The sequence below is a fragment of the Pollachius pollachius genome (assembly GCF_949987615.1).
Source record: "Pollachius pollachius genome assembly, chromosome: 15".
NCBI lineage: Eukaryota > Metazoa > Chordata > Actinopteri > Gadiformes > Gadidae > Pollachius > Pollachius pollachius.
Window position 1 is genome coordinate 16,482,729 of NC_136948.1, and position 123,218 is coordinate 16,605,946.

General features: G+C 44.0%; 7 protein-coding genes across 9 annotated transcripts in view; 3 read left to right on the plus strand and 4 right to left on the minus strand.

Annotated features, from left to right (window-relative positions):
- Positions 1–10,309, plus strand: part of pxdn (peroxidasin) — a gene marked incomplete at its 5' end in the record, with an annotated part of 55,437 nt that extends 45,128 nt beyond the window's left edge. The window contains 7 exons of the mRNA XM_079751722.1: positions 1–55; positions 511–645; positions 1,111–1,319; positions 6,498–6,609; positions 6,943–7,075; positions 7,454–7,567; positions 8,422–10,309. The exon at positions 1–55 is cut by the window's left edge and continues 442 nt beyond it. Of these exons, the coding sequence (XP_079607848.1) occupies positions 1–55; positions 511–645; positions 1,111–1,319; positions 6,498–6,609; positions 6,943–7,075; positions 7,454–7,567; positions 8,422–8,565 (902 nt within the window). The 3' untranslated portion in view covers positions 8,566–10,309. The remainder of the gene's footprint in view (positions 56–510; positions 646–1,110; positions 1,320–6,497; positions 6,610–6,942; positions 7,076–7,453; positions 7,568–8,421) is intronic.
- An 11,983-nt stretch (positions 10,310–22,292) lies between these two features.
- LOC307087494 (dual specificity tyrosine-phosphorylation-regulated kinase 4-like) lies at positions 22,293–23,035 on the minus strand. Its single transcript, XM_079753088.1, has 4 exons — positions 22,904–23,035; positions 22,717–22,798; positions 22,435–22,607; positions 22,293–22,350 (listed from the first exon to the last, which is right to left on the minus strand). Exons 1-3 carry the CDS (start codon positions 23,021–23,023, stop codon positions 22,525–22,527), a joined length of 285 nt encoding a protein of 94 aa, XP_079609214.1. The 5' UTR covers positions 23,024–23,035; the 3' UTR covers positions 22,293–22,350; positions 22,435–22,524.
- LOC307086944 (dual specificity tyrosine-phosphorylation-regulated kinase 4-like) lies at positions 23,028–28,220 on the minus strand (the record flags this gene model as incomplete). Its single annotated transcript, XM_079752291.1, has 16 exons — positions 28,094–28,220; positions 27,691–27,837; positions 27,254–27,458; positions 26,521–26,678; positions 26,245–26,381; positions 25,951–26,091; positions 25,668–25,806; positions 25,481–25,562; positions 25,199–25,371; positions 25,054–25,114; positions 24,831–24,927; positions 24,376–24,569; positions 23,767–23,924; positions 23,486–23,589; positions 23,183–23,327; positions 23,028–23,042 (listed from the first exon to the last, which is right to left on the minus strand). The coding sequence occupies exons 1-16, from the start codon at positions 28,208–28,210 to the stop codon at positions 23,028–23,030; spliced, it is 2,073 nt and encodes a 690-aa protein (XP_079608417.1). The 5' UTR covers positions 28,211–28,220.
- Positions 28,221–49,184: 20,964 nt separating this feature from the next.
- On the minus strand, positions 49,185–55,134 carry ccr6b (chemokine (C-C motif) receptor 6b). 2 transcript variants are annotated; one of them, XM_079752732.1, is made up of 2 exons: positions 55,083–55,134; positions 49,185–50,749 (listed from the first exon to the last, which is right to left on the minus strand). In XM_079752732.1, exon 2 carries the CDS (start codon positions 50,738–50,740, stop codon positions 49,637–49,639), a length of 1,104 nt encoding a protein of 367 aa, XP_079608858.1. In that variant the 5' UTR covers positions 50,741–50,749; positions 55,083–55,134; the 3' UTR covers positions 49,185–49,636. The 2 variants fall into 2 exon arrangements, with proteins under 2 accessions (XP_079608858.1, XP_079608857.1); XM_079752731.1 differs by lacking the exon at positions 55,083–55,134 and adding an exon at positions 53,744–53,897.
- Positions 55,135–63,039: 7,905 nt separating this feature from the next.
- On the plus strand, positions 63,040–105,418 carry crybg1a (crystallin beta-gamma domain containing 1a; the record flags this gene model as incomplete). Its single annotated transcript, XM_079752292.1, has 23 exons — positions 63,040–63,368; positions 75,841–75,982; positions 80,002–81,389; positions 82,376–83,310; positions 83,549–92,547; positions 93,140–93,181; positions 93,273–93,391; positions 93,606–93,783; positions 94,241–94,380; positions 95,007–95,133; positions 95,514–95,549; positions 96,474–96,667; positions 97,057–97,183; positions 97,539–97,684; positions 98,667–98,793; positions 99,038–99,067; positions 99,285–99,397; positions 99,749–99,881; positions 100,397–100,536; positions 100,891–101,014; positions 101,539–101,697; positions 104,061–104,223; positions 104,616–105,418. The coding sequence occupies 23 exons, from the start codon at positions 63,040–63,042 to the stop codon at positions 104,702–104,704; spliced, it is 13,980 nt and encodes a 4,659-aa protein (XP_079608418.1). The 3' UTR covers positions 104,705–105,418.
- Positions 105,419–105,864: 446 nt separating this feature from the next.
- Positions 105,865–115,053, minus strand: rtn4ip1 (reticulon 4 interacting protein 1). The gene is made up of 9 exons (XM_079752582.1): positions 114,512–115,053; positions 112,538–112,689; positions 111,663–111,731; positions 111,300–111,424; positions 110,989–111,037; positions 110,680–110,816; positions 109,941–110,124; positions 106,764–106,856; positions 105,865–106,113 (listed from the first exon to the last, which is right to left on the minus strand). Exons 1-9 carry the CDS (start codon positions 114,789–114,791, stop codon positions 105,979–105,981), a joined length of 1,224 nt encoding a protein of 407 aa, XP_079608708.1. The 5' UTR covers positions 114,792–115,053; the 3' UTR covers positions 105,865–105,978.
- Positions 115,054–115,156: 103 nt separating this feature from the next.
- qrsl1 (glutaminyl-tRNA amidotransferase subunit QRSL1) lies at positions 115,157–121,453 on the plus strand. Of its 2 annotated transcripts, none has more exons than XM_079752951.1 (11): positions 115,157–115,250; positions 115,497–115,668; positions 115,772–115,870; positions 115,980–116,076; positions 116,237–116,401; positions 116,693–116,868; positions 117,228–117,340; positions 117,725–117,917; positions 118,231–118,348; positions 118,974–119,179; positions 121,147–121,453. In XM_079752951.1, exons 1-11 carry the CDS (start codon positions 115,227–115,229, stop codon positions 121,314–121,316), a joined length of 1,533 nt encoding a protein of 510 aa, XP_079609077.1. In that variant the 5' UTR covers positions 115,157–115,226; the 3' UTR covers positions 121,317–121,453. The 2 variants fall into 2 exon arrangements, with proteins under 2 accessions (XP_079609077.1, XP_079609078.1); XM_079752952.1 differs by having other exon boundaries at positions 115,497–115,656.
- The last annotated feature ends 1,765 nt before the right edge of the window (positions 121,454–123,218 follow it).

Sequence of the window (123,218 nt, forward strand, 5' to 3'; positions counted from 1 at the left end):
TCGAGGACCTGAGGAACGAGATCAAGAACCCCTCGGTGCGGGAGAAGCTGCAGAGGTACTGGGGGGGGTCACGCGTGGCGAGGGGGGGAAGAAGACGGCTCGCTTGTGTTTAGTGTGTTTGAGTGCAATCACCTGTGTTATCCCGATGGCCTTTCCCGGGTCGTTTATTTATCAACTTTATTAATCTAGCACTTTTCGTACTCGATAATTAGAATGAACAATAGAGCAGCATGGCACACAGACTTATCACAGACCTATATTTATTTGGACAAAACGAATGTCCTAGCTTGATGTTAGCTTAATGCCCGCTATCATTAAAATACCCTCATGTTTAGTGTTAGCTTAATGCTAAAGGGACCTTTCAGTGAAGTGTTCAGAATTGTATGCCCGCTGCTATTATTCCCTAATGGGTGAAGCTGTCTTAGCTGTCGTTGTCGGTTTAGCATTCAAGCAAAGAACAGCTTCAGCTGGGTCCTACCAGCCACCATCCCTGCTCCCCTCTGTCTCCAGGCTGTACGGCACCCCCCTGAACATAGACCTGTTCCCGGCGCTGATGGCGGAGGACCTGGTCCCGGGCAGCCGGCTGGGGCCCACCCTCATGTGTCTGCTGTCGGCCCAGTTCAAGCGGCTGAGGGACGGAGACAGGTCAGTCGCTGGTAACACCCCCGAAACCACAAAGCCATCCCCTCACCTCGTACATGGACCCAGAGGGTAGGCACACAAACCCGGACCCTATTTCTCTCCCCCTCTTTATGAATCATGGGGATAATTCGTCTTGGTTGATGTGTTCGGCTTTTCGTGAAGCTTTTAACCAGCAATTTTTTTAGGTCGATTTTGCTGGGCAAACAACATTTGCGTTTGGGTGTGATCAATCGCAAATTTAAATATACGCGTTTGTATTTTTACTAGTATACAAATGATATGCTTCCGTTTAGCTAAATCTGTAGAGCCCGGTGTTAACACTACCAAGGGGTACGGGTTTGATCCCCCCTTGTGGGCTTCCCCATGCTAAGACGCTATAAACTCACCATATGAGAATCCAAATTCATTGTTTATATGATACATACATACACGCATCAGACATCAACCACCGCCGTGTTCCCCCTCCAGGTTCTGGTACGAGAACCCGGGCGTGTTCTCTCCGGCCCAGCTGACCCAGCTGAAGCAGGCGTCGCTGTCCCGCGTGCTGTGCGACAACGGCGACAACATCACACGCATCCAGCAGGACGTGTTCTCGGTGGCCGAGCTGCCCCACGGCTACGGCAGCTGCGACGACGTGCCCAAGATCGACCTGCGCATGTGGCAGGACTGCTGCGAAGGTACGAGGCCCGCTGGCCGTACCGGGGCAGGGCGGGCCTTTGGAAGTTTGATTGTTTTCCAAGGGCGGTGGTGTTGAGACGTTTGTTGCTACCTGCCTTTTTTTTAGGAATTTTCTCTCTAACTCTATTACTTTATCACTGTCTCTCTCGCTTGCTCTCTCTCTCTATTGCTCTCTCTCACTTGCTCTCTCTCTCTCTCGTTCGCTCTCTCTGACTCTCTCTCTCTCTCTGTCTCTCTCTCTCTCTCTTTCTCTCTCTCTCTCTCTCTCTCTCTGACACTCTCTCTCTCTCTCTCTCTCTTACTTTCTTTCACTAGCTTTCATTATCTCTTATCTCGCTATGTTAATCTTTGAAACCTAATACAAGCTTTTTTTGCACAGTTCACACGAAATACATTAGAAAACACAGCAATGAAAAAAAAAAAAGTAATGAAAGTACTTGAATGGGGATGTTCCTGCAAAGCGGAGACTCCGCGTCATCATGACACTTGCCAGATCACTGTGATAACGAAATCAATGGTTGGACAAAGTGCAGGATTTCACATCATTTCTGATGAACTAAGACAATACGAGTAGTGTCACGTCTTGGGCCCTATTTTAACGGTCTGAAACGCAAGTGAGAAGCACCAAGCGCAAGTAGCTTTGTGGGCGGTTCTATGGCAATGTTGCTATTTTACCGGCGCATAAATGACTCTTGCGCCCGGCGCAAATCTAAAAAGGGTTGGTCTAAAGTAGCCTTATTACCCGTAGGTATTGTTTGGGCGTAACGTGCAATAAACCAATGAGAGTGCCATCTCCCATCCCCTTTAAAAGCCATGAGCGCATTTGAATCTGACAAGTTGCAGTCTCCGATGAGACAGATCCATGACCACATGAATTTCAAACTTCAAATGGCTCAGTTTATAGCCAAATAATATGGCCTAATTCACACATGGAATAGCGTTTTCTTCCACAACTTCAGAAATACTGAGTCCTCAAATAAAGTTCGGTAAAGAAAACTTAACACACATAGGATATTCGGTAATTGTGGTTCTATTTAATGATATATGCAATACATTAATAAACATTGTTTCTTACCAGTATTGTATGCATTATCGTTATCGACTTGTGTTCCTAATATGCATGTGTCCCCCCGTTAATATACATTGCCATGGACTGTATTATGCATTACGTGTTTAGTTTGCGTGTGTTTAAACAGATGGACGCACACACGCGCGCCCACATTCATTAATTTTTATACACATACACACACGCGTGCCCGCATTCATTCATTCTTTTTAACACTCACTCACGGTAAAACAATGTTTTCTCACAATCAAATACTCATCAATCCTAAAAGTTATGGGCTTGTACACAATGTCTGTGTCAAGAAAATATGTGTTTGCTGTACGATGTTTGCAGATGCATTGATTTAAAAGTACAACTTATTACCGCTGTATCAGCTGTTCTTTCCCAAATAATTTAACAAGAATGTGTGGCTAGGTAGATGATAGAAGCAAAGTGTATGCGCAAGGTGCACAAGCAACATTATGCATGCGCCCTTAAAATAGCATCTGAACAACGCGCCACTGACTTTAAACCAGGAATTTCCTGGTTTGTGGCGCAAGTGGTTTCTGAAACTGCAAAATAGCACCAGGGAACGTTTGCGCCAGAACACGCCTCCTCCTTTCGCCGAACCGCCCCTTGGGGCGCAAGATCATTCCCTAATTTACCGACACGCAGCGCAGGAGGGAAAAGAACGCTCTGCGCCACTTGCAAACTAGCAACGACACATGCGTCAGTGTAGAAAGTCAATTGCGCCGGATGCAAGATAGGGCCCGTTATGTGATCATAATGTTATGTGATCGTGACAGGCTAAACTGATTATATGAGTATTCATAATACTGATTATATGACCATGCACTTGGAGGCCATTTGTTTTATTGTGTGGCTGTGCCTACGAACCACACAGATGCAGCATTCCTTTGCCATGCACAAGCTATCAAATACTTGACCGATGTCCCAGAATGATCATAACCAACCAAAGTGGTAACGACCAGCAATCCTGTCAACTCAGCAAGGAGTTGGTGTCCATGTTTTGAAAGGAGGTGCTGGCTAGCTCCACTGGTATCGTTAGCCAAGGTTAGCTGTCGATTCCCACTGCACCCATGCTGCATATGTATATACTCATGGTATAGTAGGGCAGTTTGGATACATTTCAAATCCAAATGGTATTTGATATATTGTGAAGGATACTAGGTCGACCTTTGGAATGGCTGCGAAGGTATAAGGCCCGCTGGCCGTACCGGGTCAGGGCGGGCTTGTGGAGGTACGAGGCCCGCTGGACATACCGGGGTTGGAGGGGTCTTTGGAAGTTTGATTGTTTTTCCAGGGCGGTGGGGTTGAGACGTTTGTTGCTACCTGCCTTTTTTTTAGGAATTCTCTCTCTAAATCTATCACTCTGTGACTGTTTCTCTCGCTCACTCTCTCTCTCGCTTGCTGTCTCTCTCTCTCTATTGCTCTCTCTCACTTGCTCTCCCTCTCTCTCTCTTTCTCTCTCTCTCTCTTTCTTTCACTATCTTTCATTTTCTCGCTATGTTAATCTTTGAATCCTAATCAAAGCTTTTTTTTGCACAGTTCACAGTCACACAAAATACATTAGAAAACACAGCAATGAGAGCCAACTCCGGATTTATTGCACGTACCTGCATGGGGAAGTTCCCGCAAAGCGTTCTGGAGACTCTGTTGTGTAACACCGTGTCGTCATGACACTTGCCAGATCACTGTGATAACGAAATCAATGATTGGACAAAGTGCAGGATTTCACATCATTTCTGATGAACTAAGACAATACCAGTAGTGTCACATTATGTGATCATCATGTTATGTGATCGTGATAGGCTAAACTGATTATATGAGTATTTATAATACTGATTATATGACCATGCACTTGGAGGCCATTTGTTTTATTGTGCGGCTGTGCCTAACAACCACACAGATGCAGCATTCCTTTGTCATGCACAAGCTATCAAATACTTGACCGAAGCACTAAGCCGCATATTGAATAAATGTTACGGAAAGATAGATCAGACAACAACTATTGTGCTCTACTATGGTACATACTCTGTTCAGGACATTTGGAATGATTGAGTTTGTAAAAAGTATTTTATTTATTATTATTCGGTGTTCATGTTTCTGCTGTTTTAACATTCCCCCCAAAACCACAACTTCTGTGAGGTTAATTAAACTACCCGGGACAAGTTTGACTCTAAGTGCTTTGGGACATAATAAAGCGCTTAACAACTCATTTTAAAATAGACTTATAAAACTAAAGAAAATCTGTTACTTTTACTTTCTCTTACAGGATCGTTGCTAATAATTTGGCCAATTACCCAATTATTTAGCCCAAGAGATCAAGTATTAAGGAGAATTCTGTCAACTCAGCAAGGAGTTGTGTCCATGTTTTGAAAGGAGGTGCTGGCTAGCTCCACTGGTATAAGCATTAGCCAAGGTTAGCTGTCGATTCCTATTGTACCCATGCTGCATATGTATGTACTCATGGTATAGTAGGGCAGTTTGGATACATTTCAAATCCAAATGGTATTTGATATATTGTGAAGGATACTAGGTCGACCTTTCGAACCTCTTAAACAAGCATTATTACAAGCACATAAACATCTTACAAAATGTCTAAATGAAGTCATATTGGATAATAATTGAAGTCCTATCTCGAGCTGATAACTCTTTGAGATGGGTGGACCAACAAACATGATGGAAGAGATATAGGCCACACCCACTTACATCTGGACGTGGTTTAGTTTAGTTTTGTGTGTCCAATTGGTGTAAGCGAGCATGAAATAGGGCCTGGGCTGTCGGGATGATGTGGGGGTCCAGGGAGGGAGGGCTCAGAGATATGTGTGGGTTATAAAGCGGGAACATCCCCATGACATATGCTGCGCAGTTGGCCACAGTGATACCCATGATGACCTACGTCAACTACATCAATGGGCTGGGCTCTTATTTCAGCACAGTCTCATGATAAATTATGTGTTCACATAATCTAACAGACTCAGGCTCAGACTTCTTCCCCACACGCTCTGTTGCACTATTAACAGGATCACGCCGGGGTTATTATTGTGAGATGGACCAGGAAGCGGTTTTAATAACCGCCGCGTGACGGCTCGCTGTTTGTTCTCCTTTTATCCGCGGCGCTGACCTCCGTGTCCTCCTGTTTCACAAGAATAACGAGGGATGAGCTACGCTAATAAACACAGCATATCCTGCCAGACAACACAGGGAGTGAGAGAGAGAGAGAGAGAGGGAAAGAGAGAGAGAGGGAGAGAGTGCTGAGAGAGGGGTCTGTCTCGCTGTCGGTGTCAGACGGCAGGTCCGTCCCAGGCGGGCCTAATCTAATATCTTTGGCTCATTAACAATAGTAGAGTGCGACGGAGATTGAAAAGCAAGTGTGTGTGTGTATGCAAGTCCGCAAGTGTGTGTGTGTGCAAGTCTGAAAGTGTGTGTGTGTGTGTGGGCGCGCGCGCGTGTTTTTGTGTGTGTCTGTGTATGTGTGTTTGTGTCTGTCCTCATGGATCTCCTTCAGCATCCAGTCGTTGGCCATGTTTTCATCAGATGTTCTGTGTCTGATGTGGAGCCTCCCAGCCTCCCACAGCGCCTGCTGCAGTCCACCTTATTAGGAGGCCAATGTAATCTCACCTAGACAGACTTCCTCACTCGAGGTCTGGAGAGATTCAGGCATGAAAAGCCAGATAGGATTTAAGAAACAAAAAACGGGGTGGAGATACTGTGGGCCACAACTAAGGCATACGGCTATGGGGAAGTGAGCACAGTTTTTCCACTTGAAACAGAATTCATCTATGGCCAAATGCCGAAGGTTTAGAAATGAATGGCTGCCTCAGGATTTCTGAGGTCATGTTTCTAACTATTATGTTTATATTTCTTATATTTCTAGCACTAGTAATTCTATAGTCTGTCGATGCATCCCGTTTTTAGCCCGTGTGTGTTAGTGCAAGAGGATGACACAATGACCATCCATGCAAGCACACAGACACACGCACACATGAAGTCATTCTCTCGCTTGCGTGTTTATCCTTAAAAGACCAGCGTGGTTGTTTCCTTTGTTTGTTTGTGTGGCTTGGCCTGTGAACTTCACGGCTCACCGTCTCCTTATGTTGGTCCCCAGACTGCCGAACCAAGGGCCAGTTCAACGCCCTGTCCTATCACTTCAGAGGACGCAGGTCAGCTGACCACAGCTACACTGGGGATAAACCAGACACAAGCGCCCAGGAGACCAGGTAACTCCACATGGGATGTAATGGGATTAATGGGATTAGAACAGTGAGTATTATTATTATGTAATATCTAAAAATCACAATGCAACCACAAGGTTATATGAAGGCTGTTTTTACTATGTGGTGCTTTTCATACTTCCTATTATAGGATATAAAGTGATTCACTCCTATATTCTGTAATATGCAAAACATTAAAAAACAAAAACTGGAAATTGGGAATAGGATGGGTATAGAAATGATAACTATTAGAGCTTTAACAATGAAAACTAATACTAGGTTTGATGTGCATGTAAAATGCAAGTTTTGATTTGTTATTTCCTCTTTATTTTTTTTTAGTCCAGAGGATGGAGCCAAAGAAAACGCTGTGAATGTCACTTTGACCTCCAAGGCCAGCACTGAACCAACAGCCAACGAATTCCAAGACTTTGTCTCCGACATGCAGAAGACAATTACAAGTTTACGCAAACAGGTCGGTTACCCGGGATACGACTTGAATGACACACACTCGCTGAAATTACATAGAGCAAATGTTTTCTTCCCCTCACGAATAAATACCTTACAAAACCATTTACTACCAAGTATTTGTAACTTATATTAATGCCATTGATCTACGAATGTATGTTTTATTTTATGTGTATATCCTTGTCCATTTTTCCTCTCTCCTTCCCCGACACTAAATTGACATGTTTATTGAATTAGCCCCTTCACTATACATACCCCTTTGCTATTTATGTATATATTTTGCTAAATCAATCTATAAATCTATCTGTCCGCTCGTCCATCTGTCAGCATGCCTGTCTGTCTGTCCTTCTGTCCTCATAACACTTTGCCTCTCGTCCCCATGCAGATTAAAAGACTTGAAGCCCGTCTGAGCAAGACAGACTGCACTGATTCTGAGGGCCGCGACCGGACAGACGGAGACCGCTGGAAGCAGGAGGTCTGCACCACGTGTGAATGCAGAGTAGGTCACTGCAGCCATGCCCTGTCTCTGGGCCATCACCATCAATTTGCCTCAATCAATAACCACACACACACACACACAGCACCAACAACAGCTTGTATGGAAATTCCATTGTGTTTTCAAAGTGTAGATGTTGAATATATGTAAGGTATTTGTTTTGATATGAGGTACAAAGGTGCTGCGTTATTAATCAAACTGTAATGCTGTCAAACCTGTTCAAATGACATACTTGTGTATTTATTTTGTGGCATGCGTGTGTCTTTATGTGACACATGATCCATTGTGTGTGTGTGTGTGTGTGTGTGTGTGTGTGTGTGTGTCTTCTGGCCTGTAAGGTTAAGATCTTTTGTGCATATCTCTGAATTCTGGCAGAGGTTGACAGCGTTCGCATGCCAAACCTGGCACGCAACCGGCTGTCAATCATTCCTTTCTGCCTCTCTCTCTCTCTGTCTCTTCCTCCATCGAGCATTTCTTTCCACCCCTGCCTCTTTCCTTCCTTGCACCTGTCATATTTGGCACTGGCCTGCACACACACACACACACACACACACACACACACACACACACACACACACACACAGACGCAGACACCCACGCACACGCACACATATACAGACACACAGACGGACACACACACACACACTACCTTTAGCGAGATGCTACGGCTCACCAAACCCAAGACATTCCTCTGCGTGCATCCCAACGTCCTCCCACTCTCCAGGCTTCCCCGGGTGGTCCGTCACGCGGGATTGTTCTCTTCCCCCTGCCGAATGATCAAAGAAACAAATGCCTTCCATTGAACATTCAGAGTCTAACCAAGTGATCCATCTCCCCCCCCCCCCCCCCCCCACCAGGACGCCCAGGTCACATGTTTCGTGGAGTCCTGCCCGCCGGTGGCGTGCCAGAAGCCCGTCAAGCTAAAGGGCGCCTGCTGCCCCGCGTGCCTCCAGAGCGAGCCCGCCGCGCCTGAGCAGCGGACGGACAGCCGCCACGCGTAACATCCCCCCCAAAACCAATCCTCTAACCTCCCCCCCATCCAACCCTCCCACCCCCCGTCGCCCTCAGGACCTCCCCAGCCACACTCCAGCACTGCGGTTGTCCCCTTTGTGTCGGTTACACTCCCAATCTCTCTCACACACACACACACGTACACAACCACGCAGAGAACGAGACTCTCCAAGGCAACGCTCAGCCTTGGCCGCCCACACCAACCCCGCCCCCCGAACCACCCCGGTATCAGTGTTTTATATTATATTGTTGTTGTTTTTGTTGTTGTTTTTACACAGAGAATTTTTTTTGTTTTGTTATTATTATTATTATTGTTGTTGTTGTTGTTGTCGCTTTCTCTGAGACCAGCAGTCAGCCCTGGTGCTTCCCGGCCGTCTCCTCCTCCTCCTCCTCCTCCTCCTCCTCCTCTGCCGGCGATTTGAAACGGACTGATATTCCCGAAGTGGACGGTGGGATGCAGAACGGACAGAGCGAGTCTCTTCCTCCAAGTGTGACTAACACACGGTACACGACGGGGAGAGATGAGTCCATGGGGGAAGGTGGCGGCCATTTTGTTGTCTCACAAATACTTTCTCAGGTTAGAGATACCGAAAAAAAAGCTTGGTGCTATTTTCCTTCCTCTTTAACAAATGATTTAGTCACTAAAGACAAAACCTGTAAAGTATTGTTGTTTTTCTCTTTGTTTGTTACGTTTTTCTTTTAACAGTATGCAAAGATACATATATACACATATGATATGCCTCTTTATGGTAAACAACAATTGAGAGAATATACTTAGGACCTTTTGTAATTCAAATTGAACTTTAATCTGAGGTGCTTTTATATAGTTTTATAATTGTGTATTTTCTTCTCCCTTTTTTGATAAAAACAATCTTTGCGTATGAAGATAATGTGAATCCCTACACGACAAAAAAAAAACGTAATCAAACAAAAATGTCTACTGAATATAATTGCCTCTCTCCACAATGGACAGCTTGTTGGTTCACGTACATCTGGGATTTCTGTATCTGCCGGCCTGTCCGTGAACTTGACTGAGATTTTGCCATTTGGCAGTGCCCCCTTCCACCACCTCATCCCATAAGCTTCATGCAATGTTGCTGTGCTAACCTTTTATCATGCGACTTTCAAAAATCAGTTGAAGATACCAACAATATGTTTAACCATGATATTTTTTGTACCTTTCCCAAAGTCGTTTTTTCTTCTTTTCCCTTCACAACTTCCTGATAATGTAAAACATATAATTGATAATAGCGTGCGTGTACTTTTTTTATCCAAGGAAATATTTAAATGTTGTAACAGAAGTCAGGACCTCAACCCTGCCGGTTTTAGTCTGTAATCACGGCCTTGTGTTTTGTGTTGTGTTGCCTTTTCAGACCACAATCGATGCGTGAATAACAAACTGAAGGACTGTTGCTGAAAACGATTGTTACCATTTCCTATGCTCATGTGAACCGGCAGTCCTCCTCAGTATTTGTGCGGAGGCCATTTTATGCATTCTTTTGTCAAGCACTCATTCATGACACCGCACTCGTCTCTGTTCCAATTGTTTGCTTTCTGTGCTGTAACGGCTGGGTTTATTGTTGTATTTTTGTACGCTTGTGCGTGAGCAATCCCTAATTTCTGTCGGGTGCCAAGCAAAGAAAACACATCTTTCGAAATCTTTCGCCGAGTGTTGACTTCTTCCCTTTTTTCGAGCCAGAGAATAAACCAGAGGGCTGACGTCAGTTAGGCCAAACTCACGTGAAGCACAGGACTATTTAGCCCTCTGACCCCAATTCCACAATAATGGAAGCCATATGAGCAGGCGAAAAAGAAAAGGGTTGGCATGGCTGAGGCCGGGGGAGGGGGGGGTGTCAATCGAAACAGCAGCCTCAGCAGCATTTCTATTTTCTGTGACCCGATTGAGAGTTGACTTTTTTGTTTGTCCCATCTTACCTCCGTCGACACAAGCCGCTCACACACCACTGCTCCGCGTCACCCGAGACACCATGTTGACCCTGCGCTTTCCATCGCCTTTTGCTCGCTCACTGTAAAGTATAACACCCTTCTCAGAGGGCAAGCGGTACGCCATGGGATCAGTATGTGAGGAATGGAGCGAGGCCATGCTGGAGAGGTGCTGTCGGACGCTGCATTGAAGTGTTCGTCTCTCTCTCTCTCTCTGATCGGGTCGTTCGTTGGAAGTTTTGTCAGTGCAACACATGACTTTTGTTTCCCCCCGTCTCCATATTTGTGAATTGTCTCAAAACACACATTGACCGAATCTGTGTGTTTGTGTTTAATGAGTGTGGGTGTGTTTGTGTGGGTGCGTGTGTGTACGTGCGAGCATGTGTGTTTGTTTATGAGCATACGGACAAAACACTCCCAAGGATTGCTTGGCCACAGCGCTGGGACCTCTTTTCCTTTGCCTCATCGTTCGTCATGTCTTCAATTTTTCAAAACGTCATTCCTTCTAATTTTGCAGTGTGACTTCCCCCCCCCCCCCCCCCCCCCCCCCCAGTCTATGCTGTCATCTGTTTCTCGTTGACTGCTCTCCATCTCTGGTGTTTCTGATTTTTGTTTCCCAACCCATCGCCAAACTACAGTAACGCAACCATGAATCAATGGCGTGCACTGCTCTCCCCGAGACGGAGAACGTGTTTCCTACACTGTCCCCCTAGACATGGCTCCTGTAGATATAGTTCCTATCTGACATTTGTATTGTACGTTTGCCAAAGAATTGTTTGCACTGTAATGTATGCCTCTCAATAATAATAATAATAAGATTAATAAACAGACAAAAAGGACACGGATCATTTCACAATCACCAAGCCCACTTCTGGTAGTGTTCCCGGTGTCGCTGGTAGAGGCTGGGTGGTGTGTGTGTGTGTGTGTGTGTGTGTGTGTGTGTGTGTGTGTGTGTGTGTGAATACATGTACAGGCAAAGATTACATAATGCTGCATAATTCAAATCACTTTAAAGACTTATAATTAGTATATAATTTGTCAAATTGGTTAGGAAAATTAGGAATTTAAGTTCAACCATGTTCCAGTCAGTGTTTTTGCTGAATGTCATTGTACTGTAACAGTTGTACTGTACTGTAACAAACGTTTTGAACAACCTACCTTTTGAAAAGGTATATAGTTTAAAACGTGCGTTCCCCAGTCCGAGCCGTCAGATATTTTAATTCCTCCTTTGTCCCGGAATGGGTGTCAGCTGTTCTCAGGTCGGTGACTCACAGGGGAGATTATAACATTCTCCACGCAGTGATAGACAAACATCAAGCAGCTGCGTGGCTTCCGAACCTAGCTTGTTGACGATCAAAGGCGTGCAATATTAGCTGGAAATCACAAGGGTATGCTTTGAGAACGTAAGCACGCCGCGGCTGTCTGGGAAACCGCTCAGTCTAGTCTGATGTGCCACAGAGATTCTGGTAAGCACAAGCAGCAAACCTCCAAACTGCTTTTCCCTTGTTGGTTTTGATGGTCAGCATTTAGCGCGTCAATGTACACTGCCCCTACCCCCTAAACACGCATGTCTTCACCAGGTCAGGTTACAGTTCCACCAGCCGCCATCTCTCTTCGTCTCCTCTATCGCCATTCGTCAGTCCCCCCGCCCCTCGTATCCTAGCTCTTGTATCCTTCCCTTCCCCTCCCGTGTGCCGGCCTGTGATCCCGTCTGTCCCACGGACCCTGCGTGCCTGAGGCCTCCCTGGCAGCAGGACTGGCGTGGGGGGGAAGAGGAGGACAAGAAGACCTGGAATGGAAGAGTGGACCAGGAAATGAGCTTTCCAGTGGCTGCAAAGATAAAAAAAAAAAAAAAAAAGGCCTTAAAACACTGAGGACGGCGTGGGCCCCTTGAGCAGGGCAGGAAAAGACATTGTGGCCCTGAAAACAAGGGAACAGCAGACTTCCTTCAGGGCACTTGATACTTATGTCTGGGGCGATCTCAGACTGCAGATAAGAAGCTCCCTCCGTAGGGAGGCCGAATACACACACACACACACACTTCGGGTCCTTCCTCCTTCACCCCAAGGCCTCCCCCCACCACCCCTGTGAGCCCAAACGTATAGCCTCCCGTCCAAACAAATCTGGTGCCAATGGTAAGGAGGGGGGAGGTTCCTGATTATGTGAGGGAGGAAGTGATTTAGGTTCCCATTAGTCAGAGCTCACACACCCATACACATTAACACAACACACACACACATGCAAATCATGCATGGACGTTTCCCTCTAAGATCACTTGACTTAAATTGCGGGAATGAAGATGTTATTTTTTACACTTCGACACCGTCCTCTTTCAAGGTTCCTGAGATGTCTGGATGGAACCACAGGGAGCATTGGGTTTTTGGTGTTTCTCCTGGCGACACCACCAGAGGGAGCCACAGGCAACCAAGTGCCATAACATACACTTTAAAATGTTCAGGCCTCTCGTAGTTAATGTATACCAGATATGCAGAACAGAGGCCAAGACTGCACCGCAAGACCCAGCAGGCCTTTCAGTCTAACATACTGGAAATTAAGTTACAATGCAATTATCTCTTTCTTCTATTTATTTTGGATACTTGACGATTTCATGTGAAGTGTAATGTTGATTATAAATTGTAATGTTGATGAGGTTTTCAGCACTGCAGACACAGGTTCAGGTGGATGATGAATTAATGAATTGCTGGAAATTTCATCCAAACCATAAAAAGGTTATAGATGGTCGATGATCACTGTTGACTACCAGGTATGGAACTTTTTGAAGAAAAACAGATTTAAATCTGCTATCCCGAAGAGCTCCCTGTCATGTAAAAGACGTATGTTCAAAACATGCCCGTAGGTTTAGAATTTGTATCCTAGAGGCCCTAACAGATTTCCCAGCAATCCGCATACCTTTAACCGAAATCAACATGTTTAACAATGTCAAAAAGTATGGATTCATAATATTTTGTATTTTTATGCAATTTTGTTATGTCAACCGAATTGTACATTAACCCACACTTTTTTCATGTAATCATATTTGTAACAGTTTGAATTAACCAATATAATTTTTTCAATAAAAATGTATTGGGTAGTAGGGGGGCCCATAACAATTATTGCAACGGGGCCCTTAATGACCTACTTACGCCACTGTCAACTTGCTATTTCTTATCATGTTGAAAGTAATTGACGTTGCCTGCGGTGTTTAGCTTACTTTTAAAATTACTGAGGACTGAAAACTAGGAGAACTTTAACTCAAAGTTCTCCAGCTGGCCGTCGATAATACGGTATGCGGTCACGCCATCTGCACTTCGGAGAAGCGCGGGCACACGAGTGATTGCGCATCACTCTTATTGTTTTGTACGGTAAAGTGCTTTTGCGCCGAGGAGGACGCCGAGGGGCATGTGCATATCCTCCCAAACTCAGAAAACTGTTCTAGAATGACCACAAAAGTTGTTAAAACGAGAATGATTGTGTTTTTTCTTTCTTATTTTAATTTGATGAAATACACATTCAAGTCTCATCCAATATGCATGCATTGCTATGTAGGTAGACATAGAAAGTTCAGTTTGTTTTCTACAAACTCCAGCATATTCTAATTGAACATGTTCAGATGTACCTCGGTGCAGATATTTAATTGTTTTACTGCAGCATGTTTTAATAATTAGATTAGTTAAAGATATCCTGAGTACACCTGTATTAATATGTCGGCAGATATTTAAAAAAATCATGAAATGTAATTTAACTGTGTTCTCCAAACTTCACCATATTATTGTTCAACATTTCCCTGTGTAACTCGGTGCTGGTTGTCAAGTGATCAAGTGATTTTTCCCTGCAGCATTTGTTGACCTGGTTCGCCAGGTCAACAAAGGACCCAGGGAGGGCTGTCTCCGTGTATATACCCAATGTATATAGCCAACACGTGATGGCATGTAGACACGGCAGAAACAATGGATGCTGGCATTTGCTGCGAACACAGGAACACATACACTGGGCCACAGCTGTAGAACCTAGCTTGCTTCATGCTCCTTTTGTAACTTCCGCATCCTTCCATGTGGCGGCGTCTGCGTGAATAATCAGGCCCTGCACAACAGGAACCACCAGCGAGCGTCCCATCATCTAGTTAGGGTTGTGAAGTATCTGCTGATAACCCCCAGTAACACTCAGTCTGTGAACATCTGGTGCTGGACCTTCTTGGGAGGATCGGCTGCTTAACCTCAACGTCCAGCTGTGCGTGAGCTGTTTCTTCCGTTTGTCTCTCCTGCGGACACTATGGGTGGCGTCGAGTCTCTGTCGTCGATTCGCCACCATCTCTGCATCCTCAGCAGCTCCGTCTTACAACAACCCAGTGTCGGGCAAGCTGGGTGTCGATTCCAAGGCACCCACCTACCAGTCGTCCGTCTCGGTACCTCCAGGCATGGACACACATGTTCATGAGTGTCCATTTGGTTCTGGAAGTGGAAGTGCTCCTTCGTGTGGACGACGTTGGTGACGTCATGCTTCTCGTTCTTTTGGAGCAGCTCCAGAATTTCCACCTCTGCCATCGCCTCAACTGCATTGGTTGGTTTGAAGTTTATGAATGGTAATTGTTTAGGATTATTACATGGATTGGAATATTGATGACAGAATAGGATTGGAATGGTGAAATAGGACATGTGAATTTAATGTAACGATTGCACTCTATCATTGAGCTTGATCCATGATAAGATACCTTTGGTTGTTCGCAATGACCTTCATGGCTACCAGCTGCTTGGTTTTGTGATCTCTGCACTTGAGGTCTCGACTGAAGCTACCCTGACCTATCACCTCCAGGACCTCATAGCGGTAGGTGATGTGGTCTTTGATAACCTGCATTTAAAACCCCCATTCACTACACAGAGAACCAACTGTGAAATCGCTGAACCCAACAAAGCCCAATCTTCTACTCTGAAAGGTTTGTGGTAGGATCTCTCAGGACGAAACGTTTTAGTATTTACCATCTTGTAGTGTCCCTCGATGTCATCATAACCATGGTAGAGGGCGCAGGTCTCCTGGACCTTCTCTGCAGCTATGCCAAGGTACCACACCTCCGTGTACTGTTTGATTCCCCTCTGCTTTAACAGTATCAGGTGTTTCCTGAAGGCCATGAAGGTATCTGTGTGCAGGGAAAGAAACGAGCCACAGTGAGTATGTTGAGGCCTTGTTGTCCAGCAGGAAATGATGGCCTAATGAAAGGGACAGGCATCCATTTCTTCATGAAGGTTTTAATGCTATTTTTCAGCAAAAGGGTTTAGAAGGTGCGGTGGTCTATTCATGTCTTAACTCGTCCCAATGTTGATGATGACATGATAAACTAGGGTTGGTCTGAAAATGTCCTCCCAGCAATAACATTTGAGTCTAAATGTATGTTTTTCCACATCCTTGGTCTGCAAAGTTTGTGTCTCCAATGTCTTTTTTCGAATCCAATATCAAACAAAAAATGTATGGAGAAAACTGTTGCCCATTATAACAACACGAAAATTGACAATGACTCACTTGAGTGGCACCCTCATGTCCCCATGAGGGTGGGACCGGCTTTATCCAGCGGCCCCTCCCTCCTCCTGCCTCTGGCTCCGACTGGTCTGGGTCCTGCTCTGGAGGTGGACTGGACTGCGTTGCAGGTAGACTCCACCATGTGCTCCCAGTTAGTGGACTGGGGAGGAGAAGAGTCTGCACTGGAGCTGGGACTCTGGAAGTGCTCCAGAATCCAGGGATGCTGCATGGCCTCATCCGGGGTCATGCGCTTCGCCGGCTCGTATCTTAACATCACCAGATCAAAAAGAACAGGGATCAACATATCTGCAACCCGCTGAATGTGGAAGACATTGTTTCATAAAATATGCCTGAATCATTTAGCACCAATGGCCAAGACCTGAGCGTGGTTCTAGTGCTACAACCTCCAAGAACACTTTGAATCTCCTCAAAAGAATAAACAAAGCATATGTTGGAATAAATACATGAGCGAGGACTTGGGTACCGTGTCAAACTTCACACTTGGGTCAGAGTGGAGGTGCACCTACGTGAGACAGCGCTGGATGAAGTCAAGGAAGAGTTGGTCCTCTGTGTCCAGGGCCATAGACAGACGCCACCTGGCCATGCGTCTGCTATATCTTGTACCTGCATTAGCATCAAACAACAACATCACACAACAACAACAACTGAAGTGCACAGTAACCAAGAGGCCAAGGATATTGTGTCATGTGACTGGGAGGAGACCTTGAGGATGGTTTAGTTTCAACTCACCAGAGAGAACGTACTGAAGCGTGGTCTTCGTCAGCATACCCTTTGGGGGAGCACCCAGCAGCTTCAACAGAACACGCACACCAAACCATTAGAGTAACAGAAGGGGATTGAAATATTAAAGCTAACCTTACTAGTTATTCATTACCTTCTTCATTTGCAGCAGCATCTCGTACTTATCGCACACGTCAAATAGGACCTCGCCGGTCTTGAGCTCGGCTAAGATGCAGCCCAGACTCCACATGTCAATGGCCTTGCTGAAGGGATTCTTCAAAATAACTTCTGGGCACATGTAGGGCAGTGTCTGGGTAACAGGATAGGCTGTGGAGAAGGGCAAGGTTCATCATTCAAATGAACAGTAGCTTCAGAAAGAAATAGCTACCTTTAAAGATGGGTGTTTTTCGTTCCAGGTAAAAGGCCAGACACTCACTGTTAAGATGTTCCAGACGGCTTGCCACCTTTATGACCTCTGAGTCATCTTCTGCTACCAGGATGTTGTCCTAAACAGATAATAGATATTGAATCCATAAGACTTGTGCATAAAGTGTATATATTCTAACTCAATGTGTCAACATGGAGGACTTAGATGATGATGAGGCTCTTACCGGTTTCAGGTCACAGTGGATGATGCCGGTCCTACTCAGGAACTGGAGAGACTGCACCAGAGAGATGGCGTGGTTCCTCACCTGAGAGCGGCCCAGCCCTCTGAACTCTCTCTCGTTCATCACCTCATACAGGTTCTTTCTGGAAAGATTACACATTAACAGGATTCATAAAGCTTAGTCCTAGGTCTTTCTCTCTCTCTCTCTCTCAATTATCAACATCTTGTTTGTTGTGTGTGTCTTATTTCTTTGAGTGGGAATGATTTGAAGCTTTTGTTTTCCAAACCCACCCCATGAGGTCAAAGGTGATGCACAGATGGTTCCGGAAGTGAAAGTGCTCCTTCATGTGGACGACGTTGGCGACGTCATGCTTCTCGTTCTTTTGGAGCAGCTCTAGAATTTCCACCTCTGCCATCACCTCAACTGCAAACCTATTGATTGGTAGGTTTGAGGTTCATGGAAAGTAATTGTTGAGGATTCTAGGTATTGGCATATTGATGACAGAAACTGATTTGAATGGTCAAATATAAAATGTTAGTTTGATGTCACGATTGCACTCTATCATTGAGCTTGATCCATGATAAGATACCTTTGGTTGTTCGCAATGACCTCCATGGCTACCTGCTGCTTGGTTTTGTGATCTCTGCACTTGAGGTCTCGACCGAAGCTACCCTGACCTATCACCTCCAGGACCTCGTAGCGGTAGGTGATGTGGTCTTGGATAACCTGCATTTAAAAACCCCATTCATTACATAGAGAACAGACTGCGAACAAATATAAATACATCTGGCTGAACCCAACAAAGCCCATTCTTCTACTCTGAAAGGTTTGGTGGTAGGATCCCTCAAGAGAACACGTTTTAGTATTGACCATCTTGTAGTGTCCCTCGATGTCATCATAACCATGGTAGAGGGCGCATGTCTCCTGGACCTTCTCTGCAGCTATGCCAAGGTACCACACCTCCGTTTACTGTTTGACTCCCCTCTGCTTTAACAGTATCAGGTGTTTCCTGAAGGCCGTGAAGGCATCTGTGTGCAGGGAAAGAAACAAGCCACAGTGAGTATGTTGAGGCCTGGTTGTTCAGCAGGAAATGATGGCCTGATGAAAGGGACAGGCATCCATTTCTTCATAAAGGTTTTCATGCTATTTTTCAGCAAAAGGGTTTAGAAGGTGCTGTGGTCTTTTCATGTCTTAACTCGTCCCAATGTTGATGATGAGATGGTAAACTAGGGTTGGTCTGAAAATGTCCTCCCAGCAACAACATTGGAGTCTAAATGTATGTTTTTCCACATCCTTGGTCTGCAAAGCTTTGTGTCTCCAATGTCTTTTTTCGAATCCAATATCAAACGAAAAATGTATGGAGAAAACTGTTGCCCATTATAACAACACAAAAAATTGACAATGACTCACTTGAGTGACACCCTCATGTCCCCATGAGGGTGGGACCGGCTTTATCCAGCGGCCCCTCCCTCCTCCTGCCTCTGGCTCCGACTGGTCTGGGTCCTGCTCTGGAGGTGGACTGGACTGCGTTGCAGGTAGACTCCACCATGTGCTCCCAGTTAGTGGACTGGGGAGGAGAAGAGTCTGCACTGGAGCTGGGACTCTGGAAGTGCTCCAGAATCCAGGGATGCTGCATGGCCTCATCCGGGGTCATGCGCTTCGCCGGCTTGTATCTTAACATCACCAGATCAAAAAGAACAGGGATCAACATATCTGCAACCCGCTGAATGTGGAAGACATTGTTTCATTACATATGCGCAAAATCATTTAGCACCAATGGCCAAGACCTGAGCGTGGTTCTAGTGCTACAACCTCCAAGAATACTTTGAAATCTCCTCAAAAGAATTAACAAAGCATATGTTGGAATAAATACATGAGCGAGGACTTGGGTACCGTGTCAAACTTCACACTCGGGTCAGAGTGGAGGTGCACCTACGTGAGACAGCGCTGGATGAAGTCAAGGAAGAGTTGGTCCTCTGTGTCCAGGGCCATAGACAGACGCCACCTGGCCATGCGTCTGCTATATCTTGTACCTGCATTAGCATCAAACAACACCATCACACAACAACAACTGAAGTACACAGTAACCAAGAGGCCAAGGATATTGTGTCATGTGACTGGGAGGAGACCTTGAGGAGGGTTTAGTTTCGACTCACCAGAGAGCACGTACTGAAGCGTGGTCTTCGTCAGCATACCCTTTGGGGGAGCACCCAGCAGCTTCAACAGAACACGCACACCAAACCATTAAAGTAACAGAAGGGGATTTAAATATTAAAGCTAACCTTACTAGTTATTCATTACCTTCTTCATTTGCAGCAGCAGCTCGTACTTATCGCACACGTCAAATAGGACCCCGCCGGTCTTGAGCTCGGCTAAGATGCAGCCCAGACTTCACATGTCAATGGCCTTGCTGAAGGGATTCTTCAGAATAACTTCTGGGCACATGTAGGGCAGTGTCTGGGTAACAGGATAGGCTGTGGAGAAGGGCAAGGTTCATCATTCAAATGAACAGTAGCTTCAGAAAGAAATAGCTACCTTTAAAGATGGGTGTTTTTCGGTCCAGGTAAAAGGCCAGACACTCACTGTTAAGATGTTCCAGACGGCTTGCCCCAAAGTCAGCCACCTTTATGACCTCTGAGTCATCTTCTGCTACCAGGATGTTGTCCTAAACAGATAATACATATTGAATCCATAAGACTTGTGCATAAAGTGTATATATTCTAATTCAATGTGTCAACATGGAGAACTTAGATGATGATGAGGCTCCTACCGGTTTCAGGTCACAGTAGATGATGCCGGTCCTACTGAGGAACTGGAGAGACTGCACCAGAGAGATGGCGTGGTTTCTCACCTGAGAGCGGCCCAGCCCTCTGAACTCTCTCTCGTTCATCACCTCATACAGGTTCTTTCTGGAAAGATTACACATTAACAGGATTCATAAAGCTTAGTCCTAGGTCTTTCTCTCTCTCTCTCAATTATCAACATCTTGTTTGTTGTGTGTCTTATTTCTTTGAGTGGGAATGATTTGAAGCTTTTGTTTTCCAAACCCACCCCATGAGGTCAAAGGTGATGCACAGATGGTTCCGGAAGTGGAAGTGCTTCTTCATGTGGACGACGTTGGCGACGTCATGCTTCTCGTTCTTTTGGAGCAGCTCTAGAATTTCCATCTCTGCCATCACCTCAACTGCAAACCTATTGATTGGTTGGTTGGAGGTTCATGGAAAGTAATTGTTGAGGATTCTAGGGATTGGCATATTGATGACAAAAACTGATTTGAATGGTCAAATATAAAATGTTAGTTTGATGTCACGATTGCGCTCTATCATTGAGCTTGATCCATGATAACATACCTATGGTTGTTCGCAATGACCTTCATGGCTACCTGCTGCTTGGTTTTGTGATCTCTGCACTTGAGGTCTCGACCGAAGCTACCCTGACCTATCACCTCCAGGACCTCGTAGCGGTAGGTGATGTGGTCTTGGATAACCTGCATTTAAAAACCCCATTCATTACATAGAGAACAGACTGCGAATAAATATAAATACATCTGGCTGAACCCAACAAAGCCCATTCTTCTACTCTGAAAGGTTTGGTGGTAGGATCCCTCAAGAGAACACGTTTTAGTATTGACCATCTTGTAGTGTCCCTCGATGTCATCATAACCATGGTAGAGGGCGCATGTCTCCTGGACCTTCTCTGCAGCTATGCCAAGGTACCACACCTCCGTTTACTGTTTGATTCCCCTCTGCTTTAACAGTGTCAGGTGTTTCCTTAAGGCCGTGAAGGCATCTGTGTGCAGGGAAAGAAACGAGCCACAGTGAGTATGTTGAGGCCTGGTTGTTCAGCAGGAAATGATGGCCTGATGAAAGGGACAGGCATCCATTTTTTCATAAAGGTTTTCATGCTATTTTTCAGCAAAAGGGTTTAGAAGGTGCTGTGGTCTATTCATGTCTTAACTCGTCCCAATGTTGATGATGAGATGATAAACTAGGGTTGGTCCGAAAATGTCCTCCCAGCAACAACATTGGAGTCTAAATGTATGTTTTTCCACATCCTTGGTCTGCAAAGCTTTGTGTCTCCAATGTCTTTTTTCGAATCCAATATCAAACAAAAAATGTATGGAGAAAACTGTTGCCCATTATAACAACACAAAAAATTGACAATGACTCACTTGAGTGACACCCTCATGTCCCCATGAGGGTGGGACCGGCTTTATCCAGAGGCCCCTCCCTCCTCCTGCCTCTGGCTCCGACTGGTCTGGGTCCTGCTCTGGAGGTGGACTGGACTGCGTTGCAGGTAGACTCCACCATGTGCTCCCAGTTAGTGGACTGGGGAGGAGAAGAGTCTGCACTGGAGCTGGGACTCTGGAAGTGCTCCAGAATCCAGGGATGCTGCATGGCCTCATCCGGGGTCATGCGCTTCGCCGGCTCGTATCTTAACATCACCAGATCAAAAAGAACAGGGATCAACATATCTGCAACCCGCTGAATGTGGAAGACATTGTTTCATTACATATGCGCAAAATCATTTAGCACCAATGGCCAAGACCTGAGCGTGGTTCTAGTGCTACAACCTCCAAGAACACTTTGAATCTCCTCAAAAGAATTAACAAAGCACGTGTTGGAATAAATACATGAGCGAGGGCTTGGGTACCGTGTCAAACTTCACACTTGGGTCAGAGTGGAGGTGCACCTACGTGAGACAGCGCTGGATGAAGTCAAGGAAGAGTTGGTCCTCTGTGTCCAGGGCCATAGACAGACTCCACCTGGCCATGCGTCTGCTATATCTTGTACCTGCATTAGCATCAAACAACAACATCACACAAGAACTGAAGTGCACAGTAACCAAGAGGCCAAGGATATTGTGTCATGTGACTGGGAGGAGACCTTGAGGATGGTTTAGTTTCGACTCACCAGAGAGAACGTACTGAAGCGTGGTCTTCGTCAGCATACCCTTTGGGGGAGCACCCAGCAGCTTCAACAGAACACGCACACCAAACCATTAGAGTAACAGAAGGGGATTGAAATATTAAAGCTAACCTTACTAGTTATTCATTACCTTCTTCATTTGCAGCAGCAGCTCGTACTTATCGCACACGTCAAATAGGACCCCGCCGGTCTTGAGCTCGGCTAAGATGCAGCCCAGACTTCACATGTCAATGGCCTTGCTGAAGGGATTCTTCAGAATAACTTCTGGGCACATGTAGGGCAGTGTCTGGGTAACAGGATAGGCTGTGGAGAAGGGCAAGGTTCATCATTCAAATGAACAGTAGCTTCAGAAAGAAATAGCTACCTTTAAAGATGGGTGTTTTTCGGTCCAGGTAAAAGGCCAGACACTCACTGTTAAGATGTTCCAGACGGCTTGCCCCAAAGTCAGCCACCTTTATGACCTCTGAGTCATCTTCTGCTGCCAGGATGTTGTCCTAAACAGATAATAGATATTGAATCCATAAGACTTGTGCATAAAGTGTATATATTCTAACTCAATGTGTCAACATGGAGGACTTAGATGATGATGAGGCTCCTACCGGTTTCAGGTCACAGTGGATGATGCCGGTCCTACTGAGGAACTGGAGAGACTGCACCAGAGAGATGGCGTGGTTCCTCACCTGAGAGCGGCCCAGCCCTCTGAACTCTCTCTCGTTCATCACCTCATACAGGTTCTTTCTGGAAAGATTACACATTAACAGGATTCATAAAGCTTAGTCCTAGGTCTTTCTCTCTCTCTCTCTATTATCAACATCTTGTTTGTTGTGTGTGTCTTATTTCTTTGAGTGGGAATGATTTGAAGCTTTTGTTTTCCAAACCCACCCCATGAGGTCAAAGGTGATGCACAGATGGTTCCGGAAGTGGAAGTGCTCCTTCATGTGGACGACGTTGGCGACGTCATGCTTCTCGTTCTTTTGGAGCAGCTCTAGAATTTCCACCTCTGCCATCACCTCAACTGCAAACCTATTGATTGGTTGGTTTGAGGTTCATGGAAAGTAATTGTTGAGGATTCTAGGTATTGGCATATTGACGACAGAAACTGATTTGAAAGGTCAAATATAAAATGTTAGTTTGATGTCACGATTGCACTCTATCATTGAGCTTGATCCATGATAAGATACCTTTGGTTGTTCGCAATGACCTTCATGGCTACCTGCTGCTTGGTTTTGTGATCTCTGCACTTGAGGTCTCGACCGAAGCTACCCTGACCTATCACCTCCAGGACCTAATAGCGGTAGGTGATGTGGTCTTGGATAACCTGCATTTAAAACCCCCATTAATTACATAGAGAACCGACTGCGAATAAATATAAATACATCTGGCTGAACCCAACAAAGCCCATTCTTCTACTCTGAAAGGTTTGGTGGTAGGATCCCTCAAGAGAACACGTTTTAGTATTGACCATCTTGTAGTGTCCCTCGATGTCATCATAACCATGGTAGAGGGCGCATGTCTCCTGGACCTTCTCTGCAGCTATGCCAAGGTACCACACCTCCGTGAACTGTTTGATTCCCCTCTGCTTTAACAGTGTCAGGTGTTTCCTGAAGGCCATGAAGGTATCTGTGTGCAGGGAAAGAAACGAGCCACAGTGAGTATGTTGAGGCCTTGTTGTCCAGCAGGAAATGATGGCCTGATGAAAGGGACAGGCATCCATTTCTTCATGAAGGTTTTCATGCTATTTTTCAGCAAAAGGGTTTAGAAGGTGCTGTGGTCTATTCATGTCGTAACTCGTCCCAATGTTGATGATGACATGATAAACTAGGGTTGGTCTGAAAATGTCCTCCCAGCAATAACATTTGAGTCTAAATGTATGTTTTTCCACATCCTTGGTCTGCAAAGCTTTGTGTCTCCAATGTCTTTTTTCGAATCCAATATCAAACAAAAAATGTATGGAGAAAACTGTTGCCCATTATAACAACACAAAAAATTGACAATGACTCACTTGAGTGGCACCCTCATGTCCCCATGAGGGTGGGACCGGCTTTATCCAGAGGCCCCTCCCTCCTCCTGCCTCTGGCTCCGACTGGTCTGGGTCCTGCTCTGGAGGTGGACTGGACTGCGTTGCAGGTAGACTCCACCATGTGCTCCCAGTTAGTGGACTGGGGAGGAGAAGAGTCTGCACTGGAGCTGGGACTCTGGAAGTGCTCCAGAATCCAGGGATGCTGCATGGCCTCATCCGGGGTCATGCGCTTCGCCGGCTCGTATCTTAACATCACCAGATCAAAAAGAACAGGGATCAACATATCTGCAACCCGCTGAATGTGGAAGACATTGTTTCATAAAATATGCCTGAATCATTTAGCACCAATGGCCAAGACCTGAGCGTGGTTCTAGTGCTACAACCTCCAAGAACACTTTGAATCTCCTCAAAAGAATTAACAAAGCACGTGTTGGAATAAATACATGAGCGAGGACTTGGGTACCGTGTCAAACTTCACACTTGGGTCAGAGTGGAGGTGCACCTACGTGAGACAGCGCTGGATGAAGTCAAGGAAGAGTTGGTCCTCTGTGTCCAGGGCCATAGACAGACGCCACCTGGCCATGCGTCTGCTATATCTTGTACCTGCATTAGCATCAAACAACAACATCACACAACAACAACAACTGAAGTGCACAGTAACCAAGAGGCCAAGGATATTGTGTCATGTGACTGGGAGGAGACCTTGAGGATGGTTTAGTTTCGACTCACCAGAGAGAACGTACTGAAGCGTGGTCTTCGTCAGCATACCCTTTGGGGGAGCACCCAGCAGCTTCAACAGAACACGCACACCAAACCATTAGAGTAACAGAAGGGCGTTGAAATATTAAAGCTAACCTTACTAGTTATTCATTACCTTCTTCATTTGCAGCAGCAGCTCGTACTTATCGCACACGTCAAATAGGACCTCGCCGGTCTTGAGCTCGGCTAAGATGCAGCCCAGACTCCACATGTCAATGGCCTTGCTGAAGGGATTCTTCAAAATAACTTCTGGGCACATGTAGGGCAGTGTCTGGGTAACAGGATAGGCTGTGGAGAAGGGCAAGGTTCATCATTCAAATGAACAGTAGCTTCAGAAAGAAATAGCTACCTTTAAAGATGGGTGTTTTTCGGTCCATGTAAAAGGCCAGACACTCACTGTTAAGATGTTCCAGACGGCTTGCCCCAAAGTCAGCCACCTTTATGACCTCTGAGTCATCTTCTGCTACCAGGATGTTGTCCTAAACAGATAATAGATATTGAATCCATAAGACTTGTGCATAAAGTGTATATATTCTAACTCAATGTGTCAACATGGAGGACTTAGATGATGATGAGGCTCCTACCGGTTTCAGGTCACAGTGGATGATGCCGGTCCTACTGAGGAACTGGAGTGACTGCACCAGAGAGATGGCGTGGTTCCTCACCTGAGAGGGGCCCAGCCCTCTGAACTCTCTCTCGTTCATCACCTCATACAGGTTCTTTCTGGAAAGATGACACATTAAGGGGATTCATAAAGCTTAGTCCTAGGTCTTTCTCTCTCTCTCTCAATTATCAACATCTTGTTTGTTGTGTGTGTCTTATTTCTTTGAGTGGGAATGATTTGAAGCTTTTGTTTTCCAAACCCACCCCATGAGGTCAAAGGTGATGCACAGATGGTTCCGGAAGTGGAAGTGCTCCTTCATGTGGACGACGTTGGCGACGTCATGCTTCTCGTTCTTTTGGAGCAGCTCCAGAATTTCCACCTCTCTCATCGCCTCAACTGCAAACCTATTGATTGGTTGGTTTGAGGTTCATGAAAAGTAATTGTTGAGGATTATATGGATTAGCGATTGGAGAATGTGATTTGATTGGTTAAATAGGTAATGTTAATTTAATGGAACGATTGCACTCTATCATTGAGCTTAATCCATGATAAGATACCTTTTTTTGTTCGCAATGACCTTCATGGCTACCAGCTGCTTGGTTTTGTGATCTCTGCACTTGAGGACTCGACCGAAGCTACCCTGACCTATCACCTCCAGGACCTCATAGCGGTAGGCAATGTGGTCGTTGATAACCTGCATTTTAAAACCCCCATTCAAAACAAACCAACTGTGCATGAATATAAATACATCTCGCTGACCCCAACAAAGCCCATTCTTCTACTCTGAAAGGTTTGTGGTAGGATCCCTCAGGAGGAGACATGTTAGTATTGACCATCTTGTAGTGTCCCTCGATGTCATCATAACCATGGTGGAGGGCGCATGTCTCCTGGATCTTCTTTGCAGCTATGCCAAGGTACCACACCTCCGTGTACTGTTTGATTTCCCTCCGCTCAAACGGTATCAGGTTTTTTGTGAAGGCTGACAAGGCATCTGTGTGCAGGGAAAGAAACGAGACACAGTGAGCATGTTGAGGCCTTGTTGCTCGTCAGGAAGTGATGGCCTGATTGAAAGGCACAGGCATCATGTTCTTCATGAAGCACTGGAGGTTTAAATGCTATTTCCAAACACAATGATTTAAATGGTGCTATAGATAGGATTCAAGATTTGAAAAGAGAGCGAACAAGATGGATTACACAAACCAATCAGGGTAGAAACAACCTGATTGATCAGATATGATCACTCTAAATAATCCCCTACAGGGACCGGAAACAGATCACAAATCTCACAAAGCGTTTCACTCACTAATGGCTGACGGATGTGCCATTTCTAACAACTTGCATTCAAATAATAGCAGTAACATAACCTCCAGCACATTAAATGGGAAACCCTTAGCCAAGGCTGTCAACAGATGAAGATTTCCGCCACCAGTGTGTTTACCTGCTGCGGCCAATCGTTGGCCATCCCACCTCTGCATCTTCTCCTGTTTCTGCACTCTCTGCTGCTTTTGGTCCAAGATAGAAAACACACACACACACACACACACACACACACACACACACACACACCGTGAACATCCTTAGAAGATGAAAGAGCGAATGTGACGCAGATGAGCAGATCACTGACCAGGTCGACAGCATGGCTGAGGGGTCTCTGCTGGGTCTTGGTGACGTCTGGAAGGACGGGGGTCTTCCCCTTCTGAAGAGGAGCCTTGTTCACCACCGCAGGCTTTAAGACCAGCGGGGGGAGAGGGTCCTTCCTTCTGATCGGCTCCTGAGGGAGGAAAGACACGATGGTTATGATCTCAGTCAACGCTACTTGAGCGCTTTGCATTGAACGCACCAGGTAGACACATTGGCCACCACCACGATCTATGATTAACTTCTCAAAGATGCTAACCCTAACACACACACACACACACACACACACACACCCACACACACACACCGTGAACATCCTTAGAAGATGAAAGAGCGAATGTGACGCAGATGAGCAGATCACTGACCAGGTTGACAGCATGGCTCAGGGGTCTCTGCTGGGTCTTGGTGACGTCTGGAAGGACGGGGGTCTTCCCCTTCTGAAGAGGAGCCTTGTTCACCACCGCAGGCTTTAAGACCAGCGGGGGGAGAGGGTCCTTCCTTCTGATCGGCTCCTGAGGGAGGAAAGACACGATGGTTATGATCTCAGTCAACGCTACTTGAGCGCTTTGCATTGAACGCACCAGGTAGACACATTGGCCACCACCACGAGCTATGATTAACTTCTCAAAGATGCATCCAGATTTAACATATACCATACCCATGTGTATGCACTATGCCCATACCGTATGGTGGGGAGTTCCATTTGAAATGATCTAAGTAATGGGGACATGTGGGACACGAGCGGACTGCAACACAAGCAACACTGACCAGGCCACCAGCACGGCGGAGGGGTCTCTGCTGGGTCTTAGTGAGCGCTGGAAGCACGACCCTCTTCTGAGCGGGAGGCTTGGGCTTGAAGGCACACTTGTTGAAGCGGGCATCCATGTTGCTAAGCTCCTAATGATACAATTCAAGGAATGGGAGGTTGTGTTTGGTATTTGATATTTATGATTATAATATTTTTTAAGATTGATACTTTTATTAAGGGGACGTGAAGCCAACGTCACACCGTGTTGAACCGCATGCTGAGGTCGCTGCCCCTGATGGTCTGACGGTTCTGTCTCACACTAGGGCGCCCGGCGTGACGTAACTTGCCTATTGTTGTGGTTATTATTATGAATAATAATATTATGACTATTATGACTATTACTGGTTTTATTTATTAGGAAATGTTAACATTTGACGTGAAACTGAACACAACTATTTGCATCCCTAAACCTCGAATTCAACGATCTATTAAACAGGTGCTTACGGTTGTATCGGCCTAACTCAAAGAATTGCTAATTCAGTGACTCCTCATTAACATTTTGCCTTACAATATCAAGACGCGATTATCTCCAGTGCTATCTGATGTCAGAGAACTAGCCAGTGGGTCGACACTAATATCTTGCATTTTCACGTCATCCTATGGGGAAAAAAGTTCTGTACAGGCACTATCTGTTCAAATATGTCGGTTAATATCAGAGCGTGGTCTTTCTCTATCTTAACAGTTCACCTCTCGGCCTGCGAGGATTTACCGCCGAGGGCCTTGACTCACCAGGGGAAGCTTCCCTAAAGGTACGGCCACACTGAACGCGGTCCGCGCGTCTCTTGCCTTTGCGTGGTGTTATAGTGTCACGGATTGGATGGATTGATCACTAAAGTTGAATCAACCGAACGTAGCACTAATACAATAGTTAATAAGGTGAATTAACTAATGAATTAATATTTTGCAATTAAATGTGAAGGGGCGGGGGGGGGGGATTTGGCCGACCTCCGGACCGCATTATGGGAGGCCTTCATATCACTAAGAAACGATGCATCAGATAAACGATCAAACAAACACGACAGGGCCTATAAACTCCTCAACAAATGAATCATTTAGAATCATTCGATTTTTTTCATCAGTGTTTGATGAAAAAAATCAAACAAAATAGTGGCAGAAAGTCACGAAAACATACCTTTGTTTTCTAAGGGATACAACTGGTCAACTAGACCGTTGGGATCCTTGCAGAAACAATACCGAGACTAAAGACTTATTGATAATCAGAAGGAAATCGTCGAGCAATATCTCTTGGGATCAGAAGCGTCTTCAATATGAGTCCAACAGTTGTCATGCAAACAATTAAAGGTTCTGAGAAAAAAGATCTCGAACTTTACGCAGCTCATTGTGACGCCATAAAAGAGATGACCTCTTGCCTGTGGCCGTGTGTTTGTCTGTGTGTGTGTGTGTGTGTGTGTGTGTGTGTGTGATTGTGTGTGTGTGTGATTGTGTGTGTGTGTGTGTGTGTGTGTGTGTGTGTGTGTGCGTGTGTGCGTGTGTGTGTGTGTGTGCGTGCATGTGCATACATTATAAATATTGTCGTGAGATCCCCATATTTACTGTCGACTATTTGGTGGCATGAAATACAACTATGAACAAACTTCTTGCCAAGTTTCCAGAAGGGCTTGTAACCGACAATGGGCCACATTTTAATTTAGGGCTGCTTAATTAAGTACATATTCATTGAAATCGTGATGTTGGCCTGCGCAATTGTCTACTGGGAAAATTGAAGTCAGAATATTAATAACTCTATTACATTTATTTTAACAATTTTAAAAATAAATCCAATTTTGTATGCCTATCATTCAAATCGATTAATTCAAATCGCAATTCAATTATTTGTTCTAACCATTCAGCAAATCATGCACATTTAAAATTGCATTGAGTCATATTGACCCCCTCCCAATAATTAGGTGGGAGACTTTCAGAATTCAAAAAGGGCTGGTGGGAGCCTGGTTCACTTCATCATTATGGGTCTTATACTAGTGACTGCTAAACAGAAATCAATCTCCTATAGATGTAGAAGAAATGCATATCTACCACAGCCAGCAAACAATTGCCATGGTTCAGCTACAGTTGTACCTTTTATTTATTTCCGACAGTAATTAACATGCAAAAAATAATGTATTAAATATAGCTACATCTGACATGGCCATAGCCAAATTAATGCTGAAAATATTTCCCTTGATTCTGAGCGTGAGGGTTAAAAGCATGTATTTGATGATGGGGAAGTTGGTGCTCTACTTTTAGAAAATGGCTGACATAATGCTTTAAGCAATCTGTCTGTAATGAAGTCACACAGTAACCGAGGGTAAGTGTGTGTGGATGGCAAATATACATAATAAAGCACTTATTAAAGTACTTACCCTGACCTTGTTTTACAGAAAACAACTACCAAGATAAATACCCTAGGTTTCAGATTGAAGCTATGCCCACCTGGGAGAGGCCAAACACAACGTATGATTTATTGGCCAGTTATTAATATTAATCATGAGCAACTGTCCTAAATAACATGCGATGGACCGGTGGATTCCTCCAGATAGTATGCAATTACTCAATTTCCAAACAGTAAAAGACAATTTTGACCCATCGTGTATTTTTTTCCTGTTGCTTGTGGACTCTGTGATGATGAAGTATACATGAGTAATTGTGTACACATACAGATATGAGGATGAAAAATGACCTGAAAACATTTGATGAAGGATGAACCCATTTTTTTCGCATTTGCATTGGAGTCACAGAATACGACGGCGAGCTATCATGGATTGTGACCTATCGTGGATTGATTCCTGCTGCTTGTGGACTCAGTGATGATCGCAGACATGAAGATATGAGAATGACAAATGAAAAGAGGATTGGCCCGACAGCAAAACAGGTTGCTGTCGGGAGCTTCGTCCCGAGGCCCGCCGTGCTTCCACCGGAACTCCAGGCTGCTGCCACGAGTGGCCACTCAGTGCGCAACCCACGTCGATCCTACGCGCTCTCGTTCCGCACAGTGGGCAGCGGGCTTCAGATCGCCCCAACATCACACCAAACGTAAGCAAAGGGACCTCGGATCGCCCCAAATTGGTGACCTAATAAATTGTGCTCTTAACCCACTACATTTTATATTCTATTCTATTCTATTCTATTCTATTCTATTCTACAATCGCTCTTACGCTGCATGCAAATCAACCCAATTCACTGCAATCGCACACACACAGGCATTCGTTTATTTCATAAACTGCAGTAATTAAAACACAAACGGTGGCCATTATAACAAAAACATAAATTAAACATAAGATCTCTCCCCCCCTCCCCTCCCTTTGTATTAAATGTGGAGTTTACAGACCCCTACTATGGATAAGGTGTTTAGTACCTACGGTCCACTGTTGCCTATTTCCCATAAGAAGCAACAATCAGTGTTTAATTACGTTGATTTACCTTTGAACATTTCCTATTAGGCTACTGTGTAAAATGCTGTTCACAATTGATCAACAACACTTATTTATTAACGTTTGCATCAAGAAAGAAAGACCCATCATCATCATGCCACCACAGAGGCAAATCAACCGCTTTGCCCGCGGTCACAAAACAAACCCATTCCGAGTGATCGATGACGATACAAATGTTATGCATTAAGCTCGTACATGTTTCCGCATATTCATGCCTGTCTACGCTTCAAACTCGTGCATGATGCAGACAATGTGCAACACCATCCCTTGGGGTCACACTTCACACTCACAATGCACTTCGCCACGCTCCGTGTGTTGTGAAATTCAAATTACATTTCAATCCGCAAAACGCTTTGCAAAAGATTTTGCATAACGCTTTGCCAAAGACTTTGCAAAACGGACGTAGTTCCCGCGTCTGGGCGCGATCTACGTCACTTCCTCGTCAGACCAGCTGATTATCCACCACGCGGCACTTTATTTTCTATGCCTAGCGAGGTGCCAGGTTTGACGTGACGTATATAGTAATAACGTGAAGATGGCGGAAAAGACGGTCGCGGAGCTGCTGCGGGAGGCCGCTGCAGTGCTAGAGGAGCAGCGGGACGCAGGGTCCGAAACAGCGACCAACATGCCTGCACCGGAGAAGGGCGCACAAACCGCGTGTGCCACTTTTCTGCTCATATAAGATACTTTGGGCGGTATAATCCCTTGCTTGGACGATCTGTATGCTTTGTTGATCTGAATAAACGTTGTCTCTAAGAGTGATACTGCCTTGCGTCACATTGATTCTCGAGCTGGCTTAGAGACGATCCAGAGCAAGAGACCACACCACATCAGGCGACCGAAATGATAGCGAAAGAGCGAATGACATCATTTTTGGCTGGGTTGTAGGCAGTGGAGGGAAACACACCATTAGGTTTTGAATAACTGGTGTAATGGCCTCTTCTTTCTGGAAACGAGACAAATACCGGTCTATATAATAACATGGACAGTCAGGTCACAAGTTGATCTGGCTGCCTCCTGCTCTTCTGAAGACTAGTTGCTGTGTAAGTCTCAACGGCACAATGGAATGGAATCTCAATTTGAAATATTTTCCCACCAAAATTGTATGATTTGGAATCCCGTATTTATTATTAAAAAAAACACACACATTTTCCATTTATTTTGGCTTAAAATGGTTCTACGTGACGAGTTTCCTCCAATTAGACTCCAAATACGAATGATATGGGTATGTTTCTGACATTTTATTGAAAACAAATCAAAGAGGCATTCGCAAGTCTTTTCCCGATTTCCAACAACTGCCGTAGCCACGACAACAAGCGACGCATTCGGCTGATGGTCACCAGTTAACAGTCACTAGTTGAACTGAAACACCGGTGTGGGTACCGGATTGACTCGGCTGCCAGATCGACCCGGGGTCCTAAGATGCGCAATAATGACGCACTTCCTGTAAACGCTGTATTTAAAATTTGCATGCGCGTTTCATTCATTCCCATGTTACTCCCAAGTATTGACGATCTCCTTTTGTTTTCTAATCTATGAATAATAATCTAATGTACAAAGATTGATCAGATAATATTTATGGCTTTAGATTGATGGCTAACGTGAGCTAATAAACGTTGGGGGGGGGGGGGCTTTCATCAATATAGGATTAGTTTTGTAGGTGATAATTACTTTAACATATGTGAAAACAAAAATATATGTGTAACCGAGCGTTTTATTGTTCCCTATACTTGGGTAATATATGAAAGAAGAATCGGTTAAAGGGGTAGTTCGGAATTTTGGACATAGGGCCTGATTCCCTAGTGATCAGTGGAGACAGTTTTCAACACATTTTCATTCAGTCCTTCTAGTTGCAGAGTTCGCTCGTGCTAGGCTAGCGCACAGCAACGGGCAATGCTAGCCTGCTATTAAAAACAGTCTTGCCCACTCCACAGTACACCCGAGGTAAATCAATTATAACGACAGTGTAATTTTCAACGTCTGTGTTGATAGAATAATTTCAGAAATAAAACTAACCTTGGATTGCATTGCATTTGAGGGAATTGCTGGGTCTCAGCTTCAGTGTTATATTCCTGGTTGTAGGCTACGGCAGCGGCGGACTGATACCTAGGTTACCGGCTCTAATTTTTTTTACATGCCGCTGTCATGCTACAGACGCAGAGTACAGTGAACGAAGGAATTCTATTATCGTATTCAATGAACAAGATATGGCCACGTTTGGAGGACTTAGCGATGCGTCTGCTTTTGAAGACGATTATGAGGAATTTGTTGTATCCCACGAACCGTACATGTACGAGCCGGAATACACGGATGAAGAACTGAGAGAGAGGATGCTCAAAGGGCAGAACGAGAAAGAGCGTCTTTAGAGACGGCCCCCGCTAGAGCTGCAGTAGAGAACCGGTGTGAGTACCAAATGTGTTCGGCTGCCAGATCGGTTCGGGGTCCTGCGCTTACAGATGACGTATCGACACTTGACGTATCGACACAAGCCAACGGAAAAAACCCGGAAGGGTTGTTTATAAACGGTGCTCAATCAGTTGTGGTTTTGAATTCATTGAACGGAGCCCGTTCTCTCACAAAGCCATTGGAAATAAGTCTATAAGCGCTGATGAATGCATATTTTTATTTTCACATATGTTAAAGTAAGGATTGCCATTGTTAAAGTTAGATATTAAGACAGTATTTTCTGTAAAGACAAAAGTACAGAATTAATATTTTCTATATACATTTTCTAGTTTCTATTTACTGAAAATGAAGAGCTTGGACAGTCATATGATTGATGAGATTTTATTTGCTCATACAAAACAGAATAAATAAGACAATACATACAACTGAGGAACAGCTAAATGTAAAATGTTTAAAATAGAAAAAGTGTAACGCATTTGTCATTGAGAAAGTTAATATTTTAAACATCTTTGAGCATTTCTACATTGTCGTGTTATTATGTCACACATACACAAGCAAAATAAAACGATAACATTCTGAGGAAAAACAAAAGAAATCAAATGGCAGTAAATAAGAAATATATTATCTTGGTGGCAAAAAAACAATTTGCTTTTTTTTTAGCACAGTTTAAAGTATCTGTTCGATGTGAAATTCCAACTCGCAACAATGCGCACGTCGAATATGGTTTCATAAAACAAAATAAAATGCAAATGTTTTGGGCAGTACTTGGAAGAAAAAAGCAAAGGAATAGTGCCAATACAGAATACTTCTGATAAACTGGCTCAAATGTGCATTTGTGTTTGACACACTGTGACTTACCTTTCAGAAAGTAGGTCTTTGAGACCCTCCTAATGTTGGCCTTCCTGCTCTCTGGGTTTGGGGCGGTTGTTGTTAAGCTGTGGTATGTTTTTAGATTGAGGTAATGCTTGACTTCAGTATAAAACCCTTCCATTTCTGTGAAAATAAATGAAATAAACAAAGACAAAGGCAGTTTTCAGAATTAAAGCCAGAAAACAATTAATTCAATGGTATTAGGTTAAGGGTAATTATCACCTACAAAAGCCCCACACACACACACACACACACACAACTTCATACAAATTTAGTTCATTTTTAAAATTTCTATCTATTTTATTTATATTGTTTTTGCTTTATTATAAGTTGGCTGTAGTTATTTTGTTTTATTTCTCAAGTATGCTGCTTCGAATAGTTTGTGGCGTGTTTAGTCACATAAAAACGCCTCTTTTATTCATAGATTAGAAAAGAAAAGGAGATCGTTAATACAGTACTTACCTAAAGAGCGGAAAAGCATGTCAGCGTTTTAGTATGCGCATGCGCATTTAATGACATCGTTTACAGGAAGTGCGTCATTATTGCGTATCTAGGACCCCCGAACCGATCTGGCAGCCGAACACATTTGGTACTCACACCGGGACAGAACAGTGGGAGGCTGGTGGTGCCAGTGCAGAAAATGTATTCAAATGCCGACAGAGGACGAATGTTTTTGCTGCAAGGAGTGGGACTTAGTCATCCCATAGATGCAAGAGCTGGAGCTGGACACTAGTTTTCAGGATCTCGATGTGTCTGGGCATAGCGCCTCCCGAGACAGAGCAATCTGCATTACGGAGCACCAGGACTTTCCACCCCTTCTAAATCGAGGAGTGCTGGAAACATTCTTCTCCTTCGATAAAATAAGTTGGAAAAGAAGACCCAGACCTTCTGGACCCAACGGCCATTTGTCAACGTTGTAAGTGTACAATCCAAACAAAATGTAATTATGTGTTTCCATGCATGAACATACCATATATAATAATTTAATTGATTTATTAAAGTCCAATCAATCAATCAAATATTATATATGGTATGTTCATACATTGACTCCAAGTCTGCTTTATTATAGGCTAGGCCTACTCTTTACCCTTGATGTAGGCCTACTACCACAGCCTCCGTCTAAAGAGTGGCTGATGGAGAAAGCTTAGAATAACTAGCCAGCTATTATTTTTTATTAACTAAAACAGTTTCTTATTAACAATACTGATCTGGTTCAAAAGGTCCCACCAGGACTAAAGGAAAAAAAATAACACACAAGCGTGACTTACTTGGACAAAACAGTTTTTACTGTATAGGCATAGGCCGTAGGCTTTTAGCCTGATCAATTCAGCAAATCAGTCTACCACCATGAACAGCAGTAGGGCCATTGTCTCTATGTGGTCTATTACCATAGCGTAGCTGTCTTTGGTAAGAGCCAACTTGTTTTCCTTCTTGTTTTAGGCAGTACCGATTGGTGGCTTACAGAATCGTTCTTGAGTGGGGGTTGAAAGGAACACAACTGGGAAGAGGAAACCGACGTGTTCTTCCATCCTGTGTAGTGACCAGCATCCGAAACAAATACCCTTCGGCCACTGGACAATATGTTGGCTTCAGGGAAGCACAAGATGCTCTAAGATTGTTCTGAACACAACACTACTGTAGGCTACTAGAAAACATTTGCTACTGCACCAAACCCTTTATATCAAACGCAGAAAGAACACATACATTTGGTTACAGATGACACAATACAATTGTGAAGATACTTTGTAAAATTTTACTTTTTTATACAAACAATTGCACCAAAGAGGAGATTTGAACAGTGTTCTAATGTTTACAGAAAAATGTAATAACAATGTATGTAAATGGTTCAATAAAAATAAGTTTGCTGTTGACCTTTTGTCTTTTTACGATTTTACTAATATCTTTAATATTTGTCTGTTTGCAGACAGTATTTAGCACCACACTAAACTACAGTTAGACTTTAATTTTCCCCTTTTAATCAGGTTTTAAAACGGGAGACGTGCTCTGCAATACTCTGATCTTTGTCCGGTCTTGGAGTGGTGGCTATGTTGTCGGATATAGTAGCTGGTTGCTGGATATAAAAATGTGGATCTGCAAACTTCACATTAGGATCCTTGCGCCTTTCCAGGACCCGCTCCACCAAATCCTTCCTGAATGTCTGCGTGGTTGGCTCGTCCCTCTTCCTGGCAACCCATCTTTTAGTTTGTTTGGGAAAAACCAAATTGTATCTCGGAGTCCCTGAGGGAGACAAAATGCACGACAAACACACAGTAAATTTACAGTGCACTTGTTAAAGAAGGCTTACAATTTTTGCTGTTATCTATTATGTGTAGGCGTGGGCGTGGCGAAGCCTGTTCTGGAGTGGAGATGAACATCTTCAGTGCACCAGAACACTCAGTTGAGTCCTTGGATGATACTGGTCCGGAGGAGTGCTTTTTAGGGGTGGACTGTGGTACAGTGCACATCTCATGTGTTTCCTTTTCAGATAACAATAAGATATAAAAATTAAATGTATTACAACACACAACATGAAGACAAATAAACAACTTTCATGGATTTTAAAGTCGATCAAATTCAAGTACAGCTGTACAGTAGGCCTACGAGGTTTGAGAGACTGTTGGACCAATTCATAAACCACTACACTTCAAAGTTGCTAATCGATGGCTGCATCCATGATTGTTGCCTGTAGGCCATGCACAGAAGCCTCTTCTGTTGCCAATGCCATACGTTTTGCCCCAAAGTTACAGTACAAAACGTTAGCATAAACTCATGCTCTTGTTATGGAATATATCCTATATGTTTGCAAGATTCTCTCTCTCCCCCTCTCCCTCTGACACTCACACAGGCCCTGGCCCTGACACACACATACACACACACAAAATCGCTTTTGTCCTGATGTGAACTCTGCCAGGGAAGTTTGCATGTACACTTTACGAGCTTACATTACTTCTATCAGCAATTACCTAAAGTTAGCAATTAGCCATTCAGGTACCAAGTGTGTAGCTATACCATTAGCTAACGTTGTCACTCTCCAAAATGCATTGGAGAGTGTAACTATACCGCTATGTCCACTAACGTTGTCATCATGAATCTATCAGTAGGCTAACATTATGAAAGGGGCAACTTTTATTAGCTAGAGTAGCCTACCAAAAGCTATTACCTATTCATCAGTGGCTGTTGGTGCATTTGAAAAGACGGATGGCACCGCATTCGATTTCAGCAATGTCTTGCTCTTTAGATTGCTTGGTTTCTCAAAGTCGTCTGGTCTGAAATGATCGCTACAAATTTTCCAATTGCGAGCAGTTTCCGCCGGTGTTTTGATGTCCAAGCCAGCAGCAACAAGCCACAGTTGAGTCCTTTCTGGATCTCGCAATGGAAATTGGTGGAAACTTTGTGGTGTTTATCTGTAGCGTTTATTTCTACAATTGCTAAATGCACACTGAACCACCATGTTGCCGAGTCGTTCGATCCGCTTCTGTCCCACGCTTGTCTGTTTACTTTCTGCTGTAGTGATTCGGTTACACATCTAACCGCAGCAAAGTGAAATTCCGCTGCTGCTGAGAAAGTAGTCCCTCGATGATTCATGCGATGCAAGGTTAGTTTTATTTCTGAAATTATTCTATCAACACAGACATTTAAATCTATAGTCTGTCGTTATAATTGATTTACCTCGGGTGTACTGTGGAGTGGGTAAGACTGTTTTAAATAGCAGGCTAGCATTGCCCGTTGCCGTGCGCTAGCCTAGCACGAGCAAACTCTGCAACTAGGAAGGACTGAATGAAATGTGTTGAAAACTGTCTCCACTGATAAAGAACACCAAGACTCACTTGGGAATCAGGCCCTATGTCCAAAATTCCGAACTACCCCTTTAACTCCATTCACTGAACATGGCGACCCACTTTATTTCCAGCGCTCCCAACACAGAGTCAAAACAGCGATCCACACGCAGACACTTCCGTTCTCCTCCTTCAGAATAAGAGTCCCTAACAGGAACTGGGTTACATATGCATTCATCAGTGCTTTTAGACGTGTTTCCAATGGCTTTGTTTGTGCGAAAGAACGGGCTGCGTTCATTGAAATCAAAACCAAAACGTATTGAGCCTTCTTTTTATGTCCATGATTAAGCCCCGTTTATAAACAACCCTTCCGGGTTTTGTCTGTTGGCTTGTGTCGATAAGTCAACGTCATCTGTAAGCGCAGGACCCCGAGTCGATCTGGCAGCCGAGTCAATATGGTACCCACACCGGTTTGCGCGCCCTTCTCCGGTGACCCATGTGATCAGATCATTTAGACTAAATGCAATGGCTTACAACTTACAACTCGAGCAAAACAGCCACCCATTAACTGCTTTGGTGCCGAAAGTGGGTAAAGCTGCAAACTCGTCACACATGTACCAGTGGACTGTGAATTAATAGAGGCCAAAGACGGCAAAGATATAGATTTTAAAAGGAAATATTGTAGCGACCCTGGTATGTGTACTAGTGAGTGACAGCGCTGTAGTCCAATCACAAGCAGGGTTACTAGGTCCAGCAACATGGGGGCTTGTGATTGGGGGAGGTTGCGCAGTGTGTGTGGGTGTCTTCCTGTGCGAGCTCCGAGTAGGAGTGTGTGAAATGTGGGTGTAGAGCGATACATGTGTGCCTTGTTAAGCTGTTGTGAAGTTTGCAAAGTTCGTGGAATAAAGCCAACCGGCTGTTACACCGGATACCTGCCTCCGCTTCTGGTTTGATCGTCACACTGGTGTCAGAAGTGACTTCGGACGTTAACTAAGGATCCGGTCGGGAGCTTGCCTAGCCACAGCAGAAGATTAGCCATCTCGCTAGCTGCACGTTATGGAGGACTTCGGCGGGACAAGAGTGAAGGAGGAGAGGAGAGACGTGGAGGAAGGAGCCTACGGTTGGTCGGGAACCGCCAGCGGGTACGAGAGAGCTGCACGTGAGGCGAAGGAGAGCCGGAGAGAGACGGTGGTGGAAATAGCTCACGAGTCGAGCATGACGCCGTCTTTCACGCGGCGCAGCAACCCTCTCTCTACCGGAGAGAGAGAACAGCGCGAGGTAAACAGCGTTCATCTTCCCGCTTCTGTTACCTCCGTTAAAACACCCAAGTACTCTGGCAGGTCAGACTGGGAGGCTTTTCATGCACAATTTGAGTTGTTAGCTCATGCAGTGGGGTGGTCGACAGAAGCTAAAGCCCTACAGCTAGCACTCTGCCTCACTGACGAAGCGCTGACTTGTCTCCTACTGCTCACCCCCGAAGACAGACACTGTTACACGGCTTTAGTAGGGGCCCTACAGAGGCGTTTTGGACAATGTTTACAACCAGAGCTCCTTCGTAATGAACTAAATAATCGATGCAGAAGGACCGGGGAGCCGTTACGTGTACTGGCCAACGACATAGAGAGTCTGACCAGGCGGGCTTACGCACACATGCCACCGGGGGTACAGAGCGAACTAGCCCGTGACCAGTTCATCCGAGCCCTTTTCCCCTCTGAACTGCGGGTTCAGGTTCAGCTGCAGCACCCACGGACCTTACAGTCAGCCTTGGAGATGGCTGCAGAGAGGGAGATCGTATGGGGAGTAGCTGCAGGGAGCAGCGTAAAAGAAAGCCCGCTGGCGGTGAGGACGGCAGCCGGGGGCCCCACAGTGGAGGAGAAACCGGCCTGGGCGGCTGAAATGACCGAACTGATCAGAGCTATGTCACTACAGCCCGTACGACGGCCGCGGCCAGGGCCCAGAGTCTGCTGGGAGTGTGGACAGCCAGGGCATTTGGCTAGAGAGTGCCCTAAACAGCGCCCGGCTCAGGGAAACGGCTCCGGGTCCGCGTAGAGGGGAATATGCGGACTCCACCCCCTTCCCCTACCTCCCAGCCAGCCTCCACAGCAGACGATGACACCAGCTTGGTACCTGACATCTTAGTGGGGCGTGCCTCGGTGGGTGAGTCGTGCTATATTTCAGTCACTGTGGAGGGTGTACCATGTCTGGCTCTAGTAGACTCTGGGGCGACAGTTTCCTTGGTGAGACCTGATGTGGTGCCTGGGGGGACCCAGTTGGAGCCGACCGCCAAGTGGCTGCGCACCGTCACCGGGGAACTAGCTCCCCTGACAGGAAAAAGCAGGTTTTCAGTGACTATAGGGGGGTGGGCGGTACGTCACCTGCTATGGATAGCTGCCGTTCAGGAACCCTGTATTCTGGGTTTGGACTTTCTAAAAGCTACAGGATGTGTCCTGGATTTTGGGAGGGGCCTGGTGAGTTTCCGAGGGGGACCAGTCGTCACTATGTTGCCCATAGACACCCTTGTCACACCCCCTGTCAGACTTTTCACACCGGCTGGTGAATCAATAGGGGCAGCTCTCAACATCACCCCGGCCGCGTTCCTCCCTCCTGCCACTCCCACTCGGAGTGTCGGCCCCTCTCTCACCTCGACCTCCCCATCAGGTGCGACCCCCCCCCTCTCACCTTCTCCCCCTCTTCTTACAAAAGCCTCACAGCTGCAGCCCAGAGGAACGGTGGAGGCTGGAGTCAACAGCACCCCTTCAGGGACCACGTCCACCGTACACGCGACCACGTCCCGGTCACTTTCGACCAATACAGAGAGAGAGGGGGAAATATCGGCTGTGAGAGATATATGGAGGAAGAACTGTGGCGGCCTGGACCCTCAACAGCAGGAGGAGCTGTGGCAGCTGTTACTAGAATTCAAAGACAGCTTTGCCATGAGCGACGAGGAGGTGGGGTTGACTCACCTAGTACATCACGACATCGACACGGGGGACGCACGCCCCATCAAGTGCCGGCCTCGCTGCCTCCCCCTGGCTCGTCAAGAGGCTTGCGATGAGGCAGTTCGTAACCTACTGCAGGCAGGCATCATCGAGCCCTCAGACAGCCCCTGGGCCGCCGCCGTTGTCATGGTCCCCAAGAAGGTGAGCGGTTGGAGGCTCTGTCTGGACTACCGGCCGGTGAACGGGATAACCCGGAAAGACTCCTACCCCCTGCCGCGCATAGACGAGTCTCTGGACCTGGTCTCCGGGTCCTCTTGGTTCTCCTCCTTGGACCTCCGCAGCGGCTATTACCAGGTTCCCCTCTCCCCGGAGGCAAGACCCAAAACAGCGTTTTGCACAGGGCGGGGGCTGTGGCAGTTCAAGGTCCTTAGTTTTGGCCTTTGTAATGCCCCGGCCACCTTCGCGAGGTTGATGGACAGGGTGCTGGCCGGGGTCCCCCGGCAACAGTGCCTGGTATACCTCGACGACATCCTGGCTCATGGAAGTTCCTTTGAGACAGCTCTGGGAGCCCTGCGTCGAGTGCTGGAGAGGATAAGGACTGCTGGCCTTAAGCTTCACCCAGAAAAGTGCCACTTCATGCAGCGAGAGGTAACCTTTTTGGGTCACAAGGTGGGAGAGGAGGGCATTGGCACTCTGGGGAACAAGGTGCAGGCTGTCACCGATTGGCCAGCACCCACCAACCAGAAGCAGCTGAAGAGCTTCTTGGGCCTAGCCTCGTACTACAGGAGGTTCGTACGGGGCTTCTCCTGCACCGCTGCCCCCCTGTTTCAGCTGCTACAAAAAGACTGCGACTTTCTCTGGACCGAGCAGTGTCAGGAGGCCTTCACCAGCCTTCAACGGGCTCTGAGCGAAGCCCCGGTTCTTGCCCCAGCTGATCCCTCCTTGCCATTCCTCCTGGATACGGACGCTAGTGGCTCGGGGGTGGGTGGTGTGCTGTCCCAGACTGGCCCCGATGGGGAACGGGTGGTGGCATATTTCAGCCGAGCGTTCAACAAGGCTGAAAGGCGCTACTGTGTCACCCGCAGGGAGCTCTTGGCTGTAGTGCTGTCCATCAGGCATTTCAAGTACTATCTGTGCGGCCCACTGTTCAGAGTGAGGACAGACCACGCGGCTCTCCAGTGGCTCATGACATTCAAAGAGCCAGAGGGACAGGTCGCCAGGTGGATAGAAGAGCTCCAGGCTTTCAACTTCACCGTGGAGCATCGGCCGGGGGCCCGCCACACCAACGCCGATGCCCTGTCACGTCGCCCGTGTGCCGCGGTGGGGTGCCAGTATTGCGAGCGGAGAGAGACTCGTGAGAGAGAACTGCAGGAGGAAAACGGGGGCTGTGGCGCTGTGCGTCGGGTAGAAGAACTCATCTGCCGCGAGCTGCAGATGGTCGACCCAGCTGAATGGAGGCAGCAACAGGAGCAGGACCCCGACCTTAAACCTGTGCTACAGTGGGTGGAGGCTCAGCAGCGGCCACCATGGGAGGAAGTGGCAAGGTTCTCAGCAATAACCAAGGGGCTGTGGGCCAAATTCAGGGCTCTGCGGCTGTGTCAGGGGGTACTACAGCGGGCGTGGTCACAACCAGCAACAGGAGAACAGAGATGGCAGGTCGTGGTCCCCCATGGCCTGCAAGAGGCAGTGTTGGAGGCCATGCATGGAGCTGCAGGTTCGGGGCACTTTGGGGTGACTAAGACACTTAGACGCCTTCGCCAGAGCTTCTACTGGGGCCAGTGTCGGCGGGACGTAGAGGACTTCTGCCGCCGCTGCGATGCCTGTACAGCACGTAAGGGTCCCCCCGGTCGTTCTCATGCCCCGCTCCAGCAGCATACAGTGGGAGCCCCCATGGAGAGGGTGGCGGTGGATGTAGTAGGGCCGCTGCCTCGCTCCGACAAGGGTAACCGCTATGTACTCACGGCCATCGACTACTTCACTAAATGGCCCGAAGCTTACGCTATTCCCGATCAGGAGGCAGTGACGGTGGCCGATGCGCTAGTGGAAGGCATGTTCAGCCGTTTTGGAGTGCCGGAGACCATTCACAGCGACCAGGGGAGGAATTTTGAGTCCCGGGTTTTTGCCTCTATGTGTGAGCGCCTAGGGATGCACAAAACCCGCACCACGCCCTTGCACCCTCAGAGCGATGGCTTAGTGGAGCGGTTTCATCGCACGTTGGGCCAGCAGCTGGCCATCATCACGTCACAGCACCAGCGAGATTGGGACGACCACCTACCCCTGGTGCTCATGGCTTGCCGCTCTGCCATGCAGGAAACCACCTCCTGTACGCCCTCTCTTCTCATGCTGGGGAGAGAGCTCCGTACCCCTGCCGAGCTGTCGTTTGGCCGTCCACCAGACTCCCCAGAGGCCCCCCCAGGTCCAGAGTATGCCAGGAGGCTGCAGGACCGCCTGGATTTGGCCCACGCTTTTGCCCGGAAACAGCAGCAGCAAGCTGGGCTGAGGCAGAAGCGTAATTATGACGTGAGGACCCGAGGGAGACATTTTCGGGCTGGGGAACTGGTCTGGGTCTTCAGCCCTCAGAGGAAAAAGGGGCGGTGCCCTAAGCTTGAGAGCCAGTGGGTGGGCCCTTGCAAGATACTGGAGAGGTGGGGAGAGGTGGTGTACAGGGTGCAGCTCCCCGGCAGGGGGAGGAGGGTGGCGCTTCATCGAGACCGGTTGGCCCCGTACCGTGGGGGCTCACAGGGGCAAGCAGAGGGGACACCAGCCTCGCCTATTCAGCCTCCCACGTCTCATCCAAATGGCGACGCCTCCATTTCCCGGCCTGGGACGCCAGGACCCCCACCCCCAACTCCGCCAGAGCTCACTCTGAGGCCCCCGTCAGGCCCAGACCCAGCTGAACCACCCCCCTCACCGTCACAGTCCCCTCCTCACGGGGAGAGCAACTCAGCCCCTGGTCCAGGTGCTCCAGCCCAGGAAGGAGGGCGGCCCCGCCGTCAGAGGAGACCTCCGGGGCGTTACAGGGACTTTGTAGACACTCTCTGGGAAGAGGAGTAGTTAGGAGTGAGACCCGAGTTCTTAGAAGGGCAAGAATGCGCCCTGGGCTCACTGGAAGTGATGGCAGTCTGCCCAGATCTTCCTAGTTAGTAAAAGACATGTTGGACATTAAAAAAAAAAGAAAAAAAAAACATGCACAATTTGAGTTGTTTCATGCTCATGTATTTTTCTGTTCTGTAGTCGCTGTTAGTCTCCTCGAGGGCGAGGATCTTTGTGTTGGGGGGGTAGTGTAGCGACCCTGGTATGTGTACTAGTGAGTGACAGCGCTGTAGTCCAATCACAAGCAGGGTTACTAGGTCCAGCAACATGGGGGCTTGTGATTGGGGGAGGTTGCGCAGTGTGTGTGGGTGTCTTCCTGTGCGAGCTCCGAGTAGGAGTGTGTGAAATGTGGGTGTAGAGCGATACATGTGTGCCTTGTTAAGCTGTTGTGAAGTTTGCAAAGTTCGTGGAATAAAGCCAACCGGCTGTTACACCGGATACCTGCCTCCGCTTCTGGTTTGATCGTCACAATATATTAATATATCCGATGTTTAAACAGCTCTAACATTGCGTCAAAAACACCTAGTCGAAATATGGGTTATTCCACAGTATACCCATGCCAAATTTAAAATCTATATCTGAAAATAAAATGTTGATGCATTTGTTTGAAGCTGCCTTTCTGAAACGCGGCCTCTTTACAACCCAGACTGGGCCTTAAAGCGGGACACACGTAATTTCGCAAACGTGCATTTTGACATTGTTTTTTATACACAGTATGCTTCAGAAACACGGTTGGTGATTGCTTTGATATGTTAACTTCCGGTAAACCAGTTTTTAATGCATACCAATGCCATATTAACATACCGACCAAGCTCACCATAACTCCACGTACGGAAGACTTCTGTTTCTCAAAATATTCTCTGATCTGCCCTTGGCAGTCTACATGTCCACGTAGTGTAGTGCGTCTGACTCATGACCATGGGGTCGGCGATTCAAGACCAACCTATGACATTATATTCATTCAATGACTTAAAGTTGAAATAGCCTTACCAACATAAGCAGGACTTGAACCTGGGTCTCAAGCACTTTAATCAGCAGGTCTCACTGCACCACCAAAACACTTGTTATAGATTGTCCGATTTTATATTTAACATTATATTCACACAACTATGTTGAAGAAAACAGATTTATAGTTTATAGTTATCATTTACTAATGGTGCTAATTTTAAGAAAGTTAAGGATGTTCATGTAAAACTAAGGTAAGGTTATTCATGTTGTCAACTACGGTATTAATTAAGATAAGTATAAATATAGGTCAGAATACGTGGTGGCTAGGGCATACTTTCCAATGCACTTAATTCCCAAACTGGTTAAAATGACACATCTTGATATCTTAATTGTTTTAAAAAAAGAAATTATAACAAACTTATTTCATATATCTACGCTTACTTCAATACATCATATTCCAGGTTCAACAGGACTCATATAATGCATGCCTGTAGATCCTGTAGATATAGAGAGAGACAGACATATGGTACAGTCGTTGGCGAGAAGCTATATCCTTCAACGCAAATGCTCCTCTCTCTCACGACACAGGCATTTGTTTGATTCTCCGCGGTTCCGTTCTTCCCACGGTTCCATTTCCAGCGATTACCTTCTTCTTCTATGTTCTGTTTTCCCACATTATTCAAGCTACACTGCTGATATAAACGGCTGTAACTTGACACCAAAGAAATTGATCAATTTCCTCAGTGTCATCTAACCCCCTCTAACCTTTTACTCTTCGTTGGAGGTTTCTTTTCCTTTCTCCACTAATTGTTATCATTGGAACAGATTGGTTCCTGTCAGGGTTGTAAAGGTAGGAAGACAGTGCTGAAACACGTAGAGGCCAGTCTTTCATTATCATGACCTCGTCGTCGATAGAGCGTACTGTAATGTGTGTGTGTGTGTGTGTGTGTGTGTACGTGTGTGTGTGTGGGTGGTGTGTGTCTGTGTGTGTGCATGCGCGTCAGCCATCAGAGAGAGAGGGAAAGAGTGAAATTGTCATAATAATGCCTGTGTAAGAGTTTGTCTAGGTGAAGTTTGCGGGGGGGGGGGGGGGAGCTTGCAGACAAAGCCTGCAATGAAATAATTGTGACCCCGTCACAATTATTTCCACCCCCACAGAGACCCCCACTCTCTGACTGGTGGATGAGTGACTGACTGCAGGACCTATCGGCCAGCCACTAATTATCCTGCATTATTCTTTGCAGTCGAGCAGGGTCCTGTGAGAGGAGTGCTGGTCCCACTGCTGCCAGGACGTCCAATCAGAACTCCTGCAGCGTTGGAAGCTAAGGGAAACTGAAACATACACACATCCACACACACACACACACACACTCTCTGTTTCTCTCTATCTCTCTTTCTCTCTCTCTTTCTCACACACGAAGACACATCGCACACACACACAAACACGAGCACACACACACACACACACTCTGCTTATCTCTCTCTCTCTCTTTCTCACACACGGACACACACCGCACACACACACAAACACACGCACACACACACACACACTTCCAGGAATCTGTATTTACAAATGCACACAAATGGCAAGGCTTGTTTATCCGGGGATGTGCATGATTACAAACGCACGCACAAGCCCATAGACACACAAGTCCATGGACGCACAAGCCCATGGACGCACAAGTCCATGGACACACAAGCCCATGGACACACAAGCCCATGGACGCCCTGCACCTTGGGGCTGAGGGAGACAGCTCCTAGGTGTCATTCCTGAACCTTCGCGTCATGTACCACTAACGCGAGGTTGTATGCACGCCATTCCAGTTTTTCAGGCATAAGGAAATCAGCCAAGCGTGAAAACATCTATTGTCAGGAAATCCATAGCGGAGCGGCATCACTTATCAGTTGTTATTTCTTGTTGAGGTCATATGTAACCGCATGTCTCCCCTCGTGCCACGTGTCTCCCGCGTGTTGTCAGAATGGAAACATTTATTGTAACAGGCGTGATATTTAAGAGTTTGATACTGCTTTTGTGTGTGTGTGTGTGTGCGTCTGCATAAAACCTCCTCCAATGCTAACAAAGCAAAGCACGTTCAGGTACTGCAGATAGATATGATCTATTCAACTGGGGTGTTTGGTTGGGCTACAGCAACACACCGCCCTTTCACATATGCGCTGTAAGCCGGAGGTTTTTATCTGTATGTGTTATTTAGGGTATAACGCCAACAAACATGCACACATGCAGAAACTCTTTGTTATCTTTACACATTATCGTGTCCCAGCTAACAAGCAGGCAGGGCAGGCGTTGAACCACACGGCTCTCAGGGGGCTCCTTGGGGACTTCTCTTTTTTGACACAGGCAGTGGAAACCCACTCGGAGGCACTTGAAATACAGGTATGACCCAGGGTCTAAGAAGGTTCTCTGTACAAGGGTTCACATGTGGTACGACATCCACTGAAAAGGGCAGTTAGCAAGCTCACACACGCAGACACACAGAAACACAAATAGACACAGAAACACACACACACACACACATACACACACATAATTTTCTGACAAATATTTCTTACACAGGTTCTTTGAGGAAGTTGCAGACAAAACCACCTAACCGACACTCAACCGACAGGAACTTTTTTTAGCATTCTTGTTGGGGCAGTATGAGGCTGGCGGCGCTAGGACACCGAAGCTCTTGGAGACTTTGGTTCCAGGGCCAAATGTCCATACAGAAAGAATCTGGTGGGGGTCTGACAAATGACTTCATAATTCAGTCCCAGATGTTTGGCTCGCTACATTCAATGTGTTTGAGTGGAGGAAAAAAACACCTCATAGACGGCGCCAGTTTGATCCAGTTTAAGGAATATACAACGCCCCTGTGTAGCCATGCTGATGCTACATTGTTTAAGCATGTCTGTTTTGGCATGTGTGCTGTAGGGTCTATGCTTTAACATGTCTTCAATGTGTGCATGGGGGCGGGGGGTGGCTGGCCATCAGGAATGAGCTTGGGGTACAATGGAGGGCTACAAATCATCACAGATGTCATAGGCTTTCACTATGTGTCATTTAACAAACACACACACACACACACACAATTCAAAGTGCCCCGATATTTATGTGGAATAGATTTGTAATACAATGCTTTGGCAAAATCCTTAGTGTAATGGTTCATGTGTGTATGTATTTTATTGTCTATTCTAACTTTTTTAAAACTTGTCAGATGAAGCTGCAGGGAGATGTGTTTCTATGTAGTGAACGAAGCGTTCTGAGGACCTCCAGCGGCTGAGAAGAGAATTGCTCTCTTGTTATTGCTCTCAAACTCGTGCTCTCTCAGTTAATATACATGTCTTCTTTATCCCTTCTTTCTTCTCCTTAACCGACTTTTGTAATATTTTTTCTTTAGGCTTATTAAGCAAATATGGAAACAACTTTGTCAAAAACAGGAACATAATATGTATTTGTATCGAATATGTATCTGCTGGTTCTATATTTTTTATCAGAAGGAGAACAACCGCAGTCTACATGGTTGTAATGTAGCATAATACTTTCTAAATGCATTAGGGCCACTGTAAATAAGTACTGAAAATAAAGGAAACTGTTCTTTATTAGATAGTATACATCTGTGTATAATAGAATATAAACAATGATTACATTTACATTATTCAAATGTCTGAACTCAATTGGACAATTGTTTAAGCGTATAGGCTTACAATAATCAAAGTACTAGGGTTCAACTCATTACACAAATAGTGACCATCAAAGGCTTGAAAGATCAGAAATCAAATCAAAAACGGAATAAAATAGCTTTTCAAACCTTTTATCTAACAACTCAAAACAACAATACTAGAATTCTGAACTTCATAAATCTGGTAATATTTTGCACCTTACTTATTAAATGATCCTATTTTTTATTTATTTATTGCATGTATAGGCCTACAGTAAAGAAACACCTCTAACATCTATCAGCTTTTTTTCATAACATCAGCTTTTTTGTTTAATACAGTCCGACAACCGAGAGGATTTGTCGGTCGCCATGGTCACTGCGTCTTCACACACTAAAAGACGAGCCATTTTTAGAGACGCTGGTGGACCTGCGGCCCAGGACGTACACGCTGGTCACTGCGTTCGACGATGAGCACCGGGGCTGAACCACCATCCTCTTCCCCAGACACCACGTGTCCTGCAATATCTTCCAGAAGTGGCGCCTGAACTTCACCCCGACGAAGGCGTAGAGGGCGGGGTTGAGGCAGCAGTGCAGGTAGGCCAAGCTCCGGCTGAACGCCATGACGCTGAGCTTCCTCCGCTCCGCCGCGCAGCTCCTCTCCCGGAACAGCCCGGCGGTGTGGCTCAGCAGCGCGGCGTTGTACGGCAGATGGCACACCACGAAGACCACCACCACGGCCAGGACCACGCGCACCGCCTTCCTCCTCTGGCCGCCGTCCTGCGCCCTGAACAAGCAGCGCAGCACGCTGCCGTAGCAGAACACCATGAGGGCCAGGGGCAGCAGGAACCCCGCCGCCACCTGGAGGGCGGGCACCAGAACCTTCATCAGCTCGCCGTCGAAGTTCAGCGCGCACGTCGCAGACGCGGCCTCGCCTTGCAAGAGGTCCTCCTCCTCAAGGCGCTCCGTGTAGATGAGCGTGGGGAGGGACAGGGCGGCGGCCAGCCCCCACACCGCCCCGCAGACCAGGCGGCGCTGGATCAGGGAGCGGGAGCCGGCGCCGAAGGAGCGCCGGGCGTGGACGATGGCCACGTAGCGGTCGCCGCCGACGCACGCCAGAAGGAGCATGCCGGCGTAGAGGTTGATGCTGTAGAGGCCCCTCGCCGCCTTGCACACCCCGGGGGCCATCGGCCAGCCCAGCTGCTCGTTGTAGATGGTGAGCGGGAGGGTGGCGACGAAGAGCAGGTCTGCCACGGCCACGTTGAGCAGGAAGAGGTCCGTCATGGTGCGGCTCCTCTTGTAGAAGGCGTAGGTGACTATGACCAAGAGGTTTCCCACCAGGCCGAACACGCAGATGAAGGAGTGGACGTAGGTCTGCACCCGGGTCCCATCGGGGTCGGGGTCGAGGGGGCAGATACCCTCGTCCTCCATCCCCGGCTGTGAAGTGTCCAAGTTGTCGTAGGAGTAATCGCTGGTCGTGGTGATAAGCATAGAGGAAGTCTGTGAAATAAAATGCGCAAAGTTGGAACCTTTGAAGCGAAGTAGTGGCTGCGGTAGGAAACACTTGGCGAAGGCAATGACGCTGGGTTTCGAAAAAGCTTTTGAAAACATGAAAGTTTCAATGATGAATCGATCAATGCGACCACTTTCCTGGTTTGACTCATATTTTAAAGGGTGTAAACAGTGTGCTGGGATTTTTGCTAAATTGGACAACCCAGTCTCACGGAAATGAAGTGACACTGTCACTTCATTTAGTGAGTGTCTCTTAATGAGTCTCACCCGGGCACAATCGACGGCCACGCCCCTTCCCCTCCTCTTCTCAGACACAGTGATTGCACTCCAGTGCCAGAGACATGCCCCCCCACCCAACCCACCCAACCCCTTCCACCTCCACCCGCCCCTCCTTACCCTCCACTTCCACCCCCCTGACAGACACTCTATTCATTCGTGATCTGGGACACTTAATTTCAATTTTTTGTGCCAAAAGCACACATTTCTAACAATATGACAGCTTTTGGCCACCATTTCTACTTTCACCTTTGATTCTGAGAAATTGTGACATTTCAGGGATATATTTAATGCAGGTGCGCTGCTCTGTAGGCAAACCGCGACAGAAAAAAAGGTAGCTGCTTTATCTCTTCTTTTTAGAATGAGTTTGAAATTTGTGCTTTTGGCACGAAAAAATTGAAATTACGTGTCCCAGATCACGAATGAATAGAGTAAATGACGTGACGTGACAGTGTCACGTATTTCTGTGAGACTGGGTTGGATTGAAACAGGAAACACACAGGGAACTTTATCATTTTCCATCTGTGCATCAACGTCCTGCCAGATGGTAATTCTTCAGATGCACGCCGACTATGGACTATCTGGCCGAAACCGGAAATGGTGGATACTGTAGCAGAACAGCTTGCAAAAAGAAAAGTAGCAGTGTGGCTTGATGCATGCTGTTTGACTCTTAACGGTATGAAATACACTATCTGATTTCCCATTTCAAAGAAGAAGTAAGGAAAAAAGAAGTAAAGATGAGCACATTGAACATGTAAAAGGGCATATTTTCTTGCGTAGTATGTTTTTTTTTTTTTTTAAGGCTAACTAGCGGTTTCTGACAAGAAATGACTTGACATTTGACTGTGCCTTGCTGTTCTGAAAGTCGATGGCATACAGACTACATTTCTGCAGCTTCAAGCACCAACTGTACAGATTCATTAAAAAAAACAACTCCATTGCTCAGACAGCTTTTCTGTGCAATTCATGCTTATCCATGCAACTTGTTATCTGATCACTTCAAATTCTAAAGAGTTACCAAATTAATCAACAACCAACTTGTACTCATTTTCTGTAACTATTTTACTTCTAAATGTTAGATGGATTGTATCTTGTGCTCGGTTTAATTCCATTTCACCTTGTGCTTTTGTATCTGGTTCTCCGTTGACCTTATTTTAACCTCACTGTTTTAACCTCAGTCTGTCTTCGTACAGTGTATCAGTCCCTATCAAATAATCCATTAATAATAAGTAAGGTTATGCACAAGGAACATTCCATGTTGAACAATTGCCTTCAGATCATTTCAAAACTTGAAACAGGTGCCCCTGAAACAAAACAGTTTTTATGTGGTGACCCATTTAGATAAAAGCATACCACCTCTTTCAATGCTCAGTGAATCTGACCGGGGAGCTGATAAGGTAACCAACATCCACTAACCACAATGAGGCCAAATCGGCTGATATACCAGCGTGGGTTATCCTGTTGAAATCTAAGACTGTGCAACAGATTGTAACAAGGTCAAAGAAGTCTACATGTAGTAGGGCTGGAAGACCCACACAAACGAGTACGGGAAGTGAGTCAATATCTATCATCTTGACGTATATCATAAACTATATAGATATAGATATCTATTACTACGATTTTTTGATGTTTGTGCTTAACTTGTTTAATGATAACTAATGTTTGGATGTTGTGATTTCAGATGTTCCATTGGGCTGAACCAAACCAGTTGGAAAAAGATGGCCCCAACAAGGAAGAAAATGAACCCTTGCGTGACCGCTTTCATAAAATGCATCATGGACATTGACAGGCTTTGTATCTAATTTGTTCCGTTTTTCTTTTGAGATTTAGTTCTGTAGTGCCCACCACAGCCACATTAGAATCGCAAAAAAGTTTGTTCATTTTGTTGCACACACACGCACAAACACACACACACACACACACAGCCCGCACATCAAACAGATGTTGAATGTCAGGAGATAATCTGTTTTATATGCACTGGCTTTATGGGCTTGTCTTGCTTAAAAGCAAATGTTTTGTACTTGAAAATAATCTAATAGGTTTTGTTTTATGTTAACAGCATTCTGAGTTTTATTTCTTAATTACTTAGCTTGTTATAGTAGAAAACAGTAAAATAATATATTTTGAGGCTGACACTTTTGCAAACTCTTTTTTCAGTGCGTCAATTTCTATGGTTATTTGCACTCGTTAGACCGCAATCAACACAAAGGTAACTGGATATAGCAAGGCAGTGTTTAGCTCCACATTGCAGCAGAGAGGAAAACTTGTCTTTTAACATATGCATACATTACTTCCTGTTGTAAATATTGCCAGCATATAGTAGCCCCTAGTCTATCAATCACCATTGGTTTTACGTATTTGGTCTTGCTTTTCTTTATTTTTTGTAGTACATCAGGCAAATATAATATTTATCCCCCACGTTATTTGGGAAAAAGAATTTCAATGAGTTCAGGACATCAGTATATTCCTAGAACAAAGCCTTCACACAGCCTTCTAAATAGTCCTTAATATTAGTTGTGATCATATTATAATACTAATAAGGAAATGCATGATTACACAATGACTAATACTAAAGCATTTAAACCTCTATATGCACTTTTTCTAAAGGAAATGCATTTTTTGTTATGTAAGGTAATTCAATTCCTATCTTGGCATACTAAAAGTGAATAAATAAATCGGCATGTACAGGTGTACATTGGCTCTTACCATTTAGCAAGGCTTGATTTTCAAAGCATATCTTCTCAATTAAGTGATTTGTAGCAAAAAACTGCAATACGATCGCTAGATGCTCTTTGTCCTGTCCCTTCTGAATCATCTATTGGTCAATAGGCTGCTGAACGCACACATCTGCTTAGGAGCTTTTCAACTACAGCCTACTACTGCGTAGCTCGATTCATGTCTCACTTCTTCCTTTTGAAAGAAACGCAGTCATTGGTTGGACTATGTCATCAACCACAAAAAATGAACATGGTTTCAGCTTCTCTTTGGCGTACAAACACCCACTCGCACAGGCATACATACATACATTCATACATGCGTGGCGTGTGCATATCACAAACACACCACACAAACGCACGCACGCACGCACACACACACACACCTACTCGCATGTTCCAACATCCCACCTTCAAGGACACCACTTTTGAGATTGTGACATCCGTCAGCAACATGCAAGCTCTGTGTTCGCCAATCTACTTATCGAGTCTTAAAAACAAAATGGTGCCGACGGGTGATCTACTGATGGTATTGTTTGTATAGAATGTCCTTTTTAATAAACAATCTGTACACTTACATAGTTATCAATGCCTCGTTTTATATGTTAAGACCCTTATTGTACTACCAAAGAAGTGTCGGGCTACTTTTAGCCTTTTAAGTGGTTTAAAATAGCGATTTAGTTTTTACCATAACCAGTGCCCCCATCGTTCCAAGTTTATAGCGTTTTGATAGAATCGGCTAAATACAGCCAACCGAAGAATGCGTTTTTTGTGCTCCAAAACGAACGTTTCAACTCGTCACACAAAACATATCCCAAATTCATTTTACACCGGAATTACCCTTTAAGTCAAATTACCTATCAAGTCTTCATCACACATTATAAGACACAGTAAGATAAATGATGCTTCATTTGGACTCATTAAGATTCAGCTGAAAATTACAACTATTATCAAAAATGAACATTGCCGAACATCAATACTTTTGGGGTTGTTTCAAACACACAGACACACACTACTGAAACCTAATCGGGGACGTTCATCCACGTTAGACACCAGTATGTCAGTCCATCAATACTTTTGGGGTCGTTCCAAACACACAGACACACACTACTGAAACCTAATCGGGGACGTTCATCCACGTTAAACCACAGACTGTCCCAACAGGGGACATACGTACGAGAGAAGTCCTTACAAACCATGACTAATTGGGCTGCCATAAGAGAAACACTGGATAATAATAATAACTAATAGACCCACTAAATACTACACTCAGAACAAATATAGTTAAGTCAAATGACCTATCAAGTCGTATTTTATAAACAGGCCCCTACCTGAGGTCTATCACTGTCATCGACAAACTGCACGCCGACATCAGGTGCCAATTTCTTCTGGTAAAAGAAACAGGATAAAATAAATATATCACACATTATAAGACACAGTAAGATAAGTGATGCTGCAGTTGGACTCATTAAGTTTTATCTGAAAATTACAACAACTATTATCAACATTAAACAAATGAATCTGCTACTTTTATCATTTGAAGGTAAGCCTGAACATTTGCTAAATTGCTGGTCCACGTTCAGTTATCCATGATAACTTAATGTACCTGTTTGCGCAAAGGCCAGTCTTGGCGCAAACTTTTGTTATTTCTTCGCCTGGGGCAATGTCTCTTAGGACAAATAGACAAAGATGTGGCATCCCACCAACATCAATAGTTTTCATCTTGCAGTTAGGCTTCTTGTGGTCATCATTCACAAGCCTTCCGAGGGACTTGTCCTCAACAGAAGCATCAAGAATTAAGGAAAAGAGTAATAAGTATTAATGTTAAGAGCAGAAGTTGCCTACTTGGTTTGGATACATTGTTGAGCATTGTCATATATTATGGGTGTAGCGGTACCAGTGTTTCCGCTAGAAAAAAATGGTTCCGGTCATCATGTGACCTGGAAGGTTTCATTTTAACGTTATTTTTTATTTTTACTTCTTTCGATATTTGGCATCTGTGAAGCGTGCCGCTGCTGACTTAAACTCAAATGTATCAAGAGTGTCTCTGCTGCTTGCAATGCGCATAAGCCTCGTGACTCTTCCTTCCCCAAGGCAGCTTTGCTGAGCAGTCTTTATTAGAGCTTAGATCTGGCCCAGAAAATCAAGCCCGACCCGGCCCGAGCCCATGCATTTTGAGCCCGAGCCCGATTTCAACCCGACATTTTTTTGAATACATGTGTAACTTTGTGCACATTTGTTTCTTAGGCCTACTCTGCTAAATATATATGTAAGGGATAATGTATATAACGCCGGTCATTATCGGGAAAATAAGCCCCTACAGGGCGAACCGACGCGCAGCGGAGGTGTCTTGCTCCGCCCTGAAGGGGCTTATTTCGATAATGACCGGCGACGTTCTATACATTACTCCGCTTATTACATGGCTACTTGCCAAAACGAAAAAATAACTTCACATGGTGTGTCTTTTTACAATTAAATCGTTACCAGCATTCGTATTGTTGATCAGCAGTGAAATAGTCCGCCAAAGACGTTGATGTCGCTTAGCAACCGAAGACGCTGGGGTTGACAGGTTACCAGACTACTACCCATGCAAGTGACCGGAGCGTTCCACGGCATTGAGAAGACCCGAGTAATAAAGGCCTATAATATTTCTGTTTATGGCATAGATTCGCTCGATCAAAGGCCTGGCCCGACCCGGCTCGAGGATAGTGGTGGGAAATATCGGCCCGACCCGCTTTGTTTTATATGAATTGGCTAAACAAATGACCACTTTAGCATATTTAAACACAATTCAAGTTGTGCAGAGAGAATTATTTCCATTGGTCATTCTGACCGGAGACATTTAGAATCTTCGGTCCTACTCATTTTTTTCTAGTCAATGACCGGTAATTATCGGACAACGGAAACTATGAGTGGTACACAGAAGTCACGGTTTGGTTCTTACCACAGTTTGGACATAACGATTCAGTATGAGTGTGGTACAACGGGAAGAAAAGCAACAACAAAAAAACTTGCATATAATCTAGTGTCATATAATCCCTCCTGAGGTATTTGGTACAGCCTGTAGTGTAGTTAGCAGTAAAAACTTAAAATGTAAACAGTACCACACTCTCCGATGGGCCATATTTTTATGTTGGCTGATATTAAATAAATAGATCATAATAGGCTCATTTGTATGGGGCGGGCGACTCCATACAAAGTCAATTTAAAGACGCGTTTAGAGGTGAGTTTGTTGCGAGATAAACCTGCGGCGTGAATGGATGAATGGCGCGCCATGAACGCCCTGGTACGTGTGAGTAATAGTCGCAGTACACGCGAAGTTACTCGCGTGGAACTTCGCTCAAGTTAAAATATTTGAACTTTGCCGCGACATTCGCGCGAGAAGTGTTTGTTACAGCCAATCAGCCTTCACATCCTGCAGTCCAGAGTGAACCGCAGCATTGAGGAGAAGCGATTGTTGCCATTTGCAGACTCCTAGAACTCTATATGTAAATAATTATATATATATAGTGGGGCAAAAAAGTATTTAGTCAGCCACCAATTGTGCAAGTTCTCCCACTTAAAAAGATGAGAGAGGCCTGTAATTTTCATCATAGGTATACCTCAGCTATGAGAGACAAAATGGAAAAAAAAAAATCTAGAAAATCACATCACAATCACAGATTTTTAAAGAATTTATTTGGAAACTATGGTGGAAAATAAGTATTTGGTCAATAACAAAAGGTCATCTCAATACTTTGTTACATGCCCTTTGTTGGCAATGACAGAGGTCAAACGTTTTCTGTAAGTCTTTACAAGGTTTTCACACACTGCTGCTGGTATTTTGGCCCATTCCTCCATGCAGATCTCCTCTAGAGCAGTGATGTTTTTGGACCTTCGCTGGGCAACACAGACTTTCAACTCCCTCCAAAGATTTTCTATGGGGTTGAGATCTGGAGACTGGCTAGGCCACTCCAGGACCTTGAAATGCTTCTTACGAAGCCACTCCTTCATTGCCCGGGCGGTGTGTTTGGGGTCATTGTCATGCTGAAAGACCCAGCCACGTTTCATCTTCAGTGCCCTTGCTGATTTCACTCAAAATCTCACGATACATGGCCCCATTCATTCTTTCCGTCACACGGATCAGACGTCCTGGTCCCTTGGCAGAAAAACAGCCCCAAAGCATGATGTTTCTACCCCCATGCTTCACTGTAGGTATGGTGTTCTTTGGATGCAACTCAGCATTCTTTCTCCTCCAAACACGACGAGTTGAGTTTTTACCAAAAAGTTCTATTTTGATTTCATCTGACCATATGACATTCTCCCAATCCTGTTCTTGATCATCCAAATGCTCTCTAGCAAACTTCAAACGGGCCCGGACATGCACTGGCTTTAGCAGGGGGACACGTCTGGCACTGCAGGATTTGAGTCCCTGGCGGCGTAGTGTGTTAGTGATGGTAGCCTTTGTAACTTTGGTCCCAGCTCTCTGGAGGTCATTCACTAGGTCCCCCCGTGTGGTTCTGGGATTTTTGTTCACCGTTCTTGTGATCATTTTGACCCCACAGGGTGAGATCTTGCGTGGAGCCCCAGATCGAGGGAGATTATCAGTGGTCTTGTATGTATTCCATTTCCTAATAATTGCTCCCACAGTTGATTTCTTCACACCAAGCTGCTTACCTATTGCAGATTCAGACTTCCCAGCCTGGTGCAGGTCTACAATTGGGTTTCTGGTGTCCTTTGACAGCTCTTTGGTCTTGGCCGTAGTGGAGTTTGGAGTGTGACTGTTTGAGGTTGTGGACAGGTGTCTTTTATACTGATAAGGAGTTCAAACAGGTGCCATTAATACAGGTAACAAGTGGAGGACAGAGGAGCCTCTTAAAGAAGAAGTTACAGGTCTGTGACAGCCAGAAATCTTGCTGGTTTGTAGGTGACCAAATACTTATTTTCCACCATAATTTGCAAATAAATTCTTAAAAAATCAGACAATTTTTCATTTTCATTTTTTCATTTTGTCTCTCATAGCTGAGGTTTACCTATGATGAAAATTACAGGCCTCTCTCGTCTTTTTAAGTGGGAGAACTTGCACAATTGGTGGCTGACTAAATACTTTTTTGCCCCACTGTATATATATATATATATATATTATATAATATATAACATCATGGCCAAAAGCTGTGTGCGCTGATATTATGAATCTTAAACGATTGCGTCATGTTCTCCAACGGCTCTGGTACTTCCACAACAAGTGAAGACTGGCCATGGTTGAGAATGAATTGGCAGAAAGGAACATGGCGGTCAAACATACCCTTGCGCAAGTAAATTCACGTGAACAAACTTGTACAAATCACTCCTGCGACTGATTTCTGATTTCTCGTGCAAGCAAACTCAGCACCCACGCTAACAGGTGATAAAATTTGCTCCTGGTGTGAACGTAGCTTCAAAGGAATCACTGTGATGGTCATTTGCATGCATGGTTTGGGATAAACTCAAGTTAACAGGCCATTCAAAGCTCATCTCCTAAAAACTATTGTTGCAATGATCTCTAATTACATCTGCAGACAAGGGCATAATCATTATTACTTACCACCAACATTTTCCCTTCCATTTGAAATCAAACAGGAACGCTGCTTCCGTGTCATTGTAGTTCTTCTTTTGAAGAAGATGATCCGCTTTGGAAAGTTGACCACGGTATTCAAGTACGATATTCTCCTTTGTTGAAAACCTCCACAGCAAGCACACCTTGACCTTTAAAATAAAATAAAAACACCCATTTTATTTTTTATCCTAGAGATAAAAATTGGAAACCTATTATTTTGCAAAGCTGTGCAACAGTAGAGAGAACCCGTATCCAACACAAACATGCTTGTTGAAGTCAAGTCTCCTTCTCAAGAGTTAACCTTAAAAAAGATCCCATGGCATACTACTTTATGTTTTATGCTTTTATATAGGTGTTAGTGGGCCCCTAATACAGTATTTCAAGAAGTTCAAGAAATTCAGCCTTGGTGCAGAATTACAGCCACTACGAGCCAGTCCCACAATGAGCTTTCCACAAACGTGTCGTTTTTAAGAGGTGGGTCAAGGTGGAGGGTGGGGGTGTGGCCCTGAGCAGCTTGCGGCCACGGTACCATGCGCTTGTGGATAGGCCTGGGCAATAAAACAATAAATTATCTTATCGTGATACTTTTGATCAATATCAATCTAAAACATGTTCAATATATATCGATAAGAGACTGGGACCACCGAATCTAGCAGCTGGGTTTGTTACACAAACACGGTTCCATACTTATTTACAATGTTTGAGTGTTTTTCATTGTTGTATCGACATTGGTGTATTTATCAACGAAGAACAGTGGAAGGTCATATTAAGTGTTAAACAGAAGTGTTTAAATCCAGCATGGTAATTCCTAGTCTTTTTAGGTCATTCAAATGATCAATAGTTATCGATATCAATCAATATGATCAAGTTATATCCTGATATGTGTTTCAGCCATATCGCCAAGGCCTAACAGTGGGACACTCAACACTCTGGATGCTCCAGCGGGAGTCCTGGAGCTCTACATCTAAACAATATCATATTATACAGTATATAGATATCTATATAATATAATATATATTATCACGGCCAAAAGCTGTGTGCGCCTCTGGATGATATTATGAACCTCAAATGACTGCGTCGGGTTCCCCGACATCTCTGGTTCTTCCACTTCCACGTCAATCTTAAGTACAGACTGAATCGCGAAATGGAGGTAAAGGGGATTGTCGCCCGGGATTGTCTCCCGCCGGAGCTTTTTGAATAAGGAGACCAAAAAACTTCCATCGTAACACCTCCCGTCAAGGCTCAGACATGTAGACTGCGTGTGCGCTTGATTGACAGGCAGGGGCGGGATGCCTCCTAAAGAACTATCCTGATTGGTTACAATTGAGGATCCCGCCAGAGAGATAAACTCCCTACAGTTTATCTCTTGAGCATTTGATTTATTGATAGGTTAATCCAATTTCAACAGATATTAGGGACATGCTAATCTAAAAAATGCCTTACCCAGCTTTACATGTTAATAGCCATTCTGCACTCGCAGTACAAAGTTGCCTTGCGTAAATGAGACAACCGCGGGAAGTAATGCACATACATAATGATATTCAACATTATTCATTTGCAGTGAACAACTCACACAAGCACCACTTGCATCTGTGCATGTAAAACAAAAACGTAAATACTAACCTTTGAACAGGATAATGACATGCTCTGTGAGACCAGCCTTCCTTCGGCATCCTGTTCATGATGGACCCTTCTATGCCTCACCGATCTCTTCTCCATTTAAATCACTTCTGTTTGAAATTACAATTGAATATATGTGAGCCAGGTGTTTCCCGTTTAATGCTGAGCATTGTCAGATGCTTAGCATATTATAAGCAATGTCAGATAGCTTTGCAGGTAAAATATCAATTTACTGTAGGCCCTATCTGCACCAATTGGGCGGATAGTTGTCAGTTTCACATTATTTTAAAGGATTCTCTCTCATTACACGACTAAATCAAGCACACGGCATACAAAACAGATAAACCATAAAGCATAATGATCAAGGTTACCTACCTTTAAGGTGATATTCCTTAATTGTGATATCCTTGTCCTCCAGGAGTTGAGAGGCTATAGTTGAAGAAACGTTCTATAATAACTTCATTAACTAACGCTGTAATCACGAGTCCACCGATAACAATTCGATCCTACTGTACCGAACCTACGTGTAGTATATTTCTTAATTGTGGCTGCTGTCCGGCGTCTCCGTCCACGCAACCTGTGGCGTATTTGCCGCATGCGCACTGTCCCTCCCCTCTTGCCAGGAGTTGCAGAGAGGCGATATAGTTGAAGAAAGGTTTTTTCTACGGCGTAATATCTATATTAACCCCGGTCTGAACGTTTTAACCACCCAGTCTACCGATAACAAGTTGAGACTAGTACTGAAGAGGCTCGTTTATTTCCGTGAGCTAATGATGATCACATGACGTTAAAACGATGGCTGATATTCCTTGTATTCTCAGTGGAAAATGTAATATATTAATATTGTTTTGGCATTAAAATGCGTTTTTTTTAACATTTCTAGAGAGAAATAGGTTAGATATGTACAGGAGGCGAAATACCTCACTGACAATATCAACTCTGGAAAAAACGATCTTTTTTATTATTATTATTATTATTTATTTTTTTTATTGATTTTTATTATTGAGTTTTACAGGCAAAATACGGGCTACCTTTTGAGTGCTAGACGATTCCACATACTTCTACTGGGGGCAATGGAGAGTTATACACAGATTTGGTGGGGGGGATGAGTTTGGTGACACACAGATATACAAAAAGTATGAGAAAAGTCACTTTTAGGGACATTGGAGATTTTAACATAGAAATACATTTTGGAGCATGCTGAGTACAACTACAATGGAATCTAATTGGGGACAGTGGTTTTGGTCCCCAAAGGGAATGGCGTCCCCAATCAACTGGTGTGTGTGCTGGTCAAAGTCCCCAATTGTGACCTAGCCAAGTGCACACACACACACACACACACACACACACACACACACACACACACCCACACACACACACACACACACCCCACATTTCCAGGAACTTTTTGTATCTAGTCACTCACTCATCTATATGCATTTCCTATATCCATGTTGGACATAGGAAAATCTGTAAATCTGGTTTGCAGATTTAATTTATTTAATTTTCGCTATGGATAGGCCTATATGAAATGTCAAGCAGATAGTGCTATTCATTATGAAACGGTTTATAGTTTGACATGTTGGGTGAAAGAAGAGTGAGGAGAGTTCACTATGATTTGTTTGGTTGTATTTCTTTATATATGAGATGAAATTGTTATCCAACACATCCTCAAAGTAAGCAACAGTCGAATTTGCATGCACAATAATAACATGTTAAAACACGCACGCACGCACGCACGCACGCACACACGCACGCATACACAAGGAGACGCTCGTCCACCGTTTGGTGGACGAGCAACCTCATTTACCGAGTGCAACCTCATTTACCGAGTGCAAGCGTAAGGAATGTTTATGGGATCCGACCTCTTTAGGACCCAGAGGAGGTAGGCCTCCCCCAGTAAAAGAGGTGAGACCAACCTGCACCTGAAGCGTTCGACACCGGCATGGACATGTCAGTTCACTCGCTCGTCTGGTTTGCGGAGCGCACATTTTTACATTGAGTTCGAAGTGCAATGGGAACGGTTTCGCTGAACTGCCTTGTAACTTTCTTTTATAAACTTTTCTTCTTTAATTACATTTGTTGAAGTCACAATGAGCAAGTCCAGCTCGCTGAAAATCAAGCGTTTGTTCAAACACAAGTCACTGGATAAGGAGAATGAGGTTGATGCAGAGAGGGAGAAGTATGCTCGCTCGCAGTCTCTCCGAGATGCGGCGGCGGCACCGGGAGGTCCGCCGGACCTATCCCCCACCTCACCGTCCGGTCCGGTACCAGTGGAGGCCATTCAGGACGTGGAGCTGCGGCCTGGGTCGACCCTCAAAAGAATCCTGAGCTTAAAGAAAAAAAAGAAGAAATCAAAGCGCGCCGAATCAAGCGACTTATTTTTCCATGAAACCGATGATTCGGAAACCAAGAGTCAATTGTAAGTTGTTTACTAGTTTGCAAACTGTAGTGCGCAGCCTGTGTCAATATCAGCCCCAGGAAGCTCATATTTATTCACTTGATATGCCAACACTATTGAAGCATACATGTTTTGTTTATTGTGGCAGCTTATTGCTTAATTGTATGCATGCCACTGTTTTTAAACAGCACATATAATTTAAAACTATAAACATAGCCCTACGTCGCTGGATAGAGGTACTACACGCACTTTAACGCACCGCCAGGTAGGCCTATAATGGGCTCTGTGTCTCTGGCCGGCCTCTCGAGAACCGCCATCGCTGAACTTGTGAAGGTGTGATGCGGTTTCGGCATACAAGCCCCGGATAGGTTGACAGTGTTGGCCGACGGGCAGTTATTTAAATGTGGTGTAGCAGAAGTCGAGTTCCGCCTCGGCTAGGACTATCACGTCGTTGTTCAGAGGAGAGACAACAGATATATGGACAACGGTGTTCTCATTGGGAAACAAACAGGCAGGGGTTTCAAGTTCAAGTTTAAAACAATTATATATAGTTCTGAACTGAAGAGGTTTTTGCAATTATAGTGACGTTTAGAATGTATAGGCACAATGGATAATAATCATAGTAAAGATTATCAGGATCATAACCATATTACATAATATATAATAAAACCAGATTCTGGTTCCATCCTTAGAAAGGCTTAAATTCAAAGCATTCCCCCAACACAGTGCAGTATGCTACATCCTTAGTACTTCCTTAACAGCCACAGCCACAAGTCTACAATCTGTTGATCTTGTCTTTGGCTAGGACCCCTACATTATAATCAAATTAGACACTGATTTCAGCCATTGGTTGGGAAACAGAGGGTTTTACAGATGTACAATTACAATCTTTTTTTTTTTAATACTTAGGGTAAGTATTCGGTCATTACTTGATGTTGGTGTAGTAGGGCCATTGGCCAATAGGCTACCACCCTTCCCAAAGTTACATCCATTCATGTCAGTAGGCTTATATATATAATTATGACTAACTACAAAATCAACCTTCACAATGATACCTTCTCGATCTGCTCAGTCCTCTTTCTGTTTGTAGTTTTGAAAACTCAACTCAAATGCGGAAAACAACATGACTCATTTGAGATGATGTGTGTCCGTGACTACACCTAGTCATGTTTGCCTTCCCTACTGTATATAGACAGATGGCAAAATGCTTCAGTGATGTGAGTACGAGACCGCCTTACATAAGTCTCTTGCAGTCTGCCCATAACAAACCTGCTGTGCAGGGATGGTAACGAATGGCCATTAGCTGGATAGGGTTCAGTGATGCTGATTGAACTTTGATAGAACATTAATAATGTGCCAGCGGGCTGTAGTGCTGCACACTGTATATATTCCATGTATGGATATAGAGGTACTCGTATCAATTAACACACATTGTGTGGGACGCTCAGTGGGACGCTTTTGGAACACAGCCGTTGAACGCCGTTTGATAAATCTTGTTAAAAAACAACACTTAATTAGACCCACAGCAGATCAAATTAAATAAGATGGCTCTATGGTCTAATACGGCTGTGATGCCAATAGATTCCATCCAGTCTACATGCATGTTAATTGGTATTGAAGTAGAATGCATGCATGCATTATGTTAGATTATTTTGGATTGAGTTGATGTTCCTATGGTTCCAATGCAAGGGCCATATTCTAATACAAGAATGACCTTGTAATAGTTGTAAATACAACTGGCTAAAATGGTTCAGTATAAAAGCAGCTATTTCAAAATGACTTTTGTCTGTGTTCAGTTTTTGCGTCGTCAGTACATGCAATTGCTTTTAACTGCCAATCAACTACTCTGAGCTGTGAAATCTCTTTGGAGAGAATGTTAATTACATGTTTTAAAAACCTATCAGTGGCGGTGTCAGCTTATGTCAGGGTTTTAAACCTTGGACTGCGTTGCAACATACCTCTAAACATTTAATTAGATGTTTAATTGTATTGTTAAACTATAAAAGCATTATATGGTCAATTTCTCTTTAGCTAAAGCTAATTCACATTTCCACGTTTCAATATGATATCTCTAATACAACATATCTTTATTATTGCCTTACTATTAATGAGTCAGAACACACCTGGCCAAGCCTAATAGTTTATTACTACTGGACTATCAGTAAACTGTTTGCACAGACTATCTTTAGTCAGTTGTCTTTCTTTTGCCCTCTTGGGAAACCCTGCACTAAACATGTAAATGTATAGTATATATGTTAGGGAAGCAATTAATTATATAAATTATTATGTTTATTATAATTAATTTACTTATGTATTCACTGTTTTAAACCGTGGTCAATACCACAGTGTTCTTATTTCACATATTTAAAGAGATGAATAATGATCACACATGATCACCGAGCAACAGGTTTTCTGTCAACACTTTTTACTCTCTCTTGTTTATGGTTTTGCCTTCAGGGGTTTTCAGGTAGGGTTCTCACACAGGCTCAGCATAACGAGAACAAAGTCAAGTGTGGGATTTGGAGGAGGTCCTTAAATCTCAACATAGGGTTAGGGTTAGGGTCTTAAGCAGAGGGTTGAGTTTCGAGTTTAGAAAGAAAAAGTCCCTCCCACATACTGGAGTCAACCATCTGGCTTCTGTAATGGACCTTAATCACAGTAGTGCAACCCAGGTCATACAGGAAATGACAGCACATGTTGCTGGACAAGTAAAGATAAAGTGCTGCTGCTGTTGATGATATAGCCAGTGTTGTTGTCCACGGTGGGCCTCTGTTCAGGACATGATCACTAATATATTAATATTTAAAGCATGCAGCTGTGTTTACCCTGGTGTGACTCTGATGTGTGAGGGGTGCATGAGCAAACAATCCAGATGAACAGATAACGATTGACAACGGCTGGTACACTGAGGGGGAATGACTTTAATTACTTCATGATATTTCCCTTAATCACCTGCTGTTCACAACTTTAATTAAAATATTCACACAGAAGACTGGCAATGGTTCTTTGTTACGGATCGTTCTACTTAGTATATGGTGGTAGATCAAGGCATTCGACTGGCGGGAACAGGGAGAAACAATGTTTGTAAGTTGTTTACCGCGTTTAATCGCTGAATTGAGAGTGAGGGAACACGAGGGACTGTGTGTGTACAGACCGGAGGAAAATGGCCCCGTTGTGGTTCATTGATAAATACACTGGGGTATCTATTTACTATTATTCATCCAGCTTCATTCAGCAGAAGCTTTTGTCCAACGTGACTCTGACAATGATTTGAGATGATTGAGGAGCATGAAGGGATCATCTTGCTCACTGATGCCTACAGGTGGAATTTGGACATCTGACTGTATGCCTGATTGATTGATTGATTGATTGATTGATTGATTGAATGGCAAATTGGTGGAAAAGGAACCATTTAAACACCTCTGGAGGACCGCAAGCGACCACAGGTGGTGGACGCTACCATGACGGCTAACATGACATCACCTTATAAAATGTTTGACTTCCAGAGGAAGATCACGAGAGAAAGAGAGGGACAGTGAGAGAGAGAGATATGGACGAAGAGAGCGAGATCGATATGCAGAGGGTGCATTAGTCATATAATATGTGAAACTTTAAATAACAGCATGTGCACAACAACGTGACCAAATAAGTCATTGAGCCGTTGGTTTCTCTTCAGGTCCAAACAGATCTAAACGATGAACTGTTGTAACCACCACCCCTCCCCCCTCCCCCCTCCCCCCTCCCCCCTCCCCTCCCGCCCGCTCCCTGTCCATGATGATATTCAGTTATTCTCAAAGAATGCACAGAGCTACATTTTTAGAAGCAGCTATCTTCTGGAGATATTCAAACTAACACATTCTATCGTATGACACAAAGTTCACAGTTTAAATGTGTGAAAACGCTCACTTCTTGTGTGATGTATCACAAGTGTCACAGAAAACATAATGTTTGTTTTGTTTTGTTTTGCTCAGTTCTGTATTCTGAAGGAGTACAAAAACGAATTAGTCATATTCATTCTACTTGTGCTTTAATCTAAAAATAATAGAATCCTAGTTTAGAATCCTCTTCGAGTGGTCGTTGAATAGCAAATATGTGGCCTCAGTCAAATAGCCCTTGAGATTCCAGTGAGGGTTTATCAATATTGGTTGGCCCACTGCTTAGCCTTTGCTACCAATGTAGCCCATGATAGTCTGTGACTTGGCATTACACCACCAGGTATTTGGAGGCAGGTGTTGCACAACCGGATCTATGTTCTATAACCTGTCTCCAACGAACTTGTCCCTCCAGGGAAGCCGATTTTGAAATATGTTACCCATCCATGGCGCATATTTATTACTACACTCAAGTCCTGCAGCTCATGCCTTTGTCTCTGAAACTTCATTCGGGACAGCTTAGGCCAAGTCAGGCAGTTGTTTGCCCCAACATGACACTTATTGTTTTTATTAGTAGGCAGAAACAGCTAGGTAGGCTGGAAGAGTGCGACCGCCAACACATTTAGAGAGTCACGTTGGGTCAAATTTAGATGACATGAGCTTTATATAGCTTGAATTGTTAGGCTTGAAGGTCATACTCTCAAAATACAGCAGTTACATTACAATACTTACTTTGCCTTTTTTATTTTCTGTGTGGTCGTTTATACATTTGTGTTTTGTTGAACCCATCCTTCAGAAATTCATTCCATTTTCGGAAAATGGTTTAGTTCTGTCAGCACTTCAAGCTAATAAAAAGTCAAAAGTCATTGCTGTCATTGCGGTTCAAATTGTTTGTAAGACCACATACTTCATAACCATGAGGGTTGCATGACATGGTGCTCGTAAGCAAACCATCAAAGGTGTCGGCGGTCAGGTGCTCTAGAAAGGATGCCCATGCAGATTTCTGTGAAAACAGGTCTGTCAAACCATAAGGGATTCCAGCAATAACATCTTTGTTCTGCACTCTGATCATAAGCGTAAACACGTTTAATATATTTCTATGATATTTCTATATATTGAAATATTAACACTTAGATCATAGTTTTGAGGACTACAGATGCAATTTGAATTCAGAGTTTCACAGAGAGATATCGGTTGCCCCTCCACTCCCCTTTTCTTTTGGTCAGTGGCTTACAGTAGAATAAACAGGGAAGTGCAGCAATCAATAATGCTGTGGTTGTTGTGTTTTCTTTACACGTCAGAGGTCTAAGAAATTTGCGTCATCGTTTCTCCAGAAAAATACTAACCTGAACCAAGTGGTGCCACTGCTGACAGAAACCAAACAACAAATAGCCAAGCCCACGTCCCTGCTTATCTCTGGCCTGTGAGTGTGAGGTTATGTCATGAATGTGTGTGCGTGCGTGTGCATGTGTATGCGTGTGTGAGCATAAGTGTGTGTGTGCGTGCGTGCGTGCGTGCGTGTATGCGTGCGTGCGTGAGTACGCAACTAGACTGATTGGTCTGTTTCATTTGCTAGAGTGGTTACCCCATGCCTCTGTGATAAGATTGGCTTGCTGGATCTGCTGTTTGACCAAGTCATTACGGTTTGATCGTTTTGATTAATCAGAATGACATTAATGAGGTCAATCACATCATTGTAAGCCAAATAGGTTGCTGTTGTAACCAGCAAGCCATGTGGTCCACCCATTCTATTGAAGATTCATATGGTTATTCTGTGTGTTTGTGAACATATGTGCATGCATGGTCATACATCTGCGTCCCTGCACTTGAGTGTATGTATACATATGTATACCTGACGTAACACAGGTGTATGTATACATTAGCGATACACAATATGTATACACATATTGTGTATCGCTAAGTAAATTATAAATATCATCTTTTGATACTTATTTCTATGCGCCCCTATTCATACATGCCGACCACATTCTGCACGTGCTTGCTCATTTTGCAGAGTGTGGTGAGGCTGGACTGTGACTTTGTGTAATGCCAGGTTCTCAAACTCCTATTCAACTAAGGCAGTGGGGCAGTGAGCATGGGAGGCCTTGAGTAAACAGCACCATGTACTGAAACAAGACACACACACGCGCACTCGTGCAAGTTCACACACACACACGCAAATGCACACATCTTGGAACATTCATGCACACTCATAAAAACATCAATTTAACATCATGCACACTCATGCAAGCGCACACACACACAAACGCACACTTCTTGGAATCTTTAAAGTGGTTTGTAGATTGATACACCTTGATATTGTAGTTTTCAATTGTGTACAAGAGGAGCGTGCGCTTATTTTTTCCTTCAGTTAAGAACAATTCCTTATCAGCCTCTCTCCATTGTGTTCTACAACTTCAATTCATTAAATATGTATAATGTTTATCATATTGTACAGAGACACTTCTGAATATGTTAGTGAATAATGTGACGTTTTATATGAATACACAAAACTTTAAAAAAGCGCTGTTGTAGCTCCTTGTGTTGGTTACCTCACATATCTGTTGCTTAATCACAGAGGTAGCACAAATATAAAATCAAAACAAGACACGAGCAAAGAAAGAAGTGAAGCAAGGGAGCCTTCCAGAGTCAACAAATTTAGGAGGAGAAGGAGCTGCAATCTTTTTGTTGCTACATAGTCATTGCCTTGGTGCATACACGAAAATGCCCTCTGGTCATGTGCAACCGCAACACACAAATCGACACACAACTGAACGTACACACCACACATCGTCACCTCTACTGAAAGTCTAGTCAGGCAAGTTAGGGCACAGATCAGTCTTACAGTTGGAAGTGGAAGCATCTTATCCCTCTGTGTACAGTAAAGGACGTAAACGCCTCGCGGATGTTCACTATTTGGAATTTTGTAGTAGACATTTGTACCCAAAGCATGTTATGAGTTATGTTTGCGTTTTAGATCCATGTCATTAGGTCAAAGGATACCTGTTCGCCCATTGTATTTAGAATTTAAAAACCAAGCAGTTTCCATGTAAACAATCTGGGATCCAGTTTCCACACCTAAAAACCTTCTCAGCAGCGGTCCAGTTAAATGTCCTGGAAGTAGAACCTGGGGAGAATAGCTGCAGCCTACTACTGGCCCATCGGGTCCCCCCCTCATCTGGAAAACACTCCCTTGATAGTCTTTGTATCTTTTTGTACGTGTATATTTATTTTTTCTCCAGACACTCCCAAGTACCCAGTGGCTTTGATAAAGCCACAGCTGCAATGAATTTGCAACGCGAAGGCTACATCGCGGCCGGTAACAAGATGCTAGCTTGCTTGGCGTGCAAGTAATTGCGTGTGTATGGTGTATTTTAACTGTGGCCATCGAACCCACCTCACTGCCTCGAACCAGAAGGGAATAAGCACGATTAAACCTTTTTTCTTTCTTTTAATCCTGTCGTGTGTTCTTGGTGAAGTCCAAACCCTCCAACAGTGGTTATTTTCTCTCTACCGCCCGCAGCACACAGTGAGTCATATTGCCCTCATAAGCCCTCGCCGCGGCTGAGTCACTTGTTGAAGGCAATCCATCCCTTGTTTCACTTAGTGGTTGTTACTCTGGCCTACTGCTTGGCCTGGGTTCACCTCCTTAGTGCCCCTGTGCTCTGTCTGTCTGTCTGTCTGTCTGTCTGTCTGTCTGTCTGTCTGTCTGTCTGTCTGTCTGTCTGTCTGTTGTTGCCTGTGTGTGTATTGCCTGTGTGTGATACATCTCTGTCATAACTGTTCACATGCATATTGGCCATTGGCATCACAGAGAGCATTGCACAATAAATGTGCATTTGATTACACTGTGTGTGTGTGTGTGTGTGTGTGTGTGTGTGTGTGTGTGTGTGTGTGTGTGTGTGTGTGTGTGTGTGTGTGTGTGTGTGTGTGTGTGTGTGTGTGTTGTGTGTGTGTGCGGGGGGGGGGGCACAAGCATGTGCAATAATGTGTGTGCATGTCTCCAAATGTCTGCATATCAGCCAATTGATTTGGTTTTAAGATTTTTTATGTAGTTACAACACCACCACACGAACTATAATAACCTCAACAATAATCTCTCTTAGGGTGAGCCTTGCAACTCAATGGGTTTGGCGAACATGGTCAAGAAAACCCTAACCCTAACCCAAAGTGAACGGACCCAAAGTAACCTGACCTAAAAAGCTGCATTGTTTACTTTGCTTGTTATGCTAATCAACATGCTACCGTAACTGATAGCATCGTCTTCAGGACAAACAAGAAACAATGGCACACGATAACAAAATAGTTATGTGATAAGGTTTGTTGATTTGTTGAAGAGTCTATAAGCAGTCAAGAGATAGTGTGACAATGATGATCAGATTTCCCACAAATTTGACCCTCCTTGTTCTGCTTTGGTAGACCCGATGTCAGCTGAAATGAAAGCCTCATGTCAGCTGATTCTCTTTGTTGGTTTTTTACCTTGAGGTTTCCCCCCCACCTATCAAGAAACAACAATGCATTCAATTCTGAACAAAATATTTAATGATTTTTGTATTATTTACACTGTTACTACTTGAGATAACATGCATTGCCAGCCACATAAAAAACAACAAAACAATTTAATGAATAGGATTGGTTTGGAGGCAGTTAAACTGTAACAGTCAAATAGAATAGCCCCCTTCAAGCAGTCGAGAATTTCTGCCAGTTTCCATGGTGTATCAAACCGCTGAACAGCAATCAAAGCCATTCAAAAGTAGAAATGCAGTTCTAACAATACTGCTTTTGTCTGTCCTCAGACGAGTTGCAGCTAGTTCTGCCTTGGTGTTGACAGCATTCCCCCGGGAAACATTTCAGCCTTCAGTTATCCACATTGGGCACTAACAAGGTTACGGGGAAGAGTCAGATTCGAGAATGACACAATTGGGGCAGGAAGGTCGATTAGTTCTGTGGTCTGACTAGCAGGTTCAAACCCCACTGTCTGTAGCATAGCAGGTTGCTTAACCACTTTCTGCTCATTATTTAAATGCACTTTAGTATATAATATCTGGCCTCTAGGCCTACTGCTCAAATGTCCTTAAAAGCTCAAAGATTTCTCCATGGTTAAGTTTTCTTACCATGCCACACCTTTAAACGTAGTCGGCTCTCACTTATGTCATGAAAGTTTAACATTTTTAACATTTCTTCAATACATTTTGGTGCAGAATAGTCTGTTAGCTTCAGGGCAAAAGCAACAGCAAAGCAAAGACAGTATTAACCAATTTGTCAATATAATGGTAGTTTGATGACAGAGATCCCAAATTTCTTGAGAAATTTGTTCGATTTGTTCTATATGCTGTCAGTTTGTCTGCAGGTTAAGGAGAGTAGTGAAAATTCATTTGGTCATTTTAAAACTTTGAGAAACAGTTGGTGCATTTGGGTGGTTGCCAGGATAATTTATTAGCTCATGGAGATATCTTTAATTACATGCTTGATTTACCAGAAAATCTAGAGCAACAGGTAGGCTATCGTTTATAACTGTCTACCTATAGGCTACCCTAACTCAGCCACTGTCGTTGTATAGTCCTACTCTTTGACTGGGATTAACATCAACAATTCTGCACATTAAACCTCCTAGCTTTGCTAGACAAAAAACAAGATGTTTCCAATTCAGTAGTATTTTCCATGGTCTGACTACTTTGTTCAATTTAATGAATTGCTCTATATTACGTCCTTATGTTTCGTCAGAATGTTTAAACTTTTTTGGCGCCCCGTGAAGAAGCGTAAGACTATAACTGCTTTAATGGGGTTAATTCTCATGACTCATCTTTGACGGAAATACACTTCGGCTCTGTCTGAAATGGGACAATTTAGACAGAGCCTTCGTCAACAACAAGGCAGTCGGTCTACCTGCTCCCTCTTGTGGATAACAGGTAGAACTGCAAATATTAATTTATAAGGAGTCTCGATCATTAAGAACAATAGCACATATAACCGCAAGCGGTGCTTAACGGGGTCCGAGCAAAATGAAAAGTCAAGAACACACTAATTGAAGATATATAAATATGACATATAATTATGAAGGAAAGATATTGATGTTCCCCTTAATGCCATACTGTGCCTCGGCTTTCAGGTGACTGGGCTGCAGAGCAATGGCTGAATGTCATCTTCAGCATAATGCATAATGCATATCCCATTCAGCATAATGCTGAATGGGATAATGCTCTAATCGGGATGCGAACTCTCAAACCTAGGATCACCAGTACAAGGCATTATCCCATTGAGCCACTGACAAATCTGTAATGTAGCCTCATTCACATGTTCAAAACCTTTATTGATAAGCACACAACATCCAGAAAACTCAAAGCAAACATTTCTCAAATGAATTAAGGGCTTTCTTAAAAGCAAATACCTGAAAAATCTTTGAAATTCTGGGGAAATTAAACATTTGTTGTCAAGAACACTAGCTGAAGAAATATTAATATGACAGAGTTAATTATGAAGGAAAAATGGTTAATGAAGAAGTTCCCCTTAATGCCATACTATGTCTTGGTAGTCAGATTCTTGTAAACTGGAAGCCGGAATGTTGATTGCCTGATGAATTTCAGGTGCTGTTCAATGTTGTGTTTCTTAAATGAGTAGCAATGACAGAATGTCATGTTCAGCTTGTTTATAATGCTCTAATCGGGATTCGATTAGAGCATGACATTCCTGAACTGCATGAAGTTCAGGAAAATGTCTATTAATAAGCACACAACACCAAGAAAACTCCAAGCACACATTTCACAAGAGAATTAAGGGTTTTCTTAAAAGAGTACAGATCTGAAAATTTGCACTGTTAATGGTATCCACCTAATGATAGCCGTATGGTAGTTATACAATAACAAAATGGTCATATAGGCAAAATGGGTTGAGACTGTGGACGTTTGGCTTTTCTATGAAATTGTGGGGAAAGTAAACATTTTTAGAGCAAAAGACCAGGGTGAAAAAGATGCATCTGATTTTAGAGATTAATATGATGAAAGAATTTTGAGTCCAGGTCAAGCTCGTAAGGAGAAATAAGGCTAGTTCATAAATAGCGCCGCTTTTGGGTGCAGTACCACCCAAAGGTTTTTTTTATACAATAGCAAAATGGTCATATAAGAAAAATGGGCTAACTGCTCCAACTTTATTGGCCAATATTTGTCAAATGGAACTAATTAAAACTAATTCTGTTCAATGATTTTTGTGAGGCTTGGTCTAAAGATTTTATATGGCGATTTTGTTGAATTTTTGATTATTTTTGTAGCCTGTGAATCTTTTTATCATGTTTAGCTTTAATATGAAATTGTGGGAAAAGTAAACATTTTTAGGGCATAAGACCCTGGGTTTTATAAATGCGTCTGATTCTAGAAATTAACATTCTGAAAGAATTTTGAGTCCAGGTCAATCAAAAATAAGCCAAATTCATGATTTTTTACAATAGCACCACCTTTGGGTGCAGTACCACAAATTTGGGTTTATGGGTAGAGGGGGTTATTTGTAACCATACCTGAAAGTTTCAAGAGTTTTCGATTTACGGTATGGGCTGCAGTGTGACTTTTACAGAATTTGAGGGGAAAAAAAAAACGTTACAGAAACAATTAGGGGTCCTAACCCCTAATTAACTTGACAAAATTCTAAGTCTGATAGCCGTCTGAACATATTTGAAACGATTTCAAACAGACTTCTTTCTGTTGAAAAGTAGTATTGTGAGTGTGACTATAGCATTTTTACAATATTATATTTCATTAGCTTTATTATGTTATGATGCCATAATGTATGATTTCTTTACTCAAGCTGCAAAACATCATGCATTTTTTAAATAATAAAAGATGTCTCACTTTGGCATTTGCTGTTATCAAACTAGTCAACTGCCATCTTTGAGCTTTCAGCTTCATTATTTCCAAACATTTACACAGTAATCGCAACATCTGAACCTTAGCTATGGTGTCACATTACTTCACACTCCTCCCTCCAGTGCAGAGCTATTTAACACTCTGATGTGCCATTTTTTTAAACTCTTTACCCACTTGGAGCGGTAGAATAATCTGTGCTGACAGTGGGACCAGACAGCAATAGACAAAGACAAACCCAGCACTGAGAACGAATTAGTCATGACATGTTTAGCACGTGTGCCGTGGTTCTCCGACCAGCTGCCATTCAGACTCAACAACACACAGGAGCTCTGCTGCCAGTCACTAAATGTGGTCGGACCAGTGTCTCTCTCTCGCCACACTCCTCCTCTCCTCTGCCAGTTTTGTGTGTGTGTTAGACACAGTGAGAGACACGCCTCACACTTGGAACAAGTGTGCATTACATTTTAGTCATTTACTTCTTGGTTTATTCATGCCCGCAAGTGACACTGGAAACAGCATGCAAATCACACAATCAATAGTTTTTTCTTGAAGCCACTTTTTTGCATGAACAATGAAAACAACGGGATATCAGAAAAGACGCATGAAATATGTGTTTTGTGGAACAAGACAGCAATATATTTTGTTATTATCAGTCATTTGTGGGCATAACAAAGTGTCTTTTTAAAGCAAAAACTCCCCCACAATCTCTTTTCCTTCCTCTCTCTGTCCCGCTCTCTCTCTTCCTCTTTCCCTGCCTATCTCACGCAGGAACTTTGACCAGATGAGCGTGACTACAGAATGCAGCTACCAGACAGAGTCGGACTGGGGCCATAACAGCGAGTCGGCGTCAGTGATGAGCTTCGACATGGCTCAACCCAACAGCCCCTCCTCGCCTTCCAAACACTACAAGGTACGGCTACGAGCCACGGCCCCCCCGCACCGTAGACTATGACCGTACGGCTGTACGCAATGCTAATGTTGGGGTCAGATTCCTGGCGTTTTCTCTGATTGTAATAGTATTAGGTTGCTGACAAAGTCTTGGGAGGACTTTTGTACCATTCTCTTGTGTCACTGAGGCTAACATTTAAACCATTGCAAGTTGGCATGGAATGTGTTGACCAGGGGTTGTTGTCTACAGCTGTTGTTCAAATATGTCAGGAATTGTAAAGCTCAGAGACTGAAGTGATCCAATCGGAGCATTATTCCATTGCAGATGTGGCAATGTAAAATTGAATTGGACAATTACATTGATAAAATGATCACTATGGAAATAAGTGTAACTCATGGTCTAGTAGACATAAACTACAGGAAGTCTGTGTTGCTGTGTTTAAAGCACTCAAACTGTCTCTGTTTATGCACCTTGTCGTGTATGTTGCTTCTGTCTTCCTTGACACTTCCTCTGTAGGTCAAACTCTGATGCGCAGATGCGTGTAGGAATCCTTTGTTTTTTTATGAATGCTGTCTGTGATACAGCATGATGTTTCTCATAATGCTTGTCAAGCGAATTGAGTTCTTTACTTCATGGGAAATATTCTAACCTGTAACTCAAAGCTGTTCAGGCTAGAAACATCAAGTTGCACATTACAAAAGAATCAACAAACATGTCCACCGACTTCCTCAGTTGTTATCGGACTACTTTTGTTTTCTGATTTCTATACAAATCTTCAGGTGTAGCGCAGGCGTAGTTGTAACGGGAACATATGTGTGTGGAAGAGAAGTAAGTGAATGTATACTGATTTTTTATGATTTGCAACGTGATGCTGTTTCTCAGCGGCTCTAAGTTACAGGTCAAATTAATAATAATAATGATAATAATGGATTGAATTTATATTGCGCTTTTCTAGACACTCAAAGACGCTTAACTGTGAAAGGGGGGACCTCACTAACCACCACCAGTGTGTAGCACCCACTTGGGTGATGCACGGCAGCCAACACTCACCACACACCAGCTTGAGGAGGAGAGTGAGGGAATTAATTAGTCAGCCAATTATACGGGAGGATGATTAGGGGGCCAGATTGAATCAGACTGGTTCGGCCAGGAAACCGGGGAAACCCCTACTCTTTGCGATAAGTGCCCTGGGATCTTTTATGACCTCAGTGAGTCAGGACCTCGGTTTTACGTCTCCTCTGAAGGACGGAAATTTTATTTTACAGCTGTTACCACCTTTCCCAGCTAGCATAATAAATAAAGCATACAAAGGTTAAACATTAACATTATGTCCAGGAATAAGCTCAATAGTTGGACCTTTGCACTTACAGCATTTAGTTGTAGCAAACTTACTTAGACATCCACATCAACAATAACCAATGGACTCTCTTGAACTAACGGTATGTTCCTGTTACGTTTCACATTGCAATGACCGCCTCCATTTTGGAAGCAGAGGAGCATTGGAATTTTTATTATAGTTAGTTAGTTAGTTAATTATTCTTCTAGAAGTAATGGTTTTTTTTGGTCATTGTTTAGTTAATAATTTATAATGATTTGTCATAATCGTGAGACATTGTTGTGTTTCTTATGTGAGACGTGACGAAACTACGTTTTCGTTAGCCTAAATTAAACTTTATATTCACGTTGGATTTTAGGAGTCCTCTCAATATGACAGAGTACCAACAAACAAATCCCATTATGCATTCTGTTGTACAAGCCCTATTTGGTAAATACGACCCGAGGCCTTGTTTTTTGTGTTACTTATGTTACTCTGTCACAAAAAAAACAAGACGAAACAAGGGCAGAACAGGGTGGGAAGGGGAGGTGTGTCGGAGGGGTTGGGGATTAAGGGGGCGGGGTGGGTATGCAGTTATGCTCTGTTTAGAAATGAACTGGAAAGCCCAGGCACGCACTGTGTGTGTGTGTTGTTTACTGACTGAATACCCACCGTAGGTACAGTCAGACAAACATTTTACTATCAAAACAGGAAGATCCCGCCCAGTTTTCAAGACTGCTTTGGATATAAATATTAAAAACGGTATAAGCTCTTTGTTTAAGAAAGTATCCTTTTGCCATCACCCTTTTTTCAAATCCAACAGGATACGACACAAACCTAACAATCTATAATCCTCCGCAGTACTGTAATCAATACACACCTACACACATTTCTGCGATAAGTCTACTGAGACCAGCTGGTTGCCAGGTGATTCATACGGTATAGGAGCTGAATGGCCGCATTGACGCCTGTTTTACTTTTAGCGTCAGGCAGGGTGCGGCCATTGTGCCCGGGTCCATCCACACCCTCACATTATCACCGGGTCGTCAAGTCATGTGTCTGACATGCGCTCCCGTGAGGTGTTCTCTCACATCCGCGCTGCAAATGCAAATGGCCCCATGCCCTGGAGGGACGGGGTCCACCTAACACCAGACCCAGACTTTACAGGGAACAGATCCCAGACAAACACGACCTGCTGGCTTCCAGACCCTGCTCAGTGGGCGTTCTGTGGGAGAGAGGACTGTGGTCTTTTACTTGTTGTGGAATATGGGATTCAAGAGTTGGACACTGGCTCCCTTTTTTTTTATCAACCGGTCTTGACATTATCTGATTCTAAAGGCTGTGATTAGATAACTATTAACCTACCTCTCCTGCTGTCGGATTTCCGTTTGTATTTATTTATTTATTAACCTATGTTGCCGGTAAAGAGGACGTTTGGATCTACTGTAGTTCTCAGACGGGTTTGGATCAGATTATAATTAGATTCCGGAGAGCTGACATGGTATGTTATTTCTGTGTTTTTCATATTTGCAATAGTGCGTGCGTCTCGTTCAAACGTGTGCCGGCTAGACTGTACAGACCGCCAGGTCTTCTCTGTTTCAACAAAGAATTGGATTTCTTACTTTCAACTATTCTATAAGATTTGGGGGGATTATCATTGTGGATTATCATCCTTCTCTATGTGAGATTGTAAATCTCCTGGTTTAATTGTGAAATGCTAAAAACTTTGACTTTGAAAAAGTCAATATTTGAAAAGAATATCAACATTGTAAACGGTGAGCTCAAGTTTCAGCCGTTCTGAAAGTAGAAGTACAGGCACCTGCTCAAACCTTATTATCATATTGCTATGTAAAAAGCTGTAATACATTTACATATACATTTACATTTATCATTCAGCAGACACTTTGATCCAGAAGACTGAATACCTGAGACTGAGAACATTAAAATCATACTCTCAAATATGGGAATAACTACAACAAAAATTGAGTGTGCAACACAAGCAAGTTAAAAAAACAACGACAACAGGGTTGATTGCGTCACAAAACGCACCACAAAAAATGTATTGTTGTTGGTACTTAAGTGCTTAACAATTACATCTTGGAGATACAGAGGTTGTACATGTCCACAAAAAGCATTTTATTTGGAGGATGTGGAGGACTACTGCAGATCCTTGGTAGGTCGTTCCACTCTCAAGGTTCTGCCCATCAGAAGACCGGGTTCCATGCAGTGAAGGCAGCACCAGGCACAGTTTAACACTCGACAGGAGAAACGGATCAGAGATGTGCTGGGGCTGGGTGCAGGTCTGGAGTCCACCAGCATCGAGGGTTTGAAGTTGATGCTAGCAAATGCAGGGAGAAGCATGTGTGTGGCGTGACATGGGCTAGTTAGGTTCAACACCAGCCACGCTGCAGTGTTCCGCATCCTGTGCAGGTGTGGAGCTGCGAACACTGTAACTCAACTCCACCCCCTTCGCTCCAATTATTCATCTTTTACCTTCCTTCATACTTGTTTTGGGTCTTTCTTTCAAGAAGTTACAAAAAATTACTATGGCCGCAAGTAATGCGATCACCTTATTCTCACAAAGAATATCGATCAATCCATTGTGTTCCGCTTTCTGTTTGAGCAGGACCAGAATCAAACAGCACTGCCAGTCTGACCAGTGGTCGTCTGAATAGCAGCAGCGTGTTCTCTAACCCCTGCCGCGCCGCTGTCTTCCTTCTTGCAGAATCCAGACGATAAGAAGGGGGTGCTTGACCGCATCAGCAACTTCTTCAACCACCGCAGGAAGAAGAGCCAGAGCAAGCAGCCTGGCGACGGCGAGAGCACCCCGACCTCCCCGACGTCCCCGCGCTCCCCGCAGAGCCCCCTGCAGGAGGACTGGCTGAAGACGCCCACCCCGTCCCGGCGGGACGACGAAGTCTCCGGGCAGAAACTGGCGTGGAAGCGGCGTCTGGCCCAGCTCTCCCTGGACCTCGCCGGCAGCCGGTCCACTCTGGCGTTCGACGAAGACGGGGGAGGGCTCCCGTTTGCCGACAGTGACAGCAGCGGCCAAGGCAGCGTGAGGGAGGTGCACGTGTGCCGGGTGAGCAGCAGCAGCGTCGAGGGGCAGGGATCCGGGGACGCCACCCCCATCCCCGGGGCCCATGCCTCGTTCCTGGACGCGGGGTCGGGCGACGAACCCGGCTTGGTGGACTCGGTGGTGCAGGAGGTGAGCAAGAGGCTGCAGCTCCAACTGGAGGAGGAGGCGGCCGACCTGAAGGATGGGAAGCGGTCCGAGCGGACACACTCAAAGTCTGTCCGGGTCCGGGTGAGCTCCAAGATGTCCGAGCCGGTCAAGTCCCACAACCTCACCTCTATAAGTGTCTCGTCCCTAAAGTCTCTTAAAGTGAAATTGGACGATCCCGGTGCGTCCCTGAAGGAAGTTACCTCCCCTCGCCTCCCTCTTACCTCGTCCGGCTCAGACTTGGAGAGCGTCGGCTCCAGATCCACCAGCGTCCTCTGTTGGCTAAACGGAACGGCCACCGCTGAGCGGCATGAGTCCACCCGGGGGGAACACGAGCAGGGGGGCACCTCTCCGGCGCTGCTGCACAAAGCCATACGGGTGGAGGCACACCTGGCCGACGAGGAGGAGGAAGAAGGGGCGGGGGAGAGGGAGGAGGCCCTCAGAGCCGACTCCCCTCCTTTGATCGCCGTGCACGCCACTGTGGTTCCCGTCGAGGAGCAGTGGCCTGGAGGCCCCGACACGACCGACCGCCCCCCTCCCTCGGAGATCGCAGAGCTCTCTGGCATGTTGCCAGAGTCCAAGGTTTCCAAGGCAGCCGCGGAGACCGGGGAGGCCAGAACAAAAGCAAGCCCAGAGCGGCCGGAGAGCCCCCGCGGCGGACCAGACCCCGGGAAGAGCTCCGCGAGGAGGAGCGAGGAGCCCCCACGCGTCACTCGCAGGACGGTCAACCTGTCCGAGAAGGCGTTCGCCAAGAAGGTGTTCGTGACCCAGGACGGTTCTGAAGCGGACGAGCCTGAGCCGGGGCCGGAGCCAGCGGGGAAAGGCCCGGAGAGGGAAAATCACAGCCAGGCTTCAACTCAGAGTGTCGTCGAAGCAACCAAGCTGAAACGGTGAGTTAAAAGAACTTTGTTTTGCTTCTGTTTAACATTGTTTTTCTGCAGGGAACCTAACCTGAGAGAAAAGAGCAAGAGAGAGAGAGAAACCGAGAGAGGGAGAAACAGAGAGAGGGAGAAAATGATCCTCATGTAACCTGATATTTAAGTTCCCATACCCTTTTATGTTCATAGGGAACAATACATGTTCGCTGCTCGGCTTAAACTCTGCCACTGAAAAATGGATGAATTCACATTAGACCACATTTTACTTTAAACCATCAAGCACAAACACTAATTCACTGAGATGTATTCAGCATAGATAAACCTTGGAAAACCTTGGTACAAATGATTAAAGGAGCACTATTAATAAATGAATAACTGGTCATGCGCTGATATTTATGTTATAACATTGTACTATTCCAGTGTTTACCCATTGTGTCTGATTTGTCTTAATTTACCTTAGTCAGCCATAAGAGAACTTGAATTGTGACTTCTACCGAGAGGCTATTTGTCTATTATTTGTCTAAATGTACACCTTTCTACACCTGTCTACACATAGAGGACATAGTGCACAAACAGTGAGATAACTATTCTAAACAAAAAAATGTATAGATTTGCAGCCACAGTCAAATGCAGGATTTGGTAATTTACTTTGTTAGAAAGATAAATTAAAATGCAATACTAGATGCATACAGTTACCGAATGCATGAACATGATAAACAGTTCAAATCACATCATTATATACAAGATTAAATCTTGAGACAAGTACCCGAAAAACAATACCTTTATATTATTGTCAGTTTTCATGTTTAAACGTCCTCGTTTTGCAGCCCTTGTGTACGTGTCAGACTGTCAAAATAATGATTCCCTGGTTCATATTCATCTCAAGATGAGCCTGTGTCCTCATTTCACTTCAGAGTCCACTGCAGACTGGGCAGTGAAGTCAAGTTATAAATGCTTAATGATTCCTTATCGCTGTCTCTTTCTTTTTTTCTTTTTAGACAAACAAGACTGGAAAGCACCAACCAAGAACCTGATGCTGCCACAGCAACCAGCACTAATAAAGAAACCTCACCGACCTCTGACATGTCCATAAACAAATCAAGGGGACAAACTGGAGGGGACAAGGGGCCCGCCAAGTCATCCGCCCTCAGAGGAGGCGCCAAGGCGGAGAAGGAGAGCAGGCCATCCGTCACATCTGGTGGCCCTGGCATGGCGGAAACGGCGGGAGCCAGGGCTAAAAAGGGAAAGACGTCCGCAGAGGACGCTTCTGGAGAAACACCACTCCGAGACGAGACCACCACTATGCAGTCAATCAAGCGCAAAGACAGTCCGGTGCATGTAGCCACAACTGGCATTAAATCTAGAATCCCCAAGAAGACAACATCCGAGAGCGAACCAAAGTCTCCAGTAACACCGGACAAAACCGCTGCACCAGACATCTCAGTGTCTGTGGTCAGTCCCACGACACACAAGTCAAAAGAACTGCTGGTTAAACATAAAGCAGTCACTAGTAAGGTTAAAAGGCCAAGTTTGGAGGATAGCAAATCGGCCAAAGCTCAGGCAACGGACGTTTCGCCGACAAAAGCACTGTCAACGCTCACAAAGCACAGCAAAGAAAGGAAGGCCGAGGACGAAAGCTTGGCGAAACTGGTTAATGGCCTAGAGAAAATCCACGAGCAGAGGACTATTGTGAAGGCCCAACCCACTGACAAAGACACCACAGGTGGTAAAAAGCCGGGCCAGCTGCAGGTGGAGGCTGTACCATCAAAGAGCCGGCTGCCAATTACTACGCCTGCAAAGCAGAGGAGTGACGGAATGACCAGCAACACCAAAAACACAACGAGTAGTGTTGCTGAAGCAGAATCTGGGAGCAAAAATAAGCTGGTGATCACTGGAGGGACACAAACTCAGGACCACAGAAGTCCTGAAAAAGGTAGGGAAAGACCCTTGTTTGCTCCACTATATGTTGTTCCTATATTATATAATTGAATCTTTCCGGTCCACTATTTTTAGATGCACATTTACTTCGACATAAAATACTTGAGTCTTTTTATGTTATTTTTGTTGAAAATTGTATTACTTTAAATGATTTATATTACTTCCACTCTTCTGCTTATTGTTTTGTGAAGCTGTGTGTAATAGCTAAAAGGTAATGTTTTTTTTTTTAACAGAAACAAAGATGGCTACCCTCCTGCCTGAGCAACTCTCCAAAAATAAAAGAATGGTGGGGAAGACTGACGCTGAGACACACATATCTACCACGCCATCCAAGAAAACTCCCTCATTTAAGCTCAAAAAACCAAATCTAGACCCATCTAACACTATCAATGACAGCACTAAAAGCACACAGAGTGATTCAACCGAGCCCTCGAGTCCTTCGAGCAAGCTTCCAATGGCACGGCAGAAGATACAAGGTCACATTTCCAAGACAAAAAAAGGGGGTTCCTCTACCGATTCTTTGACAGAAAGGACAGAACGTCTATCTCCTACAAAGACAAATCATCAACCGTTCAAGCTCATTGAGGATGTTGTCAGTGAGGTACAAGACCAGAAGAAGGATGGCACAAATGGTGATGCATTACTACCATCTCAGTCTGATTCAGAGGCAGCCCCTACAGATGATATGTCCACCACTAGCTCTTCACGGGACACAAAAGGAAAGTCACAACTTATTGCCGGCCTTTCAGCAGGCAGTGAAGCTGAGACCGACAGAACTACAGACAAAGGGCGGGGCGTAGGCCATGCCTCAGTAGTTAATGTAAGCAGCCATACAGAAGAACAATCTACCATTGTTACAACAACACTAAAGGATTATGCTGTTCTCACCACAAGCCCTCAGGTACAAGCAACGATATCCCTGGCCCCGGTAACTGAAAAGGTGCCCTGTATTGAAGATGTAGATCCGATAAGAGATCAAAAACCAGATGAGCAAGTGGATGACGCCCCTACTTATAGCCAGGAAGAGGATTGTGAAGCAAAGATGTTAACAAAAATTCAACCTAAAAAACGATCACATATAAAAGAGAGTATACCTAACCAGGTTGAGAAAAGTGTATTACAACCGGAATGCCATGAAGCCAAAGGAAATTACAAAGCCACACCAGAGACAATAATAGAAACAAAACAGGATGACAGCCATTCTGGACTTCCTGCTGTGTCAGCTAAGGGCAAAATATCTTCCAATAATGGTGCAAATAATATACTTACCAAACCAGTAGTAACCTATATTGACACTAAGACCAATGAGGATAGTGTTGCAGCCAATGATTCGCTCACAGCCAAAGGTCAGGCTATGCATAACCTAGTTTCACAAAGTGAGGCGACAAATAAAAGTAATGGGCCTTCTCAACTGTCTTTAGATGACCAACAGGGTGATGGAATAAAATCTAATTTAATGTCAACCCAAGAACAACCAACCATCCCATCTATCGGGCTTCAAGCAAAAACCGTCACATCTTCTGACATACCAAACACAGACACAGTGCTTCAAAAGGATAGAATGCCTATGACAACGGTTGAATTGACAGTGGTGAAGGCTATAGACAGAACGTCAATAGCTAGCCAGACTACGATTGTTCAGAGATCCACTGAAATAGCAGACAATCATTTGGATAAAGAGATGCTTTCTGACTCACAGCTTTTGCATCAGGAGCATGCAACATTACAGAAAGACTCAAAGCAAAATGACAAGATGAATGAGAGCTCAGAGAAAGGGGACCAAAAGGCCAGTCACAGGGAACATGATGCCTTGGCGGTGGAAACTCGAACAGAGAAACTGACAACAATATCAAAGAAAATCCTTGATGTCATTCCAAAGGCAGCTTCTGATTCAGAGCAGAAAGCCCAGACTGTCAACTCGGTCACTGCAGAGCAGAAACATGACGTTGATGACCATGTTGAAAAATTGTGTTTAATGGCTACAACTGCCATGAGCAGTGAGATTAATTCCACACAAGTCTGCATCAAAGATAATGTGAAGAGTGACGAAAGAAACACAGTGCAAGAAGACCAGCAGGTGACATCATCCACAATACAGACTAGGCAGGAATCAATGCCTGTTTTTAACGATGAAGTCCGAATCCCAGCGACACAGAGCTCAGAACGCCCAAAACCAGATTCCATGACATTAAATGAAGGTAAAAGCAAGCCCAAAAGCAAAGACAGCCAGGTAACACTAGATACAACTATAATTAACTCAACAGAAATGTCAGCTTTCAGTACTGATATTTGCAAGGAGGATTGTCAAAAAGAGCACAGACAGGAGAAAATAAACACAGAAAACAGGGACAAATGTAGTTTATCCGTTGAAAATATTGACTTTGGGTCAAGCATGAATAATGCTCTCGATTTTAAGAAAGATCTTTCAATAACAACTGAAAAGCTGAATAAAAATGAGAGAAAGGACGATGAAGATGCCTTTTCAAATGAAAGTTCTGATTCAAAGATGCAATCAACACAAACTTTGAAAGTGAAGACTACTGATACTCAAGAAAATACCCAAATCATTCTTAAACTGGAATCCAACAAAGACACTACAGCTAAAACAGAACACAAAGCTAATGAAGTTTCAACAGAGACACCAGTCTTAGTAATGGACTCAGAAACAAGAGCTGTGAATGCCGCAAAAACACAGGAGTCGTCAACAGTCAGTTCAGGGCTTGAGGCCTCATCGAAGGACACAGATTCTAAAGTTAGTCATAAGAAGGACCACATAGTTATTGAACATCCGGATCTAGAGATTCAAAAAACAGTTTCTAAAGTTAGTCCTAAGCAGGACATTGAGACCATCATTGTTCAAAGTCGAGATCAGAAGATTCCAAAACAAGAGACCGCCCCAGATTCCCTGCTGAACGCAACCCCAAAAATGACAACTATCGGCACTGATGTTCTAAAGGAAGACTTTGGAAAAATCAATGCAGAACTCCAGGACAAAGGAACTTCATCCTCTGAAAACAAAGAATTTGTATCAAGCACTAAAAAAGAATTGATTGCCCTCAAGAAAGACGTTTTAATTATAACTGAAAAATGTAATGAAAACGAGAGAAAGGGAAATTACAATATATTGTCAAAGGAAAGGTCAGAATCACAGATGGAATCAACACACACATTGAAAGTGATGCGTGCTGACGCTCAAGAAGAATCCAAGGCCTTTACCAAACGGGAATCTAACCAGTTTGAAGACACTAGAGATAAAAAACAACACAAAGCTAATGCAGTTTTAACAAAGACTCCAGCCTTAGAGATGGACTCATCACAAGAAAGGAAAGCCATGATCACTGATGCTCAAGAAGCAGCAAAAACACAGAGGCCATCAACAGTCATTTTGGGGCATGAGACCTCGGCAAAGGACACAGACTCTGAAGTTAGTCCAAAGCAGGACCTCAAGGAACTCGCTGTTATTGAATGTGAAGATGAGAGCGTTCCAAAACCAGTGAAGAGCCCAGATTCCCTGGTTATCTCAACACAGAAAATGACAGATATCAGCACAGATGCTCCAAAGGAGGATTCCAAGAAAGATTTAGTAAAGGAGAAGATGGACACAGATATCAAGGACAGAATGAGTACATTCTCTGAAACTATTGCCATTGTGTCAAGCACAATCCAGGAGCCGGGGGCCTTTAAGACAGACAAAACAGACGAAACCCAGAACAAAGCTAACAAAGTTTTAATGGAGACACTCAACTCAGTGGTGGACTCATCACAAAAAACACAAACTGTGGACACTGATATTCAGAAGGATGTAGTTGCTGAATCAACAGACATTTTGAGGGTTGAGACCTCAATGAAAGACACAGATTCTACATTTTTTCAAAGGCAGGACACCATTATTGTTGAAGGCCAAGGTCAGAAGATCCAAAATTCGGAAAAGATCCCGGATTCCATTGTGAACGCATCCCAGAAAATGACAGTTACCAGCACAGATGTTCCAATGGAGGATTATAAAACGGATTCAGCACACGAGAAGATAAACATAGAAAGCCAGGATAAATTAAGTTTAACCTCAGCAAAGATCACAGATTCTAAAGTTAGTCCAAAACAGGACCTCAAAGAGCCTGCTCTTATTGAATGTGAAGATGAGAGCGTTCCAGAACCATTGAAGACCCCAGACTCCCTGGTTATCTCAACACAAAAAATGACAGATATCAGCATTGATGTTCCAAAGGAGGACAGTAAGAAGGATTTAGGGCAGGAGAAAGTGGACGCAGAAATCAAGGACAGAATGAGTACATTCTCTGAAACTCTTGCCATTGGGTCAAGCACAATCAAGGACTCGGGGGCCTTGAAGACAGACACAACAGTTGAAACACAGGACAAAGCTTTCAAAGTTTTAATGGAGACACCAATCTCAGTGGTGGATTCATCACAAAAAACACAAACTGTGGACACTGATACTCAGAAAGATGTATTTGCTGAATCATCAACAGACATTTTGAGGGTTGAGACCTCAATGAAAGACACAGATTCCAAATTAAGTCCAAAGAAGGAGACCATTATTGTTGAAGGCCAAGATCAGAAGATCCAAAAATCTGAAATCAGCACAGATGTTCCAAAGGAGGATGATACAAAGGATTCAGCACACAAGAAGACAAACACAGAACGCCAGATTAAATGTAGTTTATCCTCTGAGGAACCTATGTCCTTCAAGAAAGAGGATTCATTGACAACTGAAAAGCTCTGTAAAAATGAGAGAAAAGGAGATGACATTGTCCTTTCAAAGGAGAGCTCACAAAAATCAACAGACACATTGAAAGTGACGACCACTGAAATCAAGACCTTTACTCACGAGGAAACCAAGTCACCAGTCTTGGAGATGGATTCAACGCAAACAACTAAAGCCGTAAACACTGACTCTCGGAAGGATGCATTTGTAAAAGAAGCAGGGAAAACTTCTGAGTCATCAACAGACATTTTAAGGATGGCGACCTCTGCAACGGACCCAGATTCCAATGTAAGTCCTAAGCAGGAAGCCATGATTACTCAAGAACAGGAAGGCACAGAACATGGAGCAAGTAAGAGGCCCGTCCTTGAACAAATTGTCACTGTGGGTGATTCAAAACCTTTTTCAAAGGAAAGCTTAGATTCACAAATGAAGTCACCAAGCGCATCAAAAGTGGGAGTTGCTGGCACTCATGAAGAACCTCAGACCTTCACTCAACCGGAATCCAAACCAACACCAATACAACATGAACAGTTGAAAGACACTACAGATAAACCAAGCACCGCTAAGGAAGTATTAACCAAGACACCAGTATTAGTGATGGAATCATCACAAGAAACAAAAACCTTGAACAATAACGTCACAGTGAAGGACTCAATATCTAAAGATAGTCCTAAGCAGGACATTGAGACCATTGTTATTCAAGGTCAAGGTCAGAAGATTCCTAAACCAGAGACAGCCCCAGATTCCCTGGCAAATGAAAAACAAGGAAGTAAAGTTATCAGCTCTGATGTTCTAAAGGGGGATTGTGAAAAAACTGTAACACAGGATGAGATAAACACAGAAAACATGGACAAATGTAGTATATCCACTGACAATGTTAAGATTGTGTCAACCTCTAAACAGGAAGAGGATTTCAAAAAGGGTGGAAAGCTGAAGGAGTCTTCAATAGACAGTTTGAGGGTTGAGAACACAGCAAAGGACATCGATTCTAAGGTTAGTCCGAAGAAGGAACCCATAATTATTCAAGAACAGGAGGGCACAAACCAGGGAGCAAGTAAGAGGCCTGTCCTTGAACAAATTGTCACTGTTGGTGATTCAACCCCTTTTTCAAAGGTAAGCCTAGATTCACAGATGCAGTCCCCACACACATCGAAAGCGACAGCTACTGGCACTCAAGAAGAACCTCTGACCTTCACTAAACCAGAATCCAAACCAAAAGCAATTGAAAATGAACAGTTGAAGGACACTACAGATAAACCATGCACAGCTAAGGAAGTATTAACCGAGACACCAGTCTTAGTGGTGGAATCGTCACAAGCAACAAAAACCTTGAACACTGAGGCCACAGTCAAGGACTCAATATCTAAAGAAAGTCCTAAGCAGGACATTAAGACCATCATTATTCAAGGTCAGAAGATTCCTGAACCTGAGACAGCCCCAGATGCACTGGTAAATGCAAAGGAAGAAAGTAGAGCTATCAGCACTGATGTTCTAAAGGGGGATTGTGATAAAAATCGAAGACAGGAGAAAATAAACACAGATTCACAGATGAAGTCACCAATTTTGAGGGCTGAGAACACAGCAAAGGACACAAATTCTAAAGTTAGTCTGAAGAAGGAAGCTCAGTCCTTTCAACAGTTGAAAGACACTGATAAAATAAGCAACTCTAAGAAAGTTTTAACCGAGAAACCAGTCTTAGTGATGGAATCGTTACAAGAAACAAAAGCCTTGAACACTGAGGTTGCAGTAAAGGATTCAATTCCATCTAAAGATCGTCCTAAGCCGGAGATCGAGACCATTGTTACTCAAAGTCAAGGTCATGAGATTCCTAAACCAGAGGAACCCTCTGCTGAAGCCAATTATCCAAAGTCTGACTCAAGTCTGGAAAGAGAAACTGTTTTAGAAAACAGTCTTGTGGAGGAGAGGAAAGGCACAGAAGCTGTCGGTGAACAAACGGTCACTATAGTTGATTCAAAACCCCAGCTATTTCCAGAGGAATGCTCTGAGTCACATACGAAGACGACACACGCATCCAAAGCGACTCAAGAAGAAACGAAGACCCTCACTAACCAGGTATCCGAAACAATTTCAATCAAACAGGAAAAGCTGCCATGCACTACAGATAAAACACCAAATAAAGCTGACAAAGTTTCAGAGAAAACACCAGTCTCTAAAATTGATTTAAAACCAAAACCAAAAGCCATGAGCACTGAGGCTAAGGAGGATGGATTTGGAAATGGAGCTAGGAAAACCGATGAGTCATCAACAGACATTTTGGGGGTTGAGACCTCAGCAAAGGATAAAGATCATAAAGTTATTCCTCAGCATGACCCCATAATTATGGAACATCAAGATCAGAAGAATATAAAACCAGTGGAACCCTTTGGTCCATCAACAGAATCCAAATACTCAAATTCAGACTTCAGGCTGGGAACAGAAACAATAATAGAAAACACTCTGGTGGAGGAGAGGAAGGGCAAAGAAAAGGGAGATAACAGAAATCCTGTCATTGAAAAAACGGTCAACATAGTTAATTCAAAACCCAAGCTTCTTTCAGAGGAAGGCTCAGAGTCACAGGTGAAGTCGACACACACATCGAAAGTGACCACTGCTGACACTAAGACCCTCACTAAACAGGAACCTAAAACAATTCCATTAAAACATGAAAAGCTGAAAGACACTACAGAGAAAACTCCAAACAAAGCTGACATAGTCTTAACGGAAACCACAGTCTTTGATAAGGTTTCTATACAAAAACCAAAAGCCATGAACACTGATGGTCAAAAGGATGGATTTGCCATGGGAGAAGTGCAAACTGGTAAGTCATCAACAGCCAACATGGTGGTGGATATCTTAGTAAGGGATAAAGATCCTAAAGTTATTCCTAAGCAGGACCCCATAATTACAACAAAACCCCATAATGAACCCCAAGATAAGAAGAATATAAAACTTGTGGAACCCCCTGGTCTATCAATAGAAGCCAAATACGCAAAGTCGGACTTTAGACTGGGAACAGAAACATTAGTAGAAAACAGGCGTGTGGAGGAGAGGAAAGGCAAAGTACAGGGAGATAATAGGAAACCTGTCCTTGAACAAACGGGGCCTACTGTTGATTTAAAACCACAACCCACATTCACCTCCAACGCAGTTGCACAGAATCAAAAAGACCAAGTTAAAGAGAAAAGAGATCAGTTGAAGAATCCAAATAAGATGAGCGCAGAAGCACAAAATCAAAAGACTGTTATTTCTACCAAAGCCACGGGAGTGAAGGACAAAGACATCCAACTAAAACACAATGCTGCCTCAAAGAACAGCATCAAACCACAGGCAGAACCTACACATGAATCAAAAGCCCTAAAAGCTCAGAGCTTGGTGAGAAGCGACACAGATATAGGGAAAACGAATGAGTCATCAACACAGGCCAATGCCGCACTGCCACTCAGCCACACAGACACGCCCTCCAACTGGTTAGATGTAGAACCAGGACCCAAACTTGACAATGAGGGAGAACACGACAGACGGCCAGACACAGAGCCTTTTGATGATTTCATCAGGAGTATCAAGGAGGGAAGTATTCCTTTCTCGCATCCTCAGAAGAGGAAGCTTAAATATATCAGAGGTTTGTCTCCACCGTTTGCTCTACCGGTCATCAAGGAAGACCGTATGGAGAGAGTGCTCGACCCGGCCCAGTTCACATTTGGCCTGAGGAAACAAACACCAGACTACAGGGACCTGTCGCCGGCTCGGGTTATAAAGCAGAAATCAGAAGAAAGGGATGTGAAGAATCCACCAAAACGTGCAGAAAGAGAAGAGAGCTTTATTTTCAAAGCCATGAAGTGTTCGAGTGCTCTTGACTGGGAGAAAGCACTGCCTGAGGAGAAGGACAAGGGGCAGATGAAAAAGGAGAGGAAGAGTGACGGCACCAGAGATCAGCGAGATGAGAGGAGCAAAGAAGAGCCTGGAAAGGTTCAGTCTAGATTAGAAAGTATCCTCTCCAGCCTGATGAGCGCCCCCAAGACCACCAGAAAAGTCAGGGAGGAAGTCACCGCCACAAATAGCACAGCTGCATCTGGCCAAGGAGACAGCATTCTTTCCACGGGAAAACAGGGGATTGTTTCTTTAGCTCTGTCTGGCGAGGAGCCAGGGGGTTCAGGCGCGAAAGGCAGAGATACAGGCTTGCCCGCTGTGGGTGTTGGAAAAGGTGCAGCCAGTGACTCACTCGCCAACCCTACCTCTCCTCCCTCCCTTCCGTCCTTCTCTGAGATTAAGCTGTCGGATCATTTGGAGAAATATCTGGAAACCAACAAAAGGACCTCGGAGACCCCGCAAGGATCCCAACAGGCTAGTCATCCCACAGGAAAGGCCAAAGCTACAGCTACAGGCACTGTTATGGACGTGGCTCAGAGTGCTAACGTGGACAAGGGACTAAAGGGCACTGCAGGACTAACACCTAAAAAAAAACAGTTCCAGAACATCCCTATAAATAGAGCCGCTGCTGTCAAACCTAAGGTGAGAATCTTAATATTTTGGCAATTCAACTTTTATTTCTGACTTTACTTAGTTTGAGTTTAGTCGGTTTTAGATGCTGATTATTGTTCATGTGTAGGATGGTAAATGTATGATAACTGTGTGCATAGAGGGAATGGCTTTCCTAGGCGTGCTCACTACCAACAATTGAGTCATTCTTGTAGGTGAATGGGTTTTGACGTGTTAGAGGCTGTAAAGTTGTCCTCACCTGTAGAACATTGGAGATATTACCTTGCCAGTCCCCTATCAACAGAACTGATTGCTTGTTTTAGAAGACACTAACATTCCAAGCTTACCTGCGTTACAAACTCTTGCATGTGAAGACAGATGAAAAAATCATGTTGCTAGCCCTAGAAATCCCAACTTCCCTAAGTATAGATTAGATCTAGACACATTAAAATAAAGCATGCCTGTGCAAAAGGCTTTTTCATGTTTGCCTGTCGGAAATCTAATCTGTACCACGTTGTTAGCCCTAATGTTGTGAACATTCTTGTTTTTAAGTAGAACAAAAACAAATATTAAAACCAAGAACTCCAGCTGAAGCTAATTTAAATGTTCCCTGTTTACGTTTTAGAAACCTTTTGAAGCACGAGGGTTCCACAAAAGACCCGGAAAGGTAGGAATCCAATGGCTTTTTCATTCACCAATAGTGATACTCAATATATTGTTGTTGTATATTATATCAATATCAATGCTTCCTGGTTCAGATTGTCATCCATGAGCTTGAGGAGTTCGGAGGGCAGGCCTACGAGCTCCTCTGTGACCAGGAGGACGCCACCGCCATGGCCCTGTCGCCCATCATCTCCGTCAAAGTTACACGAGGATGGTAGGAAGTGCCACCATGTTTTCTGTAGTTTCACATTCCTGCTGCGTGGTTTCGAAGTGGAAAGTTACCTGCATGATCTATAGTCAAACATCCGGATTAGCTCTGTGTACAACCAAAATAATGAATGAAATTCAATGCAGGTTTGAGCAGGCCCTTTGGCAAAATGTGCTTTGAAGACAGCGTTCCATTTCCTGCCTATCTTTGTTTTAAAAAGCTGGATGCTGTATGAAAAGCCTGGGTTCCTGGGCCGCACCATTGCTCTGGAGGAAGGCCCCACAGATCACCTAGTGAACATGTGGACCGAGGAGGAAACCCCCATGCCGCTCGATCCCGGGGGCCAACCCATTCCGACTGCTCCCATGGTGATAGGATCTATTCGCCTGGTTGTTAGGGTGAGTGCATGTCCATGCTTTTTTTCGTTCACGTAGTTTCTGTCTACTTTCCCCTGGGCCACTAAAGGTTCTGCAATTGTTGTAGTCTTTTTTGTGATGTAGAAATAATAACAATTAATTGAGGGCATTAAGGGACTTATTAAGTGCAATAAGGACATTTGTCCGAAGAAAGAGAAACGATATATCGCTGTCGGTACAGTATTGAGGTTCATAGAACCAAGTGCTAAGCACTAACAATTAATGGTTAACCCATTCCCCGTATACAACAAAGAGAGCTAGGATAAGACGCTACACAATGATAATTACTATTTTTAAGTGTAAGGATGTACAACATGCAATAATTGTGTAGACATTTTTTTTCCTTTAAAGCTAAGTTATTAAAAGATATTTAAATATGATCCTAAAGTATCATTAACGAAGCCACATTTCAAAAAGCATTTCCGTCCCTATTTGACAGGACTACAGCATACCCCGCATCGACATGTTCGCCGAGGTCAACGGGATGGGCCTGATGACGTCCTTCTGCGACGACACTGTAGAGCTGGGCTCCTTCGGCAGACCGCCCACCACAGGCTCCATCAAGGTCCAGTCCGGGGTGTAAGTTCTCCTGAAACAGCACCACTGATATTGATAGAAGGGACCAGGGAGTGAGCGTCTGGGGATAAACCCAATGCGGGTTCACCTTCAAACATTGAATACTGTGTTGTAGTCAATAGAGAGAGGTTATGCTAATTACAGTGTGAATGGATAAGCTAAAGTAAAAAGTCATTAAGAATACATATTTTTATTCTGTTTATTCTGTCTGCAATATTCAAAAGAAGTATCGAAAAAGTGTGAAAGCCAGCTAGCAGGATTTTTCCTTACACCAGTACGACATTCAAAATGCAGGCTTGTGCCAGGGAGAGCCACAGAATGTGAACTGCTATTCTGTTTTGCCTCTGTGTTACTTGGTTTATGGCTTTCTCCTGGTGCGAAGAGCCAGAGTAATTAGCACCTTCCTTCGTTTTCTAGAGGCAGATTTTTTTTTTACAGCTCTCTGGTAGGGTTTCGGAATAATTAATAAATACACACACACACACACACACACACACACACACACACACACACACACACACACACACACACACATATATTCTAACAGAACAAATATAATATACCAAGATAATTCATTATGGTCAATAATGTTGCTTAAAACTGGGTGTTTTCTCTTACCCATCCAACAGGTGGTTGGTGTACAGTGACATCGGCTTCGAAGGCATGGTTGCGGTGCTGGAGCCTGGGGAGTATGCCTGTCCACAGGTCTGGGGCTTCGACCAGCCCTTCATCGGCTCTATGAGGGCCCTGCGCATGGTAACACAAAAAACACCACTATGTTAGGTTACACAATGTATTACATCCACCACATACAGTACATACATACATACATACATACATACATACATACATACATACATACATACATGCATGCATGCATGCATGCATGCATACATACATACATACATACATACATACATACATACATACATACATACATACACCTAATACATCATGTATTAACAAATACATGATAAGCACAGAACCAAATGAAACAACAGAAATAATACATATGAGTAAATTAAGAATTGAACGTTTTTTCTTTTGCAATTTTTGAGGCCGTAATGAGGACTGTACTACATGTAAATGTTTTATTATTATTGTTGACTCACAAATCATGTTATTGTTTCTCACAGGGCCCGATAAAGGTGGAACACCCCAAGGAAGTCAAGGTCAGTTTGAAAAAAGTACAAATGTGAAGTAGTGATGTAGATACTTATACTAATGACGATACTAATATCTAATGAGGTCTCAACAATTCAAATGAAACCAAATTTGCAACACACAGTACAGGGTCCAGTAGTAGCCCAAGGGAAAGTAGTCCTTGTATCTAAATAGATTTTAAAATATAAACATAATTGACAATGAGTTGATTTGCAACATAAAGAGCTTTTGATTTCATAATCATTGCTCATCTATTGCGTCACACTGAACCCAGTTATGAGTGTCAACTGCTGCGGGATCTAGTTATGCCTTCAGGCTAAACGATTAGGTGGAAACATGACGCACTGTCAAGATTACCTTTCCAGAGGCTTTGGTTACATTTGGGCATTTGTTAAGAAATATAAGAAATAGCGATATCAAGAAATAGATAGTAATAATCGTAGTTAAGTCACTTTTAATGACAGATGCTGAAAGAAAGAGAAGCTGTCATTATATTCCTAACTGTGATCTTATCCATATGACCAACTAGTTAATATTGCTTGTATAAATAATTTGAATGTAGCTTGTTCAATGGCATTTTCTTAAGTGCATGCAGGCATTGCCTGCTGAGACAGCTGCTCTCTGAAATCTATTTGGAGTTTGGGGACTAGCTCATGTACTACATTGAACTGACAGAAAGGTGGGAAATACTTCCATTAAGGTTGTGCCCTGTAACTGGCACTTAAAAAGCCATTAAGAATGGCTGGCGTTCTACCCAAGGTCAACCCCTTAGGCAAACACACTTCTCTCCCTCACACACACTCATACACAAAAATGCATATCTGTATGCACGCAAGAACTTACACACAAACAAGCAAACACACGCACACTGTCTCAGGTAATGTAGCATACTTTTAGGGCCCCTTCGTTAACACGCTCTGGTCCCTGTTCAGGCCCTGGTCTTTGAGAAGCCTGGATTCGAGGGGGGATGCCTGGAGCTGGACAGAGAGGCGTACGACCTGCTAGCAGGAGACGCAGAGCCGGAGGAGCAAAAACCAGAGGAGGGAGAACCAAAGGAGGGCGATGGAGACGGGGGAGAGAGGAGGGCCCTGTCTTCGGTGGGCTCCCTGAAGATCCTGGCTGGCCTGTGAGTGCTTTTGTATTGGTAAAGTCAATGCCCTACAAGTATTTGCTTATTGCTGAATTCCTATGAGAGGATGTCATGACCACAAATGATATGGGTGGAACGTAAAAAAAAGAACAAATAAACAAATCTAATCTTAATTAATTCTTTAATACATTCATCAATACATTACCCTCCTGTTTTCAAAATACATTACCCTCTGTCCCAAATTAAAAATACAATTATTTCACTGTATAAATAGTTTAAATATTGTCCTAACATGACTCTCCTTGGCATCACAATGGCGGTTTCAAACTCTTCATACTAATACTGGTAGAGGTGTGTATTTAGTGTTCTGTAGACTGCATTCTGCCCTAAACCTGAAGCTCCTCCGGTGGTTCCCTCCCTCCCAGGTGGGTGGGCTATGACGAGGCAGACCTGGAGGGCCGCCAGTACATCCTGGAGGAGGGCGAGTACCCTCATGTCAGTGACTGGGGCGGGTCGGAGGACGGCCTGCTCTCCCTGAGGCCCATCGTCACTGTAAGACAACGTCCTGGAGATGAACCTCATGGAGTATTTATCAAAGAGTTCAGTTAATCCAATACACTGTCAGACACAGATTAGCTCTGAGCAATAAAAGATGAAAGACAAGGCAGGCTTATCTACATAGGAGGAACAGAGGAGTTACAATAAAAGAGTTATGGTACTAGTGTAAATAGTAGTAAAGTAATTAAGTGAATATGGTTGAGTTTATCAGCCTTTCTTTGCTTAGCAGTTGATAAATCACAGGATATTTTGAGTGATTTGCATTTGCTTTTTTCTGATAGAAAAGAGCACAAGTTGGTTTGCCGATCCCCTGACTAGCGTCATTTTCTGACTCTTTTCGTTTCTTCAGGACTTCCTGTCACCGCACATCAAACTATGCAGTGAAATGGACTTCGGGGAACGTGGGGTCAAAGTAGACCTGCTGGACCCCGTCATCGCCATGGAAAGCACAAACTTTGGTACTAAGACCCAGTCCATCAACGTGCTGGGAGGAGTGTAAGTTATGATCCGTCTGAAGTCCCAAATGTAGTCCCAAAGGGTGGTTAACAACCAGTGATGTGGTCGCAGGCGACATCAACACGGCGATATCATGTTTTACCTGTGATCATAAGGGCAAAGTTCTCATGCCAACGTCTACCTTATGCGCAGGTTTATAGACATGCCTTTGTCTTTGATTTTGGCCATGTGTGTGTCCAAGTTGCGTCTTTACAGCCAGCCCACAAACGCAAATATGCAGAGTGCCACACCCTGTCTTCAGGTACACATGAACAAACGGTGCGACAAAAGTCTTGTAATCTACACACAGTGATTTCAACAAAATATTTCTTAGTGCAAGGATTTCTTTTATGTAAAAAGGCATCAAAAGTCACCCGGCCCCAGTGGGTTTCACTGGCTTACACCGCTAGACCTCCGGGCAAAGAATGGTGCAGACTTACTAATACAGGAGGCTGTTTCCACTGTAAGGGTGGGAACCAGTTTTAACATTTATTTGCAAATGAACTTTCTAGGATTGTGGGCATTTTAGACAGGCCAGCCAGTCAGCTTTGAAAACTGCAATCTATTACGTAAAAAACTTATTTCACCATTTTAGTTTTAGACCATCGTTCCACCATCCTCGAATCACTGCTGTGTACACAAAAAAATCCAACCTTTAAACAAGATGCAAACTCTCTGAGTTCTGTTTAACATTTTAATCGTGTACGTTTACACACAAGTTTGTAATTAAATCACACTTTTGGCAAAAAGTGTGATTCTTCTACACCTCCTTGATTATGTGTCCTTGTGTGTGTGTCTGTGTGTGTGTGTGGATGTGTGTGTGTATACATGTCTGCGTGCATGTGTGCGCGTCTTTATGTGTTTGTGTGTGTGCGTGTGTGCGTGTGCGTGTGTGTGTGTGTGTGTGTGTGTGCGTGCGTCTGTGCATATATGTGTGTGTGTATGTGTGCATGCGTGCATATGTGTGTGTGTGTCCCGGCAGGTGGGTGGCCTTTGAGAAGGCAGCCTTCAGCGGGGAGGTGTATGTGCTGGAGAAAGGCCTGTATGGAAGCCATGAGGACTGGGGAGCACAGGCCTTCAGGATCGGGTCCATACAGCCCGCTTTCCAGGTAGGAAGACTCTATGGGAATGATGTAGAGGCTGTTAACAGTTTAGTGTCTCAGGGGTACGTCCCTCCTAGCCCATGGGGTCCTGGGTTCAATCCCCGCATTAGACGGTGGGAGGTTGTAATCATTGCACTCGACTCATTAGTGCTGTATTAATAAGTAAAGTGTCGCTAATTCATTACATATTAAATTGATTGAGTATTCATATCATTCAATATTTTTAATGGTTTGCGTCTCGCTATTTCAGAACGACTTTTCAGTAGCGAGCAAGTTCAAGGTGAGTTTTGCTCAACCAATTGGGTGATTGATTCCTAGAAATTGTAAACATCTTTCATTTCCTGTGGATGCCAAGTTTTCCTGATCCATCCCAATATTGTTTGTACATCTGTGCTTTTGTGTGTGTGTGTGTGTGTGTGTGTGTGTGTGTGTGTTTGTGTGTACGCGTGTGTGTGTGTGTGTGTGTGTGTTTGTGTGGGTGTGTATGTGTGTTACAGGTGCATCTCTATTCAGAGGAGGACTTTCAGGGAAGGGAAGTGGTCTTAGAAGACAGTGTGGGGGCCTTGGACGAAGACTTCATACCAAGATCCTGTAGGGTGAAGGCTGGCAGGTAAAATAAACTGCTTGCTTTGCTTCAAACACACTCAATTGAGGACGATTTATTTTAAATTCGTGATGAAAAAAGACATCATTACTATTATGAAGTACTATCAATTTGAGTTTTGTCCCCTTTTGATTACATTTACGTTGAAATAAGCAATAAGCATATTGGTTAGAATAAAGAGTTACAACTCTCTATCGCTGTCGCTACAGTAATGATGTTTATAGAAACCAGGGCAGAGCACTAACAATTGCTAGGTTAACTCATTCCCTGTTTTGATTGTCTCTGTTTGTGTGCATGTGTGTGTGCATGCGTTTGCGTGTGTGTGTCTGTGTGCGTGCGTGTGTGTGTCTTCATCAGTTGGGTAGCCTACGAGGGAGCCGAGTTCTCCGAGGACATGTATGTTCTGGAGGAGGGGGAGTACCCGAGTCCCGAGGCTATGGGCTACCTGGCCAGGGACACCACCATCCGCTCCATGCAGATCACGGGACATGTGAGTGCTTCTGGGTCTTCTGTGTTTGTGTGTGCATGTGTGTGTGTGTGTGTGTGGGGGGGGGGCTTAAAGGTTAAGGGAACAAATCGATTTCACATCGATTTGAAAACATTCAAATTTGACAAATAAATCCCATAGGGCTGAGAGCAAGGACAGGGGACATGTAATCCGCTCAAATTCGAACACTATGAAGTTTAAAAATGTTGTTCTGTCCTGAGGGTTCTATGAAGGAAAAATAAATACATTGAATTTGTATCACGTTGGTTCAATATTGCTTTGAGATGCATTTTCTGTTGTACCAATGCTTATAAGCCTGCAAGTCCCAGAATGCCTTGCGGTTGCAATGGAAAGAAGACATGAATAGGAGGAGTGAACGTGAAGGAATGACAGTGATAAGCGCATGTTTCATTGAGTGAGCGAGTGAACTGTCACACGTATGGAATGTCCGATCACCCTTTGGTCGTCCCGTTCCTCATCGTCCTCCTCTTCGTCCGCCTCCCTGTCTGTCTGTCCAGGAGTTATCCCTGCCCTCGGTCACTCTGTTCAGCAAGCTGGGCTGTAGGGGTCGCCGGGTCGCCCTGACCAGCGGCGTGGTCAACCTGCGGCAGATGGGCCTGGATTCACTCATGCGCTCCGTAGCGGTGGGCGGAGGAATGTACGTAACGGCTGATTTCAATGTTTTAGCATATGTTTTTATTCAAATGTTTCGATTGTTTTGAACTCTAGTACTCAATGTTGTAATGGGTCTTTTAGCATTAAGAAAAGCGGTACATTAATACATTATTATTATTCTATTATTATTATTGACTTTACAATGACTCTACATATTTTGATGGTTGACCTTCAGGACATAAAATGCCACTCGAACCGTTCAGCATTTGCTCTGCTTTCAATTTAACCATTATAAATATGCGTCATACACGCGCACAAATATGTACATGCCTTGTCGTTTTGAATGTGACTGGAATCCAAACGTGGAGGAGCGTGATGGTCATGGTGCTCTCCACAGGTGGGTGTTGTACGAGGGGGGGAACTACCGCGGCCGGCAGATCCTGGTGCAGCCCAATGAGATCGGGGACTGGCGCGGCTTCAGTGGCTGGAAGCAAGTGGGGTCTCTGCGGCCGTTACTTCAGGTAACTATCAAACCGGGGCTGCTGTTTGGTTTTTGAACCCCGCATTAACCACTGGGCATGGAATAGACCAGCCTGGTAGTAGTAACGTCTTTTATAGTTTGTTGACTCCAGATGTTACGTTTTTGTTTATTTATGTAAACAAGAGGTCAGTTTAATTGTATGTCCATTTTTCTGAATAATGTAATGCTTTATAAATTACATGAACAACAAAAGAAATTGCATCACTGCCCAGTATTGTCTGTTGAGAGACAGGAATAATAGCAAGTACCATAAAAAGGATATTGCTTCGTAACTCGAATGACCTAGGCCGACTGAAGTAAATGTGTTGCATATACAGAACCTTTGCACTACGGGCTTATATACAGAATTCCATCCCCTCCATGGGTTCATGTCCCCTCCCAGTCCCAAGGCTCTTCGAACAAGCCTCAGCAGGCTGTGTGTGGGTCAAGCCAGTGCTATCGCTAGCCCGCTGTGGCTGACTCTGATGGTGTGCTGCTGTCTGTGTGTGTGGTCCCACCCACCAGAGGCAGCTGTACTTCCGCCTGCGGAGCCGGGAGTCGGGCTGCGTGGTGACGCTGACGGGCAGCCTGGACGACATCCAGCTGATGAGGCTGCAGGCGCTGGAGGAGGGCGGCGGCGCCGAGCAGCTCTGGCTCTACCAGCACGGCCAGCTCACCTGCAAGGTCACTCACCTTCACACTCACCTTCACACTCACCTTCACACTCACCTTCACACTCACCATCAACCTCACCTTCACACTCACCTTCACGCTCACCTTCACACTCACCTTCACGCTCACCTTCACGCTCACCTTCACGCTCACCTTCACACTCACCTTCACACTCACCTTCACACTCACCTTCACACTCACCTTCACACTCACCTTCACACTCACCTTCACACTCACCTTCACACTCACCTTCACACTCACCTTCACGCTCACCTTCACACTCACCTTCACACTCACCATCAACCTCACCTTCACACTCACCTTCACACTCACAGGCCTCGGTGGAGCCTCGCCGGAGGGGACGCTGTTTCTGTTGTACAATCGCTCTGCTCTGCGAGATGATCGACATTTGAAATTGATAGTAGTAAACAAAAATGTAAAATATAACAATATTTAAAGATATAATATGTCATTTTTGGACACCAGATGGCTCTTCATCCGCTAGATGACTCTTCATCTCTTTATTATTATAAAAGAAATTAGTCGAGTGCTAATCTAAATCGACCCATCGCTAAAAGAATGATTTCCAATAGCTTAACTTGCTTTCGAATTTGCGTCACCAATCTAGTCAGAAATACAAACTGAAACCACTGACTGGGATTTGATGGAGAAACAGCAGGTGCAAGGCTATTGTTATGTACCTATTCATGTAAATCAAGGGGTTTATATGTGGCTTGGTTCTAGCTACCACTGTGTGTGTGTGTGTGTGTGTGTGCGTGTGCGTGCGTGTGTGTGTGTGTTTGAGTGATTAATGAGGTTAAGAAAATATTAGCTGGCAGTAGGAAGTTGTAGACAAACAGAAAGTGTTAATGGGTTGTTAATGAATATGGAGGGGATATTGACGCCATGACTTGTATTATTTAATTGACTACCATTAAAGCAATAAAGAATTACGTGCAATGTGAAAGGGCACTAACATAAAAGATATGACCATGGAAGGAATCGTGTCAGTTGACACTTTGCTACTAGATGCTGTCGTTGACAAAAAAATATTTTCGCAATACCTACTGGTACCTTACACAAAATAGGCCTGTGCAGGCCACCGTAGTCGTTGGGAGGGGAGGGGGAGTTCAGCTGGTTGCAATCTGCCACCTCACCGTTAGATGCTACTACATTCTACACACTTTAATATTACTAAAATATGATCTCCCGTGTAGCAGGTAGTTCTACTATATAACTACAGCAGATTCTATAGTAAATAGTAAATGACTATTTACTATAGAACTACAGCAGGTTCTATAGTAAATAGTAAACTTCTATTTACTATAGAAGTACAGCAGGTTTTATAGTAAATAGTAAATTACAATTTACTATAGAACTATCGGCTGCACAGGAGAGCCCATACATTACTAATGGTAATGTATGGGCTCTCTCATGCAGCTGGTAGCTCTATAGTAAATTGTAATGTTAGTAATGTGTGGGCTCTCTCATGCAGCTGGTAGCTCTATAGTAAATGGTAATGTTAGTAATGGGTGGGCTCTCCTGTGCAGCTGGTAGCTCTATAGTAAATGGTAATGTTAGTAATGTATGGGCTCTCTCATGCAGCTGGTAGCTCTATAGTAAATGGTAATGTTAGTCATGTATGGGCTCTCTCATGCAGCTGGTAGCTCTATAGTAAATGGTAATGTTAGTAATGTGTGGGCTTTCTCATGCAGCTGGTAGCTCTATAGTAAATGGTAATGTTAGCAATGGGTGGGCTCTCCTGTGCAGCTGGTAGCTCTATAGTAAATGGTAATGTCAGTAATGGGTGGGCTCTCCTGTGCAGCTGGTAGCTCTATAGTAAATGGTAATGTTAGTAATGTGTGGGCTCTCCTGTGCAGCTGGTAGCTCTATAGTAAATGGTAATGTTAGTAATGGGTGGGCTCTCCTGTGCAGCTGGTAGCTCTATAGTAAATGGTAATGTTAGTAATGTGTGGGCTCTCCTGTGCAGCTGGTAGCTCTATAGTAAATGGTAATGTTAGTAATGGGTGGGCTCTCCTGTGCAGCTGGTAGCTCTATAGTAAATGGTAATGTTAGTAATGTGTGGGCTCTCCTGTGCAGCTGGTAGCTCTATAGTAAATGGTAATGTTAGTAATGTGTGGGCTCTCCTGTGCAGCTGGTAGCTCTATAGTAAATGGTAATGTTAGTAATGGGTGGGCTCTCCTGTGCAGCTGGTAGCTCTATAGTAAATGGTAATGTTAGTAATGGGTGGGCTCTCTCATGCAGCTGGTAGCTCTATAGTAAATGGTAATGTTAGTAATGGGTGGGCTCTCTCATGCAGCTGGTAGCTCTATAGTAAATGGTAATGTTAGTAATGGGTGGGCTCTCCTGTGCAGCTGCTGGAGGACTGCTGTCTGGAGACCACCGGCAGCATGCTGATGGCAGGCAGCCGTCTGTCTGTGTCGGCCGAGCGTGGCAAGGACAACCAGCTGTGGGACCTCACCCACGACGGCCTGGTGCGGTGCCACCTGAAGCCAGAACTGGTCATGGAGGTCAAAGGTCAGCATCTCTTGGTTGTTCAATCAAATTGGCTTTGGTTTCCATTTTTCTTTGTTGTACAGACAGCATTCTGTGGTTCTTAGTGGGATACATTACTGTAGTTACTTCAGTCAGGAACATTTCAGTCAGAGACAAACATTTGTTGTCGTAATTGATTCAAGATGATTGTTTGATTTGTAAAGACAAAAACTTTTTTATCTGATAACGCTGACTAAATGACTAATGAGTCTTCAGCTCATTGGTTCTGTGACCTGTAGCCTCTGTGAACTGTACTGTAGTAGCACCCCCTACTGGTTCATAAATGTATCACTGGAAACTAAAAAACAAGAACATGACAACATTTTTCAACAGTACAGACACATATATTTTACTCATTTCCATATATCTTTCAGGTGGCCAACAATATGACAAGAACCATGTGATCCTCAACACATTCAATGAGAGAAAATTGAGCCAAAGATGGTCATTGGAAATTCTCTAATTTTGGGAGCCCTTTAACTCCAATGCACACCTTAAGAACGACAATGCCCAGGGAACCACGGAAACAAGCTTTCTCCGAGACTTTAGCACTGGCCACTGAAGTTCCGCCAGGTGTACTACGCTCTAGGATGCTGCTCTACCAGGGGGACTGTGCTCTGTGATGCAGCTCCGCCAGGGGGACTGGGTTTCAACTCCATGAGTGAACCAGAAATATGAATTTTTTGTTCTTGGTTGTCGCTACTTAAGCTCTCTCTGCAATATTTTGGTACTTTTAACATTCTTTCAGCTTTACTTTAAACAGATTTTTTTATAAACAATAAAATGCAAAGAGTAAGGTCTATGATACAATTTAAAGTAATTGCACATTTTTATTGACCAGATCCTCTCCAATTCAGACATGTGTTGATGCTGTACCTATCCTCTCTGCCAGAAATTTTATTTGTTTCCTAATTGTGTGTTCGAGACATTATTGTGAAAGTTTTATGTATGACCCCCAAATAATGTTTTCTTTCCTATTTTTCCATGGCTGCAGATCAAACTTGATTGATTGTACAGTTTGAACATGTTTCAATGTGGCAGGTTTAGATTATATATTAAGTGGTACTGCGTTAATCATGTGTATAGATTATATCAAAGCAGTACCGCTACGCTGATGCCTACTACTGTCTGTAAATATGTGAATGACTGTTACATAGGAATAAAGATTTGGTCTTCCTTACATTTCCGAGAAGTCTATGCTTGAAGGTTTTCAAATTAAAAAGGAATGCTATGGCCTAATATTTTTCTAATCTCTCATACAGTTGCCTGGATAATCTTCAGTTTTCAGGTCTCCAGAAAGTGGCAGAGTGGAACCAATACAGGAAAGTCTGTCTGGATGAGCCCTTTTTCATCTTGGTTAAGATGACAAGCCAGAGATTTGTTCCCATTCAACAACCCAGGTTCATATATGAAGGTTACTTGGCCAAATCAAGTCTTATTGCTGACAAGACACACACACACACACACACACACACACACACACACACACACACACACACACACACACACACACACACACACACACACACACACACACACACACACACCAATTCTAGTAATCAATCAAGACAATATGAATCCTTTTGATACCATTTAATATTATTTACATTCACGAAGCCACTCCAACTACAAAACTCCAAAGAGGAAGTGAGCACTTTTTCTCCCACTTGAACCAACATTTGCGTCAGCCAAAGCCAATCAACGGTCATTCACACACAGGCTATCCTGCCGGGTGTGTCAGCGCCCCGCCTGGAACCCCCCTCCCCCGATGACCTGCACCACGGTCTTGCCCCGGGCGTGGCCCCCCTCTACCTTCTGGAAGGCCTGGGGGACCTGGGTGAAAGGGAACTCCGCCTCCACCACCGCTCCGATCTGGCGCCGGAAGAAGGGAGGAACGTGGGTGAGAAAAAGGTGTGAAGAGACACTTAAAAGCCATGTTGAGATGATGCCAGTGATACAAGGATGGAAAAAACACTTAATGTCAAACACCGGTCAGAAGGTCCAGACCCTGAGTCGGGTTGTAATGATCTTAAGTCTTGAATTCTTTCGAACCACCGCATCGTGTTGCGGATATGGGGATTTCTGAGAGGATAAAAATGTATGTATGTATGTATGTATGTATGTATGTATGTAGAAAACAAAAAGGTCTATAGAGGTGGGGCATGTGTTGATGTTTTTCAAACGTCTTTGTGTCGTAGACTCTACGACGTAGAGTATGGACACCCACAAAACTAAAAGGAAGTTAAAGTCGAGGAAGCGTGCGAAGATAGAAGGCTGAGGAACACACGCAGAGGCCACACTTGATGGTTTATTTTAGTTGCAGACACCCTTGTGCTTTCTCTCAATGCAGTAGAATAGTTGTATAGATGCCCGGGGCTTCCTTCTCTTCCATTTATGCCCTCTAATTAAGTATGGCTGGGATTGTATTCATGCTTGTGAAGCGCTTTGTGAGCTTCTTTTCTCAAGAGTTTTTTATTATAATAATAATAATTATAATATTAGCCTGCGTATTGGTAGCCTACCTTTCCGGCGTCCACCATTTCACTGATGTCATCCAGAGCGGCACCGTTGGGTATGAAGAAGCCCCATCTGTAGTGCACTCCTTTACACAGGTGCTGTGTTAACAGACAGACAGAAAACTGTCTTCAGCAGAGGAGGGGGGGGGGGGGGGGGGTCTATTTATAGATTGACTCCTTTTATTCTTGAGATACTTGGATCGAGTTAAGAGTTCAAAGCTGCAGTAGAAAAATGCCAAAGTGCAGGATTAAGTAAAAAACAATGATATAACCTATTATTAACAACTAAATAATTCAAATATGGGACACGGGTGCAACAGAGAGCTGAGACCAGCTATGAGAGGAGTGGTGGAGTTCTGTACTGCACTTACATTAGATTGAAACATCAACACAAGCCTAGAACAGGTGAGCACACTGCGACATAAGAAGCCTTGAGATCTGATGCCTGGAAATGTTGAGGTGCACCGGGGTCACAACAAAAAACGCAGGGGACTGGGTGTGGACACAGGCCACATTTCAAAAGGTGTACATCACACACACACACACACACACACACAAAAGCACTTCAAACATTCACACGAATAAACACACACACATACACATTACAAACCACATGCACACAAAGACAAATACACACACAAACACACACACACTAATAAGTGACTGTAGACAGCTCTCTTCAATTATAAGTAAAAAGTGATTGCAACCGAGTCTAAACAAGTTTGGTTCCTCCTTCTCTTTCCTCTTTCTAAAGAAAAACATTGATACCTCAAGCCAGTCACAGGTGAGCACCCAACATTTCTCATCCAACATTCAAATCGTGACACGATATAACCTCAATTAATGATTATTAGTCTACTATCAATTGAAGACTCTTCTTTTGATTGCAGCATTACAGTGTGGTGTGCATGTTGTCCTAAACTACATCATGATGCAATCGGAAAAATATCGTTTTTTATTACTAATGAGTTTTGCAAAATTCCTAGTCCTTTAATGTGATGATTTATGGGCCATCGTGTGTTTTTGTACATGTACTTCAAAATAGGAATAACATCCCGTGTACTTATTTCTACATAGTATGAAACATAGTACATTAGAACAAGTCATTTCAGTGACAGCCCATACAATTGTAGTTTTGGGGATTTCCCAGATAAAGAGTATAACTTCCCTACGAGATTGTTGAATCCGTTTACATCTTGTTCACTTGCTCCACTGTGGTTGGTGTTGACTGCAGAGCTCTGCACTACATTGCTGCAAGGGTGAGTTTGTGCATGCAATGCAACTCAAGGCTAATTTCAACCAGAACCGTCACAGAAGCGTCACGGCAGCGAAGCGGCTGTGTTCCATACTGCAATCCCCACTGGAAGCGGTCCGACCAACCCAGCTGATGGCTCAAGACGTGCACAATTATAATAGGCCTATATGAATTGTAAAAATGATTATGAATAGAATGAATCATAAAATATTATTCACGAGTTATAATCAAACCCTACATAATACAGTATATATACATCAATATTATAACCCATTAAATACAGTATGATTTCGGTCCGCTTGCGACCTAATATGACCTCTCAGGGAATTACATCTCTTCCGGTTAGGCTAGAAACACCAAATTGATAATCGTCATTGCAGGAACTTGTCTGCCTTGGACAGACACACACTAGGGGAACTCACACACACACACACACACACACACACACACACACACACACATTAGTAGATTCCACATTCTATCTTTAGCAATTCATCTGGTTCTCGATTCCTTATTCACATAAATATGCAGCTTAACATGAACATTGAACTCAACAACAGAAAAAGTCAATACACACCGAGCGTGAAGAATAACCTCTCACACAGAAGGGGGTCATTGCCTCAGCGGCACTCAGGGAGGCGCTGTTGTGTCTGGGGCGCTTAGAATAGCCAGTTAACGCCAAAAACCTTTGCTTAGCTGCCGCACTCCATCGGCAATGAGTGCGCCATTATTTGGAGTATCTTCATCTATGTTTATGTAAATTAAACTTTCCATAGAACCCATACACACGGAAGCAATGTGAACTGTGCTTACATTGTTTACTAATGTGATACATGCAAATGACAAACAGGAACGAGCAGGAAAAATGATATGATGGGATGATTGGATTGTTTTTAGCCACCTGTTGTTTGTGTCATTTTTTGTATTGATATCTACATATCGCCATTGATATCCACATATCGCCGGTAGCGGGAAGCGATCTGATTGTCTGCAGTATGCGTCTACATAGACTTGTCCCCTATACGTCAGACACACCCTCGGTCATCCGTTGACGGACGCATGTAGTGTGAACAAGGCGTGAGGGTATTCAATATATTCAGTACAGGATATATGTGTGCATGTTACAGATAATGAAATAATGGCCATAGTCTTAAACAAGTGCATATGGATATATGCACGGTATGGCATCAGAGGAGAATCATCGACTGTTCATGAACATGTCAGAAATAATTCTGTGCTTGACCTAAAAGGTGTGAAACACTTATTGCCTCAGTCAGTTTCCTGGAAACGCACGCACGCAGACACACGTGATATGTAGTGCAAAGTTGGGCAGTCATGACCAACCACAGCGGAAGAAGAAAACGAGTAAAACCAAAAGCAACTATCTCATTCCGAAGTTATACTCTTGCATCAGTGAAGTTCCCAAACTACAACTGTATGGGCAATTGCATGAATGGCACATAATTTGCCATTATTCATCACATTAAAAGGAATAGGAATTTTGATTTTCTTATTAGTAATATTGACCTACAACTTATGTTTGCTATTTTAACTGTTCACATTTTTGTATATAATTTCTTCCCCATGCACTTGTCTATAAATATACATATGAAGAACTTTTTAAAGAGCTGTGGACAAAAACAAGTTGTGGTTTTTTCAGCGACAGTGAAACCGACCTCAACAACAAGAAAACCTCAAATGAGCAGGTGAGGCGTTGAAACACGGAGGTCAGCATCTTTGAGTCCGTTCTGTGGCCATATGCATGGGGTGCTGTTTTTTGTGGGAGTTTTGGTTCTAATTAATCACTAATCTAATGACATTGTTGCCATGCCCAGCGTGAGGGCGCCCGTCTGACCGACATCCTACCCAGCCGACAGGATGGCCCACTGACCGACCACTGACCCCTCCCTGCAGCGCGGCGGGATTACTTTTAGGGCCTTGGAGGCCACGGTGATGCCGGTCTGCATCATGCCATCGGCGACGCCCAGCAGGTCGGTGTTCTGGAGGAAGGGGGTGACCAGTGTCACATACTTGGCACCGGACCAGGGCTTCAGCAGGCCTATGGCCCAGCTCTCCGTGTCACCGCCCACATTGTCCAGGATCACGTCAAACCTGGAGAGACGGAGCGGGCAGGCAAGGAAAGGGTATGGTTAGGATAGACACAAGAGAGAGAGAGAGAGAGAGAGAGAGAGAGAGAGAGAGAGAGAGAGAGAGAGAGAGAGAGAGAGAGAGAGAGAGAGAGAGAGAGAGAGAGAGAGACACACAGAGACCGAGAGAGAGAGACACACAGAGACAGAGACAGAGAGAGAGAGACACACAGAGACAGAGAGAGAGAGAGAGACACAGAGAGAAAGAAAGACCGAGAGTGAGGGAGAGACAGAGACTCAGAGGGAGATAGGTGTATTTATATAATGTATATTTCTCATGCCAATAAAGCTTTTCTGAAAAGAAAGACTTGATATACTACGACAATAAATGCGTGATAGCATATGCCTGATGGCATGCATACGTCTAGATGGTTTGGATACAAAACGACACCGTAGCCACCAAAAAAAAAACGAATCATGCAATTCCTACTGCGTAACCACACAGTGGGGCGACTTCCTCTGACAAACTTCCTCTACAACTCATTTGTTGAAAGTGAAATAGCATGCGTGGGTGGCTTACTTCTCCAGTGTGCCGAGAGCGAGCTCCACGGAACCGGCACTGTAGTCGACCACATGGTCGGCCCCTAGGCCCCTGACCAAACGCTCTGCGTCCTTGGAGCATGTCACCGTCACGTGCCCTCCCCACGCTTTCAGCATCTGGCAATCACACAGGAAAAGGGTCTAGTGTTGACTCTTCCTTCATAAAGTCCCTTCATTTTCGATATATTTCATAAATAAACCCATTGGGGGAACTAATGGCAACCGCCTATTGAACATTGGAGATTGTGCTAGATTGTTGCGGCTGGCTCGCAGCGATCCTCAGAATTACCTGTATGGCGAATGTTCCAACGCCTCCGGATCCTCCAAGAATCAGAATCCTGTGTGTGTCCAAATAAAATAAAATGGAAAAGAAGACTTTTAATAAAGAAAAAAATGAAAACCTATTCTACCTTAATAATATTTAAAGCATATCTAAGTATTTTTTTTTCTATTAAATTAATTTGTCCTTTATTGTTTATAATCTAACCTGTGGACCTTACTAGTGATTATGGCCCATTCACACCACTGTTGGATCAAAGACACAGAAGCCCATGCGTGTCTATGTCTGAGTGAGTGCAGATGGTCGTTATGTCCTCCTACCGTTTTTCAGCAGAGTTCTCCGGCGTGAGTCCGCATGTGTTGACCAGCGCCGACCAGGCTGTCGCGGCCACGTAAGGCAGTGCCGCCGCGGCTGAATGACTCAGTGACTTTGGCTTAAGGGATACCTGTGAGACAACGTTAACCATATTTGAGGCTGTTCTTCTTGTACTTTAATGGTTGCTAATGCATATAAAAAGGGTCACTGAGTTGAGGTAGGTCACAAAATAAGAAAACTGTTTGAAATGGCTGGAGATTGACAAAAATATATATATGCTTCTTAATAAAAAGGTGTTTAAGGCTACGACTTTTGAATGAATGGTATGGATTCATAAAATCTGAGAAAGTTAAAGAGTCAAACAATACCTCATTAGCACTCAAGCACACAAATTCAGCTAAGCTGCCCTGTTTCCATGGTGGGATGGCAGCCCACACCTGAGGGATACACAACACAGTACTCATTAATGTGTGACACTCTAGATTTTCAGTTCCTCTTCTTGCCAAAGCATCTATGCGTTCCCATATATTGCAACAAAAGTTACATTAACTACACATTTCCCTGAACACTATCTAAATAGCAAAGGGGAGGGACATTTCAAAGCTGCTTTGACGAATAAACAAAGTTTATAGATAGGAAACAAAAGTCCCAATGCGACTATATCAACCCTATCAACGGATGTCTAACCCTATCAACGGATGTCTAACCCTATCAACGGATGTCGTCATGAATGTAAATTTTAAGGACCAGTAGATACAAAATATACTGGCCATTCCTAACATGTAAAAACATCCTTACCTATTAAAGAAATACAGTGTCGTTTTTTCCCTGGTATAAAATGAAGGGACTTGTTAACAAGCGACTTAACACCAAATAGTAGGACTGTGAGATCATTCATCATATATTATTGTAGTCCCGGCAGGAATGCATATATAGTTTAAAAATATGCACTTTGGTAGTTGATATTGATAATCATGTTGTAAAATGGATTATTAACTGATTAAAAAAGGTGCTGTACGCAAGATTCAAGAGCTATTATTTTAGTTTAACTTGTAAGAAATGGCCTAGCCATCCGTCAGCTGTTAGTAAAATACGCTACCTAGCACTAATACTGTTTGGCTGATATATGTTATGATTATTAATACAGAGCAGCAATCTGAAATAACATCCCTATTTGGAAAAATAACCTCTTCTACCCATCTTGCACAGTCTCCTCACATTAGGACCCCCCCCCCCTCTTCACCTCGTCCCCCTCTTTGAAGTACTTCACATCCAGCCCACACTCCATGACCACGCCGGACACGTCCCTGCCCAGGACGAGGGGGAACTCACTGCCCTTCTGGTTGAGGTTCAGAGGGTCTCTCTTCATGGAGAGACTGGAGGCTCCATAACCACCTGCCAATCAAAAAACATATCAATAAGGATTGTTTCTTATTTTTTTCTCACCGCCAAGGCTTTTAGACAGAGAGGTCAAGTGACCCAAAGACTACATTCAGTTCAAAATTAAAGAAAACAAATTAAGTTATGGGTTGTATGATTCTAGGATCATATGATCATACATAGGACACCGAGTAGTGAGACTTACTTAGTAGTATGTTTTCAGTGACTTTAGTGGTACGCATGAAACCATCTTCTGTGCATTCATCAGCTCAAACTTAGTGGTTTTATGACACAGATATTTGTCAAACTTTTGGCTAAGGCAACCTCAATATTGAAACATCTGCTTTGTTCGTTCGTTCGTTCGTTCGTCTTTCGTTATGGTGCAGGAAGGCCGTTGCGTCAAATTGGGTAAAGTTGTAAAGAAATTGGCAGATTCGGAGTTGGCGGTTCAATAAATTATCAGTGAAAGATCGTTGCCAAACAATTGACACCTCTAGCTAAATGTAGTAACCTACAGAACTAGCAACAGCCATTGTCTCATCCAAACGAGCCGTCTTTAGCGAACGGTGAATTCAATTGTCTTCTATGAGCTATCGGCTTTCAGCCGCGATCTTAGGGACCGTCTGCAAAGTGCAAAACGGAAAACGACCACAATGGTCAAATTTCAATAGCGTCACCATTATTGACTGTAGAGCCCCACAACTGGTTCCATATAGGCATGGCCTCTATATGGTCCTACTACAACCTTTAGTTTAGAAAAAAATATCTCTCCCTATTTTTGGGGAATTTTTATTTGGCAAAAAATTCAATAGCGTCACTAATATTGACATCAAAAATGAGAAGAAATATTTTTTCAAAAATAAAGGTTGTAGTAAGACCATATAGAGGCCAGGCCTATATGGAACAAGTTATGGGGCTCTAGAGTCAATGCGACGCTATTGAAATTTGCCCATTGTGGTCGTTTTCCGTTTTGCACTTTGCGGACGGTCCCTAAATTCACGGCTGAAAGCCGACAGCTCATTGAAGCCAATGCAATTCACCGTTTCCTAATGACGGCTCGTTTGTATGAAAACAAGGTTGTAGGTGGTTCTCTAGGTTACTACAACTAGCTAGAGGTGTCAATTGTTTCGCAACGATGTTTCACCGATGATCTATTGAACCTGTTGCGTTCTTGAAGAAAGTAGTCTAATCCGGATCGCTTTTAACTCACTTTATTTGTTAAAGTATTTCGGTATGGTAACTAAAAAAGGAAAAAAAGGAGGGGAATTGTATGGACACGCGTGTGAGCGACAAACAGCAGGCCTCTCTACCTAACTCCCTAGTATGGACTGCCGGATATTTCTGATTTCGTTGGCTCCAGGCCCTGCTTTAATACCGAGTAGGCGTGTCCTATGTGTCGTATTGGCTCCGCCCTCCTCACCTGTCTAAAGGTGCTGCCATCTGTGGCTGGAATAGTTATTGCAGGTTATATGTCCTGCCTCCCTTGTGGCTATGTATAGTAATTACATCTTATGTGTTTGATCCTACTTCCTAGTGGCTATGTATGGTAATTACAGCTTATGTGTTCGATCCTACTTCCTAGTGGCTATGTATGGTAGCCCATGTGCTTAAAATACGTAACAAACCGCAAACTCCGAATCTGCCAATTTCTGTCCATCTTTACGGAAGTGTTGTGTCAATGTGTTTGAGTTCAGATGAAAAATGGGATGCATCAACACATGCATCAACTACCGTTAATGAAGGGCGTCAACTGAGAGTCATCAACTGTTCATGAACAATGTCAGAAACAATTCTACCCTCAAACCTATTTTACCATCCATCACAGGCTGTTACTCACCTCTCATACTAACGTCTATCGGATTGAGTCCTGCTGCGTGCACTTGTACGATGACCTCATTGGGGTAGTTTAGAATAGGGAAGCTTGCGTTTCGGGTGAATCGCAGGACATCATTACCGCCGTATGTGTCAATCACCCAAGCAGGCATGACTGTCATTCGGCTGCGTGAAGTACTGAATAGTCTTTTGTGACATCCATGGCTAAATACCATTGAGCTCGCATTATATTGTTTAACCAGGTGAAACCATCTATTGCACATTATCTGTTTTGCAGCATTCATCGTGACACTCCTTTAAATGTTTAGTATTGTATCTTGTTTAAGAGTTAACAGAGTTATTCTCTGCACGGTAGCGATCCCAATGTTACAGGAGATGGCGTAACACTAGATAGGGCTACATCTGAGGTCAATGCGAATCTGTATTAAAAACGAATCTGCATGTACGCAATACATACATGTCTATTCATTCTGACATGCGACCTGATATTCCAGTAACGTTATTCCAAAAAAAAGAGTAAAGGACTCCAGAGTAAAAGTGCCACTTCCTGAGTTGAGCTGCCATATAGTCACGAACCAATCAGAACTCCGATTCCTCAACCGCTACCCAATCACAGAGCAGGGTTTACAAACAGAAACAAACATGGCGCCCTCCATCTGATCTTCACATTTTCCGAAAGGTTGCCTGGAAATCGCTGGGTTTTGAGATATTGTGGCAATATGCTCAGTCTCACCATAAAAGAGGTTAGTGCCCTTGCTGCATGTCATAAAATATAACTTGACAGTGTTTAGTTTGGCTCAATACATTGTTCATATAATCACCTGCAATGACTGACAACCAAACCTGCAAGTTTAAGCCTCACAAAAGGCAGTTACTTTCATTAAGCTGTATGCTGCCAACCTTTTCTCAAATAAAATGGTAATAAATAAAATGAAGTCTACCGTTAAACACAATGAAAACAATGTCTGTTGATTTCACTGTTTTATCAGGTGTCCTTGGCTCTAAGGGAGGGGAAGATCTCCCCAATAGAACTGTGTCGAAAATGTCTGAAACGCATTAAGAAAACTCAGCATTTGAATGCATACATCACCGTGACGGAGGAGCTGGCACTGAAACAGGCAGAGGAGGCAGAGAGTCGACTGCTTCAAGGTGTGTACCAAGGTGTGGACAGATCTGACATTAACTGTCTAAAAAGTCAGATCTAAACTACTATCTAACTAAACTATTCATCTGGTGACTATTCATATGGTGTCTTTTTTTTCAGGTTCTCCCAAAGGTATTCTAGATGGAATACCGTTTGCTGTCAAGGACAACTTCTGCACAGAGAATATCAGGACCACATGCGCTTCAAGGATGCTCAAAGGTGCCATAGAAATGTTTAGGCTATATATCAAAAACACTCCAATATCCTTGCTCAAAAGTGAACAAAATGCTTCATTGAGGATTAACCTGTTGCCTTACTTGTACCATAGACTACCTCCCGCCATATAATGCTACAGTGGTCCAGAAACTTCTTGATCAGGGAGCTGTTCTCGTGGGGAAGACAAATATGGATGAGTTTGCAATGGGGTATGACTAAAGTTATACACCGTCACTTGTTGCATTCCATTAACTTAAAGTTGCTAGTACATTTATTAATATAGCTTCTGCAGCAACTAGTCTAGGAAGTCTGTGTTGTGTTGTGAAACTCTGGCTGCATTGGGACCAACATGTCGCCCATTCTCTCCAGATCAGGCAGTACAGACGGGGTGTTCGGTCCAGTCAGGAACCCCTGGAGCTATGCGGCTCCCTACAGAGAGCAGTCAGGAGGAGCGGACGATGACTGTGATTGGGTGATCACAGGAGGAAGCTCAGGTGGCAGTTGTGCAGCTGTCACCTCACTAACCAGCTTCCTGTAAGACTTTCTCCCAGTTTGGTTGAAGAAGCCATTTTAAAGGTTATATAATATTCAGATGTTTTCATAAAATTATGAAAATACTGAAGGTGAATTGCCCTCATTCTTTGACTTGGTCTAGTTATTCTTATGCAATTTTGCCTAGAAATGCATCATATTTCCAATATGAGCCAGTCGTTTATTTTTCACTGTCTATTCCAAGGTATGAAGTTCAGTGCTTTTGTTTTAAGCTATGAATTCTCCCCGACACCGTAACCTTAATACATGCCTGCTTTGGATGTCTTCCGGCAGAGCTCTGGGCTCAGATACTGGCGGCTCCACCCGTAACCCAGGGGCTCTTTGTGGAGCCGTGGCCCTCAAGCCCACCTACGGCCTGCTGTCCCGCCACGGTCTCATCCCCCTGGTCAACTCCATGGACGTCCCGGGCATCGTGACCCGGAGCACCAGCGACGCAGCCATCGTTCTTGGTAGGAGGCTTACCCTTGTTTATTTTTTGTTTTGTAGTACTTTTTGCTGTGTCTTAACCTTAGACCCGTCAGTCCTACTATGTTACAGCAGTTCTGGAGGGAGACGGTGCCAGAAGCCAAAAGCAGAGGTACTGGTAACCATTATCAGTATGCCTTGATTCCTGCTCAGTTACCGGCAGATATAAGGAAAATCATTAAATCCACTCACGTTTACAATCGTCAAGAGAGGATAATGCTATGAAAAGGGCATTTCTTTGACCGTTTTATGACATTCCCCTTATGCAAATGACCAACTTGGTCTCATCAACAGACAAATCAAGGTGTGTTTAACTACGTTAGCTGGTGTTGTTGTGTCACAGAGGTCCTCCAGGGCCGTGACCTTAAGGACTCCACGACGGTGCAGAGCCCCACGTCACACGCAGGGTTTTCTGAAGACTTTGACGTCCACAACCTCTGTGTGGGCATCCCAAAGGTTACCTTTTTCTAAATCTGACTTTAAGAGAAAAATCAAATTTACTGTTGGTAAATGTCACGCGTATGTCGAAAAGGATGTTGAGGTTATCTCTCATATACTGTGTCACCTTATTTATTGAGGTTATGTTCAGGATGTTCTCATTCTAGAAGATTGTCTCTGCGTTTAGAATAACCATAATCATGGAAAAATAAATGTGAATTGTTTTCAAATCATTTGATATTTAAAAAGAAATACTACGGGATGCAACCCAACCTATTCTGTAAAGAAAGAAAAAAAGACATGCATTGCTCCCACTGACCCAATAGAAAAATGGATACACCGAATCCTGGGTTAGGACCAGGGCTCTGGGCCTCAACCGTAACTCTCTCTGGTGTTCCCCAGGAGTACCACGCTCCGGGCCTGTCGCAGGAGACCCTGGCCCATTGGAGCCGCCTGGCCGACCTGCTGGAGGGAGCTGGGGCCCGGGTGAGAGAGGTCTCCCTCCCCCACACCCAGCACTCCATCGTCTGTTACCACGTGCTGTGCTGTGCCGAGGTGGCGTCCAACATGGCACGCTTCGACGGCCTTGAGTATGGTACAAGACCTGATGTTTTCCTCTTTTTTGCTTTGACATATTTTTTAATATTTAAAACATTTACAGTACAATGTTAAGGAGCGAAATGTTGCTATCCAAGCCTTGCCTGTTTACTCATTAAGAGACTCTTTCCTCGAGTTCATTTAGTAAGATACCCTACTGGTAAGCTGCGGGCATTAGGATTTGAACTCTAAACCTTTAGGCTGGGGTTAAACTCCCGAACCAGAAGACTGACCTGTCCGTCCTTTTTTTTGGTCTTCTAACAGAAGAAGGTAATTGACGATCATGTGATTTCCTCTCGTGTCCCCGTTAGGCCACCGTAGCACTGAGGACAGCTCAACGGACGCCATGTACGCCGCCAGCCGCCACGAGGGCTTCAACGCCGTGGTGCGAGGGAGGATCCTGTCTGGAAACTTCTTCCTGCTCCAACAGTGCGCCTGGTTTTTAGCTTTTTGGTTTCTACCCTTTTTCACCCTGTCAAATGACAAAGAGCTCTGACCTCGGGGGGTAACTTGGAGGACATCACAAAATAATCAGCATCGTCGGTTATTGTGGTTATTTCCACTTTCTCGGACATACACTTACGTTCAAAAGTTTGGGGTCACTAAGGAATGTCCTTATTTTTTAAAGAAAAGCATTATTTTATTCAATGAAGATAACATTAAATTAATCAGAAATACAGTCTAGACATTGTTAATGTGGTAAATGACTATTCTAGCTGGTAACAGCAGATCCTTTATGGAATATCTACATGGGTGTACAGAGGCCCATTTCCAGCAACTGTCACTCCTGTGTTCTAATGGTACATTGCTTTGTTAATTGAAGAATAGAAAACCATCATGTAATTATGTTAGCACAGCTGAAAACTGTTGAATATAAGTTTGAGTTTTCACGGAAAACACGAAAATGTCTGGGTGACCCCAAACTTTTGAAAGGTAGTGTAGATGTGTACTTGCAGAGAATATTTGACGACAAGCAAAAGAAAATAATCGAAAAAGCCCCCAAACAAATCAGAAGCGTTCGACAGGAACTAACGTAACAAATTAACCTCCTCAGGAACTACGAGCGCTACTTCCTGAAGGCGCAGCAGGTGCGTCGGCTCATCGCCGAGGACTTCGAACACGTGTTCAGCGCGGGCGTGGATGTGCTCCTGACGCCCAGCACCCTGAGCGACGCCGCCAGCTACTCCAACTTCATCCTGGAGGACAACCGCACGCGCTCCACCCAGGAGGACGTCTTCACTCAGTCCGCCAACCTAGCAGGTACAGGCCGGACCCCGCATGGGGGCACACGCTAATGGAAAAGCAAATGTGTGCGTGCTAATGCACTAATGTATGTGAACAAACATACATAGAGCAGTGCTGTTCATCCTAAACCATCCTAATACAGTTTCATTTCTATTTAAATTGACCCTGTTAGTCAATAGCTAAAATAAAGGTCACCCGTTCTATTCATAGTAGCCTAGGGATGTCCTGAGACCACTTTTTCACTTCCGATACCGATAACGTAGCTTAGGCTAGCTGCCGATACCGATATCTATCCAATACTTTGTTTTACTCTTAAACGAATAATAACCACTTTGCTCATGATGCCAATAAGACGTAGTTCCCGCCCAGACGTGATTCGCTGATACGCTTTGCAGAATCTTTTGCAAACCTTTTTGCGGATTGAAATGTCATTTAAATTTTGCAACACACGGAGTGTGGCGAAGTGCATTGCAATCCATTTGAATGAAGGCACTCAAAAAATTTAACAAAATGTTATTCTATTTTTATTGTTTAACTTTTTTCAAATTGAATTAAGGATTTCATTGACACTTTACATATTAAAATACACTTTGATGTATTTTCAAATTACATTATTAAATTGCATAATGAATTGTCAATTGCATAATGTGACGACCTAATGAACATAATTGCATTGACATTAGAATTTTGCTACATATATGCTTCCATAATGACTTGAAAAATATTGTTTACGCTAGCATTTAGCTTCTACCGCAAGAACATCGGATATGTAAGAAGCAGCAAGCCTCTAGCTATATAAATTGGGGTCCCCACACAAAAACGCCTGATTAATAACCATATTTCCAATTGATTTATCATTAATCGATTGGACGTCCTCGACGTTCGAAATGGTTAGCTTTTATGAGCGCCAAGCTTGTGGCTACCACAACAGCTGTGATCCGCTCTAGCCAGGTTGGTGCGTGTGACGTGACGGCGCGTGATTGCGCCTCCTCAGCAACAGCCGAGGAGAGCCGTGGCTGTTGCACTTTTTTCTTCTTCAAGGTTGAAATACAGCCACACTGCTGACATGTGCCGTGTTCCAATATCCATACTTCCATGAGTACACTATCCGTACTCGCTAAGTGCACTCATTTTCAAATGTCAGTGTAGTTCCAAATCGAATACTCCGTGGGGCACTAACCGGAAATTACTATCACGACTGCCGCCGCGGCTCCTCCCCCGCAATAAACATCCCGCTTTGAACGGTGAACTCTTTACGCCTAGCAGCTATAAAAACTACAAAATAACTATTAATGCAGGCTATGTAGAAAATGCGCCGACTTTGGGTCAGCCTGGCTTCGCGCTCTTCCGCCACGTAGCAAAGATGGCTGCCGTTGAGTACGAAAAGTGTACATCGATCCACACTTCGCGATTTGACCGTTTTGAGTACACCATCCGGGTCCTTTCAGTACACTTATTTTCGCCCGATCTGAATTGGAACGCCCTAAGTACACAAACTAGGGCTAGTAAGTACGGATAGTATGGATATTGGAACACGGCAATGGTTTTCCAACAGATAGCTCTCATGCGCATGCGCCTAATTGACGACTTACTGTTATCACGTGACACGATGCGCGGATCTGACCATATTTCTTACCACCCCACCAATCCGATCCAGCGTAATGGGCCAATATCAGACCGATACCGATGCCGTGGATCGGATCGGGACATCCCTAATTTATAGCCCTCACTTAGTAGTATTAACTTCATGCGAGTAAAGGAAAGACTAAAGACTGAACCGTGAGTGTGCTAAAATTCATTCAAAAGTGTAAACTGTTGTGTGGAGTCGGAGGAGCGGACAGCGGTGTTTTTATAGCATCTCTGTGGTTACTTGTTATTTCTGTGGAAACTAAGCTGGTATTTAACCTTGAAGTTAAGTCATTCCTGAATCTTTTTTTTCTACTGTTCACTCTTATCTCCCCCCCTCCCCCCCCCAAAAAAAGGTCTACCTGCTGTTTCTGTGCCAACAGCTTTATCAAGCAGAGGTCTTCCCATTGGCTTACAGCTCATAGGTCCTGCCTTCCAAGACGGAATGTTGCTGAGTGTAGCACACTGGATCGAGCAAAGAGTGGGGTTTCCCTCAATTTCCAACTATGAGGTCCCCAACAAATGAAAAAATGCCATTGAGCAGATATCAGTGTGAAAAATAACTGCAAATCACATGGCTTTGTGATTGTGTACATGATTAGCTTCCATTGCAGATAATGAATGTGTTCCTGTTGAGGGTATGCTATTTATTTTTATAGGTTAACTGGGAAAGTCCTTTATTATTATTAGGTGGTTGGAATGTGTTAAATATTGTCTTTTCCACTGAGCAACTGTTCCATGGTCGATCATGAGGCACCACTTGCCTTAAATAAACTCTTTTTTTTGGCCTTGTTTTTTTATGTGGTATTTAAGATTTAGGTTTTAATAAGTATGACTTTAAACGGTTCATTCTAAGCAGAATATTTATTTAAATAAAACATTTTCCACATTAATGGGACATTACAATGAGAATATTCTACATACACTGCCTTTATTCAGTTTAACCTTTATTTGTTTGATTTTCAAATTGAAAGTATTCCATAAAATAGATTCAGCTAATAAATATCACCCAAGGTTTGTTAAAAGCTTTTAAATGTATTCACATGTAGTTGTAGCCAGTATCCATGAGAGGGATCCATGCATCTCATCTCAGGAGAGCCACACTGAAGACATTACATTCTGCTGCCTATAGTCCATATGCCAAGATGCCTCTATAGCCCTTGAAGCACAAAGTAAACTGTTTAATGAATTATTAAAAGTGTGTGGATGAGAAAGCGTTAAGCATATTTAAAATCAACTTGACCTCAATAATCCTTTGCATTGTTTGTATGTATCCACTGCATGGTCCTACCCCCAACCCCCGATAAAATTGTGGGGGAATTGCCATGCAACAAAAAACCTTCACAACACCATTTACGATGTTGGAAATAGTTATTTTGAATTCATGAGTCATGCTTCATTTACCTGATCCTTTCCAACACCCTTCTTTCAGTAGTAAGCTTAACAGTTCCTTAACAAACTTTAACAACAATTCAGGTATACGGTTACCTTACCACTAGAGCTGTCCTCACAATCCGAGGCTACTGGGTAAAGATTCACGTTCAGCATTGATAACACTGCTGACTACAAATAGATCCGTCCCGCCCTCTATACACAGAACACACACAGAACAAAACCATGCTCTGGTTGCCCTCCCCCCCCCAAACACACACACACACACCAGGGTTAGGGGGTATGTTGCTAATGAAATCACAGCAAAGCGAGGACCCTACTTCACACATAGTCTCTGCCTTCTATCAGCCCACCACACACACACCTACATATATGCGCGTACACACACACATACACAGGCCGACACATACATACAAAAACACACACACACACACTCTAGATGCTGAGAAACTAATGTCTCCTAATGCAGCAGGGAGTTGTCACAAATGCTGCTTTCTTTGTGTGTTTTCGACTGAATTTATCTATATCCTTTACCAAATATTCTATTTGCCACCATCAGTCTTAAGAGACCTTAAAAGGACCATTGCAATTCGCTCAACTTTCGCTGTCTGTATGCACACACCAACATCGACTGGACATCTCCACATCACTGTTTATATATTGTCAGATCTGATCTATGGGATGCTGATGTTAATGAAAAAAATAGTTAATAAAATACATTAAATGTGCACATTGTTTGCAATCACTGATAAAACAATGATATTATCACAGTTAGAAAGAAATTATCATGAGAAAAAAAGAACTGTGATAACCACAGTCAAAGTATTCAACTTTCTTTTTCCAATGGAAACTTCAAAGATACGTGTTTAGTTTTGCATTTGTCTCCTTCATTGTTGTTATGACAAAAACTGTTTGGTTGAAGCTCAGCCAAAGGAGCAAAGGTTTGTGAAAGGCTTCACAATGATTTGAATGTCTACGTCTTCAAGATTTACATTGCAAAACATCTAATTTGGCGTTGTTTTTCGTGTTAGGAGCC

What these genes read in the sequence shown, in the direction of transcription:
- qrsl1 (XM_079752951.1), top strand. Translation starts at nt 115,227, where the DNA reads ATGCTCAGTCTCACCATAAAAGAG. An exon ending in ATGGATGAGTTTGCAATGGG is followed by an intron (nt 116,077 to 116,236) that starts GTATGACTAAAG and finishes CATTCTCTCCAG; the next exon opens with ATCAGGCAGTACAGACGGGG. An exon ending in AACTTCTTCCTGCTCCAACA is followed by an intron (nt 118,349 to 118,973) that starts GTGCGCCTGGTT and finishes TAACCTCCTCAG; the next exon opens with GAACTACGAGCGCTACTTCC.
- LOC307087494 (XM_079753088.1), bottom strand. Translation starts at nt 23,023, where the DNA reads ATGAACGAGAGAGAGTTCAGAGGGCTGGGCCGCTCTCAGGTGAGGAAC. An exon ending in TCCACTGTGACCTGAAACCG is followed by an intron (nt 22,799 to 22,903) that starts GTAGGAGCCTCA and finishes TTATCTGTTTAG; the next exon opens with GACAACATCCTGGCAGCAGA. An exon ending in CCGTCTGGAACATCTTAACA is followed by an intron (nt 22,608 to 22,716) that starts GTGAGTGTCTGG and finishes CCTTCTCCACAG; the next exon opens with CCTATCCTGTTACCCAGACA.
- rtn4ip1 (XM_079752582.1), bottom strand. Translation starts at nt 114,791, where the DNA reads ATGAATGCTGCAAAACAGATAATGTGCAATAGATGGTTTCACCTGGTT. An exon ending in GATAGACGTTAGTATGAGAG is followed by an intron (nt 112,690 to 114,511) that starts GTGAGTAACAGC and finishes TTTGATTGGCAG; the next exon opens with GTGGTTATGGAGCCTCCAGT. An exon ending in TGGCCTCCAAGGCCCTAAAA is followed by an intron (nt 106,857 to 109,940) that starts GTAATCCCGCCG and finishes CTGTTAACACAG; the next exon opens with CACCTGTGTAAAGGAGTGCA.